The sequence below is a fragment of the Schistocerca piceifrons genome, chromosome 8 (genome assembly GCF_021461385.2).
Source record: "Schistocerca piceifrons isolate TAMUIC-IGC-003096 chromosome 8, iqSchPice1.1, whole genome shotgun sequence".
Classification (NCBI taxonomy): domain Eukaryota; kingdom Metazoa; phylum Arthropoda; class Insecta; order Orthoptera; family Acrididae; genus Schistocerca; species Schistocerca piceifrons.
In genome coordinates, this window is record NC_060145.1 from 484,376,708 (window position 1) to 484,520,886 (window position 144,179).

A 144,179-nucleotide genomic window follows, 5' to 3' on the forward strand; every position below is an offset into this window, starting at 1 on the left:
TTCATTTGCCAACAGGATGGGCATCTGGAAGTGCGAGAATATTTAAATCAATGGATTACTAACCAATGGATCGGTCATATAGGACCAAATGATTCAGCCTTTCATTACTGGTCTCCAAGGTCACCGGACCTGACTTTTTGTTGTTGTTTCTTGTGGGGGTTTATAAAAGATTCTGTGTATGTGCCTCCATTAGTGACAACAATGAATGAACTGAGACATCAAATAACAGCAGCTGTGGAAGCTTTAACTCAAGACATGCTCGCTGCCCTGTGGGGACAATTTGAGTACCACATTGACATATGCCGTGCATCTCAAGGGGGTATGTTGACCACCTACAAAAAGGTATGAAGAAATAAATTTTTGAGTTTCTTGTTTATCAAAAAACAAAATTCACTGTATATGTTTATTAGTTTCAGAAATATAGACATGTCAAATCAGATTATTCTTCTTGATACACTCTGTATATATTCAATGCACGTGGTTCTTGCTCCAATCTGTTCCTGCCATTTTCGTAAGTGATGCTGTTATTCACTCTCTTTTTCAATCACTGATTATTATTATTATTATTATTATTATTATTAGACATCAGCCCTTATGGTCTTATTATAACTAGATGCAATACATGCATGATGCTTTTCAGAAGAAGTGTCCGACACTGGCTTGGAGGCTTCACTGTGAGTTTCAAACAGGACTTCATACTTGATATGGTTTTCCATTTAGACATCACTTAGAGCATTTTGTCCTACAACTGACACACCAGTGGTTGAGCAAGTTGTCTGGAAACAACATCTTTGATGGAGTGTGCTCTAATTAAAATAAATCAATTTCTATCCTGAATTTGTAATAAATAAGGAAAAAGTAGGACAGAAAAAAACAAAAGTCCACATAAACAGAAGATAAATGTGAATGTTAACTGCATCAGATATAGGAATATGACCTCAACAAGATAGATATTTGCACTGAATTAGGTATGTGTAGTAAATTTGCTTCAGTTATGACATATGTGAAATACAAGACAAGAATCTGATTTCTGAAAATTTAACACACTTCAGATTCATGCCTACAGGAAGAACTGTAAAGAGTTAAAATATGTCCTCAATTCTACAAATATATGTTCCAGCTTACAATAAATATGTATTTGGGAAAAAATACAACTATGAGAACTTGTAAAATACACACATATTGCTTACAGCTCTCAGTTATAAACAGTGCTCTTAAAACTTCTCAAAACTAGCAATTATATAACAGCACATACGAATTTGTATGCAGTGTATGAATGAGAAAAGAATACAAAGTGAAATTTCATGCTGTTTGCATGTTAAACATTAAAACATATACTTGCTAAATAATTTCCTGAGAACTACAGTTTCACATTACGTGTGGAGAGACGCTGTAAATTCTGAGCAGAACATAAACTATGATATGAGAAATGACAACCATTCATGATGTATAAAAATTATTGAATGTCAGATAGGACACACAAATGAGGCATTAAATGATCACGTCACCTGTTGAAATTGAGTTCTACATTAGAACATATATACAGCACAAACACAAAGTCATATTCTCAATGCTGAAGCCTGGTTGGGCACAGGGACAGAGATGTGATGTGTGGCAGTTTACATGTCACATTCATGGACTGTTGTGTCTATTTTTGTCTTTTTAATTTTTTAATTAAAATATTTTGTGATATTTTAGTGTGGACCACAGCAACCAAATTGCAGCACACCCAAAAATATATCCTCATTATATGTTGTTTAATGTTTTATGTGAAAAGAAACCTTAAAGTTTAAACTGAACAATGTTTTCTGACTACTGTCCTTATGATCTTGTATGTGAAGTCAAAAAACTCTTTCTCATTGTCTTATTGTGAACTAGGAAGAAAACAAAAAACCAGACATCACTTCATTATCCTAGCAGTAGAAATGAGAGAACACCAGCAGGTATCTGGAAAGTGCAGTCTTGCATTTGCTTTTATACAATTTTATTGGAGCTGTTTTTAATTTGTTAGACAGTGCAGGAAAATTGCCTTAGTTTATCAAAATGGCAATTGTTTTAATTTCACTTATATTTGCTTCCTGAACATGTAGATTGCACTCTACTGCAGATTGTGTTAAGGCAGACAAATGTTAATTTAATTTGTTTGCTGCCATGGTACAAAAACATTTCATCTCAGTTAAGGCTTCTTGAAAATTCTGTCAGCTACTCATGTAATTCATTATGTATATGTATGCAATTAAAACCTTTGAATTCTAGATACCCTTCCCAACTTCTACATATTTACCTTACTGTGGCTCTGTTTGTTTTTCTTCCCAGCTGATGGAAAATCCACCTGTGTCTGTCTTCAGTTTGGCCACAAATGCCAAGAGCAGTGGTTCAGTGCTTGATTTACTTGGTTTGTATTCAGAAAGTGTGGCATTCTAATCCCTGTGCAGCAATTCAGCCTTAGGTTTTTCATGACTTCCATAAAAAGCAAATGCAGGGATGAAACTTCCTGGCAGATTAAAACTGTGCCAGACCGAGACAAACTCAGGACCTTTGACTATCACAGGCAAGTGCTCTACAATATAAGCTACCCAAGTGTGACTCATGCCCAATTCTTACAACTTCACAAACTTCACAGGAGATCTCCTGTGAAACTTGCAGAACCAGCACTCCTGGAAGGAAGGATATTGTGGAGACATGGTTTTGGCACAGCCTGGAGGATGTTTCCAGAATGATATTTTCACTCTGCAGTGGAGTGTGTGCTGACATGAAACTTCCTGGCAGATTAAAACTGTGTTTTCTTTTGTTTTTTTCTTTTTCACAATGTAAGCCTCAGAAAACATATACTTATCCATGTTGAGTGCATAGAAAATGGCATCGAAACTTAGATGAAAGACATAACTTTTATGAATTTGCCAGTTGCTTATGTTACTTGAAACCCAAAGTCAAGAGTATAGAATGTCATTAATAATTTATGTTGAATAAAATGCCAGTTTTTTCTGTATAATCATATATCTGTGGACATCTGAGACAATACAATTATTGGAAAACACAAGGGATACTGTAAGCCTACCTCTAGCAATACACTGATCCAAAAATTTTTGGACCATGTAACACTTGAAAAATTCTTGAACCAGTGTATTATTTGAAGAAAGAACAGATAAAAAATCAGAAACACATGACATGTTTTTTACTTGATCAACATCATCATGAAACCATAAAAAAGCTACTGCATGGAAATTTCTCTTTATTGACAACATGTGTTTGCTAGTTGTCAATAAAGAGCGTGAAAATGAAAAATCATTTTAGAGTATAAATAACAGGATGAATAATGATGACAACTCACTAAGTTGAGGAGGCACATAAGCATGATTGTATATATCAATACACACTCAGCTGCAAAGTGAAAATTCACTCTGGAAAAGTCTCTTGGGCTGAGGCTATGCAACGTCTCCACAATATATTTTCTTCTACAAGTACCAGTCTTGCAAATTTTGCAGAAGCACTTCTGTGAAGCTTGGAAGCTAGGAGATCAGTCACTGGTTCATTGATAGAACACTTGCCTGCAAAAGTCCCAGGTTTGACTCCCAGTCTAGCACACAGTTTTAATCTACCAGGAAGTTTTGAGACTGTAAATCTTGCTAGTGCTGACATTCTTCAGGGCTAACTGCAGAAAAAAAAAACATTAGCACACCAGACATTGCCTTATACTGTGTAAGACTGCCTCTGGCCTTGAAAATGGCCTCAGTTTGTCAAGGAATAGAATTGACAAATTTCTTCAGATATCTCATATCCATTTGAAATAGCACATTCATAATTAGTTTCCAAGGACCTACAAAGTTGCACGCGCATTGATTACTATGTTTTGCCCACAATGTCAAACAGTTCCAGACATTTTCTGTGGGATTAAGACTGAAGGACTTTGCAGGCCAGTCAAAGTTTGATAGGGTGTGTAGTGTCCCTTAGAGCAGGAACATATGTGTGCAGCAGCCCTGTGAATACAGCTGTCATCATCTCAGAAAATGTGAGTGTCCATAGCATACTAGTCATGAAGATGTAGAAGAAAGGACAACACTTGGACACCAAAAATGTTGAAATAAACATTCTAGTACAAATTCACATTTAGCTGACTGAGTGGACTAAACTCAGGGTATGAAAAAAAATCCTGATAGAATCTCAGAATCACTTCTGGCCCGAATTACTACATCAACACACCAGATCCAATGCCTTGTCGAGCGGTTGGTGCATGCGACACCACACATCACTTGAAAATAGTAATAACTGTGACTGTTTGGACCACATTACAGGATTCCCATCAACTACTGTCAGATTTATGTGTTGCTTTGCCCACTGAAGCCATTTGAGGAGCTACTTGACTGAAAAGTAGTGGAACTGGTCACAAAAACTGACAATGGCCAGAAGAACAGTGTGCTGACCAAATGCCCCTCTGTATCTGCATCCGATGATCCTGAGGGGCTGAGGATGAAATGGTGGGCAGTCGGTACTGTTGGGCCTTCACGACCTATTTGGATGGTGTTTGTCTGCCCACTGAAGATGTGCACCTTTGTGTGTTGCTGTGAGCAATTGCCTTTTTTGATGTACACTATAGGGTCCATTGCCTTTAGTTACCTTTGCAATATTCACTTGGAAACTGGTTGAGAAGGACCTGAATTCATTTTATTGTGGCATTTGTTTGACCAGTTTTCTTGCACTGTGTTACATGGCTGTGAGTGGTTAATCTTTCTTCATAGACACATGGGACAGTCTGCATTGATACATCAACATACTGGGCAGCTTCATTCACAAAGTGGTCACAGACATCTCCGACCAAAATAGCTCCTTTCTGCCATTCTGTCACATCTTCCTGTGGACCCATCTTACCGTGCTGATACCATACCAATAACTGTCACATACACAACAGTTCACTTCCTTAACCACCAGCTACCAGTTCTACACCAGCTACAATGCTCCAAAGACCAGAGGCTGTGTTGTAAAAAAATTCCCATGTATGAATTTCAGGAAGTCTGTTATGCAGGAGGAATGAGGCTCCAGACAACACAGGTTGCGAAGCAGCCAATGATATTGAGTGTTTTGTGCAGAGCTGTGTGTTCTGCCACTAGGTGGCCATGTCTGCTTTTGGCCCCAGTTTGGTGGTGGCCATTCTTTTGGATGGGCAATTGATTTCTGGTCATATCCACATAAAGAGCTGTGCAGTACTTACAGGGGAGCTGGTTTATGATATGAAAGCTTTCGCAGGATCTCCATTTGAATACTCGCTTAAAGACTCTGAAGGAAATCCACAAGAGAATCAGCTTAAAAAAGCACACTTTTTTGACTAACTTTGGAGTAATGCTCATCAGTTTAGGGGTTTCATGAAGTTGGATTAACAGAAAGGTCCAACAAAGAATGGTGCGTTTTGTCATGGAATAATTTAGTAAACTCAAGTGTGTTATGGAAATGCTCAAATATCTCCAGTGGGAGAAAGCAAGAGAGGCAGTGTGCATCATGGTGAAGTTCTAAAATTCTGAGAGCATGCATTTAAAAATATCACTTCTTTCCACATTTGGACCATTAAATGACCATAATCAGAAAATCAGGGAAATTAGTTCTCATATGTACCCTCGATAACTGTTGTTCTTCAAACTCACCATATACAAATGGAATATGAAGACAGGAGGACGGGAGGTGATAATGCTACAAAGAGTACTAGCATGCAGACACCATAAGGCGTTTTATGGAGCACTTGTACATGTAGAATGGGATACAGTGAAAAGGTGTATCAAACAGTGGTTCCACCCGTGTTTTCTACAAGCCTGTGACACTTGCAGCAAGAGGTTGGAATAGGTGTAGGACGAGGATGGACCATAATAAGAACTTCCTGGCAGATTAAAACTGTGTGCCCGACCGAGACTCGAACTCGGGACCCTTGCCTTTCGCGGGCACCATGATGCACACTGCCTCTCTTGCTTTCTCCCACTGGAGATATTTGAGCATTTCCATAACCGGGCGTGAGTCGTGCTTCGGTAGCTCAGTTGGTAGAGCACTTGCCCGCGAAAGGCAAGGGTCCCGAGTTCGAGTCTCGGTCGGACACACAGTTTTAATCTGCCAGGAAGTTTCATATCAGCGCACACTCCGCTGCAGAGTGAAAATCTCATTATGGACCATAATATTTTGTAGATTGAGTGTAATAGCAAATACCACATTTGAAGGGGTGGGAGGGATTGTGGGTGGGATGTTCTTCATTGCCAAGCACAATGGTAAGTAGTTAATGCTGTGGCAAAGGATGTGACCATCAGAAATCTAATCCTAGAGTAACAAACTAAGTGGGACATGCATCACTGAATCACCTCTGCCCCCTCCAAAAGACACTGTCACCATGAAATCCCAATTATGTACACAGTATCTGCCAGTGATACCTTGCCTTCTGACAACAGGCACACCACTGCAGAAACCATCTCCAAAAGTTTTCCAATTTACTGACATACTTCTCATAGCATCACTATCCAAAAGAAATTCTCCTACACCCAATGGAATCCTCCCTCCCTCCCCAATTCCCTCCCATCAATCCCCATAGAACCCTCTCCCTGCCATGCTGGCCTTCTCCATCTTCCTCATCCAGTGAGGCATTTCACAAAACCAACAACTGAAACATATCTAAAACATTGTTGTCAATAAATCTACCAAAACACTCAGCCCCAGAGAAGTTTGTACAATCCTGATGCCATACCTTCAGCCCCATACCCAAATTCAATCAGTATGGACTTTTGAAAGATCTACTCTCCTCCTCCTGGTCCCTAGACTGGGAACATCTTTTTGTCACCAACCAGAAGCCAAAGCTGATCTTCCATCCAACCATAACCCCTTGTCCACTCCCACCAAACCAATCCCTCATTAGTTCCAGGAATTCCTTACCTTCTACCTAGCCTCACACCTCTTTCCTATGCCCTTCTCAATAACACAAAGCTCTCAGTAGAGGAAGGGACAGCCACCCACAACTTTATGGCAGGCACTGATTAGATGACTCTTCCTGCAGACGAAGGCTCTACCACTGTTATGATAAATTGCAATGATAGATAATAGAAGGTATCCACCAACTGCCAGATTTTTCTACCTAAAAGTCCTGCCACAGGGATCCCATCCTAGATAACCAACATAACCTTCAGTCCCTACTCAAATGTTAGGCCCATACCAGAACCTTTCCACTGAATCCACCCTCTCCCCACCCCAACTGGTCCTCCGCATACCTGTCTTCTATATACTTCCCAAAACCCAACTATCTAACCATCCTGGATGCCCACTTTTAGCTGGTTACTGTGATCTTACACAAAAGATCTCAGTTCTTATTGACATTTACAATCAATCGCCCACACTGTCTAGTTTTCCATATCAAAGATACAAACCACATCCTTCATCACTCCTCTATCATTCCCAACCCATTATTACCTGGATTCCTACTCGTTACTTCTGATGCCAGTCCCATACACCACTACTACTCCCCAAAATCCCATGGCTTGCCACTGTTGAACACTATCTCTGTCAACATGACTGACTCTTGAATATTTCAGGTTTATATCTTCATGATATGAAGCCAGGACCAAGACATTATTACCATTTCTGTGCAGCCTTCATGAGGTTGTGCCTGTCTCCTTTATCTGGTACTTGTCAACCCGGTGCCCCGACTTTGTGGATGCAGTAGTCCACCTCTCCTATAGCTCCATAAAAACCTATGTTCATATCAAGCACACTATCAATAGCACCTCCTCACTAAAGTCTCTCCAATCCAACCTGACTACCCCGATGGCACATCTTCAGATGAGCAGTTTCTTGCATAGTGTGCTCAGTGTCATACTAAGATCTTCACAGATAGGGGTCACCCTCCAAACCTAGTCTACAAACAGATCTCCTGTGCCACATCCAAACAGGCCCCTAGTCCTCTGACTATTTCCGTGAAGGAACCAGCTGCAAATGAGCACCTTGCTCTCTACCTGGTATCACCTTGGTCTCTAACAGTTTAGATACATTTGTACAGTGAAAACATCAGGATACAAGAAGAAAGACACATGTAAAATAATCCTAGCTTCCCATCAGCTATATGCCCAGTGTTTCATTCATATGAGATCCCAGTGCCAGTATTCAAAGAATTACCCTCATTGGAAATACGGGCATACAAGTCTGGTGAGGATCGACATGATCCCAATAATGAAAATTTTGTTTCTGAAGATATTCTGTTTGCAAGGGATTTGAACAGCATGAGCTGAATGATGTGAAATGAGATTTGATTCTATGTAAAAGCACTTCAGAACTGTTACTATCACAAGTGCATGAGAAAAACTTACTTGTAAAAGAAGTTAAGTTATCCTACTTTTGATCAAGAGAAAATGCATTTCTGCAATACTTTTGAGGTGATGATGGATTTGTGCATTGCCACAACATACATGCTTTAATGTAAGAGTTGGGGATTTCAGTCTATAACAAAATTGAACAGCAATTGTTCACCGACAGCTCGAAAGGGTGGAAATTTATTTGGCGCAGTCCCAACATGCAACAGGCCATTCATTTTGTTTGCATGAATAATATGAAGACGTAAAGAGTGTCACTGATTCGTTGCAATATCACATGCATAAATGGATCATGTGTATTGATGTTAATATGATCTGCTTTCTCGTTGGCCAGTAACATGGATATTTCCAAACTGGGTCTCGTGAAACAATTTGTTAAAGCTTTTTCAGTTACAGAAGATCATTTCAAGTGTCTCTTTACACCATTTCATAACTTATCATACGAATAGATAAAGACCAATGTGTTTGATGGTCCACAGATTCAGCAGATCATTAAAATATGAACATTTCATTAGAACAAAGACAGTATCTGAAAAGAAAGTTTGATTGTCATTCAGAAACATTGTCAAATACTTTCTTGGAAATACACAAGCACAGAATTACACTAAAACTGTCCTGCAACTCTTGGACAGATTCAAATGCTTGGTTGCAAAATGAGCATGAAATTGTGTTTTTACATATCCATCTTGCTGACTTCTTGGAAGATCTTCGTGCAGTCGGTAATGACAAGGCTAAGTGATTCCGACAAGATTCAGTCATGGAGGCACAATATCAAGGTAGATGAGATGTATATATGATGGCTGACTACTGCTGGAACATCAAGTGAGAATGTCCACATATTAAACACTATTTTTAACATTAGTAGGAGCATGAATATTTATCAGTGTGTATCCTTTGTTTTCCACCTTAATTGTTAACAATGCCATTCTTGAGGAATTGGATGAAAAATCCTCAATGGAATCCAATATTCTATTGTGTACCAACAAACCCACACTGAATTAGGGAAGATTTTCTATTACCCTTTCTCCTGGTGGTCCCTTATAAAGTCGATATCCTCCTGATTTGATGGTGTCCTGGTCAGTATTGCGTAACTCTCGAAGGGCTGTGATAACTACGTTCTGTTGATCTAAGATATCTGTTAAATGTTTCAATTTACCAATTTTCCTTAGAGAATTAATATTTACTGTTGAAAAATATGAATTCTTCCTGGTTTGTTAAATTTTAGCACCTTCTTATGTGGAATATGTTGCATGTTTGTTTGTTCATTCAGTGCATCACTAGGTGCTCTGACTTGCCTTTGTCCTTAAATAATGAAACTTTACAATTTGTATGAATGCAACTTAACATGAAGTATGAAAACAACTGTTCTTTGCAATCAGTATATCTGGTTAGTTTTCCCTTTATTTTTCTTTATATGCTCATTCTGTATGACTTTTGAGACAACTTAAACTGCAACTTAAAAAAGTTGCTGTGACAGACAAAAACTGGTCATTTTTGTATTCAGAGGTCAAAAGTTAGTCAAACAAGTGACAGATCTAAGGCAACCAAACTACTGTTCTTCAGCATAATTATACAATATAATCTAGAAGTAATCCCCATATTTGTAACTAGAAGTAGGCTGGCACTAATCATACTTTTTAGTACATTTTACAGAAGTAGCCAGCAGTTGTTTCTGCCTGTTAATACCTCCACTCATTCTGCATCCCTAAATTCTGTCGTCTATGATGGGACCTATGGAGCACAACATAAGAGTGCATGAATGAGTGAATCAACAAATGTAAAATCGCACACTATCATGACACATGCCTTCCCCTGCATATTGTCAAAGCAGTATGATGGTTACAAAAGAAGGTGAGAATTTCTCAACCTGGCAGCGAAGGGTGATATCCAGTGGTGATATCCATCCCTTAAGAATGATTCTAGAACATATATCATCACAAATGTGTGTGGTTTTTTTTTGTTTTTTTTTTGTTTTTTTTTTTTGGTACAGTGCCACTTTCAATGTACTTTTTTTATCCACTGCAGTATGGCTGTTTTAGTCTTAGCAAGATATTCAACAAGAATAATTCATTTTGTATTCATCAAACACTGGCCATACCATTTTCAGAGCATCTAAGGAGCTTCCATCAGTTGATTTGGTTTCTGTTTCATTTCTGACGAAGTAGTGGGTTCATGTCCCAGCCACAATATGAAATCAACATAAAAATGTCAATCAGATTTATCCTTAACATAATTGAAACATTGCTGAGAAATTTAACCATGTATTTGCTTTTGGTACTGCCCATCTCCATAATTGAGTGATCGGCACTTCTGTGGAGGAGCTAGGTTCGGTCACCATTACTGGCCGCAGTTTCACCTCAGTGGGAGAACAGTGCACACTCAGCTTTGTAAGGCCAACTAAGATGCTACTTTAATAAGAAGTGGCAGCTCCAAGTGGTGTGCTGAAGCCCCCCTCCCCACACATACATGCACCTCCATACCACACTACTATTACATTGTTAGTTGCCCAAGCGGGTACCTTTTTGTAGTGCTTCACGATTTTCACTATTCTGAGATTGATAAACTGCCAAAGCAGAGTTCATTTTTGGTAGAATAGTTTAGAAGGATGTTACAAATTTGGATAAGTAAAACATCTGTGCATTTCACACACTTATACACATATATGGACCAACTTTTAACGTTTCCTCAGTGTGAGACTACATGTGCCAGGTAGGCACAACTTGAAATTCTAACTCTAGTATGCTACTGTCGGTGTCAGTTTACAATAATTTCTCACTGGCCGTGTCAATGCTTGTGTGTCAAATAGACAGTTTCTAATTTCTGTTTTTATTGTCATCACACCAAGAAGTTATGTTTTTACTTCTCTTAAACAGAGTACAGGAAAGTGACAAGAATAAAATAGAGGAGAAAATTAAGCTGGCTAGGGCCCATATTAAGAAAATTAGATTGAGCTATGTGGGAGTGAATAGGTAGGTGAACATATTAAAAACACAACACACATTTGAAAATGCACCACAAGGGAATGGTGGTGGGGGTGGGAGCGGGGGGGGGGGGGGGGGGGGGCAGGGGTGAGGGAAACAGAGATGTAGGGGAAAGGCTGGACAGAAATTCGAGATGGCCAAAAATGGGAACAGATGGAGATTCTTCAGTTAACACTTCCAGGCTGCAAGGCCATGGTCAATACTTCGTGACATTTCATTTCCAACTGTGGGACACATCTTCCAAGGTAAAATGGCTACATCTGAAAGCTGTTTTATACATCAACTATGGCCACTTACCCTGGAAGTTTTAACTGAAGAAGACAGTGGCTGTGAAAGTCTACATTGTATGATTAGATGGAGATTTCTTTTGAATACTCTAATTTTCGTCATAAGCAGTAGGAATGGATTGATTTATTAGTTTCCTCATTCACACACACACACACACACACACACACACACACACACACACACACACAAAAAAAACTACAACCTGTACAAAGATAGTGACTTTTGAAACTAATCATGCCTACTGTTGGATGAGTTGTTATACTTTTACTGCTTCAGTTACTTACATTCCACAAGGACCTTTTCTTACCATAAGATACACAGGAGACAGGCTAGAGATAGAGACAATAAACTGATAAATGATGGCATTAAATACATCTGGAATAGGATGTTAGAGGACTGAAAGAAAGAAATTAAGACAAAATTTAACTGGTTTCTAGGTGAGGCTATTATTGTTGAAAATTCTGTTACAAGGCAGTCTGTGAATGTGGAAATCATTATCCACTACAAATTTGCTAATGGAGGAAAGTGAGTGGAATTTGTTATAATAATAATACAAACAATCTAAAACATAACAATTTCACAGACATTATTTACTCTCAAAGATAACTGAAGAAATTAATTTTACTAATGTTTCTCTCAAATAAATAATAATTTTTATACTGATTCTATCTCTGACATACAGTCTGTGGAAACTACATCTGAAAGATATTCATTACATATTTTTGCTTTTTTCACAATACTGTAAGTGCATTGCTTTGTACACACTCATCTACTGCATTTTAACAATGACAAAAATCAGATTTCACTTATGTTGTTTAGAAAGCAAATGCAGATTATTAACAGTAATTAGAGAGAAATCACAGAAATGAACACAAAATAAATATCTTTCCTGAGTTGAGAATATGGCACAACACTAGAAACACTTCAGGACCATCTTAAGGATAAAAACAATAAATATATTACAGAAAACTTTACAAATCATCTTATCACTGATACTGATGAGGGGGAAGACATATCAACTTCCACCTTAACATTACATTCACATTTCTGAAATTGAAAAACTTTTCACTTTCAGTCTACATGAGGACCATACCAACATGTCTACATTAAGCAAATAATGCTTTTTTTTTTTTTTTTTTTTGTTTCGTGAGATGATTATCATGGCTGATACAGCCACTAATAAAAATATTTGATGGATTCAATTTTCTTCTTATTCAGAAGTGTCTGCTTCAGCTCAGTTTACTGGCACAAGTGCTCATAGCAATAATAGAGGCAATGCAGTATTAAGACACAGAACAAAGGTCTCTGTGGGCGCTATCAGACTAATGTCCATTGCCAATGACATCGCGTATCCACTCAACATAATTGGAGAGACGTGTATAAATACCAAAACGTCGTTTCTTGCCACAACCTTCACCAAAACTTGTTATTCCAAATATTGTCCATCTCCCTCGAGAGCGACACAGAAGGGGACCTCCTGAATCTCCAGCACAGCTATCACGTCGGCCGTTGAGGTAACCAGCACAAAACATGTTGTCTGTAATCCGGTATTCACGATATACTCGACGACATAACTCCAAGCGAGCTATAGGAACCTAGAGAGTGAGAGAGAACATTTTTTTATCTGATTTCATAGTTTTACATCATCATGTGTAGTCCCAACTACCCTCCTGTTCAGCATGTGGAAATCAAGGTTCTCTTAAGTAAAGTTTGCACTGTGCAAAGTTTTGTAAGTTGTATTTCATTTAATTCACTGTTTTTTCTCCTCTCAGCACAGCACATAATCAAAATTTGTTGGAGCAAAATTCCACTCAAGTATTCTAATACCTTATTTGTAAACCTTGCAAGTTTTATCACTTTTGGTTTTATAATTTCAGGTATGTGTGGTGAAGCTAACAAAAAAAATCTGCAAAAATATGTGGCTTTTAAGCTCTTTTATCTCAACACATTTTTGCAGAGTTTGAAATTTTGCCAAGAAAGTGGATTTTGGTGAAGACAAATTAAAGACTCTTGCAAGAATAACTAAACAGTGGTTCTCTTTGTCTCCGATATTTCGTAGCCTTTTGTTAGAATTATAGGTCAGCATATGGCAAAGTACACAATGTAAAGTTATTTCACTTGCTGTATCCATAAGATCCTCAAAGCATTAGCAAGACCAGCCACTAGCAAAAATAAAATTTAGCTATGTTTTTTAAACTATCAATAGCTTTTTTTTAACAATAAAGTTAAAAAAGTTCAAAAATTGTGGAATAACTGCCATGCTTCACTTCCTACTGGAGAGAGACTGAATATCTGCATCCATTTACAATTGCTTCCCAACAAATTGTGTGATCACTATAAGTTTGTCTTTATCACAATGGAAAGAAGCAATTACATAACTGGTTTCAGTTACTGAACAATTTTTAATTTGTTACACTTTGAGTTTTCACCAGTGTGACCTTCCTGACATAACCATTTCCCTTCAGTTTTTGCACATCTGAAGATGGCTGTTCAACAACTTATACCAGCTTCTTTGTATCACAACAAAGATGAATAAAAATATAATGAACCATTACAATTTTTTTTGTCTCTTTGACTAACAATTTGAAATCTTACAAAGTGTGCAATAATGGCATATTCTTCCCTGAAACAGTGATTTGAAAAAATTTTTGTACACCTTCAGAGTGAAAAAATTGGCTTGAAACTTTGATATTTTATAGAGAAAAGAATGTTCATTGTGGCTAATAAAAGTATGGATCAGGCAATCCTTTGAGACACAAATGCTTAAAACTTTCACCTTCATAGAAAATTTTTTTATCCTCTCCAACCCATACGTCCCAAAAACTATAAACCAAAAGTGGTAAAAGTTGCATGTTTGCTAAATCAACTATGTGAACAGATCAAACTTTAAATGTGAGTGAATATTTTGTCACAACACAATTTATTGACAGATTTGAGTTCCATTTGGAGCTAAAATTGTGAATTAAATGGAATAAATCTTTATAATGAGTACAATGTAAACTTTCAAACCATATGGCCTAGTTTTGCAGCTTTACCGAAATTATTTACTGAAATATAATGTTTCAAACTTGGCCAAAAGTTTTGAAATGTTGCTGTAACATTTTGTCACCTTTCACATACATGGCTCCAACTATCAAATTATTAAAACTTGAGAGCTAGAAATCTGTATAGTGTAGTGTTTCGAGAATTTCCATGTAAATTCTAGAACCACACGGCCTTCTACCATCTCAAACACATGATATTTTAAAAGTAAGTGAGAGAGAGCCTATTTACTGCACATCACCTGTCTGTCTATGCAGGTTTGAAGTTTATTGTGAGACGACTATAGACATGGCGGTCAAACAGCACCGACATGTGTTTGTGGTTGTGCTGTGGAAGCTGTAGTGTAAGAACAAGGAGTGTTTATGACTTATTTGCTGTTTTGTGACTTTGACTATTGTAGTGGAAAAAAACAGAAGGATAGTGGAAGTATTGTTAATTAATGCTCGTTTTGGACTCTGAAAGGATAAAATATGTATTCAGATTCAGAATGAGAATGGACTTGGGTTTTAAGTCAACCTTTTCTTATGTGTAAATGAACTCTGTTTTTAACCTTTGGACATGCGAAGAGACTTACTTGATAGTGTTTGTTTATGTGGAGAAGGAGTTTTGTAAAAGTTTGATGTTCAAATATATACTGTGAAGTGAAGCAAAAGAAACTGCATATGTCTGCTTATTATTATAAATAGAAAGAGTCTTGAGAAATTCCTGTTCTGAGCAGATATACTTTGGAGAAGAAGAGAAAAGGCAACAAGCTAACCATCAAGGAAAGTTGGCTGACCATCTGATGTAAGTCATATCATTAAAAAAGTGAGATTTTACACACATACTTCAGCACTTCAAGTCATCCATAGCGTAAGAATGTGGCAACCTGTGTGAAACGACAGAAGAAAACAGGACTTTTGAGATGAAAACTAGATAAGTAGATATTATGTGTTGCCACAGCAACCAAGGATGTTGTTGTTGTTGTGGTCTTCAGTCCTGAGACTGGTTTGATGCAGCTCTCCATGCTACTCTATCCTGTGCAAGCTTCTTCACCTCCCAGTACCTACTGCAACCTACATCCTTTTGAATCTGCTTAGTGTATTCATCTCTTGGTCTCCCTCTATGATTTTTACTCCCCACACTGCCCTCCAATACTAAATTGGTGATCCCTTGATGCCTCAGAACATGGCCTACCAACCAAACCCTTATTCTGGTCAAGTTGTGCCGCAAACTTCTCTTCTCCCCAATCCTGTTCAATACTTCCTCATTAGTTATGTGATCTACCCATCTAATCTTCAGCTTCTTCTGTAGCACCACATTTCAAAAGCTTCTATTCTCTTCTTGTTCAAAATATTTATCGTCCATGTTTCACTTCCATACATGGCTACACTCCATACAAATACTTTCAGAAATGACTTCCTGACACTTAAATCTATACTCGATATTAACAAATTTCTCTTCTTCAGAAACGCTTTCCTTGCCATTGCCAGTCTACATTTTACATCCTCTCCCCCCAAATAGCAAAACTCCTTTACTACTTTAAGTGTCTCATTTCCTAATCTAATTCCCTCAGCATCACCCGACTTAGTTCGACTACATTCCATTATCCTCATTTTGCTTTTGTTGATGTTCGTCTTATATCCTCCTTTCAAGACACTGTCCATTCCATTCAACTGCTCTTCCAAGTCCTTTGCTGTCTCTGACAGAATTACAATGTCATTGGCGAACCTCAACGTTTTTATTTCTTCTCCGTGGATTTTAATACCTACTCCGAATTTTTCTTTTGTTTCCTTTACTGCTTGCTCAATATACAGATTGAATAACATTGGGGAGAGGCTACAACCCTGTCTTACTCCCTTCCCAACCACTGCTTCCCTTTCATGCCCCTCAACTCTTATAACTGCCACCTGGTTTCTGTACAAACTGTAAATAGCCTTTCGCTCCCTGTATTTTACCCCTGCCACCTTTAGAATTTGAAAGAGAGTATTCCAGTCAACATTGTCAAAAGCTTTCTCTAAGTCTACAAATTCTAGAAATGTAGGTTTGCCTTTCCTTAATCTTTCTTCTAAGATAAGTTGTAAGGTCAGTATTGCCTCACGTGTTCCAGTATTTCTACGGAATCCAAACTGATCTTCCCCGAGGTCAGCTTCTACTAGTTTTTCCATTCGTCTGTAAAGAATTCGTGTTAGTATTTTGTGGCTTATTAAACTGATTGTTCAGTAATTTTCACATCTGTCAACACCTGCTTTCTTTGGGATTGGAATTATTATATTCTTCTTGAAGTCTGAGGGTATTTCGCCTGTTTCATACATCTTGCTCACCAGATGGTAGAGTTTTGTCAGGACTGGCTCTCCCAAGGCCGTCAGTAGTTCTAATGGAATGTTGTCTACTCCGGGGGCCTTGTTTCGACTCAGGTCTTTCAGTACTCTGTCAAACTCTTCACGCAGTATTGTATCTCCCATTTCATCTTCATCTACATCCCCTTCCATTTCCATAATATTGTCCTCAAGTACATCGCCCTTGTACAGACCCTCTATATACTCCTTCCACCTTTCTGCTTTCCCTTCTTTGCTTAGATCTGGGTTTCCATCTGAGCTCTTGATGTTCATACAAGTGGTTCTCTTATCTCCAAAGGTCTCTTTAATTTTCCTGTAGGCAGTATCTATCTCACCCCTAGTGAGATAAGCCTCTACATCCTTACATTTGTCCTCTAGCCATCCCTGCTTAGCCATTTTGCACTTCCTGTCGGTCTCATTTATGAGATGTTTGTATTCCTTTTTGCCTGCTTCATTTACTGCATTTTTATATTTTCTCCTTTCATCAATTAAATTCAATATTTCTTCTGTTACCCAAGGACTTCTACTAGCCCTCGTCTTTTTACCTACTTGATCCTCTGCTGCCTTCACTACTTCATCCCTCAAAGCTACCCATTCTTCTTCTACTGCATTTCTTCCCCCCATTCCTGTCAATTGTTCCCTTATGCTCTCCCTGAAACTCTGTACAACCTCTGGTTTAGTCAGTTTATCCAGGTCCCATCTCCTTAAATTCCCACCTTTTTGCAGTTTCTTCAGTTTTAATCTACAGGTCATAACCAATAGATTGTGGTCAGAGTCCACATCTGCCTCTGGAAATGTATTACAATTTAAAACCTGGTTCCTAAATCTCTGTCTTACCATTATATAATCTATCTGATACCTTTTAGTATCTCCAGGATTCTTCCATATATACAACCTTCTTTCATGATTCTTAAACCAAGTGTTAGCTATGATTAAGTTGTGCTCTGTGCAAAATTCTACCAGGCGGCTTCTTCTTTCATTTCTTAGCCCCAATCCATATTCACCTACTGCGTTTCCATCTCTCCCTTTTCCTACACTCGAATTCCAGTCACCCATGACTATTAAATTTTCATCTCCCTTCACTATCTGAATAATTTCTTTTATTTCATCATACATTTCTTCAATTTCTTCATCATCTGCAGAGCTAGTTGGCATATAAACTTGTACTACTGTAGTAGGTGTGGGCTTTGTATCTATCTTGGCCACAATAAAGCGTTCACTATGCTGTTTGTAGTAGCTTACCTGCATTCCTATTTTCCTATTTATTATTAAACCTACTCCTGCATTACACCTATTTGATTTTGTGTTTATAACCCTGTAGTCACCTGACCAGAAGTCTTGTTCCTCCTGCCACCAAACTTCATTAATTCCCACTATATCTAACTTTAACCTATCCATTTCCCTTTTTAAATTTTCTGACCTACCTGCCCGATTAAGGGATCTGACATTCCACGCTCCGGTCCGTAGAATGCCAGTTTTCTTTCTCCTGATAACGACATCCTCTTGAGTAGTCCCCACCTGGAGATCCGAATGGGAGACTATTTTACCTCCGGAATATTTTACCCAAGAGGACGCCATCATCATTTAATTATACAGTAAAGCTGCATGCCCTCAGGAAAAATTACGGCCGTAGTTTCCCCTTGCTTTCAACCATTCGCAGTACCAGCACAGCAAGGCCGTTTCGGTTATTGTTCCAAGGCCAGATCATTCAATCATCCAGACTGTTGCCCTTGCAACTACTGAAAAGGCTGCTGCCCCTCTTCAGGAACCACATGTTTGTCTGGCCTCTCAACAGATACCCCTCCGTTGTGGTTGTACCTGCGATATGGCTATCTGTATCACTGAGGCATGCAAGCCTCCCCACCAACGGCAAGGTCCATGGTTCATGGGGGGGGGATAACAAGACAAAAGAACCAGTTCACGGAATTGGATTCTGCCTAAAAATTCAAATGGTGGAAATTGGTAAACACGAAAAAGGAAAGATGTAAGAAAGTAATGATGATAAAATAACAGAGAAAAGATCTCAATGTATTAGACTAAGAAGAGATACGCTGAGAACAACTGACTGAGAAGATCTGGCGTAGGGAGTATACAGCTCTCCCACATAGTGGGTAAGCAGATGCAGAAACCAGCATCCGATGCTGCCAGCACCAGTTGCTATCCACCGATTCTGACCTGCTTCCACGTCTGCTCACCAATGCCTGCGTAGAAACCAACAACAAATGCCACTGGCACCAGCTGCTGTTCACCAGTGTGGTTACACATCTGCCCGCTGATGCGTGAAACAGAACTTTATTGTTTTAGTACAAACTAGTAAGAACTGTTAAGTGAACAATATTACTATAGTTATTATACTCAGAGTCAATTTTTTTAAAATGATTACTAGGTCTAAAGCTAATAAGAATATGGATAACTTAGGACAAATGGAAAACACTGAAGAACCAGCTATGGCTATGAGAGTCAGTAGAGAAATGCCAGACTGGTCTGAGTTAGTAAACCTAATCAAAGCTCAAAAAGCTAAATTAGATTCACAGAGTGCAGATTCAGTGGCTTTAAGAAAGGAACTAAATGATAAACTAGAAGCCCAGAGTTAACAATTGAATGAAACTTTAAATTCTAGATTAAATGCTCAGAATGAAACTCTAAGGAAAGAAATAGGTTTGGTACATTCTATTTTAAATGCTCAAAGTGAAGTTCTAAATGACCAGAGTGAAACTAGAATAGTCAAGCAACAAATATAGGTTTACTAAAGACTGAATCTGACACACTAAACAGTAAAGTTGAAAATTTGAGATTAGATTTAAAGAAAGAATTAACGAGTTCTTTAAATATTCATGTACATAAACTATTCACTGACTTTAGTCAGAAATAGAATGATCAAATCCAAGATTTAGCAAAATGGTTAGAATTTGATATTGAGGAAAAATGTAATACGGTAGAAACTGAAATCAATGAAAGATTAGGATCATTTGAAAATATATGTAATGTTAAGTTCGATGCTGTAACGCAGAGATTACATACTGTAAGAGAGAGCGTTGATAAGCAAGAGAAGTTGATGCCAATTATCCAATCACAAATTACAGACACGAATACATGAGAAGATACTGTGGAAAGAAATTTCAGAGAGAAACAATAGAGAGAAACTCTGACATTATAAATGTAAATAGTTTGGCAGAACTATTTGAATAAATATAGATTGAAAAGTTACCAAGAGTATAACCTCTGGAAGCATTTTGACTACTGCTTCTTCCAAACTTAATGATACTAGCAAGGTTACAGATGACTTGTGGAAAGGATTCAAACTTATCCAGGATAGAGTAGAATATAGAATAACCTAATGTGGTGCTACCTAGTGGAGTGGTGATTGTTTTGTGTTTTGCAATGGAAGAAATGTCCAAAGAAATGTAAAGAGAAGTATTGGTCTGCACTTGCTCCAGTGAAGTTAATATCAGATCCATGGGATCTAGGCAGAGTCATCTATCCCCCAGGGACGTTAACATTCTTAGTTAACAGGTGGAGTGACAACCGTCGGGTGCCGAGTTGTTTTCAGTGTTTCTTCAGTAATAATTTTCTTGCACTGAATTCCCCCAAACTCTTGAACTATTCTATCATCCCACACTTAGAGGTACTGGAAAAAACCATAACAATGAGAATTTGTGATTACATCATACAAAATTTCTCCTGGTAAGAGATTTTCTTGTTCTAGTCAGTTAGATGTCCTGACTTTGCTCGACTGCAGCATGAGGCATAAATTTGTACACGTGTTGTCTCTGATCTCAGTCATTTGGCACAACCTTGGGACAGGGTATATTAGGTGCCTGGTCAGTTCTTATCTCCCTTGGTCAAAGGAATACTATTCTCAGGCTGAGTGTAATACAGTCAAGCCAGATTTTGCCTTTTTTATTCTACACGAGGTTTCCATCCTCGGTGAGCTCGCCTTAGGACAACTGCATTATTCTTTGTCTGATTTACTGCCATAGTTGGGCCAGAGTTCAAATTTATATTTCCTAATGCATATTTCTCTTAATGAACGGAAGTGAATATTATGTTAGCAGAATGTATAATATTGGATGACTAATTAAATAATGATGATACTGTAGCATATAATTTTCTACTTTGTACAAAATATTGTATATGTTTTATGAGATGTGATGTAGGTGGGAGGGTTTTTATCAGTTTGAAAGGAGTGGATATTGTGGATAACAGCATTACGAGCACACATAAATCATGACTAACACAAAACACACACCACACCTTTCAAATAACCTTCGCGAACAAGCGTGACTGATTCTTCATCACTTGCCATTTCCATAGGGTTGCTAAGATTTCCTTTGGGGACCTCAAGGGTGAATGTGGGAATGTCCATTCTGTAGGAGACAATTGAACACCAAACCTCCTCTGGCTTCTCACTCAAGTACCTGTGAGGTAGGGATCCTGGGGAAAGGGGTGTGGGAAGGGTTTCCTGTCTTTGGGGCTATCTTCTTTCTCTTCTTTGATCTTGGCAACCATTTCTATTTATTTCTTTTCTTACTTCTCATTTGAGGACCTATCTATTTTTTTCCCTCTTTCCATATTCACATACTTCTATCATAGACATCCTTCCTACTTCCCATGGTTTCTATTAACCTACATCTTATCTTTTGATAAGAAGGTCTAAGAATCAGACTACATGAACACACATCCACATACATACAAAAAGAGATGGATACACAAACAATGAGGTAACAGATTAGAAAGATGTGAGAAATGCCAAGTGTTGTAGGGGGATAGATGTATAAGAACTATGATAATTGTATATCAAGTGTACATAAGAAGGAGATATGAGTAATGATAGAGAACATAAGGCAAATAAGTGTATGATAGTGGGACTCATATATCCTAAGTAAACATGTTATCTACTGAATAGTATATAGACATGAAATCTATTAAGAGTACAGAAGCTGAAAAGCAGACGAGGACTCCAGGGATTAGATACTTTTCGCAAAATCTGTCTTAGTGAAGGAATTAAATGTACAATACAAAGTGTATACAGTAATTTATGGCAATGAATTTCATCAGTTCTTAAAAAATCACAAATGTGTAACAGCAAGTAAAAACTGGGTACAAGGTAATTAAGCTGTTTTGTGACATGATACGACTACAAATTATACAAATTATACATTCAAAACAGGAGTATTTGTGAGATGATCCTCTCTGCTCACTCACAAAAAAAAAGCTAAAATTGATGAACATGTTGAGTTAAACCAACGAACATCACGGCAGCTAAGTGGTTAAACCATAAGCATAAATTCAGACATCTGCTTAGTGACAAATTTTGTCACCATTCCTGTTATTGTTTAATGCTTTTCTTACAAGCTACATTTCATATGGTCACCACCATTTAAGTGCTATTTTAGGCTTGATGAGAGAAATGGAGATGTGAAAAAATAAGTTTACTTCCCCAGTTGACATTACAAGCTTATTAAAAATTGGCTCCATGAATTTCTGTACACTGCGTAAATTGTACATTTGAAAGAAAGCTCAGGTGTTAAAATTCCACTTCATGCCCTCTATTGCTGCTGCCAGTCTTTATGATCTACAGTATGTGGTGTGTGTGCTGCAAAGTATATATGTGGATAGTGTGTGTGTAGCTACTGCAACTGCATCGTGTCAGATTTGAACATGAAAGTCTTTAAAATATGCTATCACAAAACCCTTGTTCTACTTCCATGTAAAATCCCTGCCACAGCACATCATCTACATGAAAAGTATATTTTCAGCACATCACAAAATGCTTTCACCCCTACCTGCACTCCCATCACTGAAGGGCCACTCCTCCTCTCCACACATCCAGTAAGTGAGCTCGTTTTATGTGTGTGTGTGTGGTGTGGTGGCTGTGCTGGCTATTGGGTGACTTAACAAGTCGCCAGCCAATGAGCTTATACTAGCCAGAAATGGCAACGATTCCTCGATTATGACCAAGCATATTCTTTGAGACTCAGTGTTTGAATTTTAAAAGTTGATGATTGATACTGTTGCTGGATACAGTACATCAGAATTACATGCAAAAAGATGAGACTGAGTTATAAGTGGCACAAGAAAACTGGTGGCCAGGCCCCTTTGTCACATATTGGCTCGGTCCAGAACACTTTGCATCAGCAGCCTTGTTTTTCCATTACCGCTGCAACCTAGCAGTAATTGTATAATAATTGTGTGGTGAGGCTCAATGCTGCAATTTGTGTTGACAACACCGATTGTAAATTCCATCAGCTTTTCCTCTCTCACATCTCTCTCTCACGAAAAATATTCCCTTAATTTTACCACCATTTCTTGTATGAAACATATGTCGTTTACTCACTTATAACTTGTTCAGTCACATCAAATGTCAATAAGAAGAAATTGGGTTGAAGTCAAGTGAGATGTCAAGTAAAAACTTGGAATCAAGGTAAACCTTACCAGGAAGAAATGTAAAATCAGGGAATTCTTAGCATTGGTCTCAAGGGGTTTTCACAGGGGCAACGAATTTATGGTGTACAATCATGAAAAAAGTAATATTGGAGAACTTAAAATCACTGTAGATCACTGACATGGAAATTATTTGGGCTCACGCAAATGCTTTTATGCCACAATATTGTGAGGACTCATTCAAAGTTTCCTTATTGCACCGGTGATATTCATTTATCTGCAAACATCTGCAGTCGTACATTAGAGGCCACAGATTATGCTGTGCTGAATTCAGCCATTGAGTGCTGCCATGCCATTCTATACCAGTAGAGATGGTGCTGAGAGAGAGTGTGTGTGTGTGTGTGTGGAAGAAGCCGGCAGATACTGACAGGTTTCAGGTTTCAGATGGGTTATATAATGGTAAGACAGAGATTTAAAAACCAGGTTTAAATTGTCAGACATTTCCAGGAGCAGATGCGGACTCTGACCACAATCTATTGTTTATGAACTGTAGATTAAAACTGAAGAAACTGCAAAGAAGTGGGAATTTAAGGAGATGGGACCTGGATAAACTGACTAAACCAGAGGTTGTACAGAGTTTCAGGGAGAGCATAAGGGAACAATTGACAGGAATGGGGGAAAGAAATACAGTAGAAGAAGAATGGGTAGCTTTGAGGGATGAAGTAGTGAAGGCAGCAGAGGATCGAGTAGGTAAAAAGACGAGGGCTAGTAGAAATCCTTGAGTAACAGAAGAAATATTGAACTTAATTGATGAAAGGAGAAAATATAAAAATGCAGTAAATGAAGCAGGCAAAAAGGAATACAAACGTCTCAAAAATGAGATCGACAGGAAGTGCAAAATGGCTAAGCAGGGATGGCTAAATGACAAATGTAAGGATGTAGAGGCATATCTCGCTAGGGGTAAGATAGATACTGCCTACAGGAAAATTAAAGAGACCTTTGGAGATAAGAGAACCACTTATATGAATATCAAGAACTCAGATGGAAACCCAGTTCTAAGCAAAGAAGGGAAAGCAGAAAGGTGGAAGGCGTATATAGAGGGTCTATACAAGGGCGATTTACTTGAGGACAATATTATGGAAATGGAAGAGGATGTAGATGAAGATGAAATGGGAGATAAGATACTGCGTGAAGAGTTTGACAGAGCACTGAAATACCTGAGTCGAAACAAGGCCCCGGGAGTAGACAACATTCCATTAGAACTACTGACAGCATTGGGAGAGCCAGTACTGACAAAACTCTACCATCTGGTGAGCAAGATGAATGAGACAGGCGAAATACCCTCAGACTTCAAGAAGAATATGATAATTCCAAGCCCAAAGAAACCAGGTGTTGACAGATGTGAAAATTACCGAACTATCAATTTAATACTAACGCAAATTCTTTACAGACAAATGTAAATACTAGTAGAAGCCGACCTTGTGGAAGATCAGTTTGGATTCCGTGGAAATATTGGAACACGTAAGGCAATACTGACCCTACGACTTACCTTAGAAGCTAGATTAAGGAAAGGCAAACCTACATTTCTAGAATTTGTAGACTTAGAGAAATCTTTTGACAATGTTGACTGAAATACTCTCTTTCGAATTCTGAAGGTGGCAGGGGTGAAATACAGGGAGCGAAAGGCTATTTACAGTTTGTACAGAAACCAGATGGCAGTTATAACAGTCGAGGGACATGAAAGGGAAGCAGTGGTTGGGAAGGGAGTGAGAGAGGGTTGTAGCCTCTCACTGATGTTATTCAATCTGTATATTGAGCAAGCCATCAAGGAAATAAAAGAAACATTCAGAGTAGGTATTAAAATCCATGGAGAAGAAATAAAAACTTTGAGGTTTGCCAATGACATTGTAATTCTGTCAGAGACAGCATAGGACTTGGAAGAGGAGTTGAACGGAATGGACAGTGTCTTGAAAGGAGGATATAAGATGAACATCAACAAAAGAAAATGAGGATAATGGAATGTAGTCAAATTAAGTGGGGTGATGCTGAGGAAATTAGATTAGGAAATGAGACACTTAAAGTAGTAAAGGAGTTTAGCTATTTCGGGAGCAAAATAACTGATGATGGTCGAAGTAGAGAGTATATAAAATGTAGACTGGCAATGGTAAGGAAAGCGTTTCTGAAGAAGAGAAATTTGTTAACATCAAGTATAGATTTAAGTGTCAGGAAGTCGTTTCTGAAAGTATTTGTATGGAGTGTAGCCATGTATGGAAGTGAAACATGGACGATAAATATTTTGGACAAGAAGAGAATAGAAGCTTTTGAAATGTGGTGCTACAGAAGAATGCTGAAGATTAGATGGGTAGATCATATAACTAATGAGGAGGTATTGAACAGGACTGGGGAGAAGAGAAGTTTGTGGCACAATTTGACTAGAAGGAGGGATCGGTTGGTAGGACATGTTCTGAAGCATCAAGGGATCACCAATTTAGTATTGGAGGGCAGCGTGGAGGGTAAAAATCGTAGAGAGAGACCAAGAGATGAATACACTAAGCAGATTCAGAAGGCTGTAGGTTGCAGCAGATACTGGGAGATGAAGAATCTTGCACAGGATAGAGTAGCATGGAGAGCTGCATCAAACCAGTCTCAGGACTGAAGACCACAACAACAACACAAGTGGTAGTATTGATAGTGTCTCCTCAAGGTACCTCTGTAATCAGTCACTGATTCTAAGTGTATTTTTTAAAAAAAACTACAGTCAGTGATTCTCCTAAAAGTCTGTGATGGTATTTCAACCAATGTACTAAAATCTTGTGGTGATCGGATAGCATCCCCCTCAACTTACCTCTGTAATCAGTCAATGGTTCTAAGTGTACTAAAGACTGAAATCTACATCTACATCTACATCTATACTCCGCGAGCCACCTCACAGTGTGTGGCGGAGGGTACTTATTGTACCACTATCTGATCCCCCCTTCCCTGTTCCATTCACGAATTGTGCGTGGGAAGAACGACTGCTTGTAAGTCTCCGTATTTGCTCTAATTTCTCAGATCTTTTCGTTGTGATCATTATGCGAGATATATGTGGGCGGTAGTAATATGTTGCCCATCTCTTCCCGGAATGTGCTCTCTCGTAATTTCGATAATAAACCTCTCCGTATTTCGTAACGCCTTTCTTGAAGTGTCCGCCACTGGAGCTTGTTCAGCATCTCCGTAACGCTCTCGCGCTGACTAAATGTCCCCATGACGAATCGCGCTGCTTTTCGCTGGATCATGTCTATCTCTTCTATTAATCCAACCTGGTAAGGGTCCCATACTGATGAGCAATACTCAAGAATTGGACGAACAAGCGTTTTGTAAGCTACTTCTTTCGTTGATGAGTCACATTTTCTTAGAATTCTTCCTATGAATCTCAACCTGGCGCCTGCTTTTCCCACTATTTGTTTTATGTGATCATTCCACTTCAGATCGCTCCGGATAGTAACTCCTAAGTATTTTACGGTCGTTACCGCTTCCAATGATTTACCACCTATGGCATAATCGTACTGGAATGGATTTCTGCCCCTATGTATGCGCATTATATTACATTTATCTACGTTTAGGGAAAGCTGCCAGCTGTCACACCATGCATTAATCCTCTGCAGGTCCTCCTGGAGTACGTACGAGTCTTCTGATGTTGCTACTTTCTTGTAGACAACCGTGTCATCTGCAAATAGCCTCACGGAGCTACCGATGTTGTCAACTAAGTCATTTATGTATATTGTAAACAATAAAGGTCCTATCACGCTTCCCTGCGGTACTCCCGAAATTACCTCTACATCTGCAGATTTTGAACCGTTAAGAATGACATGTTGTGTTCTTTCTTCTAGGAAATCCTGAATCCAATCACAAACCTGGTCCGATATTCCGTAAGCTCGTATTTTTTTCACTAAACGTAAGTGCGGAACCGTATCAAATGCCTTCCTGAAGTCCAGGAATACGGCATCAATCTGCTCGCCAGTGTCTGCGGCACTGTGAATTTCTTGGGCAAATAGGGTGAGCTGAGTTTCACATGATCTCTGTTTGCAGAATCCATGTTGGTTATGATGAAGGAGATTTGTATTATCTAAGAACGTCATAATACGAGAACACAAAACATGTTCCATTATTCTACAACAGATTGACGTAAGCGAAATAGGCCTATAATTATTCGCATCTGATTTATGACCCTTCTTGAAAATGGGAACGACCTGCGCTTTCTTCCAGACGCTAGGTACTTTACGTTCTTCCAGCGATCTACGATAAATTGCTGATAGAAAGGGGGCAAGTTCTTTAGCATAATCACTGTAGAATCTTAAGGGTATCTCGTCTGGTCCGGATGCTTTTCCGCTACTAAGTGATAGCAGTTGTTTTTCAATTCCGATATCGTTTATTTCAATATTTTCCATTTTGGCGTCCGTGCGACGGCTGAAGTCAGGGACCGTGTTACGATTTTCCGCAGTGAAACAGTTTCGGAAGACTGAATTCAGTATTTCTGCCTTTCTTCGGTCGTCCTCTGTTTCGGTGCCATCGTGGTCAACGAGTGACTGAATAGGGGATTTAGATCCGCTTACCGATTTTACATATGACCAAAACTTTTTAGGGTTCTTGTTTAGATTGTTTGCCAATGTTTTATGTTCGAATTCGTTGAATGCTTCTCTCATTGCTCTCTTTACGCTCTTTTTCGCTTCGTTCAGCTTTTCCTTATCAGCTATGATTCGACTACTCTTAAACCTATGATGAAGCTTTCTTTGTTTCCGTAGTACCTTTCGTACATGATTGTTATACCATGGTGGATCTTTCCCCTCGCTTTGGACCTTAGTCGGTACGAACTTATCTAAGGCGTACTGGCCGATGTTTCTGAATTTTTTCCATTTTTGTTCCACATCCTCTTCCTCAGAAATGAACGTTTGATGGTGGTCACTCAGATATTCTGCGATTTGTGCCCTATCACTCTTGTTAAGCAAATATATTTTCCTTCCTTTCTTGGCATTTCTTATTACACTTGTAGTCATTGATGCAACCACTGACTTATGATCACTGATACCCTCTTCTACATTCACGGAGTCGAAAAGTTCCGGTCTATTTGTTGCTATGAGGTCTAAAACGTTAGCTTCACGAGTTGGTTCTCTAACTATCTGCTCGAAGTAATTCTCGGACAAGGCAGTCAGGATAATGTCACAAGAGTCTCTGTCCCTGGCTCCAGTTCTGATTGTGTGACTATCCCATTCTATACCTGGTAGATTGAAGTCTCCCCCTATTACAATAGTATGATCACGAAACTTCTTCACGACGTTCTGCAGGTTCTCTCTGAGGCGCTCAACTACTACGGTTGCTGATGCAGGTGGTCTATAGAAGCATCCAACTATCATATCTGACCCACCTTTGATACTTAACTTAACCCAGATTATTTCACATTCGCATTCGCTAATAACTTCATTGGATATTATTGAATTCTTTACTGCTATAAATACTCCTCCACCATTGGCGTTTATCCTATCCTTGCGGTATATATTCCATTCTGTGTCTAGGATTTCGTTACTGTTCACTTCCGGTTTTAACCAACTTTCCGTTCCTAATACTATATGCGCACTATTTCCTTCAATAAGAGATACTAATTCAGGAACCTTGCCCTGGATACTCCTGCAGTTTACCAATATTACGTTAACATTTCCTGTTTTTGGTCTCTGAGGACGGACGTTCTTTATCAACGATGATAATGTCCTCTCTGGTAAGCCGTCAGGTATTTTATCGTTTCGCCCGGGGGGGGGGGGGGGGGGGGGGGGGGGGGGGTCCCTCTAACCTAAAAAACCCCCGTGTGCACGCCACATGTACTCTGCTACCCTAGTAGCTGCTTCCGGTGTGTAGTGAACGCCTGACCTGTCTAGGGGGGCCCTACAGTTCTCCACCCAATAACGGAGGTCGATGAATTTGCAACCATTATAGTCGCAGAGTCGTCTGAGCCTCTGGTTTAGACCCTCCACACGGCTCCAAACCAGAGGACCGCGATCAACTCTGGGCACTATGCTGCAGATATTAAGCTCAGCTTGCACTCCGCGTGCGATGCTGGTTGTCTTCACCAAATCAGCCAGCCGCCGGAAGGAACCAAGGATGGCCTCAGAACCCAAGCGGCAGGCGTCATTCGTTCCGACATGTGCTACTATCTGCAGCCGGTCACACCCAGTGCGTTCAATAGCTGCCGGAAGGGCCTCCTCCACATTACGGACGAGACCCCCCGGCAAGCACACCGAATGCACACTGGCATTCTTCCCCGACCTACCCGCTATTTTCCTAAGGGGCTCCATAACCCGCCTAATGTTGGAGCTCCCTATAACTAATAGGCCCGCTCTCTGTGACTGTCGGGACCTTGCCGGAGAATCGGCCACTGGCCCAACAGGCGAGGCATCCTGTGGTGGCTCGGAAACGATGTCATCACCACTAGGAAGCACCCCGTACCTGTTGGAAAGGGGTAAGGCAGCTGCCACGCGGCCAGATCCCACCTTCGCCTTTCGGCCAGGCACGCGCGAGCCCACCACTGTCCGCCATTCACCCTGGAGTGATGGCTGACCGGTAAGATGCTCACTGCCGGAAGACGCAGCGACATCAGGGGTTCCATGTGATTCCAAGGCCACCGAAGTAGGCATAGGTCTCACCACAGTTGCCCCAACGCCACTACGAGCTGATGCCTGCGCCTCGAGCTCGATGAGCCTAACAGACAAAGCCTCCACCTGCCCCTGAAGAGTGGCCAATTCTCCTTGCGTCCGCTCACAACAACCACAGTCCCTACATATGACTATGTTTACCCTACTCTATACGGTGACAAATTCCCAAGATAATCTTCTGATGAGCTACTCTGATAATCAAGAAACACTCACTGAAATACGAGACGCGAAAACTACGCTAGGTTTTCCCAGAAAAACTATTTAAAAGCTAAGCGCAGCAAATAAGTACAAAAACCCTTTATACAAACAGTACTCGCTGCTGCTGGTGCTCTCGCTCTGGCTGTCACAAGACAACTGCTGATTCAAGTGACTAGTGGCTAACGGCCGCGAAACAAACAAAAGACGGTTTTAGGGCGCTTTCTGTTCTAAACGATCAAGAAAACACTAAGAAATCTAACACGAAAACTACGTAAAGTTTTATCAAGAACTGTTAGTTACTATGCAGAGCAGATAAACACAAATAGAATCCCTTCCTTAGTGGAAGGTCGTAAACAAAATGCAAAATAAACGCTTTATACAAACAGTACTCGCTGCTGCTGGTGCTCTCGCTCTGGCTGTCACAAGACAACAAGAAATGTGCATCAGTAATATCAATTTATTAAAGTGGAGAATAATATAGCATCATGCTGGCCCATAGAGGACAGCACTCTCTTCATTTAGCATTCATGGAGGTCAGCCTCATTTAATTTGCTGCTCATTAATATCTACAGTTTGTAAGCAAAAGATTCTGCTACAGGAGATGTTGCTGAACCCTCGTGTTCAATCCATCACTATTTGCAGTGCCCATCTGAAGGAGAATTGCAAAATACTTTCTGGGCAGTGGGTGCAAACTGCCACAATGTATAATTTTAGCAGCTATACTGATGAGCATAAGAGAACAATAAACTGTGCTATTACAAAACAAAATATTGGGTGAATGACAGTAACGAAAATTCCTTTGTGAAGTAAATAAGTAAAAAAAGAGAAAGGCAACACTCACTTATAGCTGATTGATGCATGGAGCAGAAAACTGTATTCACACTAGCTTTTCAGTAATAGCTCTTTTTATAGCAAAATTACACAGATTCATACAAACAACTGCACAGACAGCCAAATGTATACTCCCATCGCCAAAGCAAGATTCATCAGTCTTTCTGTGGCCATGGAGTGTACATTTAGGTATATTTGTGGTTTTGTGTGTGAATGTGTGTACTGTTACTAGACAAAAGCCATTGCTCAAAAGCTAGTGTGAATGCTGATTTCCATTACATGTTTCTGTGCTCAATGCATTGATCTGCTATAGGTGAGTGGTTTCCTTTCCCTTATTTTATATATTTGAATGAGTTATTTAAATAATGGTATGAGCTAAACATGAAAGTCAACCTTCCTGGCTTATCTTTCATGTTTTAACTGTCATATTGTGAGCAATGTTCTGTTGGAAGCCTGTTAACGGTTAGCACTTACTACAAGAAACCAACTGCTAATCATACATTCATCTCTTTCCTTCGTGTGGTCTCAAAACTGCTTAAAGAGATAACTCATAACCAAATATTGAACTGGTTTACCAACAGTCTCTTAAATATTGCTCAGTATGGCTTCCATAAAGGAGTCCCTCGAGTGGAAACAATATACAATGTCAAAAGCTCTATTCTCATGAGACTAAGCAGAAAAAATTATCCGTTGTCATTTTCTATGACCTTGGCAAAGTTTTCAATTGTGAAGATCATAATGTTTTACTAGAGAAACAAAAATGTTATGGTGCTAAAGATATTCCCCTTCCATGGATGCAGCCATATCTCAATAACAGAAAGTAGGTCACATTAACAAATTATACCATGGGGTGGGGGGGGGGGGGGGCATGAAATTAAATGTGGAATGTGGAAACCAGCTTACAATGGGTTCACAGCAAAAAGTGTAACCCTTAATCTCACTAAAAACTCAATATTCAATTCCAAACCAACAAATATGACTCACAGGTAGCAGAAGTAGAGATCAAAGAGAGCACAGTAAATGTAACTAAGTGTGTGACATTCTTAGCTTGCAAGATGAATAACATACTGAAGTGTCACTATCAGTCTGTAGACGAGTCAATCAAAAATATCAGTTTCACCTGCTTTGCACTTAAAAATCTCTCTCAAATCCTGAAGACACAATTATTTTCGATACCCTCATTCAACACTATCCTATAGCATAATCTTCTGGACGAATGAAGCAAGATAAAAAAATTTACCAAATTGCAAAATAAGAATACCATTTAAAGTTGGTAAGTGAAAACCTTGCAGAAGATTCTTCAGGGACCTCAGGATTCTTAGACTCACACACCAACAGATTTAGTCCCAAATGGTACTTTTGTGGTTAGTAATAACAGTGAATTTAGAATAAATGTTGAGATGTAAAATGTAACTTCCATATACAGGATAGTCAGAAAAGCCTGTAAGGGCATTGGAGGATAGGCTGAGCTAGGGAGTAGTTGTTAAGATAAAAATTCAATAAGTTGCACAATTTCCTAGTTAATTAGCACTGAAGTTAGCCAAGCAGCCCGCCATATACAATTAGTGTCACTTGTTCTCATAGCATAGATGATAGTGCACAAGCCTTCAGCTTGGGTTCAATCCTCAGTACCATCCCATGTCCAACTTTTGTGTCACTCTCATATTCAGTTTTAGGAAACCAAACAAAAATAACGTTTGGCAACAACATCTCTGGCAGTCCACTTTAATTTGTGCATGCAACAGACTGATTTGCTAACTTCAATGCTAATTAACTTGAAAATTATGCAACATATTAAATTTTTTCTCAACCATCATTTCTCAGCACAACCAACCTGCAAAACTCTTACAAACTTTTCAGACTGTTTCTGACCACCATGCGTAGAGGCCAGGCATACTGTCTTAGGCAAACACAACTCAGAAAGTGAAAAGAGATGCTGAGAAATATTGGATTAGGTTGGAAATTACAGATGCTTACAGAGAAAAAGAACCAGTGAATAGTGTGCTATATCCATGCCAGCAAACAAACAGTAAACTTTTGCACGAATTGCCAATACCAAGTGAGATTCCTAGTTTTTATGATCCTGTGGTGAACTTAAATGATATTCAACTGTCAGTCAACAACTAGATTTTCTAAACGAAGTATTGTGGCATAACATTATGACTCATTTCAGTTTCAACAATGTTAAGAGTACTGTAGCTGAATTTACGGCAGCATTTAATTTAGTTAAGCTTGCAAAATATACAGAAATTGTAATAACAGTTGAAACTAAATGAATTTTAGACAAGGAAATGCATATAAAGTACCATAATTCACAGGAGGAAAGAATTGTAAAATGTCTTAATGATAAAACTAAAGTGCAGCAATCTATAGTTGTAAAAGCAAAACTACCACTGTCAGCTGTGAACAACAATATGTGCAAAAGAAGACTGAGTTTATTAATAACAATAACCATGAAGAACGTAAGAGAGATGATCTGAAAAGACAGTGACTTAGGAAACACACAAGATGTGTCATGCTTCTTGTTCAAGCCAGCAGAAAGCTGGATACTTAAAGTAATGCAGCCCTGAATACTGACAGAGCAAGCATAAATAAAGCTGCATAAAGAAAACAAACCAGTGCATCTTATTAGTAATAATGAAGAAGCACCAAAGTTTCATACATTACTCAAAAGTAAAAAAAAAGTATTTGTTTGCATAGAATCACACACTTTTAGAAACAGTACAGTTTTCACTCAGAAGATAAAGATGCCCTGTACCTTGGGTGCTTTAGCATTTCTCAATTTGGTCAATTTATTTACAAATTTCCCTACAGGTAGAACTCTCTGTATTATAAAAATAAGATAGTAGCACCAAATTTCCACAAATCCAGGGAAATTGTGAAAAGAACATTCAGATATCAAAAACAGAAACTGTTAAGTGTCACCAGTACAAAATTCCTATAAGTATGTTATCCATCTTGTGACTCAGTACCCCCCAGAACTGGAGCAACTGAATCACATTCTCTGCCAGCATTTGGACTACCTCTTGTCAGGAACTGAAATGAGCACTGTCTTTCCCAAGCCTCTCACAGTGGTATTCCACTGACCACCAAACCTACACAACATCCTCATCATTCCCTACTCAACCCCAGGTCCCAATCCTCACCTCAGGGATCATATCCCCATAACAGACCATCCGATACATCCTCCCACCACCATCTACTCCAGTCTGGTCACAGGCACACAAGCATTACCTATTCAGGTCTACCTGCAAAACCAGTCATGTGATCTACAAGCTTAGATGCAACCACTGTGCTGCGTTGTATGTGGTCATGACAACCAACTAGCTGTCTATGAATGACCACTGACAAACTGGGACCAAGAAACAGCTGAACCACCCAGTTGCTGAGTGTGCTGCTCAGCATGATTTTTTCATTTCAGTGACTGCTTCACAGCCTGTGCCATCTTGATCCTTCCAACCAACACAGGCTTTTCTGAATTGTACAGGAGGGAACTCTCCCTCCAATATATCTTATGCTCTCATAACCCCCCTGGCCTCAACCTTCATTGGTCACCGACTGTCACCCACTTATTATCCCCCTCCATGTTCCCACTCCAGTACAACACAGCCTTCTATTCCACCAAAACACCCACAGTCTTTTTAATTCTCTTCTTTTCTGTCCCCCCCCCCCCCCCCCCCCCCCAACCCCTCAATCTCCATTTACCTTCCCAACTGCACCTAACTGTCCTACTCTCTCCCTACCTTATCCCTGTATGCTCCCATTTCTTTCCAAGCACACACTTTACCACTACACCAATAGGACCAACAATCATCTATAGGTTTTGATCACTGAGTTTGTAAGTATGAAAATAAGTGACATATATGGCCCTATCTTTTGACTGTATTTACCTGGATCTTTTACACCACCAAGGGACTGCACTCCTTAGTACTCAACATAAATTTCAACTTTATACCTCTACGATTACCTGAGAAAAAGGTGTCTTAACAATCAGTCAGACAGACAGACGACAAAGTGATGCTAAAAGGGTTCCATTTTTACTAACTGAGGTATGGAAAAAAAAGTAACAATAACAAAAGCATTTTGTTTTTGTTGCAGTCTTCTATGTGCAAGATGTATCCGTCTCAACAGCATCTTTCTAAAGTATGTTACAAACAACTGAAGTATAACCTTGTTCAAAATGGTAGGGCCTTCTCTGTACCAGGCTTCAAAGCTTTTCTTTTCTTTTCTTTTTAAAAAAGAGCCACACACTATTCTTAAAAAACAGCAGAACTTTAATAAATAAATAAACGTCTACACAAACAGATATATATCAGTGTTTATAAACACTCCTTCAAGCATTACACTACAAGAGAATGTGCTCTGGGTATTTCTATAGATTTGTCAAATGTATTCACATAAAAACTATCTCAAAAAGGTATTTGGAGGTCTTCTGCCGGTCACTGTAATATTAAAGAATGATGACATCAAAGAAAGACTCAGTAGAATGCCCCTTGTAATTTATCACCATACAGCTGATATGACATCCCACAGTGAATTTCTGGAATTACTAAGTGTAACTTTGCGCACACTCTTTCGAAAATAAGAACTAAATTAGAAATGTAACTAAGAATATATTCAACATAAACAGCTCTTGCAGAATATGATGACTGATACAGTAAAATTTATTGTAAAAATCACAATTCGTGATATTTTCCAGTTTCCAAATGTTATACGAAGTGTTCCATGAACAGATTCCTGATAGTCTTAGTAGAATAACCATTTTGTAACAAATTACCATTACCTATGAATGAATAAATGTTATTATTCTACTTTTGTACAACAATTCTTTAGTACACACCTTCCTCATAATTATTTGGAAGTTTTTGCCAATTCTGTAATCACCTGATTACAATCAGAGGGCCTCCTCAGTCTGTCTGGCAAACAAATTTTGGGCACTACCTGCAGGTGATGAAGTTCCTGAGCTAGATGAAGTCACCTGCCCTGTTCCAGAGGAATCATCTTGGCCTGCAAGGTCTGGGCATTCACAGTGGGTGGGATTACTGGTAGTTGGGAGCTCCAATGTTAGGCATGTAATGGGGCCCCTTAGGGGTATGGCTGCAAAAGAAGGGTAAGGAATTCAGTGTGCAATCTGTGTGCATACTGGGAGAAGTTATTCCAGAAGTGTAATAGGAGCTTCCAGATGCCATGAAGAGAACAAGATGCAGGTGGCTGTGGCTGGTGCCTCATGTCGGTACTAAAAATGTGTGTTGCTTTGGATCAGAAGAGATTCTCTCTGGTTTCAGCTGCACAGCTGAAGTAATACCTACTGCCAGCCTTGCTTGCAAGATGAAGGCACAGCTCACTACCTGTAGCACTGTCGCACCTGTGTTGGAAAATAACCAGAGCTCCAAGTGCTAATAGAAAGCACTGAATCATTAAGGTATGGAAAGCTCACTACAGCTGGAAAAAATTCAGCCGAAATTTTTACAAGGACCTAACCCTGTTCTGAGAGGACAGATTAAATGCAGTTGGTGGTGGGGTGTTTATTGTTGTCAGAAGTAGTTTACGTTGTAGTGAAATTGAAGTAGATAGTCCCTCCCTGTGTGTTAGTATGGGTAGGGATTATAACTGGAACAAGTTAATAATGGTTCCTTTTACTGTTCCCTTACTCAGATGATACAGTTGCTTAACAGTTCAAAGAAAATTTGAGTGTCATTTCAAATTGGTACCCCACACATACAATTACAATTGGTGTGACTTCAATCTACCCTCAATATATTGGCAAAAATACATGTTTAAAGTAGTGGTAGGCAACAAACGTCATTGAAAATCATACTAAATGCTTTCTCAGAAAATTATTTTGAACGAGTAGTTCAGGAGCCCACTTGAAGTATAAATGGTCGCAAAAATATACTTGGCATCTAAGCAACAAGTAATCCTAACCAAACAGGGAGCACATGACAAATACAAGGATTAGTGGTTGTAACTAGACTGGATACCATCTAACATCCAAACCCACCAAAAATAAACATAAATACATCTATTTAAAAGAGCAGATAAACATTCACTTGAGACATTCCTAAGAGACAATCTCCATTTCTTACAATCTATGTGAGCATATGCTAGATGTGGATTAAATTTAAAGAAATAATGTCAGTGCTCTAGAAACTGGCAAAGTTTTATGGAGGCTCAAAATTTTGTGTGAACTACTATAATGCAAAATGCTTTTAATAGTTTCCATAACAAAACTGTCTCGAAATCTGGCAGACAACCCAAAGAGGTTCTGGTTGCATGTAAAATACACCAGTGGCAAGACACTATCAATACCTTCACTGCACAATAATAATGGTGATGTTATTGATGACAGTGCCACTAAAGCAGAGTTACAAAACACGGTTTTCTGAAATTCCTTCACAAAAGAAGGAGAAGTAAACATTCGAGGACTCAAATTGAGAGCTGCCAGTATGAGTAACTTAGAAGTAGATATCCTCAGTGTAGCAAAGCATCTCAAAACACTTCAGAAAGGCAAGGCCTCCAGTCCAGATTGTATGCCAGCCAGACTCCTTTCAGAGCATGTTGAAACAATAGCTCCATTCTTAGCAAACCTCCACAGCTGCTTGCTTGTAGAAAGATTCATTCATGATGTCTGGGAATTCGCACAAGTCACACTGATACCTAAGAAAGGAAATAAGAGTAATCTGCTGAATTACAGACCCGTATCACTAATGTCAATTTGCAATAAGAATGTGCTTGAACATTATAAATCACTTCAAAGAAAATGATTTAGTCACAAATAGCCACCATGGATTCAGAAAATATCTTTCTTGTGAAACACAACTAGCTCTTTATTCTCATGAAGTAGTGAATGCTATCGAAAGGGGACATCAAACTGATTCCATAGCTTTAGATTTCCAGAAGGCTTTTAACACCATACCTCACAAGCAGCTTCTAAATAAATTGCGTCCCTATGGAGTGTCATCTCAATTGTGTGACTGGATTCCTAATTTCCTGTCAGAAAAGTCATAGTTCATAATAAATAACAGACAGTCATCAAGTAAAACAAAATAATATTTGGGTTAGATAGAGCAGCAATCAGTTGTAGAATTAAGTTGCTTTAATATGAAATTTATAGTCACAACGCAGATCAGATTTCGACCTGTGTCAGGTCATTATCAATGTGGTGCGGAATTGTAGCAGTTGTACATGCTCAAGTGAATGCTTATACAGTTCAACCATTACTCAATAACATTTGATGTTCCCCAAGACAGTGTTATGTCATTTTTGATCTTGTAAAGTCATCAGATGATCAAAACAAACAGTAAAATGGTGCAAAAAGTGGCAGTCGACTTTAAGTAATGAAAAGTATGAAGTCGTCTACATGAGCACTGAAAGAACCCTCAAAATTTCAGTTATCTGATAAATCACATAAATCTAAAAGCTGTAAATCAAGCAAATATTTAGGGATTGCAATTAAGAATAACTCAAATTGGAATAATCACACAAATAATGTTGTGGGGAAAGCAAACCAAAGGCTGCGATTTATTGGCAGAACACTTAGAAAATGTAACAGCTCCACTAAAGAGACTGCTCACACTATGCTTGTCTGCCCTCATCTGGAGTATCGCTGAGTGGTGTATGATCCACATCAGACAGAACTGATGGAGGACATCAACAAAGTTCAAAGAGGGGTAGCTCTTTTTGTATTATTGTGAAATAAGGGAGAGAGTGCCATGGATATGATGCACTAATGAGGTGGCCATCAGTAAAACTCCGGTCTGGGGCGCAATCCATTTGGCCGCATTTTCAAATATATGCACTGCCAGTTACACTGCCACATTCCCTGCAGCTACCGCTGATTACACTGCTACCAATGAGATGCAAGAATCCTTGCTCCGGAGCTCCAGTGGTGGGTGTACTTAAGTGTAGCCTTGGCTGCCAGAGACTGTAGTCATGGTGTGTGAGTTGTGCTTGTGTGAGAGTGTGTGTGTATGTTGTCTAATTCTGATGAAAACCTGTTTGGCCCAGTCTTTTCATTGCATCTATCTGCAACTCAGCATCTTCGCTATATGGTGAGCAGCAATGATCCTTTTCATAATGCAGTCATTAAGTTCTAACATCCATACACTGAGCCCTATTTTGCATGTTTGCCAGTTGAATAACATTTACAGACTTTCATAGTGGCCAGAGCTCAACATCTTCTGAACAGACATCATATTGAAGAGTGACGTATTTATACATTCAATTCTACTGTTAGCAACTGACACTGCTTACACAGGAACAATGTTATGCATTATTTTTACTATTTTATTTAGATGTACAATAAATTAATATCTGAATTTCCTCTTCATGAAAAGCATCTGTTCCTTGCCCCTGTTTTCACCAAAGAACCACACAGCATGCAGGGAAGACAACAAAAACAAAGACTTCTTGCTGCAGCAGGACTTTTCACGAAATTTCATCAACTTTCTCCTGAAAGTGTGAAAATACTTTGTTGGTGCACATCTACATAGGGACAAATGAACATGGAAAGATCTGTGTGTTTATTTTTCTTGCACGCTGTTTGAGAGTGGAACTATAGAGAAGTAGCATAAAGATGCTTCGATGAACCCTCTGCCAGGCAATTTATTGTGAATTGTGGAGTAAAGATGTAGATGTAGATGTAGATGTAGATGTAGATGTAGGTGCAGACCAATATTATTGAGAGCCTAGTAGTGGACTGTATTAATTTGTCTGAGAAATTATAAAATTGATGTAGTATGCATATAAATAAGAATATTACAGCTTTTTAGTGTGATAGGAAATGCTATTTACCCAATAGGAGTTTTACTTATTTTGTGAGTGAATGTGAGATCAGTTCTAATTGCACTAGGTTTCTACATATTAATAATTCAGTGTTCTGTTTGTTTTCTTATATGAAGTACTTAAAACAATATCCTAATCTGCTTTTAACAGTAGCCATTAAAAGTGGCAGCAGAAAAATTGTGATGTCATAGGCCTATTTATTAACCACATCACTTGAAGTTTGATATCTTTTCATTATTAATAATGTTATAAAAACACATGAAAATTCACTATTTTCAGAAGAAAAACTAAAAAAACTAACTGTTTAAAACAATAGAAAATCAAGGTAATGGCTCTTTCACTGTAATAATGCTCACCTGGACCTCATGCAGCAGATCTGTTCCAAATGGATCATGAGCCTGGGCTTTCCCCCAGCCAATCACTGTACACTTTGAGCCAACAGCAGGAAGGATTTGCCCCTGTTCAGGAAGACAGGCTAACCCTTGGTAGCGACTGGGCCTTATGGCAAAGGGCAATCGGAGCAGTGCGAGGTCACTGTCCACTGTTTCATCATCGTAGGATGGGTGTGAGATCGCTGCCTCCACCTGCAACACACGTTTAAATGAGGAAAATTAATACGACAAGTAGCTTAAGACAATGAAGGAAAAACAAGATTAACAATGGCGGAAGAAATTACTAATGAAAATTTAAAAGCTGATACTAAGAAATAAGGATCTGTCAAATACTAACTATATGAGAGCAACAAGAAAGTTTCTTATAATATTATGAAAATGATAGTGGCTACTCACCATACTGCGGAGTTGCTGGGTCGCAGACAGGCACAACAAAAAGACTGTCACAAAATGAGCTTTTGGCCAACAAGGCCTTTGTCAAAACTAGACACCACACACACACAGACACACACACACACACACACACACACACACACACACACACACACACACACACACACGAAGCCAGGTGGATTTTCCTTTGTTTCAGAAAGTTTCTTAGTGTAGTACAACCTTAAAGGCTACACCCTTGGGGAAAATAAAAATCAAGGTTCCACAGACTGCATATTTGTGCCTCTTTTGTTTGTATTAATTTGTGCTGGTACTTTCGCATGAGATTGATAAATTCATATACAGCTAGGAAATTGCAGATGGGACAAATAATGATCATTCATTACAGTTATAAAGGCCCTTCCTTTCATATTTTGTTTTTCTTTCAACTTCTAGGTGAGCTTCTTGGTAATAGATCCATGTTTTTTGTTAGATTCTCCATTTGGATGATGCTGATTCCACAACTGTTGTTCAATTAACGAAAAGCCGCTCCAGCAGATTAATTAAAATGTCCACACAACCAGTTTTGGCCTTTGCATTAGACCATTATCAAGTGTATCTGAAACTGCCAAGTGTTAATACATACAAGATCCATGTTTTATATGTGTGCTAAGATTTCTGAAACCTGAGTTGCATATTTATTTCTTGATTTTGTGCAAGAATAAAATTTATCTCAATAAAATATAATTTTTGTTGAGTTGGTGCTTGTTACACTGTAACATACACTGATAAGTCAAATCATTACAACCATTGCTCTGGCAAGACTGAATGAAACCTGGCGCAGATGTGGGCATGTGATGCAGTAAAATGGAGCAGAGGTTATTGGAGGAAAAATTTAGCAATGATAAAAACCACAAATGGAGAAATCCACTAATATAAGCAACGTTAATAATGATCAGATTGTTATGGCCCACCATCTAGAAATGAGGACCTTTGAAACAGCAAAGCTGGTCACCTGTTTGTGTGCTACTAAGCATTTATGAAAAGTGACTGAAGGATGGTAATGTACAAGTAGGTGCCACATTGTCAAACATCTACACCTCATCACAGAACATTCAGTTGGAGGCTCACCTGTTCTATAAAGCAGGATAAGGGGTGATCTCTGGCAAATATGATAACATAGTACAATGACAGCAGTACAAGTATTTTGGAGAACACCGTTTAGTGCACACTGTCGAATGTGGGGCTCTGCAGCAGACGACCCCTACCTGTTCCCGTACAGACCCAACTATGTCCTCAATTATGATTGCAATGGGCTCGACATCTTTTAGTACGGAACACAGATCAAGGGAATTGCATTTCCCAGTCAGATGAATCGCACTTCTCACTAAAGCAGGTCAACAGTCACGTCCGAGTAGGTTGTCGTCCAGATCAGCGACTGCCCAAAGCATTCGCCATACCACAGATGCAGGCCAGTGGGGGCAGTATTGTGTTGCATGACACATTCGCTCAGTTTTCTGTTGGCCGTATCGTGGTCACTGAAGACACACTGATAGCTGTGGGCTACACAAGTACTACGGATTATTTGGGTGCCTTCATACTTGATGGTTTCCCCAGTGGTGATGGCTTTTTCCAGTGGGATAACTTCCCGTGTCACAAGGCCGCAATTGTGCTACTGTGATTTGAGAAGCTTGATAGTGAACTCACATTAATGTCTAAGCCACCAAATTCACCTGATATGAACCTGATGGAACACATTTGGGACATTATGGGATGCCAGCTTTGTGTAGATTAACGGCTGGTCCATAATATATCAGAATTGTGTGACCTGGGCACAGATTTCTAGTGATGCACATTTCTGGAAACTTAGAAAAGACTTATCAAATCCCCAATGTGCAGAATCACTGCTGTACGACATTCCAAAGATGGAGCAATGCATTGGTAAGCAGGTGCTCATAATGTTTTAACTCACCTGTGATTGCATGAGTCGACTGCCAACTTTATCTCTAGAACAGTTTTGTTCACATGGGTTTATAAAGTAGTCATGTGTGACCCATCCAAACAGATAAAATTAAATACTGTGCCTTTATGAATGTTTATTATTAAAGAAAAATGATCCAACACTGCAGAAAGTTTGTAACGAATCAGTTACTTCATTTTCAACAGCAAAAAAAAAAAAAAAAAGTACGGTACTGCAGCTGCTGTTGATGGTGGCCCATGTTACAAAACAGCAAGAACAAATAAAAGAAACAAGAATCTGTCAGTATTTTATTCAGAAATCAGTGATTAAAGGTACATAGAGTACCCAACAGCTTGGCCATTTCAGAAGACAATGGTTTGTATATTTTGGATGGAGCACTATGAGAAAGCTTTCTGGCAGATAGGTGTCACATTTATTGAAAGATGACCAAAAAACTCACAAAATGGATTTGTTGGCAATATTTCCATATTTAAAAATGAATTTCTCTATTAATTTACAGCTATGGATGAGAGAGACATGACCACTTCACAGTAGAAACAAAGTGGCTGCAAAGCAGCTATGGATGAGACAGGCTTGACCACTTCCTGGGAGAAACAAAATGGTATCAAAGCAGCAGAGTTCAATTTCATCAAGTGGAATGGTTGTGGTTTGTGGCCATTGTTTTCAGAGATGCGAAAGCAATTTTTCAAAATGGGGACATTGTGAAGACAAAATAATAACTGAGAGAAATCTGAGCCCAGTCGTCAAAAGAAGGCATGACAAGAAAAGTAGCAAAAATTCAGTATCACTGGGACACACATGCCAAAGAGTTTCAGAATGTATTCTGAGCTCAAACATAATAAAGTATCTCTACAGAATAACTTTTTCCAAGGGAACCAGCATAAATTCCAAAAAGTTCAGTCATGTAAAACCAAAAGTGTGCTTTTCTCACAAAATATTCTTATGGCCATACAACATACAACATACAAAACAGACACACACACACACACACACACACACACACACACACACACACACACACTGTCACTGTTGTCTCTGGGCACCAAGACCGGAGTGGCTGCATCTGAGGGAATTAGCAGTCTTTGCTGGGGTAGCCAAGACAGTGGGCTATTTGGTGCAGAATCAGGATACTGTGCTTGAGGACCACAGCACTACACACACCTTCTGTCCAATCAATATACCTGTGTAGTCCTTCCTCTTCTGTACTTCTCCCCTCTCCCCCTGCCCCCTAGTCTGAGTGCAGCTTCCTTATGCTACACCAAGTGGCCCACTATGTTTTCACCACCAGGTCCCTGCATCCTCCCACAGACAACACTAGCATCTTCCATTACACCTACCCTGCATATCTCCCCACCCTCCACTTCTTCTGTCCCCCACCCATTATCCACCCCATCGAAGATCACTGCTCACCTCCAGCAAAGATCACTGTTCACCTCAGGTACAGTTCCGCAGTCGAGCCTCAATACACAGAGACACTTACAAACCTCAATGGTGCACATAAAGTATTAGGGACAGAAAACTTGCTGAAATCAGATGCCAATAGCAATGAAATGCTAAACTCAAACTGGAATGCATGTAGGAAAGATAGGTTTAACACTGGTAGTGGAAGCACGTTTACAGCAATAAAAAAATATGATAATATCTAATGAGATTAATAAAGATTCAGAATGTGAAATAATCTGTGCAAAGATAAGTGTTAAAACTAGTCATCAGATGCATTTATATATTTCCTACCTCAGCAGCAGTAGGGGCAAAACTTGCAGAATATTTTGTGTAATTTCCTGATGATGTTACAGCTTCAGGTGCATTTATAGATTTCCTACCTCAGTAGCAGTAGTTGCGAAACTTGCAGAATATTTTGTGTAATTTCCTGATGATGGTACAGTTTCAGGTGGTGATTTCAACTTAGCAGCTAAAGATTGGAAGACTCACGTGATTAGGATGGGTAGTATGGACTGTGAATCCTGTGACAGTGTTCTAAATGCCTTATCCAAAACTTACTTTGAGCAGTTAACTTGAGAACCGTAACACCTTAGACCTGCAGGTGACAAACAGACCTGAACTTTTCAACTCACAAGGAAGACATATAGCAATCAGATATTTGTAATTTTTATATTCATAGTATATGTAGTTCTGAACTCTAATATCAGATGACCATAGCAGTTCATTGATAACACTAAAAACTTTTTGAGAAAATTGTCTTTGAAGTTTTCCACTTTAATTCACTAAAGCTAGGACTAATCTTTTGGCAGACCACCTGACTCTGTGGTAAGTCTCCTGTGACCTGGGGTAACTTTTACAAACTTGACTCCTTTTCCTAACCTCATCAGTCCTTTTCCTTCACCCCTCTTCCTTCCCTTTCAGATTTTCTGCCAGAAGAAGGAGCCAATGGCTCCAAAACCTTGCAAACTGCAATACCTTTTATACGTGTGTTCTTCTGCCACTGCTTGGTGAATAGATTTTTTATTTATCCAATTGGGCAGTCTGATCTTTGCGGAGAAGTCTCATGTGTGAGGAGTGACACTTGAATCTGGGGCTAGGATTCCATTTATTTTTTAATGCAAAATGTATATGAATGGAAGTGTTTGTGGCCAATTTGTCAGCAAGCAGGACACATAAGGGAACAGAAATAGGAGGAACAGAACTGCACTGACAACGTTTATCATGCCAGCAAATCCTCAAAGTGATGACCATTTCAGTTTAAGCGCAACTGTGCCTCTCTTGTACAGATCTTTTCGTGGGTCAAAGCATTTCTGTTGTTACTGATCTGCAGATTTCTGAGATGAATTACTTGAGGTGGTTGAGGTTTTCTGGCACTTGAGTGTAAACTATTTGTTTTGAATGACCCCACAGGAAGATATCTAATGGAGTTCAATATGGTATCTGGCAGACCAAGCAACAGGTCGTCCTCTTCTTATTCATTTTCCCAGAAGTTGCCTATTCAGATAGTTACAAACAGGTAAAGTCAAATCAGTGGAGCTTCACCCTGTTGAAACTACATCGTTAAATAATCTTGCAATGGCGCATCCTCCAGCAGCAGTGAGAGCCCCTGACACAGAAAGTGCAGGCAGTGTGTGCCCATCAAATGGCCCCAAAGAAATTTGGGCCAGTGAGGAGATCATCCAAGATTCCGCACAAAATATTCACTCCCCATCATGTTCAGTCTGTTGCACCCCATGAGTACTCCAACAGCGCATGTTTTGGCAACTGATGGTTCCACTATTTTGGATTTGTGATTCATCTGAGAATGAGATGTGTGATGCATCGTTTTTCAGATTTTCTAACAGCCACTGACAGAAATTCATTTTAGCTCTGAAACCCTACCCCTGGAGCTATTGGTCCAGCTGTAGGTAGTATGGGCAATATTTATGTGAATACAGTATTTGCTATACGGATGACTGGTCGGTATTCGAATGTTGTGCAAGTGCCCTTGTACTTGTGGGTGGACTAGCGTGAGCTGTATCTAGGATGGCCTCTTCATTTTCAGCTGATCTTATAGTCATCTCTCAGACAGGCAGTACTTTTTGAATCTCACCTGTTGTCCTTAAACATATTGCAAGACTGTGGAATGCCTTTGTAGACAGGTGTCACCTGTCTGGATACCATTCCTGAGCATGTCAGTATACCCTGTGAGAAGAATATCACAACAGGGAGCAAAGACTACATTCAGGCAGTATACCAGTGCAGTGTGCACAGAGCACAATATAAATAACAGTGTCATTTTCCTGTCTGAATGTGGTAAAACATGGCATGTGCTTATGGATTAATGTATCATATTAGTGCAAAAATATTTGAACGATGATGGATTTGAACCATCAATAACATGTTTTGTCAATTGCTCAGCTAATGCCTAAACATATGTCCCAAGCTACACTGTTGTATTACAGATAGGTCAGAGTACGTACTCCCATCAGTTTGGTGTTTAATGCATTATTTACTTCACTGTTCCCTCATTGTAAATATTAATTTCACTCTTTGTTACACCTGGTCACTAGGCACAACATGTTTGCATAGTTACATGTTAGATCGATAGATGATTTTAATGATACATGATGTGTTCAGAATTATTGGCAAGATGAACTTACTGCTTAGCAAAGTAAGAGTGGCAAGAAACAGATTTCAGATTATTTGATGGGTCAACGTGAAAATTTAATCTCCAGCACTGACACTGCTGAGTATCAATGGACAATGTTGTAGAGCATTGTGTAACAAGCTTCAGACAGGTATGTGCTGAGCAACATTGTCAGGGATGGAAAAGACACTGTGGTTTGACAACTGTGTTAGAAAGCTGCTAAAATAGGAAAGAAAACTTTACTGCAAGTTTAACTTAGCCAAAGCCTCACTGACAAACAAACAAAAATTAAGTCAAAATCAGCACAGGAAGCATTGTGCGTGAAGTGTTCAATGAATTCCAAAAAACAATTCTGTCTACCAATTTGACATAAATTCCTAAGATGTTTTAGACGTATGTTAAATCAGTAAATGGATAAAATCCATCTGCCCAGACACTCTGTGACCATCATGGAACTGAAAAGGCCAACATACTAAATAACTTTTTCCTAAATTGTTTCACACAGGAAGATCAGATTGTAGTACCTCTTTTAAATAATCACACAAATGACAAAATCACAGGTATTGAATTAAGTGACCACAGGATAGAAAAACAACAGAAGTCTATCAGCAGAGGAAAGGCCACTGGATCTGGTAGGATACAGTTTGACTCTGTGTAGAGTATGCAAAATAACTTCTCCTTTTCTAGCTGCAATATATTGTAGCTCCCTGGAGGAGCAAAGAGTTTCTAATAATTGCAAGAAAGCACAGGTCATTCCTGTTGTCTATTAGGGTTCTCAAATAGATGCATAAAACTATAGGCCTATATCTTTGACATCAATTTGTTGTAGAATTTTGGAATATGTTTTATGCTTGTGTATTATGACATTTCTGGAAGCCGAAAATCTCCTCTGTATGGACAGACATGGGTTCCAAAAACAATGATCATGCAAATACAGCTCCTCTGTTCAACCTCAAGACCGAGAAAGCAGTAGATAAATGTGCCCAGGTAGATGCTGTGTTACTTAGCTTCACTAAAGTTGCACTCTCCTGCCTGACGAAGAAAATAGAGGCTTCAGACATAAAAGAAACTTCAGACACAACTCACAGGGAGTGCTATAGGACTATTTATTTTCACAAAATTGTGGTAAGCTCTGGTGCAGTCACAGTTTGGCATGCTGTGGGTTGCCGATTCAAAACTGACTAGCATTCTGGAACATTTGGTGTTTGTATCAATAACTGCGATCCCCATCCAGGAGATCAGTTCTGTTCTGTCTATATGCTGGTGTTCTTAATAAACATGCTTTTCAGTGCTAAATGTTGTATTTCACTGATGACCCAGCTTTCAGATTTGGACTTGAGTGGGGTTATACTGATATTGTTTAGTGGAGACACCAGGTGGTTCAAAATATCTATATCACCATAGCTGCAGTTACACAGTGTAAAAGCCTTCTCTTACATGGACAGGAACCAGAATACAAGAAGTTCATGGCTCCCACAGTCCATATATTCAGGAGGCCAATGGATTACAAATAAGCATGAATTCAGCAGGTAACCATCAGTGTTCTCCAGACATGCCGGTCAAGGCCCTGATGAAATGGCCAAAAAAGATTCAACTAAGTTACCAAATACAACAGGTGGGTAACATTACATGTTTAGCAAATGTGTATTTCTACTTGGACAATGTAGGGGAGGAAGCTACTCTATTTGAACTATGAACAGGATCTGCATGACCGAGGAATATCGGTGAGAAACAGCCGTTCTGCATCGGGTTTCAGATGCTTCCAAAACTGGAGTGAAGAAAAGAGGGACCAAGCAGTCCATGATAAAACATTCTATCAACATTGGGGACCATTCAATAACTAGCCAGCACTCACACAGAGTGTTGCCAGATGAACTATGGATAATAAGAGGTCTGTTCAAAAAATCAATCTCAGCAAATTTGGTTGTGTAATAGGGATGTAAGAAGGTGGATGTTCCTTCTGCAATACTCCTGAGAGACTCTCCAGAAATGTAGCTGCTGTACATGAGTGCTGTCAGCAGTGGTCACAAGAATGTAGAATCACAAGAAGACTGGGCTCTGGACAGACGTTTGACACTACCAAGAGGTGAGGTCATCTCATTTGGCATATCACTTTGGTGAATCGCACTGCATCTGCAGTATCAATCTGAGCAGCATTTGTCACCATAGTGACACAACAAACTGTTTCAAATCAGTTACTCCAGAGGTAACTCTCAGCCAGATGGCTGATTCCACTGACCCCAAACCTCTGCGATTTGCAACTTCACACATTTGCAAGAGCTCATTGGAGGGCAGGGTACAGGTCTGTTATGTTTTCTGATGAAAGCTGATTCTGTCTCGGTACCAGTGATGGTTGCGTGTTGGTAAGAAGGAGGGCAGTTGAGGGCCTGCAACCAATCTTTCTGCGTGGTTGAGACATTGGACCTACACCTGGAGTTATGGTCTAGGGTCCGATTTTGTATGACAGCATGAGCACTCGTGGTTGTCAGATTTGTACATCCATCTGATGATTTGACCTTTCGTGCTGCCATTTATGAAGAGCATTCCAGGAGGTGTTTTCCAACAAGCTAACACTTCCCCACATACCACTATTGTAATCCAACATGCCTTCAGATTGTCAATACATTGGCTTGGCCTGCTCGATCACCAGTTCTGTTTTCAGTCAAGCACATATCGGACACCTTCAGACAGTAACTCAGGTGTAATTCACAAATGGCATGAACTATCCCTGTGTTGACCAACCAAGTGCAACAGGCATGGAACTCCAACCCACAGACTGACATTTGTCACCTGTATGACACAATGTTTGCATGCTTGCATTGAACATTCTGGCAGTTACATTGATTATTAATGTACCAGCATTTCATATTTGCAATGTCTTCTCTTGCACTTACATTAACCAGTGATCTTGCAATGTTAATCACCTAAATACATTATCCAGACAAATGTAATCCCAGAATTTCATTAATCTATATTAATTTTTTGATTTTGCAATTTTTTCCGGTCATTGTATAAATGACCTGGAAGATAACAGTGGAAGTCCCATGAGCCTTTTTGTGGATGATTCTGTTGTGTACAGAGAAGTTGCAAAGCTGGAAAATTGTAGCAACATGCTGAGTGTCAACACTTGCTGCATATAGTGGCTAATGACCCTCAACATAAACAAATATGAGTACATAGACAGAAAGACCCTTCATGGTATGGTTACACAATTGGTGAAGAGACACTGAAAGGAGTTACTTCCATAAAATATCTATGAGCGTGTATATGAAGCAATTTGAACTGGAACAACCACATAAAATTAATCGCAGGTAAGATGCCACACTGAAATTCACTGGATGAATCCCCAGGAAATGTAGTCCTTCAATGAAGGAAGTAGCTTACAAAACACTCATTTGACAAATACTTGAATACTGGTTTTCAATCTGGGATCTGTACCAGATAGTATTGAGACAGGAAATAGAGAAGATTCAAGCACATTTTGTTTTAGGTTCATTTAGTAACCAAGAAAGAGGCATAAAGATACCAAATCAAGTGGCAAATGCTGCAAGAGAGGCATTCTGCATCACAGTGTGGACTACTGTTTAAAGCTCCATGAGTTTCTGTGCCTACAACAGTCAACCATTATATTACTTCCTGCAGGAACAGGGAATGGGGGAAGTGACACCAATACACAATATATTCTCAACCACACAGAGAGAGGTGTAGATGTAAACGTAAATATTTGCCACATGTGTGTGAATTACACATGTGTGAATGTGTGTGTGTTTTGTATTGTTTGTGACTCATGAAGGACTTAGTATGATAGCTGATAATATCTGCCAGTAGTTTTTCAATTTGCCTATCTGCCATTCAGTACCTTCCGTACATGGTGAGTAGCATGTGTTTCATACCAGTGTTTATTAAGAAATGTATGATTAATTGGAGTTTCAAATGAACGTCCGCTTCACAAAATGCAGTAAAGTAGTATCCTACGACTGCAACACTATGAATCACAATCAGATTCAGGCAAAACATACTAGTATGAGAGCATGACAATTTGTGTGGATATTAAATGTAATGATCACATAGGCTTAACAGCAGAAAAATCAGGTGACAGACTTCGCTTCATTGATAGGATGCTGGAAACATGCAGTCAGTCCATGAAGGAGACTGCTTACTAAGGACTAATGTGACCCAGCCCAGAATACTGCTCAAGTAAATGAGATTCATAACAGATAGGTTTAACAGGGAATACACACATATGCAAAGAGCAGCGTGAACAGTCACAGCTTTATTTGATATGTAGAAGAGCACCAAGGAGCTACTGAGAAAACTACAATGGACCACATGAGACAGAGATATTTAATTTTGCACATAAAATGCAATATTGCAGGTTTGACTCCCAGTCCAATACCTCCCAGGGCCTCAGCATTCATTTGCCGGGTATGGGCTTGGAGACCCTGGGGTTCCTGAGCTGGGGACTAAAAAAAAAAAACCTCAATCTCAAGGTGTGCAGCGTGCTGATGAGATGCATGGCTGTTGAGGTAGAACAGTCATTAGCAGGCAACCTCTGTGGAACCTGCCGCACCTCAATTGTATAAGGTTTACCTAGGCACGTGGGGCTCTGTCTAGGTGGACTTCTAGTTCCCTAGCTGCTCATGGGACTGAATTGGATCCTTTGAAATCTTCTCTTCCTCCTCGCAGCGGAAAGAGTCGGCCCCTGGTAGGTACCAAAACCCAATCCAACAAGAGGGCACATGTAGCCAGAACTCCTGGCTCAGGAGTGAAATCTCAGGGTATCATGATTAGTAACAGAACACACACTAATGGTTAGAATGTGTTTTTAATCGTTAAAAAGAAAGAGGGCAGCTTCAAGAAAGTTTCACCTTTCTATATTCACAAAGGGCTCGAGGGCATTGCTGGTAGTTTGAAATCTGTTAATAGATTGTGTTATGGGATGCTGTTGGTGGAAACTGGTAGTTCCCAACAAGCTAAGAATCTACAGAATGTGCAATCCCTTGGGGAATATGCCATCAAAACTGAGCTGCACACCACCTTCAATTACAGAAAAGGTGTTGTGATGTGCAGGGATCTGGTGAACATTCCCAAAGAGGAACTGAAAGATGAGTGGGCTTCAGCAGGAATAGCTGACATGCAAAATATCATGAAGAGGGTGGATGGGCTTCTTGTTAAGTCTGACTCCTTTACCCTGACATTTAATAGCACAAAACTCCCTAAGCATATTAGGGCAGGTTTCCTTCGCACAAGTGTGTGGCCTTATGTACTCAACACAATGTAGTGTTTCAAATGCCAGCACTTTGGGCATACTACTCTTGGGTGCCTCGGAGGAGCTATTTGTGGCAAGTGTGGTGAGGCCACCCATGACGGTATCCACTGTTCGTCTCCATTGAAATGTGTAAATTGCTCTGGACCTCACCCCTCTGGAGTCGGGACTGCAGAATGTATCTGGAAGAATGGAAGATACAGGAGATTAAAACTATGAAATGCATCCCCTATATGAGGCAAAAAAACTGTACATAGCTATGCTGCCCTCATGTTTTGCCACCTCCTTCACTTCAGTTGCTAACAGCCCATGAGGAAAGCTGACACTGATACACAAATGGAGGCTGCTAGTTTCGGCACTAGTACCTGCATGTGTCCCTGCACTTGCGCTGCTGCAGTCATTTCTCAGCCTGTCCCTTCCCCAAGAACTTCAGAAAAAGGTGTGGTTGCTGACACTGTGGAGCTCCCCGCCCCTCCGAAGGTTCTGTCTGGTACACTGTCCAATGTTGCTGTACCCTCAACCGCAGTTGTGCCTGCAAAGTCTACCCAGGGAAAAAAATCCAAGGCAAAACGTCCAACACTGGTGGAATTGTGCAGAAAACAGCCTGATGATGTCGACATCATCCTCTCTGATGTCTATCTCTCGATTCTTCTTTAGAGGTTATGGAGCTTGATGTTGGACTGGCAACCATCTCACTCCAAAACTGAGCCTCCACCAATTGTAGGCTGCCCTCCCCATCAGAAAGTCAGGATGAAAGTACTACTACCCCCTGACAGTGTAACATGAATGGATTCAGGATGCACGTGGAGGAACTGAAAGTCCTAGCACAGCAATGCCCTCTGTGCTTGTGTATGCAGGAAACACATTTCAAGGCATCTGATGCCCCTGCACAACAGCACTATACACTGTGTTGCAAGGATGACCTGACTGGGGAAAGAGCCAAAGGAGGGGTTGCTGTATTTGTCAATAATGGGCACCACTCCTCTGCTCTCCCCCTGGATACTGACCTGCAAGCAGTTGCAGCTAAAATTCATTCACATTGGTGGCTTAGAGTTTTCTCCCTTTATTTACTTCCTCTGGATGCAGTAGCCTTTGAGGCTCTCACAGATCTTATGGAACAACTCCCTCAACCATTTCTCCTCCTGGGAGACTTTAATGCCCATCATGTCCTATGGGGCTCAACATCTACTTGCCATCGAGGTTGAGTTTTGGAGAGCCTCCTGACATCTCAAGTGTTGTGCATCCCCAACACTGGTACTCCCATTCATTTCTGTACTGCTACTGGTTCATTCTCAGCCATAAACCTACCTCTCTGCTCTCCAGCCCTCACCGACTCTGGTCACTGGGAGATCATTGACAACCTTCATTCCAGTGATCACTTCCCCATCCACATTCACCTCCTGGATGGTGTGTTGCTGGAACAGAAGCTGCCAATATGGATGATTGGCAGGGCTAACTGGCCACTGTTCAGTCGGTTGGCTGTCTTTGAACGCTGTAACAGCATCCAGGAATGGGTGGATCACATCACACATGTGATCCATCATGCTGCTGACCTGTCTATACCAAAGTCTCTCAGCCCCCTTAAGTGGCAACCTGTACCTTGGTGGACGAAAGAGTGCCATTCAGCTATCTGGGGCAGGCGTGCAGCTCTTCAGCAGTTTAAATGCTGCCCAACAGCGGACAATCTCACCGCCTTTTGAATCGCTAGAGCCAAGGCTCGTCGTGTCATTAAAGAGAGCAAAAAAACTGCCATGGCAGGAGTTCCTGGATTCCATCAACTGTCCCACTTGTTCCACAAAAGTATGGGAAGCCATACAGAGGATTTTTGGTGCATGCAGCCATTTACCTATAGCAACAGTAGTGAAACAGGGGTGCCTCCAAACAACAACCAGAGACATTGCTCAGATGCTGGCCGAGCATTTTGCACAAACTACTCCCAATGCAAGCCAGAATCCAGTGTTTTGTCACTATCATACAACTGTGGAGATGGAAAAGTTGGACTTCAGGTCCAATGGTTCTGAGGCCTACAATTCTCCTTTCTCCATGTGGGAGCTCGAATCAGCACTGGCTGAGACTCATGACACTGCACCCGGTCACGCATGCTTCAACATTTGCCAGCGGCATCCCAAGAAATCCTCCTCAAATGTTTTAATCTAATATAGCAAACAGGCAACTAACTCAACTCATGGAGGGAGGGAAATCTGATCCCTCTCCTCAAACCAGAAAAGGACCGCACATGTCTGAGTAGTTATTGGAACATTGCCCTAACGAGCTCTATAGGAAAGACCATGGAGTGGATGGTTAACCAGCATCTATTCTGGTTGTTAGAGACCAGACAACTCCTTAGCCATCCTCAATGTGGATTCCACTGATATCAGTCCACTGTAGGCAACCTGACCCTCCCATAGGCAGCTATTCAGCAGGCTTTCCTCCATCAGCATCACACTGTATTGGCATTTTCTTCAGTATAAGTAAGGCATACGATAATACCTGGAGACACTATATACTTGCGCAACTGCTTCAGTGGGGCTTTGTGGCCACCTCCCCATTTTCATTTGGTCTTTCCTGTCTCAGCGGTTTTTTTGGACCCGAGTTGGTGCCACACTCTCTGACCGATTTGAGCAGGGGAATGGTGTCCCTCAGGGCAATGTTTTAAGTGTTACCTTCTTTGCCATAGCCATCAGCAGTCTTACATCTGTGGTAAGTATTCCTGTACTGTGCTCCATATTTGTGGCTGATTTTGCTGTTTTCTGTTCCTCCTGCAGTGTTGCAATGGCAAGCTGTCAGTTGCAACATACAGTGCAGCAGTTAGAGGAGTGGGCTGCAAAGACAGGTTTTTGGTTTTTGGCTGATGTGTGTATATGTGTTCATTTTAATCATTCTCATCGTCTTTTTAATTTGCCTGTATTGAAGATGGGGGACACCATCCTACATTTCAGAGACACAGTGTGGTTTCTGGGCCTTATTTTTGACTCCAGATTGTCATGGTTGCCACACCTGCGAGACTTGAAAGCCAGAATTCTGAAGGCGCTGAACATCCTCAAGTGCTTTAGCCACAGGTCTTGGGGAGCAGACAGTCTTATTGGGCTTTTGTGCATTCATGGCTGGACTACGAGTGTACGGTGTATGGTGTATGGGTTAGCGAGGTCCTCTTATTTGCAGATCATTGACACTGTCCACCATGAGAGGATTCGGCTGGCCACAGGTACTTATCGGACCAGTCCCATACCCAGCCTCTGTTCTGAGGTGGGGGAACTGCCACTTACCATCCAGTGCCAGCTCCTCCTGGTGAGCCAAGCATTTAAGTTCCTCACAGCTCCTACTTCACCTGCACATTGCACTGTTTTTCATCCACATCTGGAGCATCTTTTTTCCAACCGTCCAAAAGCCATGATGCCATCTGGGATCTGCATGAAGTGTGTGCTGGAGTCACTTGGTATGGTGCCAGTCCAATGCCAAATTCAGGGTTTTAACCATCTGCCACCCTGGTTACTGGAGCAGCCCAGAGTGATTTTAGATTTGGTGTGGTACAGGAGAGATAGCACTCCCGCTTCCATTCTTACAGTGATACTTTCTGCCATTTTATCTGAGCATCACAATCATGTAGCTGTTTTTAAGGATGGGTCTAAACAGGGTGATTCCATTGGTTGCTCTGTTGTTTTCCCGGATTGTGTCCTCAAGGTCAAACTGCCTCCAGAACTTACGATCTTCGATGTAGAATTATATGTGACCTTGCAGGCACTGGAGTGGATGAGACATTGTCCCAGTGTTAGATTCTTTAAGTGTCCTTTACTCTATCCAACATTTGTACCCAGCAGATTAAGTAACCCAGACAGTTCAGGACACCCTCGTCCAACTACAGTCTGGGGAAGGAGGTGTCTTTCTGCTGGGTACCAGGGCATGTGGGAATTCTGGGGATGGAAGGGCAGATCGAGCAGCCAAAGAGGCATGTTGTGACCATCAGGTCTTTCGGTGTGCTATCCCCCTGCATGCTCTCACCTTGTTGTTTAGGTATAAGGTTGCGTATCGATGGGAAGATGAGTGGCTAGAAGTGACTGACAACAAGATCCGTGTCATCATGCCCACAACTCATCTGTGGCATACTTCCTCCCAGCCATATCAACAGGATGAGGTCCTTCTTACTCATCTTCACATTGGCCACAGCCCTATGATGCATGGATTTCTACTCCGGCAAGACGACTCTCCGATGTGCGGTGCTTGTAGTAGGCAGATCACAGTGCACCACATTTTATTGGACTGCATTTTATTTGCTGACCAGTGGACTGCAGTGGATTTGCCAGCAGATCTGCAGTCTATTTTATGTAATGATCAAACAAATGTGGTTCACGTTTTAAAGTTTTGTGAATTGTCCGCATTTTTAAACAACATTTTGGGGAGATGTGCTCACCCATGTTTTTGTAAGTGGTCAGCCAGTCACATTTCCCTGTGTTGTTCTTTTAGATCTTCTGTGTTTTGTTTTCCCTCTGTTTTACTTTCTTGATTAGCTGTCTTGCCTCCTCATTGGTTTTAGTGCATGTGAGAGTGCCTGTGTGGTCATTTCAAGTGTATGCATGTACGACAATTTTAGTTCTTATCTATCATTTGTTTTGTTCTGGAAATGCAACACCAATCTACAAAGTTTTCCCACTGTTAATTCTTTGCGTGAAATGCACAAAACAGGTGATTCCACCCCAAGTGATCACATATTTCAAAAGTTTCCCACTCTTCCATTTTTGACTTTGTTCAGTTTTACCTCACATACAGATATACCATAGGAATGAATTCATACAAAATTTAAGTTCATAGTACCCAGTATGTTGGAAATTGTGGCCCTATATTTGAGAACTTCTCAAATGTGAGCAAACCCCAATGTTTGAATTTTTCTTAAAACAAGGTGACAACAACTATCAACTTCTTGTTTTCAGATCCTATTCAGCTTTGGCCCTAAACCAGAAAAACACAATGTGGCACTGTGTGAAACACTTTGTGAGCCATTATAATGCATCAAAGTACCCCAAAAAATCTACAGAGAAAAACATTCAAATTTTTTGGCCTTCTTTGGACTCTGCTAACTCTAGAAGAAAAAGCACAAAAGAATTACAACTTGGCACATATCTGGGGCCAGGACTCTCATCAGTATGTCTTTCTGCCTAAGCACTTATTGTGGATCATACTTGATCAGAAACATAGTGCCAAATTTAAAACCGCAGAAAATGAGCCCAGTTCAGATGGAAATATTGAAAGAGGGTCAGTTCAGAAGTTCTTCTTTCCAGCACCACACTTTTCTCCACTAGAAACATCTTGTTGCATCTTAGAGTCAATTCAGCAAAGGAACAAAAAGTTAGGTTGAACTTCAACAAAAATTGTGTACAACGTGTTACCATTACAAGATGGTACAGCTTACTAAATGCACATACCACGTCAAGCAACAGTGATGATTGTCAAATTGATGCCCGGAGATAAAAGAAGAAAGAAAGCTACCAGAAGAATAATTTGTAAGTGGCCATACTTCAGGCAGAACCTCTAAAAATTACCAATTTTTGCAAATGGATTTGAACCACATACAAGTAGCCACATTTCAAGTGATACAACCTCTTTTATAGCCTCAGTTATCTGACACCATTGTGGCTTTAGTGCCAGTTTTAAGCCTTATTCCTGGCCAATACATCATCTGCAACTACAACAATTGCTGGTGAATTGGTAACATGCATGAAGTTGATATTGTAAAACATCATGCCCAAAAAAAATCCGTGCACCCTTTTGGTCCAGCTTGCTCATTCAATTGGCCTGAATGAGAAGACAAATGCTGTATTCTTGAAAAACACACCATCATGAATATTACAGCATCTTCAGTAACTAGAACAGGAAGCCAGGACAATTTTCCAGAAGCCGTATTGAGCAGTATTGAAAAAATTTAATTCCATGAAGCAATAATTTTAAATAGCACTGGCTTGGGAAGCAACATGAAGAGACCCACATATCAGCTTGGGAACCATTGCAAGAAACCCAATTAAGACTTTGGAACCTCCATGAAAAAACCAAACAACACGGCTTAGGAACCACAGCAAGAAACCCACCTGAGGTTTTGGAACCTCAATGAAGAAACCAGCGGACACAGATGTCTACATGTAACAGGTTATGCAGTGTTTGATAACAACATCATGCCCATCTTGCCTTTACAACCATACATGGTCACTACCAGGATAGGTACAGAAACTGACCCAACTAATGGTTCTGGATTGGTTGAGTCATCAAATTTCCATGGTTTTCATGGGTAATTAGAAATGAGCATTAATATACCAGTTATCATTCTTGTTTGTCTTGAAGTTATGGATTCAGCAGCCTGTACCGTGTTGTGATTGGAACATATTACATATGACATTTATTGAAGTTCAACCTCTTATTTGATCGCTTTGCTGAACTAAGATTGACCAGGGTGTTGATAGTGCAGAAAATTGTGCTCTTTTTAATGGTTCTGGAAAAAAGAATTTCTAAAATGACACTTTTGCAATATTTACATTTGAACTTGGCTCACTTATGGTAACTTTGAAATTGATGCTGTGTTTAAGATTAAGTATAATCGAAAATAATTGGCTAAGCAGGAAGATGTACTAAAAGAATCATGTCCCAGGCATTGTCAACAAATGTGGCAAGTCACAGTTCTTTTGAATTTTTTATTCCTGAGATATGTGACCCCAAAGAAGGTCAAAAAATCTGTGCATTTTTTTCTGCAGCTTTTTTGAGTCACTTCAGTGCATTAAGCTGGCTCACAAAATACTTTACATTCTGTCACACTGTATTTTCAGATTCACAACCAAAAGTTATCCAAACCTGGACAAGAACTTCCTACTTACTTTTATCCCATAATAAAAGAGCTTCAAACACTGGGTATTGTTTGTTTTCATGCACACTCATCAAAAATCCAAGCAAATATAATGTCTTTGTTTCTCACATAGTTAAGCTCATCATTCAAAATTTTGCACAGATTCATTTCTAGGATAGGTCTACACCCACAGCAAGTTGCAAGAAAATTGAAGCTAAAGGCACATGAGGCCCATGATGACACAAGATGGAATGATGCAACACTTTCTTCCCATATGCCTATGGAACTAGCTAATTTACATGCCTTTACTTCCTAACTTTGCAATATGACAGTGTGCACTTTCTTAATGTTTTCACATGTAGTTGCATTTCTGAAATGTCCTTAACATGGATCATCTACATTTTAATTTAGCTTAATGGCTAGAAGAGAATGAACTTACTCCTTACAATCCTTCACCACCTGTGGTTGAATTTTTGTTACAAGCACATCACAACCCACTCAAAAAAACATTTTTATAGAAGAAGTTCACAACAGACTTGTTTTACTGTAAGATGTGTATTCACTTATGCTGTTGTTATGGTCTTCTCCCCAAAGTCTGAGTTGATGCAACTCTGAATGTTAGTCTTTTCCGTGCAAGCCTCTCCACCTCAGAATAACCATTGCAGCCTACATTCATTTAAACCTGCTTACTGAATTCAGGTCTTCGTCTCCCTCATCAATTTTTATCCCACACTTCCTTCCATTACTAAACTGACAGTACCTTGACTAAATTGATGATGATCTCTGTTGTGCCTCTCTCTTGTGTGCCTCAGCGATATAGATGGCCGTACCGTAGGTGCAACCACGAAAGAGGGGTATCTGTTGAGAGGCCAGACAAACGTGTGGTTCCTGAAGAGAGGCACAAGCCTTTTCAGTAGTTGCAGGGGCAACAGTCTGGATGACTGACTGATCTGGCCTTGCAACACTAACCAAAATGGCCTTGCTGTGCTGGTACTGCGAACGGCTGAAAGCAAGGGGAAACTACGGCCGTAATTTTTCCTGAGGGCATGCAGCTTTACTGCATAATTAAATGATGATGGCGTCCTCTTGGGTAAAATATTCCAGAGGTAAAATAGTCCCCCATTCGGATCTCCAGGCAGGGACTACTCAGGAGGGCATCGTTATCAGGAGAAAGCAAACTGACGTTCCACGGATTGGAGCGTGGAATGTCAGATCCCTTAATCAGGCAGGTAGGTTAGAAAATTTAAAAAGGGAAATGGATAGGTTGAAGTTAGATATAGTGGGAATTAGTGAAGTTCGGTGGCAGGAAGAACAAGACTTTTGGCAGGTGAATACAGGGTTATAAATATAAAATCAAATAGGGATAATGCAGGAGTAGGTTTAATAATGAATAAAAAAATAAGAGTGCAGGTAAGCTACTACCAACAGCATAGTGAATGCATTATTGTGGTCAAGATAGACACAAAGCCCATGCATACTACAGTAGTACAAGTTTATATGCCAACTAGCTCTGCAGATGATGAAGAAATTGATGAAATGTATGATGAGATAAAAGAAATTATTCAGGTAGTGAAGGGAGATGAAAATTTAATAGTCACGGGTGACTGGAATTTGAGAGTAGGAAAAGGGAGAGAGGGAAATGTGGTGAGTTTGGATTGGGGGAGAGAAATGAAAGAGGAAGCCGTCTGGTAGAATTTTGTACAGAGCATAACTTAATCATAGCTAACACTTGGTTCAAGAATCATAAAAGAAGGTTGTATACATGGAAGAATCCTGGAGATATTAGAAGGTATCAGATAGATTATATAATGGTAAGACAGAGATTTAGGAAACAGGGTTTAAATTGTAAGACATTTACAGGGGCAGATGTGGACTCTGGCCACAATCTATTGGTTATGAACTGTGGATTAAAACTGAAGAAACTGAAAAAAGGTGGGAATTTAAGGAGATGGGAGCTGGATAAACTGACTAAACCAGAGGTTGTACAGAGTTTCAGGGAAAGCATAAGGGAACAATTGACAGGAATGGGGGAAAGAAATACAGTAGAAGAAGAATGAGTAGCTCTGAGGGATGAAGTAGTGAAGGCAGCAGAGGATCAAATAGGTAAAAAGATGAGGGCTAGTAGAAATTCTCGGGCAACAGAAGAAATATTGAATTTAACTGATGAAAGGAGAAAATATAAAAATGCAGTAAATGAAGCAGGCAGAAGGGAATACAAACGTCTCAAAAATGAGATCGACAGGAAGTGCAAAATGGCTAAGCAGGGATGGCTAGAGGACAAATGTAAGGATGTAGAGGCTTATCTCACTAAGGGTAAGATAGATACTACCTACAGGAAAATTAAAGAGACCTTTGGAGAAAAGAGAACCACTTGTATGAATATCAAGAACTCAGATGGAAACCCAGTTCTAAGCAAGGAAGGGAAAGCAGAAAGGTGCAAGGAGTATATAGAGGGTCCATACAAGGGTGATGTACTTGAGGACAATATTATGGAAGAGGATGTAGCTGAAGATGAAATGGGAGATACGATACTGCGTGAAGAATTTGACATAGCACTGAAAGACCTGAGTCGAAACAAGGCCCCGGGAGTAGACAACATTCCATTAGAACTACTGACGGCCTTGGGAGAGCCAGTCCTGACAAAACTCTACCATCTGGTGAGCAAAATGTATGAGACAGGCAAAATACCCTCAGACTTCAAGAAGAATATAATAAATCCAATCCCAAAGAAGGCAGGTGTTGACAGGTGTGAAAATTATCGAACTATCAGTTTAATAAGTCACTGCTGCAAAATACTAACGCGAATTCTTTACAGACGAATGGAAAAACTGGCAGAAGCCGACCTCAGCGAAGATCAGTTTGGATTCCGCAGAAATGTTGGAACACGTGAGGCAATACTGACCCTACGACTTATCTTAGAAAATAGATTAAGGAAAGACAAACCTACATTTCTAGCATTTGTAGACTTAGAGAAAGCTTTTGACAATGTTGACTGGAATACTCTCTTTCAAATTCTAAAGGTGGCAGGGGTAAAATACAGGGAGCGAAAGGCTATTTTCAATTTGTACAGGAACCAGATGGCAGTTATAAGAGTCGAGGGGCATGAAAGAGAAGCAGCGGTTGGGAAGGGAGTGAGACTGGGTTGTAGCCTGTCCCTGATGTTATTCAATCTGTATATTGAGCAAGCAGTAAAGGAAACAAAAGGAAAATTCGGAGCAGGTATTAAAGTCCATGGAGAAGAAATAAAAACGTTGAGGTTCGCCGATGACATTGTAATTCTGTCAGAGACAGCAAAGGACTTGGAAGAGCAGTTGAACGGAATGGACAGTGTCTTGAAAGGAAGATATAAGATGAACATCAACAAAAGCAAAACGAGGATAATGGAATGTAGTCGAATTAAGTCGGGTGATGCTGAGGGAATTAGATTAGGAAATGAGACACTTAAAGTAGTAAAAGAGTTTTGTTATTTGGGGAGCAAAATAACTGATGATGGTCGAAGTAGAGAGGATAGAAAATGTAGACTGGCAATGGCAAGGAAAGCGTTTCTGAAGAAGAGAAATTTATTAACATCGAGTATAGATTTAAGTGTCAGGAAGTTGTTTCTGAAAGTATTTGTATGGAGTGTAGCCATGTATGGAAGTGAAACATGGACGATAAATTGTTTGGATAAGAAGAGAATAGAAGCTTTCAAAATGTGGTGCTACAGAAGAATGCTGAAGATTAGATGGGTAGATCACATAACTAATGAGGAGGTATTGAATAGGATTGGGGAGAAGAGAAGTTTGTGGCACAACTTAACTAGAAGAAGGGATTGGTTGGTAGGACATGTTCTGAGGCATCAAGGGATCACCAATTTAGTACTGGAGGGCAGCGTGGATGGTAAAAATCATAGAGGGAGACCAAAAGATGAATACACTAAGCAGATTCAGAAGGATGTAGGTTGCAGTAAGTACTGGGAGATGAAGAAGCCTGCACAGGATAGAGCAGCATGGAGAGCTGCATCAAACCAGTCTCAGGACTGAAGACAACAACAACTCTGTTTAGTTTGATTCAGTAACTCCACTTTAGCTATTTGATCTACCTATCTAATTTCAGCAGTCTTCTGTAGCACCACATCTCAAAAGCTTCTGGTATTTTCTTGTCTGAAGTGTTATTATGGATGTTTCACTTTCATAGTAACATAAGAAGACCTACATGTAATTTTTGCCATAATATTTAACATGTTTTGCTAATTCATTGTTGAACTAGAGAGCCCTATGAATCAGTGAATGAATTCATACAACAGAATACTTTGCACTGAATGCAATGAAACAATAAAAAAGTAATTCTAATAAAAGTGATACATAATGCTGTTAAATGCATAAATTATTTTATAAGTTGTGAAACATTCCTGCTTTCTTTTCTCTACAAGTAACTGATACCCAAAAAATTAATAACAACAACATGTTACTTACAGTAAAAGTCAAGTTTTCAATGTAATGGTAACGATTAATTACAAGAAGTTCCTCCCTCCTACAATGAGTAAGTGATGCATATGTTCTAACATGAAAACAACAATGTATCTCACACCACATCTCTTCTGTATACTGCTTCTTCAATTAATATAATTCTGAAGTCATATAATCATAGCTCCCTGGCCAAGTTACGTACTTGAGTGTGGTGTTGTTTTATTATACAGAGAATAAATGATGAATGTTTAATACCTACTTTCAAAGTGATTTTATGTATTCTTAAGGTACAAACAGAACATTAAGTAGGAGAAATCAAATAAAAGAAGAAAACACAAAACCTTTAATTCAATTTCTGTGCCTTCATGCTGTGATATGTCGTGTTCACCCAGACGCACGTACATGCGGCGCCTCAGGCAGTGAGCCGCTGTGAGCACCCAGCGGGGAGCGACCAATGTTCCTCCACAGAACACTTCCTGCAACACGACAGGACAGTGCTGGGCACAAGAGATACACTCTTGGACAACTTTGCATTATGTTCCCAGTTTCATTCATTCTATAATACTTGAGCAAAGAAGAAATACAGTACTTGGCTGGTTAAGCTTTTACAGCATCAATACCAGAATGATAAGACAATTTACATTGTAACATACAATGCATATATGAGGTGTGATCAGAAAGTAACAGGAATTTTTGTTCTTCTTAAAGAATCTTTATTCATCAACATCAGCTTTGTCCCTTTCAAAGCAATCACCTTGAGATATAACACACTTGTGGCAGTGCATTTTCCAAACTTGAAAACACTTCTGGAACTCACTTTTCATTATTGTGTTCAGTTTGTCCAGAAATTCAGTTTTTATCTCATCAGTGGTGGCAAGCTGACATCCTTTCATGATTCTCTTCAGCCTTGATAACAAAAAGCAGGTGTAGGGGGCCATATCTGATGAATAAAGTGGCTGAGGCAACATGATAGTTTTGTATCTTGCCAAAAAATCACAAACAAGCATTGAAATGCGAGCTGGAGCATTATCGTGATGCTATTTCCATGAGTGGTTTTGCAACAATTCTGATTGTTTTCTTTGGACTGTTTCACCTAAATTGCACATAACTTCCAGGTACTATTCCTTATTGACCATATGAGCATAAGGCAGAAACTCATGATGCACTATCCCACTGTAATCAAAGAAACCAGTGAGAAGAATCTTCACATGCGATCTAACTTGCCAATTTCTTTTAGCTTAGCACTTCACTTCAGGCAGTTTCCATTCAGACAATTGGACCTTGGTTTCTATGTCATAGCCACATACCCATGTTTTCTAACCTTTTGTAACCTTCTTTACAAGTTCTGGATCATTGTTGACTTTATTCAGCAATTTCTGAGTGATGTCCACGCAATGTAGTTTTTGGTCAGAATTCAACAATTTTGGAATAAATTTTGCTGCTACACATTTCATGCCCAAAAAATCTGGAAAAATTGCTTGGCAAAGCCAAGGGACATGCTGGAATCATCAAAAACATCTCTGATGATGATTCAATGATTTTCCAGAACCATTTTCTTCACTTTTTCCACATTGCTGTCAGTAATTTATATGCTATGGCATCCAGGGCGGTCTTCAATGTCTTCTCAGCCCTCATTGAAGTGTTTATTCTACTTGTCTTATTCATAGCACATTTTCCAGAAGCCACAGTCAACATTTCAAATGCAGTGATGCACTTTATTCCATTTTTCAAGCAAAATTTAATGCAAATTCTTTGATCCACCATTTTCAAAAATTAAAATTCTCTGAGCACTTGAAAACATGTATAACCTTTTCAACTGTCAACAATAAACCAAATATTCAAAACATACATCAGTAACATGTGTCCCAACAAAATAAAAAAAGTTAAATTGTATGCATAAAACCCGTGAAATTAAAAAATTCTTAACTTTTTGATCACACCACATACAAGGGCTACCCAGAAAGTAAATTCTATTAAAAAAATTTTTTTTCTTTCTTTTTTTTTTTTTTTTGTGCCAGTACATTAAGATTTTTTTGATTATGTACACCTCGAAGGTACAACAGTCAGCTAATTTCCTTCATAATTGCCTCTTAGATCAAGGCAATCCTCATACCAAACAACAAATTTTTCAATGCTCTTACTGTAGTAGTCCAGCACCTGTGAGCTAAGCTGTGCTTTGACACACTCCTATAATTCATCATTGTCCAAGTTACAGTTTGGGTTTCTTAATAGTTCCAATCTAGAGAAAGCTATTTACACTTACAGTGAGAATGTATTTAATTCATTAGACAATAAATTAGAGGTTACTGGCATTTTCTGTGACCTGTCAAAAGCATTTGACTGTGTGAACCACAGCATTCTTTTAGGTAAATTAGTATATTATGGTGTCACTGGCAATGCTGCAAAATGGTTTGAGTCTTATCTATCAACAGGAAACAAAGGGTGTAATTGCAAAATATCTGTGCAGCAAGCAGTCAGTCTTCATCTGATTGGGAATCAATTACATGTGGTGTTCCTCAAGGTTACATCTTGAGTCAGTAGCTTCTCCTTGTGTACATTAATGACCTCTCATGTGTTACATTGCCAGATGCTAAGTTTGTTTTGTTTGCAGATAATACAAACATTACAATAAGTAGCAAGTTAAGTACAGACTTAGAAATAGCTGCTAATCAAATTTTCACTGACATTAATAAATGGTTTAAAGCTAATTCACTGTCATTAAACTTTGAAAATACCCACTATATGTAGTTCAGAACCTGTAAGATATTTCCTTCCAGCATATGTATAGCATATGAAGACATGCAGATCGAACAGGTTGACAGCGTTCAATTTCTGGGATTACTACTCAATAATAAATTCAGTTGGGAAGGACGTACCACATGTGATAGTGTTTTTCTGCTTTGTTTCTTCATTTTTTGTCCTCAGTGTTGACATACTGCATTGCTACAATGGCTGAAAAATGGGTTGTGGAAGTACAACACTGACTGCTTTAAATGATGTAGCCGACAGATGCACATTTGCATTTCACAGTACTTTACTTTCACTGTTCACAAACCCCCAATAATACACAATTATATGGCTAGTGCACTATTGTTTAGCTTTCGATAAGCTTCATTAATAGGTTGGAGGCAAACATCCACATACTGCTACAATAGTCTCCTATTGAACATCTACTACCACATAGTTCACATTTCTTTAAGAATAAAAAGGTATGTATGGAGCAGACTCTGTCATTGTCTTAACACACGGCATAATTATGTAACACTTATTTCAAAGTTAAGGTGAAGCATTGTTGTTTTTCTAACCAACACAGGTTTCTCGTCAAACTCGGCTGTGTACTGACTGTCTCATGACCAAAAATCGGCCCCTTGTATATCCTCACAATAATGGGTGCCAAAACTACACATTGTTCAAAGTTAAATTTGCAGAAATTACAATTAAAACTTAACACATTAAATTAACTGAATACATCAAAATATTCTGTCTTTTTAACAGTTTCTTCTACTACAAGGTTTAAGTCAAATTATTTGTTTAAATGATGAAATTAACAGATATAATTATGCAAACAATACTTTTGACAAAACTGTTAATTACTTTGGAATTAATTAATGGCTGACTTTGCTAACATGTTTTCGAATAGAGCCAAATAGATCCTTTAAGAATACAACTAGTTGTACCTCCAAATGTTCATAATTAGTACAGAATTTATATTGGTTTATACATCAACAAAAGAACTTAAGTTATGAAACAATTGCTGATTTCACCCTATAACAAAAGATACTAACTAGGAATAGTCTAAATAAATTAGAAAATCAATTACATGCATAAAACTAAGCACAAAAATAGATCTGGTGTTAAATTCTTTAAAACTGTGGGCCAACCTTTCCCTTTTATGGAAATGCAGATTATATTCATGTATGTTAATGGTAATAAGTTAAAACTGAAAAAACAAATTTAAGTAGGCAGATGGCAAAACAAGAGGGGAACTAATAATATCCCAGCTTGCTTTGTCACACACAGAATTGCTTAAGCACCTTAATGAGCCTGCATCTGCAGTGAGAATAATGTCAGGTGTATGAGATATAAATATAAAGAAACTAGCAAACTTTGCTTAATTTCATTCTATTCTGTCATACAGGATCATATTCTGGGAAAACTCATCAAACTGAGAAAAAGTTTTTAGCATGTAAAAAGGTGTTATAAGAATTGTTTCTGGTGTAAATTCAAGAACATCATGTAGAAGTCTGTTCAGGGAACTATGTATTCTAACCACTGCTTCTCAGTATATTTATTTCTTAATGAAATTTGTTGCAAGTAATATATCTCTATTTCCTGCCAATAGCTCAATAAATAGTTTCAATACTAGGTATAATAACAATCTACATAAAGACCTAAAATCACTTACATTGGTCCAAAAAGGGGTCCAATATTCAGGAACATACATTTTCAATAAATTGCCAGCAATCATTAAAAACTTGGTTTCAGATAAAGCATGGTTTATGCAGAGTCTGAACGACTTTTTGATAGGCAACCGATTCTACTCTGTAGATGAATATCTTCACAGGGACTGATAGACCATCTTCAGTAAAAATGTTTGTTAGATTTCAGTTTTGACAGCACTTGCTCACAACACTCAATATTAGGTATTTTTTGTATGACAAATTCATTAAAAGTGCATAACAATGTTTCATTCTGACAGCATATTAATTCTGTAAATATTAGCAGTTCCAGTTTACTGTAATGAAATCACCTATTTTGACAATCTCCTGACAAATGACCAGGGTAGTAAGTATTAATTCCAATATTTTATGTTATACTTTTTGACATGTTCCACATCCACGAGAATCATCTCAATTTTTGGTCTATGAAAGTAAAACTGTATCTAATCTAATCTAATCTTCCAACCAATGTGACCCCTAGCCATTTTTTCATCTTCAGAAACAGTGAAAATCACTGGGTGACAAATCACAGTTGTAAGGAGGATGATCGAACAAGTCCTAAACACATATCCAGTAGACTTATTATCTACAAAAACAATGTCAGACCACAGCATCCCATATCTTTTGTTCTGTATAGCTCTTCTGAGCTTGTTTGGAGGTTTACTGTAGTACAGTACCTCTTTCCTTAAAATCAGTATGAAATACATCCTTTCTGACCCAAAAAGTAATAAGTTTTCATGTAGAAAATGTGTGGTGGCACTCTAAAGGTTCAAGTGGTGAGTTAATGTGTCCCAAATCACTGAATGGTTTCTGTCTCCAAGTTGACATATGCAACCCATGTTAACACTAGGACCGCCGAGTGGTCAATTTGACCACTTTTTATATTTTAACATGTTATTATTCGGTCAGTTTCTAATCTATGCTGTTGTGAGTTAATGACTTTTCCTAAATGTTTATGTAGGTCATATAAATAGTCCAATATTTATTTTATCTTCATTAGTTTTCTTTGAATGACCACTTATACTTAAAACTGCCGAGTGGTCACTTTGACCACATTATACGTATATTTGAAAACAGGTTATTTAAAGATTGTTGTGCGTCACTCCCCGGGTTTATTCTTAGCACTCGTCAACAATGTACTAAATATGTTGGTTACTGAAGTTTATTTGCATTGTTTGAATTTAAAAGCTCAACAATGCAATATGTCATTTATTGTTTGCTATTGGGTTTCGCATAAACAAGACTGATTATTTGAATACTGGTCTCAGAGCAGTAGACATGGCTGAGATGTCACAGCGATACAAGCCACGGCCACGGCCACTTTCAGATGAAGAAATTGTCACACTATTGTATGAATCAGATGCTGAAAATGATCCTGAAGTTGAGGACCTTGTGGAAGATTCTACAGATGAAGATTACCAACCTGTCGGTAGTGTTGGGAGTGACAGCTCTGAGACTGAAGATGAAGGTAATTTACATTCACTTATATTATTATTGTTATTATTATTATTGTTACTATATGAATAATGTTCACTATTATAGTAGAGCTGACACTTCTACTGCTACTTCTGTTCCTGCTATTTTATTGTGTGGTACGTTATCTTTATAATGAGTTGTAGCTTTCTAATTGTCTATTTCCTCACACAGTTGCTGAACCAGGACCAAGCAGTAATATAAACAATGCTAGAGAAGAACCTACCCTGGGTAAAAAAGGAACTGCACCTCCTGTAAGTGGACCAATACAGAATCGACGTAGAAGAGGAGAATGAAGTGAGGGCTCACTTCCAGAACCTGGCTCAAAACTCCTGGGGAAGAGTGGGATCACAGAGTGGGCTGTAGCAGACTTCGGTGTTACTACTCCAGGTAGGATAGGTCAACAGAATATATTGAAAGAAACACGGGGACCTACCCCACATGCAAAGCGGCATGTCTCAAATGATAATGTTTTGAGTGCCTGGCGCCTTTTAGTTGATCAATCAATGTTGAAACACATAAAGAAATGCACAGAAGCAGAGGCACAATGGCTTCTTGGAAATAATTCCTGGAGTTTGCATTTAGAAGAATTAGATGCATTTGAAAAAGTGGGGAGCCCTATTTTTCACTGACACAATGAGCAGAAACAGGTTTCGAGAAATTTTGAAATATCTGCATTTTGATGAAAAAAATACACAGTTGGAACATCTGAAAAGTGACAAATTTGCACTTACATCAACTAATTGGAACCATTTTATAGAAAACAGTCAGTTGAATTACATACCTGGATCAAATGTCACTGTGGACGAACAACTTTTCCCCAGCAGAACCAGGTGTCCGTATTTGCAATATATGCCGAATAAGCCTGATAAATTCGGAATCAAATTCTGGCTTATAACAGATGTAGAAACAAAATATCTTTGTTATGGGTTCCCTTATGTAGTAAAGAATGAACGGAGGGCACCTAATGGGAAACTTCCAGAACAAGTAGTAATGAAGTTGGTAGCTCCATATCGCAATAAGGGGCGAAATGTGACTACTGATAATTTTTTCACTACGGTCACACTTGGGTAGAGACTGGAAAAAGAGAAAACTAGTCTTGTCGGCACTATCAACCGTGCAAGAAAAGAAATTCCGAACACTATATAAAAAAAATGAAAACTTCTTTTTATACATCTGTTCTCTTGAAAAGGGAAGGTGGTACTCCGGCTGTTTATCAAAGGGAAAAGAACAAAAATGTTCTTCTGTATAGCACCATGCACACAGATGTTGAAATACAAAATAATTCGAAACACCTTCCCAAAACAGTGAGCTTCTACAATAGCACAAAATTTGCTGTAGATGCCTTGGACCAGATGACAAGGAAATATTCTGTCTGCTCTGGTACTCGTCAATGGCCTGTACATGTATTTCACATTGTCCTTGATTTAACAGCCATCAACGCATGGATGATTTTCAAGCTAGTGACAGGGATCAAAATTAGTAGGAGGAATTTCATCCTAAATCTAGCAGAAGAATTATGTAGAGCCTATATGGAAACCAGAAATCAGGAAAGGATGCAAGGGATGGAAAAGAAAAGCAAGAAAAGGACAATGGTTATGAAGAAAGAGAAGAAGCAGAAATTCCTGAGAAAGTAGGAAAACTATGCCAAACAAGGAAATGCAGAAACAAGACAAATGAAGCGTCCAGTAAATGCAAGAGATATGTTTGTGGGCCGTGTACATATAAAGTAATAAAGACAGTAGTTTGTAATGCTTGTAAGTAGGATTAGGTACTACACATGGTCATATTTTATGATTGGTCTTTCTCTTAACATATTCATGGGTACTTAGTTTCTCCAGTAAGATTAATTTCTATTAATTTTAAAACTACTGCAATACAATTAGTATGGTTGCAGATAAATGTTGTGAACTATGTTGTTTAATATTAGTAATATTATGTTCCCATTGTTGTTGTAAAATACAATGATACTGTTAATAAATGTAATTAAAGTAATACATTGTTATCGAGGTCATTAATATTTACATTAAACAGCACAGCATGTACTTACAAAGAAAGTGGTCACTTTGACCACATCGGCAGTTCTAAGTATAGTACTAGTTCCGGCGATTCTAGTGTTAAACTGTAATTGAGGAATTTGTTTCCTTGAGCATTAAACCACCTCAGAAATGTTAATGTGGCTCCCTGCCTCTTGATTTTCTATACATCAGTCACAAGCTCTGGGACCCACGGTGCACAAAACTTGCAGATTTTACAATCAGGCTACTAGGCAATAAGAAAACGCCTGAAACCAGGTATGTGAGGAGATCAAAAAACTTAAACAGGGGATAATGACCGAAGCAGAGAAATCCTGACCTGGCACAATTGATAGACAACCCTGAGTGCTGCTTGGAGTTAAGATATTGAGTCAAATGACCTAAAGCTTACAAAATGGGCACAATTCAAACTGTTCAATCATTTTGTATAGTGAAGCAGCCATTGAAATTAAGCCTGTTATGTTCTACTGCATGTTGTGCCACTGGGCACAACTCTATTCTTGGCCACAGTTTGATGGTGGCATTTCATCCTGGTGGACAGCTGGCTGATAGTCGTACCAATATAAAAGGTTGTGAAATGATTCCTGCAGAGCTGGTATATGACATGGCTGCTTTCACAAATAGACTGGCCTCTGATGGGATAGGATAAGTCTGTGACAGGACTGGAACAGTAAGTGCTGGGTGGATGGATTGGGCAGGTCTTGCACCTCGGTCTTCCACAGGTATCTGATCCTTGTGGTAAGGGGTTGGTATTGGGAGTGGCATAGGGATGGATTAGGATGGATTAGGATGTTGTGGAGGTTGGTTGGACAGTGGAGCACCACTTTAGGAGGGGTGGGAAGTATCTTGGGTACGATGTCTCTCATTTCAGGACACAGTGATAGGTAATCAAAACCCTAGTGGTTCAGTTGTTCCAGTCCATGGTGGTACTGGGTGATGAGGGAGACACTCATGTTGTTAGGGGTGGTGGGAGGATTGGGTGTGTGAGGGAAAAAGGCAGTGGAAATCTTTAGAGCTGCTTTTGGACTAGGTCTGGGGTATAATGCCTGTCTGTGTGAAGGTCTTCATGAGACCTTCAGCATATTGGGCAAGTACCGGTAGTTCTTGTCACTGCATATATGCTGTCCCTGGGTGGGCAGGCTGTATGGTTTTCTTTTTCTTTTTTCTTTTATGTAATGGGTGACAACTGTCAAAGTGAAGGTACTTTTGGTGATTGGTAGGTTTAATGTGGGCAATGGTACAGATGGAGCCACCAGAGAGGAAGATATCAACATCTAGGAAGGTGGTATGCTAGTCTGAGGAACACGTGAAGCAGATAGGACAGAAGGTGTTGAGGTTGTGAAGAAATGAAGATGGGGGCCTTGACCCTGAGTCCAGATCAAGAAGGTATCATCAGTAAACCTTAACTAGAGTTTGGTGTTTCGGGAGGCTAAGAAGGGCTCCTCTAGATGGCCCATAAACAGGTTGGCATAGAAGGGTGCCATGCAGGTATCCATCGCTGAGATGCAGATTTGTTTGTATACACTCCCTTCAGAGGAGAAGTAGCTGTGAATTAGGATAAAGTTAGTAAGGTGTGTGAGGAATGAGGAAGTGGGTTTGGAGTCGAAGGGTGTTGGGAAAGATAGTGTTCCATAGTGGTAAGACCACAGGCATGAGGGATGTTGGTGTATAGGGAGGCGATGTCAAAAGTGACAAGTAGGGATCCTGGAGGTTACAAGGTTGGGATTATGGAGAATGGTGAAAGAAGAAGTTGGTATCTTTGATGTGTGAGGTTAGATTATGGGCAACTGGTTTGTCGTGTTTGTCAATGAGGGCCGAAATTCTTTCAGTGGGACCATAATAACCAGCCACAATGTGGTGTCTACAATTGTTGGGTTTGTGGATTTTGAGGAGTATGCAGAAGGTGGGTGTGCAGGGTGTCATAGGGGTGAGGAGGGAAATGGATTCAGGGGAGAGATTCTGGGAATGGCCTGATGCTCTAAGCCAGGATTGGAGGTTGTGTTCAGGTTCTAGGATGGGATCACTCTGACAGAGTTTATGGGTGGAGGAGTCAGATACCTGGCACAGGCCTTCTGCCAGGTAGTTGCTGTGATTCATAACAAAAGTGGTGGAGCCTTAGGTCATAATTTGTTTTGAGGTTATCTGTGGCTATTATTTCTTTTGCTGAAAGGTTGGTGTTCAGGGAAAGGAACATGGGGACAGATGGTGAAACCAAGTTGGAGGTAAGGAATTCCTGGAAGGTGACCAGTGGGTGGTTAGGTGTGGTGGTGGTGGGCATCATGGTTGAATGCTGGTATGAATTAGGAAAGACAAGAGTTCAATGTTGAAATTAGGTTGGCTTTGGTTGGAGGGATTGATGGCAAAGAAGTGCTTCCATTGGAGGTGCAGGTGGTGATAGGAGTAAAATAAATGTTATTTAGATCTTCAGAATACTTCCTGCACATTTTTAATGTAGTCAAACAGTGTATATTTCATTCAAATGGGAAAATTAAATAGAATGTCACCTTAAAATGATATAGTCCAGGTGAGAAACAAAAATTCATCCAGTGTTGGTTAACAACATTTAAGAAATGAGTGGCTGTATTCTATTACAGCTGTAATTCCTTTAAACATTATACACATTAAGGATGTACCAAAACATTCATGACAGAGGAACTGGCCTGGAGAAATTGTAAAAACAAACATGTCAGAAATCTCTGGATGTGATACTCCTGTTTAAATAAAGATTATCACAAAGTGTTTTCTATTTTGTACGAACATCAGCTATGTGTTACTCAATACACTCTAGAGAGTGATCACATCAGGTTACCATCATTTTTAGAATAATTCATAATTTTTGAGCAGTCAAACACCATTTTAGGAAGGGAAGATATTTATTGTGAAAAAAAGAGATAAATACTTCTCATTTGAGCAGCTCCTCAAGTGGTATCAGGATGATAAGTGGACCCCACCCTAGTCATGTTACCAAGGAAAAATCCCTGTCAGTACTAGGAACTGAACCCATGTCCTCCACAAGGCAATCAAGATGAGCTGACCATTCAGCCACGAGAGGACTTATTTCCCTCTAAAACCATGCTAAAACTTTGTTGACAGTTCTCAAATTTAGAAGTCTACCAGTCCAAATGAAGTAAAAGTTGATTTTAGTTCCTCAAAATTGTGTTTTCTTACATTTGCATATTTGATTAGTTGAGTCCTATTGACTAAATTTCACACACTATGGCTTGTTGGCAGTTGATACTATTTTACTATGCTGATTTGTAGCTACATTAATTTTTTGTTATTCCTAAAATAAATCTGTTTGCTTTAATGATTTAATGAAAACCTGAAACATTTTAAGCACATTTAGAACTTTGGGTACATAGGTTAAGAAAAGAAAATCCATTTATTATTGCTGATTCTACCTGAATCAATACTGCACGGATTCTGGATGAGACTTTTGATATTAACATTCCCGGTATAGACACTGAAAATGTAGATACTGCAAATGATGTTAAAAGACCACAGTTGACTATGTGAAAAGAAGAAATTGAAGATGTTGCAGACAACGAAAGTTCCAGAATGCCAAAATTACCACCAGAACCACTTACTTTGCTAAATCATCTAGTGTGCAATGGCAGTATAAAACTCAGTACAAAGAAGATACTTGAAAGTCCTTGGTGAAAAACACACACACACACACACACAGAGAGAGAGAGAGAGAGAGAGAGAGAGAGAGAGAGAGAGAGAGAGAGAACTGTCCTGCTACATTGTACTGGCACTGCAGCTCAACAAGGCTGAGGGTTCTTATTGAGTGCAGTGAATAAGATGAAAAAGATGGTGGTGAGGGGGAGGGAGGGAGGGTTGGAGTGAAGGGTGGCTGGCAGCTGGGAGGGAGATACAGCTGGCACACAGGATAAGAACATGTGGCACAGGTGAGTTCACTCTGGTGCAGATCAGTTAAGTTTTGCACAGCACACAGTAATGTGTAGGAGTGAAATGGCAGGGGAAGACAGAGCGGGCTGTTGTTGTTAGAATTAGTAAAGTGGGGGACCAGCTTACAGTCGTGGAGGTGGGTGCAAGAAAGAGGTTACTAGAGAATGAAGCTAGGAAGACTGTGGGATGTGCTGTGAAGACAATTCTTATCTTCAGGGTGGGCACAAAGTCCAGTCACCCCTGCCTGAAACACAGACATATATATGACATGACAAACCCATAATGTGTTGACCTCTGACTGTTGTCTGTTGTATATTATGTGCAAAGTGGAGGCTAGGAACTGGTCACTCATTGGAACAAATGTGTATTAACTTCCAGATGTGGTATGGGTATGAGTCACTTCTGAACAGAATATGTCTGAAAAAAGGGAGAGTGGGAACAAAAACGCCTTACCAGTGGTATTGTATAGGATAAACTGAGAGGTGGTAAGCCACAATCATGCATTACAATGCTTTCCCATGACAAACTTCACTGATGATGATTATTTAAAAATAGGAATGGACAAATCAGCTTAGATGAATGTTTATTACCCTATCAAGAAATAAGCAATTCATGTGGTGGATGTATATATGTATTCTTTCTTTTATTTATTCATACAACATCAGAAGACAAGGAATATGGGCAAACATTTGTTGAATTGTGGGTTCTTTTAAGGTGGTGGTGGTGGTGGTTACTGTTTAACGTCCCGTCGACAACGAGGTCATTAGAGACGGAGCGCAAGCTCGGGTTAGGGAAGGAAATCAGCCGTGCCCTTTCAAAGGAACCATCCTGGCATTTGCCTGAAACGATTTAGGGAAATCACGGAAAACCTAAATCAGGATGGCCGGAGACGGGATTGAACCGTCGTCCTCCCGAATGCGAGTCCAGTGTGCTAACCACTGCGCCACCTCGCTCGGTGGTTCTTTTAAGGAGAAAGAGTGGGCGAGGTGGTGGGGAGGAGAAGAAGAAGAAGAAGAAGAAGAAGAAGAAGAAGAAGATGAGGAAATTCAAGCACAACAATGTCTGCCAAATCAGTGCTAATGTCAGTAAGACACAGAAGAAAACAATGCACCAAAAACAAATGTCCTGGCAGAGTACTGATTGTGATGCCATTAGTAACACACTTCATTGTTCCAGAACACAATGCAATAATGCAAGCTGTGTGCAAGAACAGGCTGTAGATCTTTTACAACTTTTTTATGAAATAATAACTTACCAAAATATTTGTGCCTCTCTTACTCAAAATTTGCAACAACATTTTAATGAACAGACAGACAAGGGCCAAATATTTTACATAACAGCTTTCTCAAATTTATTTTTCTTAGTTTTATAAAGCTACAGTTTTCAAAATATATCCTAAAATAAAGAATTTCAGCTGGCCCAGTGAGGGTATTTGAGCTTAGACTCAAATGTGTTTATTGGATCTAACAGTACAATTTTGGAAGGCTACTTCCAGTGAATACCATTTAAATGTTCCCCTCGCCTGAACCTTGGATGGTAGCAATCACAGACTGGTGCTGACCTTGTACCTGTTGAGTATAGCGACTTGCCACGGCCACCTGCCTTTGCTCGCAGGCCTTCCTCCGACAATCCTCGTGAGTGACCAGGCTGGGCTACCTTTGTTCCCTGCAGGCACTCCACACTGCCAGATGTCATCAGACTCTGCTTCCAGCGAGTTTCCATCATCAAGAGCATTTTCCTCGGACTCTGCTTGACATAAAAGTTACTGGCTTAGAGCAATGATTCTACAAAATAAATAAAATAAATAGAGTAGAGAAGTTATTATTCATTTTCCAAGTGTTAAAATGAAGTGGAAACTATTTGCTAGTGGAAATTATGTGATGTGACTTGTAAATCATTTCACAGTTACTGAAAATGTGTGTTGAAACAACTGATCCTTCTTTTGAGCAAGGGGAAAAAACTAAGACATGAACAGAGTCAACCAAAATAGTTCTTCAACTGGTACTGCATGCAGTGAATGACAGTGAGATTTAAGAAAACAATATGTAAATACCATTCACAAATTGAGACTAACAATGAATCTGCCTCTGACTACTATTGAATGATCAATTTTATTTCAACACAGCATCTAAGCCAGTGCATACATAATACAATCACATTACTTATTGATTTCGTGTTAACAGCTTCCTTGACCTCTTCCAGTGTTGTTCCCTCATAATTGGTAAGTAAATAAATTGTATCGTGTATGCACTGGCTCATTGTATTTCTTTAATATGAACAGGTAGACCAGAAGATGGTGCTAGAAGCCAAAAACTGATCATGTTAAATCTAAAGCTCACTTGACTGTAGTCAGAAGAAGAGGCATTCTTACTCTCAGTTTATCAGGCATTCCCACAGTTGCATCAACAATGGAAAGTGCACAGTTTTTTTAGTACAAAATAAGGCTACATATTATCAGAAAAAGGTATGGTATGGATAGCATAAATAATTTAGTATTCATTTACCTATCATTTCATCAATTTAAAAGGACTGACATATTAAAAGTATGATTAAATTTAGATGATAATCTGCCAACTATATTCAGCTTTCTTCTTACATATATTTGCAGCACTTCATAACACTTCTATTCTTTTAAAAGTCCTACTCATTACTCCATAATATTTAGGCATACCTGCAGCAAGTTGCAAGCAGCAAATATAAACAAATTAAGATCTGCTTCAGAAGCCACAAATTCGCAATGACTATTAGTCAGACAGATCATCATTCCAATTGATGGCAGGCGCCAGAATACCAGGCAGCAAAGACTCAAAATATAAGTCCCTGTGACACTGAAGGTGCAAATCAAGAAGATTCCATTAATTTATTTGTGTAGGCTCTTGTCCCAGTTGATCAGGTTGTTTGCCAATCATATTTACACTTGGCCTTTGGTCACACAGAGAGGGGTAAGGTAGTAGTCAGTATCTGAATGTTGCCGTAATCTATGGTATACCCACTGTAAATAAAATGTTCAACTGCCACAGATTATTTGTTTGGCTGTAAAAAGCAGGTGTACCATTGGTGCATCATTCCTATATGGTACAAGTTGTTTCTCCTATGAAAGTTTAGTTTGTAGAGGTCCCTAATAGATTAAAATATGACATGGTTAGGTCTCTATAAAATATATGACTCAACAGATATCACTGACTACTGGCCATTCTCACACATTTCCCAAATTTGCTCATATCTTTTCTCAAATTTCTGAAAAGGTTGTGTACTCAAGGGTTGTCAGCCACCTGTATAGTAATGGGATACACAATTATTCATAGTTTGGATTTAAAAAGGGCTGCTCTAGTGAGATAGTTATTTATATTTTCATTGACCATCTAATCACATTTTAAAAGGTAAAATACTGGGATCATCTGCTTCAATTCATTACATAAGTCATAATATTTTACTGAGAAATTGAATTTTTACAGGATAACTAACATGGTTCAGTACATGCCCAGTTTAGTTTCTGTTTATGAAACAGGATGTAGCAAATTACACTACAATTTTTGAGTAATATGAAAAGGGACATCACATCATCTGCATAGGGAGAACCCACAATGGGCTTTCTGTAGGGTTCAGTCATGGGATCATCACTGCTTTTGCTCTATGTTAGTGACTTAGAATTTTACTTGTATCAGGTAACAACCTCACAGACTTAGTAATTTCTTAAGATGATACAACATAACTGTAAAGCTGAGGAAAAAAGCTAAACAGGAATTTTTGCTCAATTTGTTTTGTGCAAAAGAACTAGCTTTAAAGTTTGGAAAAAAAACCAGCTCATGCACTTTTGTACAGTCAACACTGCCTTCTATTAATACTGTATCTCAACAAAACAGGGCAGAAAATTCTACATTCTTGGATGTGCATACTGATGTAAATTTGAACTGAAAGAACCACATGGAAGACTTGCTAAACATTTAAATTCAGCCATTAATTCTCAAGAAATAATTTCCAACTCTGGGAACATAGAAATCAGTAACATAACACATTATGCACATTCTATTCATTCATTTCATTTACAGGATTTTATAATCAGATAATGCATCACTTATGTAGAATTTGTGCAAAATACACAGAAATTCATCCTCATCTTGACTGATATACAAGTCCATTCCTTTGCTCTTAAGGTGTAGCCACTTCAATTGCCTGTTGGCAACTGAGCTGTTCGTTTTGTCTGTTAGTTGGCTGTCAACACTCTGTCACCTGCTGACCTGTTTACTTTGTGCTTTCTCACTATCTCTTCTGCACAGCATGGCGTCACAGTCTCCATGAACCATAAGTGGAGAGAAAGTTCTTTGTAGTAAGGCTTGGATGCAATTAAGAAGTACAGGGCATTGTTCTTTCAGATATGCATGCAAATCCAAAGTAGCGGGCACTGTAACAACTACAACCATCAAAAATTACAAGAAATGTTTTATCAATTGCAAATATGAACCACCGTCGGTAATGAAAATTTGTGCCACACTGGGACTCAAGCACAGATTTCCCACTTTTCACGAGTGGTTGCCATAACTACTTTGGCTATCAGTGCACAGATCACAGCCCGATCCAAACTTCCATATGTTGTTGTCCACGTGTCACAAACTGCACTTGTGTTTTACATATATTCCTGTCCAGGAATAACATAGTTATTGCGATTTGAGGGCCCTATACTTCTTAGTACAGGAACTGCTATTTAGTATTTAGTTATCAATACCATATCCTTAACTCTCAATGCCGGCCGAAGTGGCCGTGCGGTTAAAGGCGCTGCAGTCTGGAACCGCAAGACCGCTACGGTCGCAGGTTCAAATCCTGCCTTGGGCATGGATGTTTGTGATGTCCTTAGGTTAGTTAGGTTTAACTAGTTCTAAGTTCTAGGGGACTAATGACCTCGGCAGTTGAGTCCCATAGTGCTCAGAGCCATTTGAACCATTTAACTCTTAATAATATGTCCCTGCTGGATGAAAATATACATAACACATGAGTGCAGTTTCTGATGCTTGGATGATTACATATGGAAGTTTGTGTCTGGCTATTTTTTGTGTACAGATAGCTGAAATGGATAAGGCGACCACTTGCATAAAGTGGGAAATCTAGGTTTGAGCCCCACTCTGGCACAAATTTTCACTGCCATTATTCAAATACACAGCCAATTGTTGTTCATGTTCACAGTTTCGAATACATTTCCTGTATAACATTTATGTTAAAAGAGGGAGTGAAGATCCCAGTAAAAAGCATGATAGAGAGAATGGCAGCAGCCACTGGCATTTCCTTTCACACATGAAACAGAATAAAGAAAGAGGGGAAAACATAACCATAGGTACATTGCAAGGTTTCTCTACTCCAGGAAGAACATGTAAGAAGAAGAAGAAGAAGAAGAAGAAGAAGAAGAAGAAGAAGAAAATTTTACATTTACATAAATGATGTAGGAAAAGACAGGGCTTCCTTTACCAGGACACAGATTAGCTGACTGTTTTTTAAGGAGTTCCTTGCAGAGTGGGGGAGTGGCCATGTACGTAAAAAACAGTACTCCATTTGAGTCCATAGACATATCATGGCACTGTACTGAACAGATATTTGAATGTTATGCAGGGGCCATTGAATTTAGTGAAACTAAACTTCTAATTTTTGTTGTTTATAGGTCCCCTAACTCTGACTTCAGAGCATTACTGCTCAGGCTAGAGAGAATTCTTGATTCACTTTATAGGAAGTACCAGAAATTAGTTATATGTGGACTTCAATATTAATTTTTTATATGAAGGCAAAGAGTATGTGGTATGCAAATAGAGTAGTTAATTCTCAGGATAAAAATAAAACAGTATGGTCAGTTGTGAAGCAAGTGTCTGGTCAGCAGCACAAGGTCAACAATATAAAGTCAGTTCATAGTAAAAACATTTCTGTTACTGATAGATCAGATATATGTACAGTATTTAACAATCATTTTCTGAGATCTGCTGGTGAATTAATTGCTTGGGTGACTTCATGTCGCAAAATTATCACTCCAGGCATTTGTGGTATCATCTTGTACGTATCTGTTTCTGCTTGTATCCACCGTGCATGCCTGTTATGTTGTACCGGGTTTGACCATATGTTGCTCCAGAAGTGTTCCATGTCTGTTATGTTTGGTGGATTGTCTATTTTAATGTGTGTGTTATCTATTGTCTGGTAAAATTTCTTTTGTTTTGTGTTGAATGTTTGGTTTTGTTTCCTTCTATTTTCACTTTTTTTGTATCTTCTAAGTCATTTGGCCAATGCTTGTAATTTCTGCTTCTTTTCATCTAATTGCTCTATCACTTCTTGTTGTGAGATTTTATATAACCTTTTTCGTTTTTTTTTCTGACATTTCATTTCTTATAAATTGTGTTAACTGTCCGATGTCTTTACTCAGTTTTTCTATTCTGATCTGTAGCCTGTGTTGCCATGCTGGTTTTGTGGGTTTCTTCTGTGTGTTGGTTGGCTCTGATCTCTGCCCAGTGTGTATATTTAGTGTAGTGAGTGCTCCTATATAAACCAGTAGTTGTAACTCTTCCATAGTTGTGTTTTCATTTATTTTGTTGTGTATGATTGTGTTGATAGTTTTTATTGTTGTTTCGACTTGTGGGTTATTTGGCGGTCTATGCAAGAATGGTCTAATGTCTGTATTTGTGTCTTTGTATTCTATATATGTCAGCTGCAATTTTTCTTCTATATGTAACATGTGAGTTACGTTGAGTTGTATTTGTGTTTGTTCTGGTGGCTGTCTTAAGATTTTGTTTTCCTTATTATTATTATTATTATTATTATTGACAAGGTGGCAGTTTTTGCTCATCCTACAATGAATATGGATGCAAACTTATGCAGAACAGTGGGAATATAGCGTTCTCAGACTCTTCTGTTTCACTTTCTCGTACACCAACTTGTCAAGCTGAAGAAATGGAATGGTCCAGCAGCTCAGTAAATGAATCACCACAGTAGTATACCTTTTATCCATTCAGAGCCTACACCAATGCCATTTTGGTGAGAGTTTTATGTATCAGAGTGGTTATAAGAGCCTGCGAAGGACATAACCATGGTACAGTAGATGTGTTATGAGACGAAATGTATCACCATCTTTCAACCAGAAAAAAATGTAAAACTTTTGTTATATTTGGAAAAGTGTCATGTCATCCTCAATTTTGATGATCTTACAACATTGTTCTTGGTGCAGAAACAGAATAACAAATTCTGCAGTTCAATGACATCACTATACATAGACATGCCAAACTGGTGATACAAGGGGCGTCTTGGATTAATTCCATTGCTGTCAGAGGATGAGTTTACCAGACAAGTGGAGTGTGGCTTCAGGAGGTTTACCAATGGGGTCTGAGCTGTATTTCACACCCACAACCCAAATAAAATACTTTTCAGCTCACATTTGTTCTACTTCAATCATGTTAGTCAATATTAAAAAATGATATTCATATCGAGTCTCCTGCCAGAACATAACATCACCTTGACACAATATTTCAGTACTCCACCTGGTTGCCATCTTTAGGTGAGCAAGCCATCACACTAACTTGCCATAACTGACATCAAACCAAAGCTGCAGCTCCTTTATACACTGCCAGTATGTCTATCACGCATGCACGAACGTAACTTCCCTTTAGCGCAAAGCACGGCAGTGCACTGGTGGTGAAAACTCATGGAAATGATAAATCAATATCAAACACTATTGACACCTTTTTATGACTGAAACAAAGACTGTTGTTTTTTATGTTAAACAAAATAGGGTTCCACCTCCTACTTAAAGGAGACCCCTTACCTCTGTTTATAATGTTGTGAGACAGCCAGGTTTAAAAAGCTTCTTTCGCTACATGGTCCCAATAATGCAACACAGGGGCAACCACTTGTGTCTTATCATACAGCATTTTATGTCCTTCAGTAAGACAACTTTCTGCAACTGTAGATTTTTCCTGGCTGAAATAAACATGTGTCACCTGAAGGTAGCGGCCAGGTGAACTGCCAAAATATGGCATCAAGATGACGTTATGTCCCAGCTGTCTACCTAGTCAATATCTCAGTTCAAATATAAAAAATTTCTTTAAGATGAGATCCCCACCAGGTCAGATTGAAGGAAGATATTGAAGCAATCAGAGGCAGGCTCCTAGATTTGTTACTGGTACTGTCAAACAACACACAAGTATTACAGAAGTGATTCAGGAACTCAAATGGGAATCCTTGGAGGAGAGGCAACACTCTTTTCAAGGAACACTATTGAGAAAACTTAGAGAACCAGCATTTGCAGTTGACAGCAGATGATTCTACTGCTGCCGATGTACATTTTTTGTCAGGACCACGCGAATAAGATAAGAGAAATTAGGGCTCATATGGGGGCATATAGACAGCTGCTTTTCCCCTCAGTCTATTTGCAAGTGGAATAGGAAAGGAAATGACTATTAGTAGTACAAGGTACACTCTGCCATGCTCCATACGGTAGCTTGTGGAGTATGTATGTAGATGCAGACATAGAAGGTACAAATTAGAGAGTATTGATCTCATACAAAGTCTTGGCAATCACCCTCACTGCAAAACATTTACAACTGGAACAGAAAAAGAGGCAAAAAGCAATAGTACACAAAGTACCTCCACCACATACCAGACAAGGAAACCAGTTAATATTGCATTGTCACCCAGTTCTGAGATATGTTGAAAGTTTCAAGCCCCTATCTCACTGGGAAGCTAGCTTGAAATCAACTGCAAAATTTGTACTGCACAGACAAACAAGATGAGAAAGTGACCTAATATGAATTATTAACAAGGACACTTTTTAAGCTTCTAAAGTCAGAATTTGATAGCAATTATCCTTATATTCTATGCTTGCCATAATACACATATGCACTTATTGGATCATCGACTGTCTCTCACTCTCTCACTCTCTCAAACACCCCTGAAGAGAGTATCAAATGGTCTTTCAGACTTCTGTGACTCATAGAGGAAGCAACTACTGAATAACTGTTTAGGTGGCCCCCAAGATATTTCTATGACACACAAATTAAGCATCTACTTATAATGATTTAGGTGGTCCTGCAGATAACACTACAAAAAGTGATTCTTGGAAAAATTCAACTGAAACATGCTGCAGTCTCATGAATTGTAAACAATTTGCTTTTATTATTTTTAGCCCTTATCCTGTAGTAGACATGGAAAAGTGGTCAAAAACATATTTGTAGAGAGCACCTGCAAGATGTGCTATGAGATGGTTTGGATCTAGCAGTCAGACAGCTAAAATTCCAGTCTACACATTAATCTTAAACTGGTACTCATCTCTGCACTGAATTGTACCATGAACATTTATATCTGCTCATGAAAATGTATTGTGAAAATCTGCTATTGCATCACATCCAAATGTTGCCTCATCTGTGAACAATATGAAGACACAAACAGGAGATCGGCAGTTGAGCAACAAATCACTGGCTGAAGTTCTCCTGTGTTGGTGATTGGCAGGCAAAAGATCCTGCACAAATTGAAGGTTACATGAATACTTTGCTTGTCTGTGATCACCATCCATATGATACTATGAGATGTACCATGTGCTACAGTGATGTGTCATGTTCTTCTGTCTGGCTCTTCTTCAACAGCATGCATTCTTTCTAGTTAGGCATATGAGCAAAGCTTGGTTTAACTAGATCCACTGTGATGCTATGGATCATTTATCACCATTTACCTTTTACTTATTGTGCATGGTCTGCTTCAAAATACTCTTCTCCACAATAGATATGCCACTCCCAATGCCATTTCCACCTCTAGAAGCAGTCCTGGTACAGATAATTTTCCACTAAATGTTTGTTACAGATTGGTTATCATCAGATCCCAAATGTATCCAAAGATATACCATTTATAGTATTAATACAGGCACTTATGCCACTCTTGTGACTCAACTATCGGAAATCATGTCCTTATATCATTAAATGCCACATTTGCACAACAAACTGATCCACAAGTTGGGAAATAAAGTTACAAAAGTCACAATGAATACTATTATTTATGTAACAACATGTAACTAATTGAAATAGAAATACATCATAATGGCAGAGAAAACTCTGATGATCTTCAATTAAAATAACAAGTTGTAAAAATCCAACGAGTAGTAGCTACCACTAAAAAGTGGATAAGCAGGAAATAAACTTAAAAAATTCTTATTGAATTTTAATGTCATCTGGAAGGTGTTTCAGAAAATGTTTGCTAACTTTGAGGTGAATATTCCTCACCCTAAAATAAGGAAAAAGGCTATTTAAGTATATGCCAAACAAAGATTCTCATTTTAGCTATAAGGAAAGCTCAACATTAATGCATTCCAATTTAAATATAACAACTGAAGTTTGTAATTAATACTTAAAATTCAATTTTGTGTCTAATCTAGGGCTCATACCCACAGTCTTGGGATAGCGTCTTTCATTCATAATCAAAACGTCTTTGGTCCCAGGTTCAAATCCTGCTGCTGCTTAAATTTTGATTAATAATCAGCATTGGTGGCTGAAGACTTCCGGCATAAGAAGTCTCCCTCATTCTGCCTACAGCATTGTCAAAGAGAGTGGAGGAGCAGACAGAGGTTCAGTGCACTCTCTTGTCATAGGGGTGGGAAACAACCCCTGAAGGCCCAAGAATAAACAAAGATTAATGGCATGAGGATGCAGAAGGCAATGGAAACCACTGCATTAATGACACATAACGTGTATCCACAGGACATGTGGCCTGTAATTGAAGAAGTGTCATGATGATCCCTCCATTGGCTAAGGATTCCAGAATAGTCCCCCATTCGGATCTCTGGGAGGGGACTGCCAAAGGGGAGGTTACCATTAGAAAAAAGACTGAATAATCAATGAAATAATAACATTCTATGAATTGGGGTGTGGAATGTCACAAGTGTGAACATGGTAGGGAAACTAGAAAATTGAAAAGGGAAATGCAAAGACTCATTCTAGATATAGTAGGGGTCAGTGAAGAGAAGTGGAAAGAAGACAAGGATTTCTGGTCAGATGAGGATAGGGTAATATCAACAGCAGCAGAAAATGGTATAACTGGAGTAGGATTCGTTATGAATAGGAAGGTAGGAAGTGGAAAGAAGACAAGGATTTCTGGTCAGATGAGGATAGGGTAATATCAACAGCAGCAGAAAATGGTATAACTGGAGTAGGATTCGTTATGAATAGGAAGGTAGGAGAGTGTGTTACTGTGAACAGTTCAGTGATAGGGCTGTTCTTATTAGAATTGACAGCAAAGTAACACCAACAACAATAGTTCCGGTATACATGAAGATGTTGCAAGCTGAAGATGAAGAGATAGAGAAAGTGTACGAGAATATTGAAAGGGTAATACAGTATGTAAAGGGAGATGAAAATCTAATATTCATGAGGGACTGGAATGCAGCTGTAGGCAAAGGAGTAGAAAGAAAAGTTACAGGGCTTGGGACATGGCAAGAGAGAGGAGAAAGATTAATTGAGTTCTGTAATAAACTACACCTAGTAATAGTGACTACTCTGTTCAGGAAACACAAGGGGAGGAGGTATACTTTGAAAAGGCCGGGTAATATGAGACTGTAAGACATACCCAGGAGCAGATATAGATTCAGATCACAAAATAGTAGTGATGAAGAGTAGGCTGAAGTTTAAGACATTAGTCAGGAGGAACCAATATGCAAAGAAGTGGAGTATGGAAGTACTAAGGAGTGATGAGATACACTGGAAGTTCTCTAAGGCTATATATACAGCAATAAGGAATAGCTCAGTAGGCAGTACAGTTGAAGAGGAATGGACATCCCTAAAAAGGGCGATAACAGAAACTGGGAAGAAAAAACATAGGTACAAAGAAGGTAACTGTGGAGAAACCTTAGGTAACAGTAGAAATACTTCAATTGATTGACGAAAGGAGAAAGTACAAAAATGTTCCGGGAGACTCAGGAATACAGAAATACAAGTTGCTGAGGAATGAAATAAATAGGAAGTGTAGGGAAGCTAAGACGAAATGGCTGCAGGGAAAATGTGAAGAAATTGAAAAAGAAATAATTGTCAGTAGGACTGAGCATACAGGTAAGTCAAAACAACCTTTGGTGACATTAAAAGCAAGGGTGATAACGTTAAGAGTGCAACGGGAATTCCACTGTTAAATGCAGATGAGAGAGTGCATAGGTGGAAAGAATATACTGAAAGCCTCTATAAGGGGGAAGATTTGTCTGATTTGATAGAAAAAGAAGAGATAGGAGACCCAGTACTAGAATCAGAATTTAAAATAGCTTTGGAGGACTTAAGCTCAAATAAGGCAGAAGGGATAGATAACATTCCATTAGAATTTCTAAAATCATTGGGGGAAGTGAGAACAAAATGACTATTCACATTGGTGTGTAGAATGTATGAGTCTGGTGACATACCATCTGACTTTCGGAAAAATATCATCTTCACGGCAAGAGCTGACAAGTGCAAGAATTATCACACAATCTGCTTAACAGCTCATGCATCCATGTTGCTGACAAGAATGATATACAGAAGAATGGAAAAGAAAATTGAGGATGCACTAGATGACAGTTTGGCTTTAGGAAAGGTACAAGCATGAGAGAGGCAATTCTGACATTGCGGTTAATAATGGAAGCAGGACTAAAGAAAAATCAAGACACGTTCATAGGATCTGTCGACCTGGAAAAAGCATTCAACAATGTAAAATAGTGCAAGGTAGGGGTAAACTATAGGGAGAGAAGGGTCATATACAATATGTTCTTGGTCATCCACTCTGACTATTCCCTCTTTGCTGTTGTACAAGGTGCTCATATTAAAAATGGTGTAAGATAAGGATGTAGTCTTTTGCCCCTGCTGTTTAATCTGTACATTGAGGAAGCAGTGATGGGAATAAAAGAAAGGTTCAGGAGTGGAATTAAAATTCAAGGTGAAAGGATATCAATGATAGAAATTCGCTGATGACATTGCTATCCTGAGTGAAAGTGAAGAAGAATTACAAGATCTGCTGAATGGAATGAACAGTCTCATGAGTACAGAGTATGGATTGAGTGTAAATCAAAGAAAGACAAAGGTAATGAGAAGTAGTAGAAATGAGAACAAAAGAAACTTAATATCAGGATCAATGGTTACAAATTAGATGAAGTTAAGGAATTCTGCTATCTAGGCAGTAAAGTAACGAGTGATGGATGGAGCAAAGAGGACATCAAAAGCAGACTAGCAGTGGTAAAAAGGGCATTCCTGGCCAATAGAAGTCTACTAATATCACATATCGGCCTTAATTTGAGGAAGAAATTTCTGAGAATGTACGTCTGGAGTACAGCATTGTATGGTAGTGAAACATGGACTGTGGGAAAACGAGAACAGAAGAGAATTGAAGCATTTGAGATGTGGTCCTACAGATGAATGTTGAAAATTAGGTGGACTGATAAGGTAAGGAATGAGGATGTTCTGTGAAGAATTGGAGGAAAGGAATATGTGGAAAACACTGATAACGAGAATGGACAGGATGATCGGACATCTGTTACAACATGAGAGAATGACTTCCATGGTACCAGAGGAAGCTGTAGAAGGCAAAAACTGTAGAGGAACACAGAGATTGGAATATATCCAGCAAATAATAGAGGAAATAGGTTGCAAGTACTACTCTGAGATGAAGAGTTTAGCACAGGAGAGGAATTCGTGGCAAGCCGCATCAAACAAGCCAGAAGGCTAGGGGGGGGGGGAGGGACTAGGGACTAGTGATAATACGACACCCTCATATCCCAATCGCTATGTTTTTTTGCTAAAGAGATACATTCATATTCGACATTTTGGGTACATGTGAGATTAAGTCTTGAATATTTCATATTTGCTGCAGCAATGAATTACCCGATACATGTTCCAATTAAACATTGCAGAATACTTGTTTCATGAGCAAGTGGATGGGGTTTTTTAGGTCACATAAAAGCTGCATGGCTGTATAAAAATGTGTGTCCAAGATCCGTTCAAAAAATTCTGGAAGATTCATAATTTCATACCAGTGGTGTGTTGAAGCAAAATGTGTTTGTCATCTTCACACATGCCTTGTTTAATTTGTGACTGCCAGAAGTTTCATTGTTGTATGTCTGTTAGTTATTGTTCATTGCTGTATTTAGTAGAACTTTGTATCACACAGTTTGCTAATTTTGAGAGTTGGAGGAGCAATGCGTCTGCCTTGAATTTTGCGTGAAACTCAAGAAAACTTCTACAGACACACCCCAAATGAGGCAGGAAGCTTACGGTGATGAGTGCTTAAGTTGGTCATACTCAGTGCTACCAGTGGTTCACGTGGTTTAAAAATGGCCGTAGAGAAATTAAAGATGACCCTCGTTCAGGATGCCCTTCAACATCTACTGATGATACTCTTGTTAGGAATGTCAACGAGATTGTGCATGCTATTCAAAGACTCACTGTCCAAGAGACTGCAGAAGAATGTAACATTTCAGTTGGATCACATCAGAAAATCCTGACACAGCATCTTGGAAAGCATCCTGTTGCTGCCAAGTTCATCCCACAGCTCATGAGTCAACACCAGAAGGACCTTCGACACGCAGTCTGTGAAGAACTTTGAATCATCCAAATGAGAACAAGATGTTCCTTAAGAGAATCATTACTGGTGATGAGATGTGGGTCTACAGTTATGATGTTGAGACCAAGGTTCAGTACTCACAATGGTTTGGGAAAGGTTCTCCAAAGACCAAAAAAGCCTCATCAGTTCAGGTCAAATATCGAAGCTATGCTGATAGTTTTCTTAGACTTTGAAGGATTAGTTCATCATGAATTCATGCCACAGGGACAAACTGTTAATTGATGATATTATTTCAACATGTTGTGATGCCTATGAGAATGAGAAGGAAATGGTCTGAAATGTGGCTCTTGCATCACAATTAATGCACCCATGCATTTGTCCCTGTTGACAATGGGGTCATGAGAGACAGAGCACAAGCTTGGATTGTGTCAAGGATGGTCCCTTTCAAAGGAATCATCCAAGCATTTCCCTGGAGCAATTTAGAGATTTTTTAGTGTGAAGGTGCTGACGACACTGGTCTTGAGATGAATGTACATTTTTATGGAGCCATAAGAGAATTGGAATACGATGTCCACAAAGGTGGCACACTGGGTTGAGGAGGACCAAATGAAGCAGATAGGCCACACAAGAATGAAAATAGGGTGTCACAGTCCTGGGTCCAGATCATTAACATAAGAGCCTCATTCACACAAGTGTCAGTCAGGTGTTGGGGGAGATAATGCTCAACAACAGCCAGCCATACACCCAGGGTATAGAAATGTATGGGCATTGCATCAGGAATGATGAGCTGGGATCCAAGTGATAATAAGTTGAGGATGGTGGAGAGATAATAAAGAAAGTGGTTTGTGTCTTTGATATGGGAAGCTAGGCTGTGGGCATTGGATTGTAAATGTTTGTCAATAACAGCAAAGATCTTTTCTGAAAGCACACAGAAACGAGCACATGCAGACATCCAAGATGGTTAGGTACACGGATTTTGGGAAGGATACAGAAGACAGATGTGTGGAGGAATAATTGGGGTGAGGAAGGAGATGGATTCATGGGACAGGTTCTGGGATAGGCACACAGATTTGAGTAGGGATTGAAAGTTATATTGGACTTTGGGACAGCATTGCTGTGGTAGGACTTGTAGGTGGAAAAAACTATGGCAGTTGGTGGATGCCTTCTATCAGGCTATCATTGGTTTGTCACAACAGCAGTGGAGCCTTTGTCTTCAGGGAGGATAATCTAATCAGCGTCTTTCTTAAGGTTGTGGGTAGTTTTTCTTTCATTGGCTGTGAGCTTAATGTTATCAGTAAGGGGCCTAGGATAGAAGGGTGAGGACAGGTTGGAGGTAAGGAATTCCAGGAAGTAATGAGGGACTGGTTAGTTGGGAGTGAAGCAGGGTTGTCACTGGATGGAAGTATGACCTCGGAGAGCCCAATTCAGTGTTGGCTTTCAATCAGATTTAGCTAGAGTCGTGGGGACAAAAAGAAGTTAGATCTTTCATGAGCATGTATGATTGGACTTAGGAATGGAATTGAAGGTGTGGCCTGTGGATAGGACAGACACCTGTGGGACTGAGGTTTTGGCAGATAGATTGACAACAGTGTTTTACATTTGTTTCAATTGTTGATTTTGTGATATGTTTTGGAGGATGTGGAAGATGGAGAAGGTCAACAAGGCAGGATGTGGATGCTATGAGGGGTTGGTAGGAGGGAAGGGGGATTTCACTGGGTGTAGGATAGGCACTTTTGGACAGCGGTGCTATGAGAAGTGTGTCGGTAAATTGGAAAACTTTTGGAGGTGATGTCTGGAGGGTTTTTCCTGTTTTTGTAAGGCAACGATTTCAGTGTGGCAGATGGTGTGTACATAATTGGAATTTCACAGTCACAGTATCTTATGGAGGGTCCACAGGTAATTCAGCGATTCATGTGACATGGAAATTTGTTGCTCTGGTATTAGATTTCTGATGCACATATTCTGACAGAATCACATCCTTTGTCAGTTCTTCGACAAATTGTTATTGTGCTCAGAAATGAAGAACGTCCCACCCCTCCAAAAGTGGTAATCAGAGGTGCACCCAATCTACAAAATATCCTAGCCCATCCTTACTCCACACCTACTCCTAACCACTTGCCTCAAGAGTCACACCTTTGGAGGTGGAAGAGCACCTACTCAGCATACCCTGTTCTACGTATACGTCAATGCTACACAGACCACCCACGGTCTTTGCACGTGGGTCCTTCTTGTAACACTACCATTCTCCCTCCCTTTTTCCTGCTCCATTTTTAAAGGGTGAGTTTGAAGAACAACATCAGGAAAGCCCACATGAGCACTTATTTTCCTGATTTTCTCATTGCAGTCATTTCACAAGATTTTTGTGGGGCCAAGTAATACGTTAAAATGTATGCTCTTACAATTTTACTAGTGTACCTCTATTGTGATGCACAATGTCTCTCTTGTAGCATCTGCCAATGGAGATTTTTAAGTATCTTCTATTAATCAAGTTTAATGGGCCCCCAATCTCATAAGCAATACTCAAGCACCCAAAAAAGTGTTTTGTTTTTATTTTTGTTTTATTTTATTTATTTATTCATTTGCCGGCCGAGGTGGCCGTGCGGTTCAAGGCACTGCAGTCTGGAACGGCAAGACCGCTACGGTCGCAGGTTCGAATCCTGCCTCGGGCATGGCTGTTTGTGATGTCCTTAGGTTAGTTAGGTTTAACTAGTTCTAAGTTCTAGGGGACTAATGACCTCAGCAGTTGAGTCCCATAGTGCTCAGAGCCATTTTTTTATTCATTTATTTTTATTTTGTGGCTTTCCATGAAATTCTCTCAGTGAATTTCAGTCCAACATCTGTTTTTTCTACAAATAATGCCATATGATTATTCCCCTTTTGGTTGCTATGACTGGTTGGTTTGGGGTTAAAGGGACCAAACCACAGGGTCATCAGTTCCTTTTTCCTACAGCAAGCAAGGCTCCATGTATAGAAACACCCAACACCACACCTAAAAAGAAAACAAATGGAATGAACAAAAAATGGGGGAAATATACACCACAAGGAAAAGTAGAAGAAGGTATTAAAACCATAGAGCACATGGTCTTGGCTGGCTGATCACAGTAATAAAAGAGGATGAGCCAGCCACTCTGCAACAGATTAAAATATCCACCCCAAAAAGACAAGATGAGATGAACGCATGCAGAGAAAAGACGACCATCAAGACAAACAAATGCAAAGAATGTGTGACAGAGTTACACGATAAAAAAAAACCCTCAAGAATAAAATGTAAAACCAAATCTGCTGTTAGGCATTGTCACCCAACAACAAAGACAGGGTGCTGGGAAGGTTAAAAGTTTGCCGCAGAGTGGCTAAAAGTGGGCAGTCAAGCAAGATGTGGATGACAGTCATATGTGAGTCACAGTGAGTCCTCGCGACAGAGGAGGTAGCCATGTGTTAGCCACGTATGGCCAATGCGGAGCCATCAGAGAACCACAGATTCCCTGCAAGAGGTACACATGGAGGTCTTCCACACATTCGTAGTCTCCTTAAGGGCATGCAGTTTGATGTGCATACTGAAATTATGCCATTCCATCTCCCAAAACTGAAAAACCTTGCGTAATAATGATCACAGGTCAGTTACAGGGATGCCGATTTCCAGAAGCAGTTTCCGTGTAGTCTGTTTGGCCAGCCTGTCAGCAAGTTCATTTCCTGGGATTCCAACGAGGCCAGGGATCCACGCAAACACCACGGAATGAGTGGACCGTTCCAGAGCATAATGGACTCCTACATGGTCGCTACCAAAGGACGGCGGGGGGTGGGGGGTAGGGGGTGGGGGGGGGGGGAGGGGGTGGTAGAACTGGTCAATAGCTTGTGGGCTGCTCAAGGAGTCAGTACAGAGAAGAAACGACTTGCCAGGGCATGAGCGGATGTGCTCAAGAGCACGAGAAATGGCTGCCAGCTGCGCAATGAAAATTCTCCAACCATCTGGCAAGGAGTGATGTTCAATGTCCTCCATAAACATACGTGAATCCAACGTGACCATAAGCCATTGAGCCATCAGTGCAAACCACTTCACGGTCTCAGTACATGTCAAGAATCGAGAGGAAGTGCCAGCAGAGAGCTGCACAGTTAACTGAGTCCTTAGGACCATGAGAAAGGTCCAGGCGAAGCTTCAGCCTAGGTGTACACTATGGAGGTGTATGTGAATGGACCTCGAGTATAGGTGGTAAAGGTAAGGACTCCACTTGAGACAGATCAGACACAAACCGCAGTCTTAAGCCCTGACCTAGGCCTCTGATGTGGGAGATGAAGTGCTATGGATGGGAAAAGGAGATAGTAATTTGGATGCTCAGGAGAACTATAAATGTGTGCAACATAATTGGCCAGCAGTTGTGGATGCCTAGCCTTCAATGGAGGGACTCCAGCCTCCACCAGGATGCTGGTCACCATACTCATCCTAAAAGCTCCTGTTGCCAGTCAAATGCCACAGTGGTGCACTGGGTCAAGTAAACACAATGCTGAAGGCGCTACTGAGCCATAAACCAGACTCCCTTAGTCAAGGTGGGATTGAACAAGGGCTCTGTAGAGCTGCAGCAGTGTAGAGCGATCTACACCCCAATTGGTGTTGCTCAGGCAGTGAAGGGCATTGAGATGCTGCCAGCACTTCCACTTCAGCTGACAAAGATAAGGAAGCCACGTCAATTGAGCGTTGAAAACCAGTCTTAAGAATCGATATGTCTTCACTACAGTGAATGGGTCATCATTAAGGTAAAGTTCTGGTTCCAGATGAACAGTGAAACGCTGATGGAAGTGCATGACACACGACTTTGCAGCTGAAAACTGGAAGCCGTGGGCTAAAGCCCATGACTGCGCCTTGTGAACGGCTCCCTGTAGGTGGCGCTCGGCAACTCCAGTACTGGAGGAGCAGTACAAAATGCAGAAGTCGTCTGCATACAGAGAAGGTGAGAACAACGGCCTGACAGCTGCTGCTAGACCGTTAATGGCCACTAAAAATAGAGATACACTCAATCAGAGCCCTGTGGGACCCCATTATCCTGGATATGGGGGGAACTATGGGAGGCAGCAACTTGTACACGGAAAGTATGATGCGATAGAAAATTTTGGATAAAAATCGGGAGCAGGCCCCATAGATCCCACTCATACAATGGCAGATGTGAGGGAAACTAGTTTAGTAATGGTAGAGTGACTGGCAGAAACTGCCCTGGCTTGGAGCCAGTAGGCCCTGTGACTCTCAGGACCCAACACGACCGCCGACATACCATACGTTCTAACAGCTTCCAAAGAACGTTGATGATGCTGATGGGCTGATAGTTATCCACATCAAGAGGGTTTTTACCAGGTTTGAGCACTGAAATGATGGTGCTCTCCCGCCACAGTGATGGAAATATGCCATCACACCAGATCCAGTTGAAAATGATGAGATGTCACTTGTAGTCGAATGAGAGATGTTTGATCATCTGACTGTGGATCCGATCTGGCCCAGGAGCAGTGTCAGGCAACGTGCAAGGCCGCTGAGGAGCTCACACTCTGTAAATGGAGCATTATAGGGTTCACTGTGAAGTTCAGTGAACGAGAGGGCTTTCCTTTCCATCCGCCGTTTGAGGGTGCGAAATGCTGGGGGATAATTCTCTGATGCAGAGGCTCGAGCAAAGTGCTTGGCAATTGCATTTGCATCGGTAGACAACACGCCTTGATGTTAATGCCAGTAACATCTGTCGGAGTCTGGTACCCACAAACACGTCTGATCTCCATCCAGACTTGGGAAGGTGACGTATGGTTCCCAATGGTCCACATGTACCTCTCCCAACATGCCTGTTTCCATCTTTTTATAAGCTGTCAAACGTAGGCATGGAGCCTTTTAAAAGCTATTAGGTGCACTAGCGAAGGGTGCCACTTATGTTGCTGTAGAGCTCGTCGACACTCTTTAATGTCCTCAGTGATTTCCGGTGACCACGAAGGTACTGACTTTCGCTGGGGGCACCCTAAAGAATAAGGGATCGTGTTTTCAGTTGCAGAAACGATTGTTCTAGTGACCTGCTCAACTACCACATCGATGGTACCATGTGGGGGTGATTCAATGGCCAGTAAGCACAGTGCTGCCACCCCACAAGGGATTATGGGCATTAAAATCTCCCAAAAGTAGGAAAGGTTTTGGGAGAAAGATATACATTGCAGACAGTTATTTCCTGTGTCGTCCTTATCCTGACAGCCACAGCTTCAAGAGGGGTTTGATGGGGCACAGGTTCACTGCATACTGAGTTCAGGACATAGACACAAACTCCACCTGACACTCTATTATAGCCGCTACGGTTCTTGTAATATCCCCTATAGCCCCAAAGGGCAGAGGTCCACATTGCCAGGAACCAGATTTCCTGGAGGGCAATGCAGAAAGCAGGAGTAAAGCTTAACAGTTGCCATAGCTCAGCCAGGTGGTGGAAAAAACCGCAGCAATTCCACTAGAGGATGACGTTATCATGAGGGTGGGAAGGCATGAAGCATGCATGGAGGTAGGTTATGCCTCAGAGACACCTGCTGCCACTGCTTGAGTATTTGTATTCATTCATATTGTGGATCAGGCATCAGTGAGATCCAGATCATCAGGGGATGCTGAGATCTCCACCTCATTCACAGGTGCTGAATTGGTAGGGAGTGGTGGTGTTGGGGCTACCTGAGGGTCCTTTTTCTTAGCATACTTCTTCGTTTGCTTGCCCTCTCCCTTCTCTTTAGGGGCTTGCTGGTAGGACTCCTCTGAAGTAGCTTCAGGCACTGAGGAAGACTGTGAATCTCTTCGTCTAGCAGCTTTTGGCTCCTTTAGCCACTGGCGAGTGTCCACTTTGGTATTACTGGAGACCTTGGGAGAGAGGGTCCCAATGGAATCCTTCCACATGAGAGGAGCCACAGGAAGCTGTTGCTTCTCCAGCTGGGGGGAGGGGGCTGATGTCCTCTGCGTTTGGGTTTGGGGGGCCTTGCTCCCCAAGTGGGCAATTTGGGAGCAACGGAAGGATATTTTCCCCCTTCCACCAAGGGGGCAGCTGTATTCTGGAGGCCCAGAGGGCCCACTGTTTGTGGCACAGAGCTTGATATGACTGGTACTTGTGATGGCGATGATAATGTAGCTGCAGCGTATGCGGACATCAACCGAATGTGGTTTAATTGTTCAAATTTACGTTTAGCCTCTTGGTAAGTCATCAGGTCCAGTTGTCTTTATGATTTTCTGCTCCTTTTAGAGTACTGTGTAGTCTGGCGAGCAGAGGGACTGCTGCTCTCTGCAGTTGATACAAGTGGGAGGAGGTGCACAGGGAGTGTCTGGATGCAGTGGATGTCTGCAGTCTCGACATGTGCAGCAGCAAGACATGTGCCCGAATTTCCAGCACTTAAAGCACTGCACAGGGGGAGGGACATATGGTTTAACGCCACAATGGTAAACCATCACCTTCACCTTTTCAGGCAAGGAATCACCCTCAGAAGTCAAGATGAAGGCACTGATAGCAACCCTGTTGTGTTTGGGTCCCCTACAAATGCACCGGATGAAATGAACACCCCACCATTCTAGATTGGCACAGAGCTCGTCATCAGACTGCAAGAGGAGGTTGCAATGGAATATAATCCCCTGGACCATGCTGAGGCTTTTATGGGGAGTGACGGAAACAGGAAAATTGCCCAGCCGGTCACAAGGGAGTAACGCCCAGGATTGGGCTTTGGATGCTGTCTGAATAAAGACTACACCACTTCTCATCTGGGACAGTGCTGTCACTCCCCAAAACTTATCCTCAAGGTGTTCAACAAAAAATTGAGACTTCATAGGTAGAAATGAGTCCCCGTCCATTCTGCTACAGGCTAAATACTGAGGCAAATATGGCTCTCTTCTTTCTGTAGCCCTATGTTCCTCCCTAGGTGTAGCAAGGGAGGGAAACATTTTAGGGTCATATCTGTCGGCATTGTACTCAACCTTGCCCTTCTTAAAGAGTGCTGGCGCTGTACAGTCACCAGCAAGAGATGACTTAGTCCACTTCATTGCAGGTCATCTGCCCTGATGCCACCCACTCTGTTCAGGGGCCCTCCCCACAGGCGCCACCCAGCCACAGCAAAGGCCACCTGGCATGATGGCCATTGCTGGGAGTCCTGATGCCCCAGGAAGACAGGCATCTACTCCTTGGCATACATGGGGAGTTTACTGCTCAGGCATTAGCAGTACGATCCCTGTCTTGTCAGGGGGCTACCACTAAATGGGTACATGATGGCCCCACCACAACAGACTGGCTACCATGCTGCATATTGGGAGCAGAAAAATTCAGTACTGTCGTGGTGGCGAAAGAGGACAGGAGACAACGGAAGAAGATGACATACCCCAGAAAGTGTCCTCATCCAAACAGCTGAATTGCAGGTGGAGATGAAAAGTCATAAGAGGTTTAGGAGATCGAACCTAAGGGCACTATGGATAACTCATGCACCACGTAAGGCGTCCTTTCCCATATGGCTTGCACTTCTGTAGAATTTGGAAAATGGCTGGTCAAACCATAAAATGGGACCTGAACTTACAGGGCCGAAAAGTGTGACCCCTTTTAGTCGCCTTTTACGACGGGCAGGGATACTTTGGGCCCATTCTAACCCCTGGACCCGCAGGGGGAGGTTGCTGTGGTATTCAATCATTAGAGAGCCTATGAATCTGTCATGTCATATACCAGCTCCACTGAAACAACCACACAACTTTTTATGTGGTTATTGCAGCCAATGAGTTTTCCAGCCAAATGAATGGCTGCAACCAAACTGTGGCTGAAAGCAGAGATGGCCACCAAGTGACTGGGCATGCTGCTGTGCACAGCACAGTCAATATCAATGACTGCCTGATAATCTGTATTATCTGGATCCTCACTACTCTTGAATACCAGATTTTCTGTACTTCATACATAGGAACTGCTCTTAAAGCACCTCCTCTGATCTTCAGAGCATTGTAGCTGGTGTAGAAATGGTAGCTGGTTGTCATGGACGTAAAGTGTTGTGCATGTGACAGTTGGTGGTATGGTATTGGCACAGTAAGATGGGTTGACATGGGAGATGTGACAGAATGGCAGAAAGAAGCTATTATGTTTGGACATGTCCGTTACCACTTTGTGAATGAAGTTGCCCAATCTGTTGGTGTATCAACACAGACTGTCCCATGTGTCTACAAGGGAAGATGTACCTCTTACAGCCCTGTAATGCAGTGTAAGAACACTAGTCAGAAAAGATGCCATAAAAATATGAATTCAGGCCCACCTCAACCACCCTCCAAGTGAATATTGTGAGGGTAACTAAAGGCAGTGAACCTTATAGTGCATATCAAAAAAGGCCATTGCTCACCGCAACATATAAAGATGCATGTCTTCAGTGGGCAAAACAAAACAGAAATTTGACAGTAGTTGATGGGAAGTCACTGTCTGACTATTTTCAAAAGAAGTGGCATGTTGCATGCACCAACAACCCAATGAGTCATTTAATTAGGTGTGTGGATGTTGTAGTTCAGGCCAGAAGTGTTTGAGATTCTTTGGGGATTTTTTTTTTTCGTACTGTGACTTGGGTACACTCCGTCAGGTAAACACGAACGTGTATGAGAATGTTTATTTCAACATTTTTGGTGCTCAAGTGTTGTACTTTCTTCTACGTCTTCATGACTAGTATGCTATGGACACTCACATCTTCTAAGATGACAACAGCTGATTCCACAGGGCTGTACACTTATGTTCCTGCTTTAAGGAGCACTATGCACCATATTGAAGTTTGACTAGCCTGCTAAGTCATTCAGTCTTAATCCCATAGAAAATGTCTGGAACTATTTAGCATTGTGAGTGAAATGCAGTAATCACTGTGTGTGCAACTTTGTAGCTGCTGGGGAACTAATCATCAATGTGCAATTTCAAATGGATATGAGATATCTGAAGAAATTTGTTAGTTCTCTTTCTTGACAAACTGAGGCCATTGTCAAGGCCAGAGGCACTATTACACAGTATAATGGTGGTGTTTGGTGTGCTAGTTCTTTTTTCTGCAGTTAGCTCTGAAGGATGTCATGCACTAGCAAGATTTACAATCTCAAAACTTCCTGGTAGACTGCAAGCCACAGTGGCTGAGCGGTTCTGGGTGCTTGTCCAGAACCGCACTGCTGCTATGGTCGCAGGTTCGAATCCTGCCTTGGGATGTTTGTGATGTCCTTAGGTTAGTTAGGTTTAAGTAGTCTAGGGGACTCAGGACCTAAGATATTAAGTCCCATAGTGCTTAGAGCCATTTGAACCATTTTTTCCTGATAGATTAAGATTGTGTCCTAGACTGGAAATTAAACCTGGGACCTTTGCCTTATGCAGGCAATTGCTCTATCAACCAAGGTATCTCTGCACAACCCACCACCTACCCTCACAGCTTTACTTCATCCAGCACCTCATCCCATAGCTTGCAAACTTCACAGAAGTACCTCAGCATAACTAGGCCTCCTGGAAGAAAGGATGTTGTAGAGACATAGCTTAGCCACAAACTAAGAGATGTTTCCAGAATGAATCTGCACTCTGCAATGGTGTGCTTTATGCATCTGTCAATGCCTTGACTTTATGGTCAGTTGTTATCTTTAGGCATCCTGTTATTTATATTTTACAGGACTTTCCATTAGCAAATTCTTTCTTGGCAACTGGCTTCAATTAAGCAAAAACATTACATGACTACTCTGCAATTTACACTAAGTGTCTGGCAGAGAATTCTTCTAACCACCTTCAGACTATTTATCTGGTATACCACTCTCTAACAGCAGGTGGGAAAAGTGAAAACTTAAATATTTCTGTTAAAGCTCTGATTTCTCTGGACCCTCCTACCAACAACAGATTTTCTGAACTGCACAGGTGGGTACACACCCTGAAACATATCATTTTTCTCATAACCCTGTGGCTTCTCCCTTGGCTACTTCCTGTCTGCCACCTGCCTCTATCCCCCCCTTCCCTGCTTCCACCACAGCTTCACACACATTTTCTATCTCACCCTCCTCATTGCAAACTCCTTTACCTTTCTCTGCCTCCCTTCCTCCCCTCCCCTCCCCCCATTCTCCAGCACAGTGTCCTCTCACGTCTCAATGCTGTCCCGCTACAACCTTGCACCCACCCACAGGCAGCTCTATAGCATCTTATAACACCCCATCCTGCTACTCCTCCCCCTTCTTGCACCATACCTTTCCAGTATACACATCACCCAACCCAGGCAACACTCTTGCTCATGCCAGTAGAGCCTCAGTGCCGAAAGACAGCTCTCTCTCTCTCTCTCTCTCTCTCTCTCTCTCTCTCTCTCTCTCTCTCTCTCTCTGTGTGTGTGTGTGTGTGTGTGTGTGTGTGTGTGTGTGTGTGTGTGTGTGTGTATACAAAAGAAGGAGAGGGTGTGAAAGTGAGAGAGTGAGGGAGAAAGTGAGAATGAGGTGAGAGGGAGGGCGAGGGAAATCGTGAGGGATAGGTGGATGGGATGGTGGAGGGAGAGATGGATGGAGAGGGGTGGGGGATGGGAGGGTGGTGCAGGGGAGAGGGAGGGGGAGAGACTTGTGTAAATAGTTAGTGTATTCCAATGTTTTTCACTGAGGAAGTATATTAATTTGTATAGTAAATGACATATTTCTGTAAACACAGTAAGAGTGTATTACACAGGCAGAAAATTTATTGCTTATTAGATTCATTCACATTGTACAGGGTCAAAGATTTTTATGGAAACTAGCAGTCAAGCATTTTAATCTTAGGGGAAAGAGCACATAAATAAACACTGCAGAAATAAACCATATGTCAAAAATTGTAAAGACTATTTTTCATGTAACAACTGCCATCGAGTGAGACTGTTTCCCCCTAGAGAATGTCCAAATATAGTATTAATGACAATATTATGGAAAGGATAGATTGCTATTCAGCATATAGAGGAAACATAGGCCCACCAAAAAAACTGCTAAACATTTGAGCTTTTGACCACAAAGCCTTCTTCTGAGGTAGAAAACACACATACATTCACACATGCACAACATCGCATACATGGCCACTGTCTCTGGCCATTGTGACCTTTCAGTGATGTACAGAATTAGGAAATAAGTCAGCTGACCTTGTGAAGATTCTGCATCGGGCACCTGCCTCCAGATATGCCTCTGGATCCAGCGCTGGCAGCTACTGTTCTCCATGTAGCAGTAGGCCTCCTCCCGGACAATATCGGCACCACACATAGGAGGCCTTTTGCACCACCTTTACAGGGTAAGGCACTTGTATAAGTGTTAAGTTTAAGTGAAAGACACTAAAAAATCAAAATTATTTGATTTATAAAATGAAAAAAATTGTGTTCTTGACAAATTATCAAGTAGCATTATGTGCAACTGTATTCATTTTATATAAAAATTCCTTTTGATATGAAAGTATATTTGACAATCAAATGTTGTAATACATGCTTGCCAAATTGCAGATTGACAGGAAGATTTTATACATATTATTTAAATTTTCTTCATTTGTTCATTCTGTTTTGCAGAGACCATGAAAGAGAAACTTCAGGGATGTGGAGTACATCAGTGTATGCATTGAAAGAGAAAACCAGCAATTATAAACTGCATTAATAATTATCTAATAGTCACTAAACAGCTGCAAATTATTTTTGCTAGCTCAGTCTCATTTTAACATTATTAGAAACTATCAGGGAAGCTGCCAACCTGAAAGAAGTTGTTGCTTACTCTGTTAATAGTTCCTATTTCTCTCCTGCTGGCACCTTAATATAAATACAGTAACACTGGGACTTATTAAAAAAAGTACTGTAAGAATAGTGGCACAAGTACAGTGAACATCACTAATTGTCACATGACTAACAACAGTTGTCAATTGTTGAATCTGAATTATCAGATAATTTTATGAGAAATATTTTTACTTCTATTTGAATTTGCTGAGTTTCTATTTTCTGATTTTTCTTTTTTTTCCTAATGTGACAATGCAGTACTGCTTTGCATCAGAATACAGAAATAAACTCTGAACACTAGACAAGGAAGCAAAGTGCAAATGAAAATTACTTTTGTTTAATGTATTGTGGGTGCCTAAACAACAGTTCAGCATGATATAATTTTCACCATTAGCAATAAATATACTCTAAGAGAAAAAGGAGAGAAATTATCTGAATGGGACAAAAACTGGCAGATGTGATGTGCATGTACAAACAAACAAATGATTGAAACTTCTGTTAATTACTTTCTTGTGATATGCGTACACAGGTTCTATAAATATTTAAAGTCATCATCTTCCTTCCACCTGTTAGAACATTATTTTACAACTGCAATATTGGCATTAAGCCATATTCAAGCATAAGATTTTGACATACAGGTTTACATTAGGCAGATATAACAACGTAATATTGCAATTTTGAAATTAAGCCATTTTATAAAGCATAGATTTTGGCATTGTACATTGTTATCTCTACCTAACATAAACCTATAAGTCAAAATCTTGTGCCTGAAACTGGCTTAATGCCAAAATTCTAATTGCAAAACAAGATTCTGTCAAATGAAAACAAGACAGTGACATTTAAAAAAATTTCAGAAAAATTGGATGATATCTTCAAGAGAAAGAGTTTCACAAATTGAGCAAGTCAGTAACACATTGGTACACTTGTAGGCTGTATGGAAACAGTTATTTGACTTGGTATTGATAGATAGATTTGTTGGATGCCCTCCTGAGAGATATCGTCTCAAATTCCGTCCATCTGGTGCAATAGATCATCAAACTCCCAAGCTGGTTGCCCATAATGCTGCAAATGTTCTCAGTTGAGGAGAGATTCAGTGAACTATCTGGCCAAGGATGAAGACAAGCAGTAGAAACTCTCATCGTGTGCGGGCAAGGAATTATCTTGCTGAAATGCAAGCTGGGGCAAATGGCAACAAAATGGAGCACAGAATATGTTTGATGTCCCCCTGTGCTGAAAGAGTACCATGGATGACAACCAAATGGATCCATGCTACAAAAAGAAATGGCACCCCAGACCATTGCTCCTAGATGTCGGGCCATAAGTCAGGCGACAGTAAGGCTGGTATCCCACTGCTGTCCAGGAATATCCAGACAGGTCTTCGGCGTAGAATCTCACTGACTGGAATAGAACTGCCTTCAGTGATGAGTCCCACTTAAAACTGAACTCCAGTGACCATTGAAGATGTGTCTGGAGATACCCCATACAGTGGTGGTATACCAACCGGACTGTCACCCACTATATGGCCTGACAACCAGGAATGATAGTATGGGGTCCCATTTCTTTCAATAGGTGGACCACTTGGCTTGTCATCTGTGGCACCCTTACAGCACAGCAGTACATTGACTATATTCTATGCCCTTCGTGGGAAGCTACCCTATACTTATATTTCAGCAATACAATGTCTTGCCCGCACAGGGCAGGAGGTTTCACTGCTTGTCTTCAGACTTACCTAACACCAACTTGGCGAGCAAGTTCACCAAATCTTCTCCCAATTGAAAATGTTTGGAGTACTATGGACAACAGGCTCAGGAGTTTGATGATCTAATGCACCAACTGGACACAATTTGGGATGATATCCCTCAGGAGGACATACAATGACTCTATCAATCAATGCCAAGTCAAATAATTTCCTGCAGCCCAGAGGTGAACCAATGTGTTATTGACTTATTCAATCTGTGAAGCTCTTCCTTTCAAATAAATCATCCAATTTTTCTGAAACTTAATCACTTGTTTGTACGTACAAATACATCACATCTACCGATTTCCATCCCACATGGATCATTCCTTCATGTGGTCTCTCTCTCTCTCTCTCTCTCTCTCTCTCTCTCTATCCCCCCCCTTCCCCCCCTCCGAGTATATGACTAAGGAACAAACATACAGAGAAATGAGTATAAGAAATATAGGAACTATAATGCCAAGTCTGCAAGACAGGTTGTTATCCAGTTTACACAATATTCTTCATGCTTACTTTTGCTGAAAAAATGTTTTATGTACTTTAGCTGCACTGTGCCAGAAGATAATTGTGTAAGACAAAAGGCATTTAAACATATCTGTCCTCAAGGTAACAAAATGATAAACAATCATAAGTGCAGAGCATAGTGAACTGAAGTTCTATATTATTTTAGCTATAATTGATATGTTGAGTCCATTTTAGCTTGACATCCAGCGGGACACCATACACTATCACACACACAGTGTTTCATTTAGCAGAACATAATTAATGTTTGTGTCTGCTATCAACATGTCAGTTTTTTAATTAATAATATAATATGTATTTGAGCCAGCTGACTCTCCGAAAAGGAAAATTTCATTCATAGTTTCACTAATTTCACAGACACAGATGTGTTGTGCAGTACTTACCTCCAAAAGACAGAACTCCTAGAACAACCAATTCACATACGTAAAAATAGATAGTGTTCTACCAGTTTCCAGCAAAATGGAGTTCCTTCAACTGAACAGAAAACGAAGAATAGTCAGAGGAGGCCAGTGATGTGCAGGCAGGCAATGAAGAACCCAAATCTGGAGACACCTTCCTTGACCATCAAGCAATGAGGGCAAAAAGTGAAAGCAGCAACAGATGACAGGGCAAAGAGTGTTCATCTGTATGTACTGTAACAGTTTCATTTCAGAGTGGATAAACAGGAGTATATTGGTAAATACAAATGAATGTGGGGAAAAAAGAAAATCAGGAGTGGAGAGTTTAAAACAAATAAAGCATCATAATCAAAGAAAACTGAGGCACAGTAATGATGGAGAAACATAAATAAAAAATGACTGGATGAAGGAAGAAGACTGATTAACTGGACTGTAATATAGGTCGAGTTCAGGAGGGTGGTGTTTCAGGGGATATAATGGTGAAATGTTACCACCCCAGCAATTCACATAAAGTGGTGCTGTGTGACAGGACTGAAATGGAATATGTGGTCCTGCAAGTCATGCTGTGGTGCATGTTTCACTACTGGGTGCAGGGTGTCTCAAGGCAGGCAGTATGTCCTTGTCTGATCATATATTCTGCCAGTATGGTAGTAGTCTTTTCTATGTAAAAAGCTATTTGATGAAAACCTGTCAGGCAGTAAATGACATGAGCAATTTCTCACCTGGCCTTGTGTTTAATGTTTTTTTGCCATTGTTGAGACCATTGTAGAGGCAGCAGATTGTTTTAAAGGGCAGATTTTACATTGAGAAGTGTTACACAGGATGGAACACTGTGGAAGGAGTTATTTTGGGGATGTCATAGTGCACGGGAAAAAGGTAGAAAATGTTATAAGGGCATGGGAATGCCACCCTGTTTGGCATAGGGAAATATCACGATAGGAAAGGATGATCTCATTTCAGGGCTTGACATGATAAAATGAAAGTCCCGGTGGAGGAATCTACTCAGGCACCCATGACCTGTAATGGCATAAAGTCAGTGCCAGCACGTCAGATGGGAACAACAGGGAAGAGAAGGCTATGAGAAGAAGTCAGCCAATCACACGCTGACTGACCTCCCTCCAGGATGACTGTGTGACAAGCAACATAAGCGCCGCACCCAACAGGTGCCACCCACTTTGATAGCAGCTTCAATGTTAGTCACTCCGTTAGCTATCTCTATGTAGCTCAGACTTGTATTTGTTTATATTGAAGAAGACTGATTATTCTGTATGTTGCCCTGTGCTTGCAACACATCTATCAAAAGCTAAGTATTGTATCTTCTCTATTTGGAATAAAACTCATTAATATGGATTGTTTGATTGTTTTTCTAGTGAACCAAGTATGCAGGATTCCTAGACAACAACAACATTGGTGATGAGGTGAATGAATCACATAGTGACAATCTGTTTGCGTTCGAACCCTGAGCTGTCAGATACCACTGACTGTCTCTGTTTTTGTTGTGGGATTTTGTGTTTTGCTGGTGCCTTCATTCTACCTTGTATTTTCTTTGCAGATGTGTGTTTACCTGTTTTAACTGTGTCTCTTATTGTGTTTTTTCTGTTCAGTGTTTTCAGGTGGGCATTGCAGAAATTTTCTTTGCTTGTGTGCTTATTTTTATTGTCTGCATTGTCTGTTTACTGCATTTGCCTAATCCACAATGAGCAACCCACCTGTCCCACTTCATCTTCAGGCACCTCAGGTGCAAGTGGTAGATGTTACACAGCTACCACAGATGTTTTAGTTTCAGATGCAGCAGATTGAAACCCTTCTAAACATGGTACAGCAGTTACTGGAGAACCAAGCAGCAAATGCCGAGCAACATGCAGCAATCGTAGTTCTGAGTGCCACACCACCTTTTTGCCAGTTTAATAAAAAAGAAGAGGAATGGCTTGAGTGGTCGCAACAGTATGACGGCCACATCACAAAGTGTCAGGTACTGTGCAACTGCATTACTTCTTGTCAACGATAGGAAGTGCAGTCTTTTGCCTCATTCAGAAATTGTTCCCTAACACCACTCCAAGTGAACTTTCCTATGATCAGGTTGTAGATTCTCTAACTAAATATTATGATCAACAACTGAATGTAGTGCCAGCTCGGTACCAATTCTTTACTGTTCCTGATGTTTCATCCAGGACTGTGCTGGACATCTTCAGAGGTGCTCCTCTGCTGAGTCTTGCTGGCTGGAGTGGCCGAGCAGTTCTAGGCACTACAGTCTGGAACTGCGAGACCGCTGCGGTCGCAGGTTCGAATCCTGCCTCGGGCGTGGATATGTGTGATGTCCCTAGGTTAGTTAGGTTTAAGTAGTTCTAAGTTCCAGGGGACTGATGACCTCAGAAGTTGAGTCCCATAGCGCTCAGAGTCATTTGAACTGACCGGCTGGACATCTGAGAGAAACATATGTTCTAAAGTATATCTGACTGTTTCAAAATCTGTTCTCTAAGTTTGACATCAGTTACATTGTACATGTTCGCATCATCCAAGATAACATCTGAATATAAAGCACCACAAGCACTTTTGAATTTGTATTTGCTCATCATAACCTGAAAATCTGTTACCCACTCGCGATAAGTTTGTTCTGACTGTTTCTTGCAGTGAAAGAATTGGTCATAGAATGAAGGCTTTCACGGCCGCATGACATAGCTGCTGTTAAACCTTTTGGGATGTGAGGTCGTGGTCCAAGAAACTCTTCTGTTCCTGACGTTTCATCCAGGACTGCACTGGACTTCTTCAGAAGCACTGCTCCGCTGAGTCTTGCCAACTGACCTGTTGGATGTCCGGGAGCGACATATATACTGTGGAAAATGTCACCCTCGGGCATCCGACTGGTCAGTTGGCAAGACTCAGCAGAGTATGTCCAGTGCAGTCCTGGATGAAACGTCAGGAACAGAAGTGTTTCTTGGACCACGACCTCACATCCCAAAAGGTTTAGCAGCAGCTATGTCATGTGGTCATGAAAGCCTTCATTCTATGACCAATTCTTTCTTTGCAAAAAACAGTCAGAACAAACTTATTGTGAGTGGGTAACAGATTTTCAGGGTATGATGAGGAAATGCACTTTCAAATGTGCTTGTGGTGCTTTATATTCAGATGTTATGTGGTGTGATGCGATCATGTACAATGTAACTGATGTCAAACTTACAGAACAGATTTTGAAACAGTAAGTTCGATCATTTCATCACGTAGTGCTCTAGACCATTATGATTCAGATGCCGTAGTGGCCAATAAATTTGAGCAGCCACCAATTTGTCGGGTTGAGTCGCCACATGCTCACGACTGGTCCAGTGGGAAGCAACAGCACAAGCAGTCCCAGCCGCTTGAGCACTTCTCTTAACAGGTGGCTACATCAGTGAACAGAATTAAGTCATCCCCTGAGTGCTATTCATGGCAAAAACGCCAAGACTGCCCATCCAGACAAGCACTTGCGATGGACTGAGAATTGCTTCATCAGTCTGTAAGAAAAGGTTGTTCAGAACAAGCAGTACCAATTCTCACATCAGTTCCTTGTTTAATAAAACTACTGCAAAAACTGAATATCATTTATCTTTCGACATTTAAAAAATGAAAATGTTGAAAGTGGGGGGAGGAGGTGGGAGTACTAGTTATTGTTTAACAGCACTCATGGGTAGCTGTCACAGAGAGCTGGAAACCACTGGTCTAGAAAGGACACACGTCGTTGGTACGAGTGGTTATTCCAGATTCTCAAAAGTGAACTTAAGTCTGAAATAGCCTCTGGAAACGCACGATCCCGTACTGCCATTAAAAATGTGTGCACATAGTTTCGTAGGTTTCCATGGTGTTCGATAAGTCATGACTAGAATCAGCTTTCTTTGACACAAACATTACTATTAGACTCGTTCTCAAATAGATTATTATTACAAAGATTCATTTTTTCTGATTTTGAGATTGACAACAATAAAAAATGAAGTGGCGGCCCTTTATTTTGAGATCTTCATTGTAGTAGTGTTGAGATGCTCCCACTAACCATTCCAATATTCACTGTTCATTGAATCCATCTTAGGATTTGTGTCCGGCAGTGAAGGAATCCAAAAGGGACACAAGGTAACACGATCTCTTCATTCGAATTGGTGAACGTAGCCCTCCACATACAGCAATTCGCAAAGGACTTGTGCTGCTACCAAGTCCGTCAGAGAAATGTCTCATGGCAGGAAATTCCGAGTCTCGTCCCAATTAGTTAATCGATTATTTAGGAAGTCGTAGGACACACGGGGTTGGAAGACTAGCTAGGTACCCTGGAGGTGGTGGTCAAGTTTATTAGAAGACAGCAAACTCTGCTCTTTTTCCAAAGGAAAATTGCAGTGAGATATTTCAAAGTGTCTAATCCTGCCTTTTGACTTCAGACTGCTATCACGTTTCACTGATTCTGTGGGGGATGCTTCACGGCGTAGCGACATGTACACTGGTGGTAGCTGTTGGTGTTTGTGAGGCACGACGGTGCGGGCCATCTGGTTGGCTGGTTGATTTGTTTGGGGGAGGGAACCAAACGGCGAGGTCATCGGTCCCATTGGACTGGGGAAGGATGGGGAAGGAAATCGACCGTGCCCTTTCAAAGCAACCATCCAGATATTTGCCAGAAGCGATTTAGGGAAAACGCGGAAAACCTAAATCAGGACGGCAGGCCGTGGGTTTGAATCGTCATCCTTCCGAATGCGAGTCCAGTGTCCTAACCACTGCGCCACCTCCCTCGGTACCACCGATGTTAGTGTAGTGTAGTGTAGTGTAGTGTAGTGCAGTGTAGAGTGGAGTAGAGTGGAGTTACCTAGTGCGGTGCGTGGTGCACGAGTCTGAGCAGTCGGACCAGCGGCTCCAGCGGCCGAACAGGCGGCTGTTGTAGCCGCGCAGGCCGCGCGTCACGCGCACCACGAACACCGTGGACGCCGCCCCCGCCGCCCCCACCGCCCCCGGCCTCGGCCGCCGACGCCCCCCGCGCCCCGCCTGCGGCCGCGTCGAAACCTGCGGACACCGACCACCGGCTCAGCATTCACACTCTCCGCCACTCACCACGTCTGCACAATATTAGAAGAGTCCTGAACAACATTCAGGAGCACCTGCGGGTTTTCGTGCCCGTAGGGGGCGATATATTTACATGTGACATGAAAACATTGTTATCTGCTGATCATATATACGAGGGTAGCTTAATTATTATCCGCATAGCAGTTATAAAATTTTATTGTAATCAAATACGAAACTTACATGAACATCATTTTTCGACACAGTCTCCTTGTGTTGCAATGCTCTTGGTCCATCGTTGTAATTGCTTCCTGATGCCCTCGTAAAAGAAGGTTCTCGGTTGAGCCAGGAATGCACCGCTTCTTTCACTGCTTCGCCCGAGGCAAATCGACGGCCCCTTAATGCCTCTTTCAGTGGACTAAACAAGTCATAGTCAGAACAGGCAAGATCGGGAATATATAGAGGATGATCTAGTTCTTCAAATTTGAGTTTCTGGAGCGTTTCAACAGTGTGGGCAGCAGTATGCGGACGGGCATTGTCGTGCAACAACACAACACATTTTGACAGCAATCCTCGGAGTTTGCTTCGAATTGCAGGCTTTAGCCTGGCAGTAAGCATCTCACTGTAACGTACACTGTTTATTATTGTGCCCCTTTCCCCATAATGTTCCAGTACAGGACCTTGTGGGTCCCAAAACACCGTAAGCCTCTGTTTTCCTGCGGACGGTTGTGTCTTGAACTTTTTCTTGCACAGCGAATCTGCATGTTTCCATTCAGTAGTCTGCCATTTACTCTCCGGCTCGTAATGATGGGTCTATGTTTCGTCATCAGTACTGATCCTGTCTAAAAAGTTGTCCCCTTCGTTACCATAGCGATCCAAGTGTTTTTTGCAGATGTCCATGCACGTTTGTTTATGCAACTGCGTGAGTTGTTTTGGGACCCATCTTGCACAAACTTTGTGAAACCCAAGTCTGTTGTGGATGGTTTCGTAGGCAGAACCGTGACTAATTTGCAGACGATGTGCCACTTCGTCAATAGTTAATCGTCTGTCTAAGACAATCATTTCACGTGAACGCTCAATGGTTTCTTCTGGCGGTAAACGGTCGTCCGGCTCCTTCATCGTGCGTAACACTTGTACGACCATTTCGGAATTTTTCAATCCATTCGTAGACACTCCGTTTTGGCAGAACACTGTTACTGTACTGTACTGAAAGTCTTCCATGAATTTCGGCCCCTGATACGCCTTCCGACCACAAAAAACGGATCACTGAACGTTTCTCTATTTTGGTGGAAATAGACAGCGGAGCAGCCATGATTAACAGCACGACAGCCATAACGAAACTAACCTATCAGCTTGAAAATTGCCAAGATAGAACAACAAATAAACATGGCATGCGTCATCAACGTAAAACGACAGTACTATCAAAATAAACGAAAATATAACTAAATTGCGGTAATAATTGACTTACCTTCGTATATTCACATAGTAAAACCTGTGTTTAAATTTCTAGATTCTGTGCTTTCCCACCATTTACGTTATTTTCTGTTAGTCCCGTATTCCTCCAATAAGTCTTTTCCTGACGCTAAAAAATGTTTGAGCGTATAAAAACAAATTTTATTGCTTTTTGCTTAACGCTCACTGCCCATCCAGTGAACGCAATTGGATTTCAATTCACAGTTCAGGAAGGTAAGGGGACATTACATTTAACTCTGTAAAGTTGGTGAGATGTACTTTGACTGCACAGGAAGATACAGGAGCTACAAGTGCTGCAGAACACAGCCTCGTGGCGAGCGTTGGACGTCCTGTACTTCACTAAGATCGCTCAATCCCACTCCTTCTCCAGGGACTTTTATCTTTCCTTCGTACGTCTAGAACCCGCCACGTCTGCAACCTCGGGACGTATAACGGGAACAAAGATCCAGCGGCCCTTGTGGCTGCTAAGTGATAGAGACCACTTATTTCAAAGTCATCATCATTCACCAACTCCAAGCCATAATTATGTCGATAACCATCAATCAGCTGCCGTCACGCCACACTGACCAATGCCTGGATAGCTAACGCCATGCCTTGACGTCACATATTCAGATAAAAGCCGACTGACAACATACATTTGAGGTTTATGAAGATGCGCAAACATAGCCACCTGGGAACAGGGAGGGTGACTTTCGTTCCTTAGGAAGATAAGACTCCCGAGACGGAACTCTCGCCACGGATATCCTTGTTAATGGGAGCGCTTACACATTTAGTACATGCGAAGACGAAAAAAACGACGCACCAGGTGGCAATTATTCGAATGCGACGAAAATCGGTAGATACGATTTACATAAGAGAAAAACAAATGATTACAATTTTAGAAAAACTGGATGATTTATTCAAGGCAAAGAGTTTCACAGATTGAACGTTGGTTCATCTCTGGCCATTCTGCAGCAAGTTATTGGGCTTGGCATTGACTGACAAAGCTGTTGGATGTCATCCTGAAAGATATCGCGCCAAATTTTGTCGAATTGGCGCGGTAGATCGTCAAAATACCGGGCTGGTTGGAGGATCCTCACCGTAATGCACGAAACGTTCTCAGGTCGGGAAACATTCCTCGACCTTGGTGGCCAAGGTAGTGTATCGGAAGTTCCAAGACAGGGCATAGAGACTCTCGCTTTGTGTGGCCGGCATTATGTTGCTGAAATGTAAGCCCAAGGATGGCTTGCCATGAAGGTCAACACACGTTACGTACAATATTGTGGACTGCAAGGGTGCCGCAGATGACAACAAAAGGGGTCTTGCTATGAAAATAAATTGCACACCAGACCATCACCCCTGAATGTCCGGCGATATGTCCGCAGCTCGTGGTCTAATGGCTAGCGTTGCTGCCTCTGGATCACAGAGTCCCGGGTTCGACTTCCGGCCGGATTGGGGGATTTTCTCTGTCCGGGGACTGGGTGTTTCTGTTGTCCTCATCATTTCATCATCATCATCATCATCGTTCGTAATAGTGGCTAGATTGGTCTGCGTAAAAAATTGGATAGTGTAAAAATTGGGACTTTGTATAGGCGCTGATGACTCAACAGCTGAGCGCCCCCCAAACAAAACATCATCGGGCGATATGGCGGGCGACGGTCAGGGCGTCTCTGGACAAATCTTCGGCCTGGAATCTCTTTGACTGGAGTAGAACTGCCTTCAGCGATGCGTCTCGTTTCGAACTGAGTCCAGACGACCAGCGAAGACGCGTCCAGAGAAGCGCCGGACAGCGATGGGATACAAACTTGACCGTCACCTGCTACACAGTCGGACAACCAGGAGAGATGGTATGGGATGACATTTCTTTCCATAGCAAGAACCTTCGGTTGTCATCTGCGGTACCTTTACAGCCCAGCGGCACGTCGACGATATTCTATGCCCTGTCTTGTTGTCCTTCATTGCAAGCCATTTTGGGCTTCAATGTCAATAAGATAGTGTCCGCCCACATAGGCGAGAGTCTTCGTGCTTCCCGAACCCTACCTTGGCCAGCAAGGTCGCCGAATCTCACCGAAAATGAGAACGTTTGAAGCATTATGAGATGGGTCTTACAACCGGATTAGGATTTTGACGATCTAACGCGCCAATTGGACAGAATTTGGCGCGATATCGCTCGAGACGACATCCAGCAACTCTATCAGTCAAAGCGAAGCCGAATAACAGCTTACGTAAGAGCAGAGGTGGACCTAAGCGTTATTGACTTGTTCAATTTGCGAAGGTCTTCCTGTTGAATAAACCGTCCAGCGTTTCTAAAATTGTAAACATTTGTCTGTCTGTGCATGTAGTCACATCTACCGATTTCCGTCTCATTTGAATAATTCCTTCGGAGTGCGTCGCCCTATTTCTTTATCTCAGAGTGTATTTTTGTGGTGTCACCGCCAGACACCACACTTGTTAGGTGGTAGCCTTTAAATCGGCCGCGGTCCGTTAGTATGCGTCGGACCCGCGTGTCGCCACTGTCAGTGATGACAGACCGAGCGCCGCCACACGGCCGGTCTAGTCTACAGAGACTCACTAGCACTCGCCCCAGTTGTACAGCCGACTTTGCTAGCGATGGTTCACTGCCTACATACGCTCTCATTTGCAGAGACGATAGTTTAGCATAGCCTTCAGCTACGTCATTTGCTACGACCTGTCCGCAGCTCGTGGTCGTGCGGTAGCGTTCTCGCATCCTGCGCCCGGGTTCCCGGGTTCGATTCCCGGCGGGGTCAGGGATTTTTCTCTGCCTCGTGATGACTGGGTGTTGTGTGCTGTCCTTAGGTTAGTTATGTTTAAGTAGTTCTAAGTTCTAGGGGACGAATGACCACAGATGTTAAGTCCCACAGTGCTCAGAGCCATTTGAGCCTTGCTACGACCTAGCAAGGCGCCATATTCGTAATTAGAATGAATTCTGAACAGACAATAATGTGAATCATGTACCGTCAAGAGCGACATTCATCATTAATGGATTAAAGTTAAGTATCAAACTAATTTCTTCCGCTTTCTGAATTCTCATTCCTTGTCATGTTCCAGACCTCACGTCAGTATAGTCGTTCCCTCCTCACGCCAGCCTGCGTGAGCTAAAACGTGTGCATTTCGGCCTCCATTAGTAACTCGGTGTTGGCTCTTCTGCCAACACAACAATTTTATCACTCAGTTGACCGGCAGCTTCATTCCTTTCTTGGTTATTGAAGCTTATTGGCAATGCCCGGAATTTGTAGGTGTGTAATGTTTCTTTCATTACGAAGCACGCATTGTTAACAAATAATAAAATCCAATAGATATATAAATGTATGAACATAGTAACTCTTCTCGAAAGAAGGATCCCAGATTGATGAACAGTTCTCAAGAATCGGTCGAACGAGCAAAGCACGCAGAAGTGCCGAAAGACGACGTGGCAGAGACTCGACTAATGTCTGAAGTAGTGCTGGAGGGAATTTACACCATGAATCCAGCACAGCTGTCCATAAACCCGTAAAGTACGATGGGGTGGAGATCTCTTCTGAACAGCACATTGCAAGGCATCCCAGATACGCTGAATAATGTTCATGTCCGGGGAGTTTGGTAGCCAGCGGAAGTGTTTAAACCCAGAAGACTGTTCCTGCAGCGAGTATGTATCAATTCTGGACGTGCTGGGTGTCGCAATGTCCTGCTGGAATTGCCCAATGCGCAATGAACATGAATGGATACAGCTGATCAGACAGGATGCTCCTTACGTGTCACATGCCAGAGTCGTATCTAGACGTATCAAGGGTCCAATATAATTCCAATTGCACACGCTCCACACCATTACAGAGCCTCCACCAGATTGAACAGTCCCCTACTGACATGCAGGGTCCATGCATTCATGAGGTTGTCTCTATACCCGTACGCGTCCATCCACTCAACACAATTTCAAACGAAACTAGTCCGACCAGGCAACATGTTTACGGTCATCAACGGCCCGATGTCGGTGTTGACGGGCCCAGGCGAGGTTTAAAGCTTGATGTCATGAAGTCATTGAGGGTACACGAGTGGGCCTTCCGCTCCGAAAGTCCATATCGATCATGTTTCGTTGAATGGTTCGTACGCTGATACTTGTTGATGGCCCAGCATTCAAATCTGCAACAATTTGCGGAATGTTTGCTCTTCTGTAACGTTGAACGATTTTCTTCAGTCGTCGTTGATCCCGTTGTTGCAGGAGCTTTTTCCGGCCGCGGCGATATCGGAGATTTGATGTTTTACCGGATTCCTGATATTCACGGTACACTCGTGAAATGGTCCTACAGGAAAATCCCCACTTCATCGCCACCTCGGAGATGCTGTGTCCCATCGCTCGTGCGCCGACTATAACACCTCGTTCAAACTCACTTAAATCTTGATACCCTGCCGTTGTAGCAGCAGTAACCGATCTGCCAACTGCGCCAGACACTTGTCTTACATAGGGGTTGCCGACCACAGCGTCGTATTGTGACTGTTTACATATCACTATATTCGAATAAGCATGCCTATACCAGTTTCTTTGGCGCTTCAGTGTATATGTTCATTCCACTTAAGGTCGCTCTGGATATTTTACTGTGGTTTCCAGCATTTTTTCATCAGTATTGTAGCTGTAAAGTAGCGGATTTCTTTTGCTATGTACGCGCAATGTGTTACATTTATTTACGTTCAGGATCCGCTGCCTGATCGTGTACCATCCAGAAATCCTCTGCAGGTCCTTCTGCAAATAATTACTGTGTTCTGGTGTTGATGCTTTGTTGTAGACAACCGCATCATCTGCGAACTACCTACTAGCTCATTTATATGCATTGTAAACCGTAGCTGCACCATCATATTTTCTCGGGGTACTCCACAAATTACCTTTACCTCTACGGATTTTGTTCCGTTAAGAGCGACGTGTTGAGTTTTAACTGTAGGGAAGTCTTGAATCCAGTCGCATATGTGCTCCGATACTCTTAACCTCGTATTATTTTATTTCATGGTACTGCGGGACGGTGACAAATGCCTTCCTGAAGTCAAGGAACACGGCATCAACCTGAGGGCCGATTTCTGCAACGCTGTGGACCTCATGGAAGAACACAGCGAGCTGAGTTAGCAAGACCTCTGTTCGCGGAATCCACGTTCATTTTTATAGAAAAGATGTTCATTCTCTAAAAACATCGTAAACATGAGCACAAAACATGTTCCATAATTTTGCCACAGACTGGCGTCAACGATATAGGTCTATAATTACGTGCATGTGTCCTACGACCCTTCTTGAAAACGGAAATGACCTGCGCTTTTCCCAGTCGCTAGGTACCCTTCGTTGCTCCAGCGACTTACGATAAACTGCTGCTGGAAGGGGAGCAAGTTCTTTCGCATAATCTCTATGGCATCTCGCAGCTATCTCATCTGGTCCTGATGCCTTTCCACTACAAACTGATTGTACTTGTTTCTCTGTACCACGATCAGTTACGTCAACATTTGACATTTCGGAGTTCTTACGATGATTGAAAGCAGGGACCGTATCACGATCTTCCGCCGTGAAACAGTTTCAGAAGACCGAAATCAGTATTTCTGAATTCCCTTTGTCATTTTCCGTTTCGGTACCAGTGTGGTCATTGACTGACAGAAAAGATCGTTTAGAGTCGCTTACCGATTTTGTATAATACCAAAATCTCTTACGGTTTTTAGTCAGATCTGATGACAAAATTTTACTTTCAGTCACTGAACGCTTCCCTCATTGCTCTCCTTACGATCATTTTCGCTTCGTTTATCATTTGCTTGTCAGCTAGGTTTTGGATTCTCTTTAATCTGTCATTGAGGTCTCTTTGTTTACGTAGCAGTTTTGTGACACGGCTCTTAAGCCACGGTGGGTGTTCGCCATCCTTCACGGCCTCGCTCGGAACGTACTTGCGTAACGCATACTGGGAGATGCATTTGAATTTTTTCCATTTGTGCTCCACATCTTCGTACCTTGCACTGAATATTTGTTGTTGACTACTCAGATACCCTGTAATTTGTATCCTGCCACTCTTCCTTAGAAAAATATTTTCCTACCTTTCTTAACATTCCTCGTAATACGCGTAGTCGTAGATGCTACCACAGCCTTTTGATCATTGACGCCCTCCTCTACTTTGCCCTCCCCTCTGGCACCAGTTTTGATCGCGTGACTCCCCAGATCTACAGCCCGCAAGTCGAAGTAACCCCCTATTGCAACGCCATGGTCAGGAAAGTTATTCACGAAATTCTGCAAGTTGTTTGTGAAGCGCAGTACCACTAAAGCTCCGCGCACTCCCCGCCATTACCAAACTGACGACTACTTGATGCCTCGGGATGTGTCCTACGAACCGATCCCTTCTTTTAATCAAGTTATGCCATATATTTATTTCACCAAATTCGATTGAGAATCTCATCATCAGTTACCCGGCCTAACCATCTACCTAACGTTCATAATTTTTCTGTAGTACCAAATTTCAAAAGCTTCTGTCTTCTTCTTGTCTATCATTTCCATACAAAGCGACGTTCCGCACATATACCTTGAGAAGATATTCCTTACACTGGAATCTATTTTAGACGTTAACAAATTCCTTTTTTTCAGAAATGTTTTACTTGCTATAGCCAGTCTGGATTTAATATCCTCTTTACATCGGCCGTGATCAGTTTATTTGCTGTTCAAATAGCAGAACTCACCTACTGAGTTTAGTGTCTCGTTCTCTAATCTAATTTTCTCAGTATCTTCTGCTTTAATTTGACTACATTCGATTACCTTTGTTTTACTTTTGTTGTTGATGCTTATCTTATAATCTCTTGACAAGACACTATCCATACCATTTACTGCTCTTCCAAGTCACTTGCTGTCTCTGAAGGAATTACCGTCGGCAAATCTCAAAGTTTTTATTTCTTCTCCCTGAAATTTAATTCCCTCTCCAAATTTCTGCTTGTTTTCCTTTACTGCTTGCTCAATGTACAGATGAAATAACATCAGGTGTAGACTACAAACCGGCCCCGTTACCTTCTCAAATACTGCTTCCCTTAATGTCCTTCGATTGTTATATACTGCTGTCTGATTTCTCTACAATCTGTAAATAAACTTTAGTTCCCTGTATTTAATCCCTGCTACATTCAGAATTTAAAAGAATGAGTTCCAGTCAACGTTTATCAAATGCCTTCTCTATAGCTAAGACTGTTATAAACATGGGTTTTACTTTCTTTAGTCTAAGTTAAGTCATAGGATCTGCATTGCTTCACGTGTCTCTAATTTCTTCTAGAATCTAAACTGTTCTTCCCCGAGGTCGGTTTCTTCGTTTTTCCATTCTTCTTCAAACATATCGTGTCAGTATTTTTCAGCCATAACTTAATGAACTGATGAACCAGTAATAATCATATCCAAATGCCTTCTTTGGAATTTGAGGTACATCCTTCTTAAGTTCTGAGAGTATTTCTCCTGCCTTCTGCACGTTGTACACCAAGTGGAATAGTTTTATCATGGCTGGCTCTCCCAAAGATGCCAATAATACTGAGCGAATGTCATCTACTACAGGGACCTTGTTCTGAGTTCGGTCTTTCGCTGCTCTGTCAAATTCTTCTTGCACAACTATATCTCCCATCTCATCTTTATTTACTTCTTCTCTCCTTTTAAAAATATTGCCTCCAAATCCACTTCCCCTTTATATTTTCGTTCAAACTTTCAGCTTTCACTTCTTTCCTTGGCACTGTGCTGCCATTTGATCTCTTGATCTTCAAACTGCTGCATCTATTTTCTCCAAAGGTCTCTCCAATTTTCCTAATCATGCGTCCTTGTACAGCTTTGCATTTGTCCTCTAGCTATTCCTACTCAGCCATCTGTCAGTCTCATTTGTGGAGTTACAGTTTGTTTTCTAATATTAACGAAATAGATAATTATGTAAATGGGGTGCAATATTTTTCGTGAGAAGGTGTATCACACTCTATAGTACTAAACGGCTAACCCAGTTCGTGGTCCGTGGTGGATGTCAGGCTGCCTATCTAACGGCTTCCAGGGGCAACAAAAATTTTTGACTTGCAGTATTATTACTGACCGAATTCAAAAATTTAAATGCTGTCACAATCTACTCATTAAGAGGTGTAACCTCACGTTAGACGTTTAGCACAGTGTGTACGTCTCGAAGCAGTGTAACTCAGTGTGTGCATATACTGAGATAATATGTGTGTCCAGACGAGAAGACGACCGACCTTTTCAAGCACGTTCTGACCTCCACGTATTTTCATTTTAATGGAGAATACTATGAACAAACAGGAGTCGCAATGGGGAGCCCACTCTCGCCTGTGGTCGCGAATTTCTATATGGAGTACTTCGAGGAGAAGGCTTTGGCGTCATCCAAATGGAAAACTACTTGTTTTCTACGTTATGTGGATGACACGTTCGTGATCTGGCCCCAGGGAAGGGACAAGCTCCTAGACTTCCTTACACACCTGAAATCCATACATCCGAACATCAAATTCACTATAGAGACCGAAGCAGAAGGAATATTAACATTCCTGGACCTCATAGTCACAAGAAGAGCGGATGGCACCCTGTGCCACGGAGTATACAGGAAGAAAACGCACACCGACCAGTATTTGCAAGCGGATAACTGCCACCATCCTGTGCAGAGGAATGGGGTGCTGAAAACACTGTTGCACAGGGCGCGCACCATCTCTCACGCAGAGAGTCTGCCCCAAGAGCTGGAACACCTCAAAACTGTATTCCGGAAAAACGGGTACTCGGAATCGCAGATCAGACGCGCTCTCCACTCCATCTCTACATTACGTGTGGAGACGGAAGAAGTCAGGAAGAAAGAGATAGCCACTTCCTATGTACCGCATACTGGCGCACTCTCGGGGAAAATAGGACGAATATTGAGGAAACACCGAGTAGGAACTGTCTTTTGCCCACCAAATAAAACACGAGCATTATTGCGAAGTGTCAAAGACGATCTCGGTTTGCGGAAGGCCGGAATATACCAGATTCCGTGTCAGCGTGGGAAGATTTATATTGGACAGACAGTGCGCACCATCGAAGATCGTTGCCGAGAACATCAGAGGCACACTCAACTTGGGTACCCCAACAAGTCGACGGTCGCAGAGCACTGTTTGTCCGAAAATCACGAAATTGACCACCAACATACCAGGGTCTTGGCATAGACATGTAAATACTGGGACAGCGTCGTTAGAGAGGCTATCGAAATTCGTACCAGGGACGGACTCACCGACCGAGATTGCGGCTACGTCAGCAGGGCATGGGAACCAGCATTGAGTCTAATTAAAAAGACGCTCAGCAAAGGAAACGAACGGGCGACTAGGGCGGACGAGGCAATTACACCGACGCCACCACAGACGCCGACGCCAGCGCCTCAGCGACCGCTGACGCACGGGCGCGGACCGCGGAGAGAACGCCTCGCTAGGGGAGGGGATTTAAGACGGCCGCCCGCCCTCAGGAGCTCACTATGCGCGGTGCTGCTCGAGATGTCGATGAGAGAGGTGCCTTACCATGCGAAGGGTGTCGTCCGTCGGGGCCAGCTCAGGCGACTCAGCTGATCTCGGTGGCGGCCCCTTCCGGCCCCCACCTATGACGAACCAGCTACCGGCTCCCGACTACGGCAAGGATGACTCTTTTACTTCTGACTTGGACTCTCGTGACCGAGCGTTCATTTTTATGAACAAGCTCGGTCACGGGGGCTCCTACCTTGGCGGAGAAGACGATGAAGCGGCCATACTCGCCTTCTGTAATATTCGGAAGGCTGCTGCACTACCGAACACGAGGCAGCAAGAGTCGGGTGCGCCACCGAGAGCCTCGCCGGTCGCATTGCGAGAGTTTGCTGGCCCGGCGGCCTCGGCGGGTGTTGCGCCGCGGGACTCGACCGTTCGAGAGGTCGATGTGCCCCCGGTTGCCCCTCTGGCCGCAGAGACACAGGGAGAGCCCGTGCCTGCGCTAGTTGATGCTCCGTCCTGCGCTGGGGGAAACCCCGCGGTCTGGACGGGGGCACAGTCAGCTGCAGGGGCCACCGCGATGGAAGCCATGGAACTGCCGGACGCAAATCTTGCTGACAAGGGAACCTCCCCATCGCACCCCCCTCAGATTTAATTATAAGTTGGCACAGTGGATAGGCCTTGAAAAACTGAACACAGATCAATCGAGAAAACTGGAAGAAGTTGTGTGGAACTATGAAAAAATAAGCAAAATATACAAACTGAGTAGTCCATGCGCAAGATAGACAACATCAAGGATAGTGTAAGCTCAGGAGCTCCGTGGTCCTGTGGTTAGCGTCAGCAGCTGCGGAACGAGAGGTCCTTCGTTCAATTCTTCCCTCGAACGAAAAGTTTAATTTTTTATTTTCAGACAATTATTATCTGTACGTCCGTTCGTGCGATGCGATCACTTTTTTGGGAGTGATTATCACATCCACAAGAAAACCTAAATCGGGCAAGGTAGAAGAATCTTTTTACCCATTCGCCAAGTGCACAAGTTAGTTGGGTCGAGAACATATTCCTGTCATGTGACGCACATACCGTCACCAGTGTCGTATAGACGTGTTTTTCTATGGATGAATCGGTTGACCTATGACCTTGCGATCAAATGTTTTCGGTTCCCATTGGAGAGGCACGTACTTTCGTCTACTAATCGCACGGTTTTGCGGTGCGGTCGCAAAACACAGATACTAAACTTATTACAGTGAACAGAGACGTCAATGAACGAACGGACAGATCATAACTTTGCGAAAATAAAGAAAGTAAACTTTTTACTCGAGGGAAGACTTGAACGAAGGACCTCTCGTTGCTCAGCTGCTCACGCTAACCACGGGAGCACGGCGCTCCTGAGCTCGCACTATCCTTGATGTTGCTTATCTTTGCGCATGGACTAGTCAGTTTGTATATTTGCTTATTTTTTCATACTTCCACACAACTTCTTCCTGTTTTCTCGATTGATCTGTGTTCAGTTTTTCAAGGCCTATCCACTGTGTCAACTTATGATTAAATCTGAGGGGGGTGCGATGGGGAGGTTCCCTTGTGAGGCGATTGCCGAGGCAGAGCGTCGCGACGTCGACCCTGACAATGCCCGCGCGCCCAGAAAGCGCCGGGCTGTGACGCACGACGATTCCGACAACTCCTCCCGCGAGGCCGCGGAAGAAGGCATCTAGGGCCTCCGGCGCCTCCACCACAGAGGCTGTGACGACGGTCGCGGACTCCTCCCGGAGCACCGCCAAGCCGAAACCGACAACGAAGAGGCAGCGACCCCATCGTTCGCCTGCTGCCTCCCGGCATCCTGATGCGGACGGCTCTGTTGCCCCACCCAGGTGGCACACCGCCAGGGCTGCTGCGCTGCAGCAAACGCAACCGCTGCCGACCACCGACACTATTGCGGGCGCCAGCCTAGACGCGACGGAGGACGGCGAAGAAGAAGCCGCCGCCCACACCGCCTATCGTCGTCCAATGGGACGGCGCCTTCGAGGATTTCCAGCCGAAAGTTGACAGGTTGGCCACGTCCACTACTGTCAAGGTCGCCGGCCGTGACCTCTACACGTTCACAGTGACGACCAATGCAGAGTACCGCGCGGTGATGGACACCATCTGCGCTGATGGCCTCCCTGCTACGAGCACCCTTCCGAGCCGCTCAAACTTCTGAAGGTGCTATTCCGTCACCTTCCCCTCAAGTTTGGTGCGGACTACCTCCGAGAGAGCTCGAGGACGTGGGCTTTCGCATCCGGTCCACCGGCCTCATGAAGTCCCCTCGAACCCACCGAGACATGTTGCTGTATCAGGTTGTCCCCGTTGACAACCTGGAAAACTGGAAGATTTCCTAGATGCAGCGGGTCGGCTGCGTGAAGGTCGAGGTGGAACCGCTTCGGACCAAAGGCTAGAGGCCGCAGTGCTTCTCATGCCAGAAACTGGACCATACAGCGCCGCTGCGTAAAGTGCGCGAGACAGCACGAGAGCAAATCCTGCGGGCTCACCCGAGAAGAATAACCGACGTGCTGCAACTGCGCACGGCCACAAGTTGCCAGTTAGAGAGGCTGTTCGGCCTTCAAACGGGGCCGAAACCAGCAACGAGGCGTGGCTGCTCCTTCTCTTAAAGTGCACCCGTCCACCAGCTTCGCAGCCGCCACCGAGGGCGGACCGTCTCCCTCCTCCACCCAGCGATCGGAGCAGGCCGCTGGCGAGCGGCAGCAGCCGTCTGCGCCGTCCGCGGCTTCGCCTGGGCGGGTGGCAACCGCCGGCGCCACGCCTGACGCGCGGGATGCCGCCCCACGCAGGCGTCGCAGGCGCTCGGGACGGGTTACCCATGCTGCAGGGCAACGGACTGCCGCCGACACACTGCCGCGGCGGCAGCCGGCGACTCGTGCTGCGCCGCCACTGCAACTAAACTACTGGCCATTAAAATTGCAACACCACCAAGATGACGTGCTACAGAGGCGAAATTTAACCAACAGGAAGACGATGCTGTGATATCCAAATGATTAGCTTTTCAGAGCATTCACTCAAGGTTAACGACACCTACAACGTGCTGACATGAGAAAACTTTCCAACCGATTTCTCATACACAAACACCACTTGACCGGCGTTGCCTGGTGAAACGTTGATGTGATGCCTCGTGTAAGGAGGAGAAATGTGTACCATCACGTTTCCGACTTTGATAAAAGTCGGATTGTAGCCTATCGCGATTGCGGTTTATCGTATCGCGATATTGCTGCTCGCGTTGGTCGAGATCCAATGACTGTTAGCAGAAGGGTAATACGGAACGCCGTGATGGATCCCAACGGCCTCTTATCACTAGCAGTCGAGATGACAGGCATATTATCCGCATGGCTGCAACGGATCTTGCAGCCACGTCTCGATCCCTGAGTCAACAGACGGGGACGTTTGCAAGACAACAACCATCTGCACGAACAGTTCGACGACGTTTGCAGCAGCATGGACTATCAGCTCGGAGACCATGGCTGCGGTTACCCTTGACGCTGCATCACAGAGCGCCTGCGATGGTGTACTCAACGACGAACCTGGGTGCACGAATGGCAAAACGTCATTTTTTCGGATGAATCCAGGTTCTGTTTACAGCATCATGATGGTCGCATCCGTGTTTGGCGACATCGCGGTAAACGCACATTGGAAGCGTGTATTCGTCATCGCGATACTGGCGTATCACCCGGCATGATGGTAGGGGGTGCCATCGGTTACAAGTCTCGGTCACCTCTGCTTCGCATTGACGGCACTTTGAACAGTGGACGCTACATTTCAGATGTGTTACGACCCGTGGTTCTACCCTTCATTCGATCCCTGCGAAACCGTACATTTCAGCACGATAATACACGACCGCATGTTGCAGGTCCTGTACGGCCTTTCTGAATACAGAAAATGTTTAACTGCTGCCATGGCCAGCACATTCTCCAGACCTCTCACCAATTGGAAACGTCTGGTCAATGGTGGCCGAGCAACTGGCTCGTCACAATACGCCAGTCACTACTCTTGATGAACTGTGGTATCATGCTGAAGCTGCATGGGCAGCTGTACCTCTCTTTGACTCAATGTCCAGGCGTATCAAGGGCGTTATTACGGCTAGTGGTGGTTGTTCTGGGTACTGATTTCTCAGGATCTATGCACCCAAATTGCGTGAAAATGTAATCACATGTCAGTTCTAGTATAATATATATGTCCAATGAATACCCGTTTAACATCTGGATTTCTTCTTGGTGTAGCAATTTTAATGGCTAGTAGTATAGCTGCCGATGTTCCACGGCAGTTGTCGTCTGCGGAGCGGTTGCAACTCTATAGCCAGGGACGCTCACTGAGGACAGCTCGTCAAGGTCGCTCCAACTCCCAACACCCTAGGTCAGCGCAGGAACAGCAGCTCCGCTGCCTCTACACCTGGCATATGTCGCCAGTGTTTTACAGCGAGCGAGCGTCAGGAGCTCACTTCGTCAGCGCACCTGATGATGGCGACATGTCTGATCGCCGAAATATTGTGCCCGCTGGACACTGGACCGGCAGTACACCCGTGGACTGTCCGAGCAGTATGTGTCAAATTTTCAAGAATGAGAGTTCTTAGCGACTTCCAACTAATTTTGCACGTAGTTTCAAACCATTGTGAAACCATTTCTTGCTGACGCCCCCACAAAATGAGGAAAGGACAAAACGCGTTGTACCCACGCTGCGACCATCGACCAGTAGGTGACTAATGCACTGATAGAGGCTGCAGACTGCACGGATCTATTCTCTTCCACAAGACACGTGATCGAAAGTAGGCCTAGCTGTAGCCCATCATCGAGTGGTATTTAGGGCAACACTCGGTTCAGACCACACTAGTTCGCTCTGAGTGAGTTTTTCTGGGCCAGACACTTATTTTGCAAGGAATCCATAGTCAGGATTCTCACTCGAGAGCCATTCCGTGTCGTGGCTGCTTTTCGCGTCTGACTTAGCGACGACAGGAGCTACCAGCAGAGGACTTACAAAGTGTTCGTGGCCTTCTCGTCGAAGACAGGGGTTCCGTTGTCGTGGTAAACTTGTGTCCTTTTAAATTTATTCCTGTTGAACTTTCAACTGGCTACTTGCTGAGCTTAGACATTTTTGCTCCCTGCCAGGCTTATCCTTTGTTCGTTCAATCTGTACTTTAACTGACTTTGACTTTTATAAAGAGTGCAATTAATGAACATAGACTCAGTGACAACCTAACCAACCTTCAGCTCCCAGAAATATTATTGTTCCATTTCATGAAGCGACTTTTCTTATGTTTTGTTTCAATCCACGTCAGAGTAGAAGTACTATTAATCGTTGATAAATAAACTTGTCCACATATTCCTACCTGGACTTTTTTTTGTGCGGTCATTGGTGGACATATCACTGTTTACCACATTTTTCCTGTTCTTGTAGTAAAACGTTTGTGTGAGACATGGTGTTTTAATATATTACTTCTTTGGCCCGCCCGGTTGGCCGTGCAGTCTAACGCACGGCTTTCCGGGCGGGAAGGAGCGCCTGGTTCTCCGGCACGAATCCGCCCGGCGGATTTGTGTCGAGGTCCGGTGAACCGGCTAGGCTGTTTTCCATCTGCCTCGGCAATGTGCGCTGGTTCCCCTTATTCCGCCTCAGTTACACTATGTCGGCGATTGCTGCGCAAACAAGTTCTCCACGTCCACGTACACCATCATTACTCTACCACACAAACATAGGGGTTACACTCGTCTGGTGTGAGACGTTCCCAGGGGGGTCCACCGGGGGCCGAACCGCACAATAACCCTGGGTTCGGTGAGGGGCGGCGGAGGGGTGAAGTGGACCGCGGTAGTCGTCGTGGGGTTGTGGACCACTGCGGCTGCAGTGGGGACGGAGCCTCTCCGTCGTTTCTAGGTCCCCGGTTAACATACAATACAATACAATACAACATTACTTCTTTGCTACTGACTCTATTCGCAACACATTTTGCAGACAGTGTCGACATACATCACTAAAGGCACCTCAAAAATTATGGCACTGTGCGACACACAGTTTAGGAGATACGACATGATGGACAATTTTGCTTAAAATAGAGTGCAAAATACTGGGACTACACTATCCAGTGTTTGATAATGACATCACTTCTTAACGATTTCCAACAAACGTTTAACATAATTTAAACCTTTTGTGAACTTCTTCTCACTTACACAATTTGACATCAAATATTTAACACTTTAACTCATTGTAAAGCAATTAGAATCTTGAATCTATTTCATGCATCAGAATTCGATGCTTTAAGGAATTGGGTGTTTACTTGTTGTATACTGACTCATTCCACGTGACAGTGAGAAACTGCCACTAACGCAGGTTGTGAGCGAGTAGTGGGACTGCGGGGGTTGCGACTCACCCACCTTGTCTTTGCGCCTGTGGTTGTGGCCGCCGCCGCCAGGTGGCCGGCGGTGCCTGCGGTCGGGCCGCCGCCTCCCCGTCACACCCCGCACGCGCCACCCTTCTGGCGCCCACAGCTCCCTGCAACACGGCGTCACGGCTCTTCACACACCGAGCTCCTACCTGCTGTATACCTGGATGTAGAACTCTGGTCTCACAGCACACCTGCACATTCCTGTCACCTGTTTCGTTCAAGATCGTTGTTCTCGACAACATTAAGAATTATTTACTTATTTCTGTCATATACGTTTAATCGTTTGCTGTCTGAAACAGCATTACTACAGTATTAGACCATTTCATTAGAAGATGCAGAACAGTTGGTAACACGCTTCAACACAGATCAGTAAAGTACTAATTGGTATGAAAAGAGAAGTTGCAGGCAGCCAGTGACTGAGAGAGGCGAGAGGGGAGAGGGGAGAGAGAGGGGGGGGGCAGAAGCTGGAACACAGTTCAGAAATCAGCAGCATGGTGGTAATAATACAACAATGGAACCCATGCAGCTAAATATTTCCGAAATGTACGGTTCAGACTTGTACTGAGGTGTCCTTGCAGTCCATCAGCTGATTGTAACCTCCAAGTGCATCATATTCTACCTTTCTTGGTTGTCACCGTTGATATGCTGAGACACTCATTTTGGAACTTTCATGTACTTGACTATATTAGAAATGAGTATGAATGACATTTTGATTTCTTGACAGTGCCCAAAATGGAGGTCATATAGCATTTTCTATAACATTTACGGGGTACAAGTCATGATACCCCCAAAAATCTGGACACTCCGCCAAAATTCAGACATCTGGCAACACTCGTCATGTCTCTATCCCTGATATAGTGTGTAAGGAACACCAGAGTGCTGACCTGTCCAACACAAAATAGTGTAGAAAAAAGCCTCAGCAAGGAGTTGGAGAGATATACAAGGAGGAGCACGAAGAGGAGGAAGAAGGCGAATAAAGGAAGTGTGTTAGCTAACTAAGTTAACTGCACAAGTCTATAATTGCTTATAGTGATAAAAAAATGAGAAACAAGCAAGGTAGGCCATGCCATCCACAGCAGTGTTTCTCACATGATTCAACTCGTCGCCCAGTGCAGCCTTGGAATGGTGACCAACCCCTACGTCAAATCTCCCTCATCCAGTTACACGTTTTCATTACACAAACACCATCTCATACCACTCCCTTCCATTAACTGTTCAAGGTGTGGAAACTCCCACTGGAGCGTGGAAATACCCATGTTGCAGACAGCTGGTCAATACCACTGTGGCCCTTTTGGGCAAGGCTAAGTCTATCATGCACAAAAGAAACTGAAATAATTTTACAGCACATTACTTTTACAGGCAGACGTTACTCACATTGAATCTACATCTAAAATTGAAATATAAATTTAATTAACACTTCAGTGGAACACGCTATGTAATATAGGACAATGATGGTAAAGATATACACTACTGGCCATTAAAATTGCTACACCAAGAAGAAATGCAGATGATAAACGGGTATTCATTGGACAAATATATTATACTAGAACTGACTTGTGATTACATTTTCACGCAATTTGAGTGCATAGATCCTGAGAAATCAGTGCCCAGAACAACCACCTCTAGCCGTAATAACAGCTTTGATACGCCTGGGCATTGAGTCAAACACAGCTTGGATGGTGTGTACAAGTACAGCTACCCATGCAGCTTCAACACGATACCACAGTTCATCAAGAGTAGTGACTGGCGTATTGTGACGAGCCAGTTGCTCGGCCACCATTGACCAGACGTTTCCAATTGGTGAGAGGTCTGGAGAATGTGCTGGCCATGGCAGCAGTTAAACATTTTCTGTATTCAGAAAGACCGTACAGGACCTGCAACATGCAGTCGTGTATTATCCTGCTGAAATGTAGCGTTTCGCAGGGATCGAATGAAGGGTAGAACCACGGGTCGTAACACATCTGAAATGTAACGTCCACTGTTCAAAGTGCCATCAATGCGAACAAGAGGTGACCGAGACGCGTAACCAATGGCACCCCATACCATCACGGTGGGTGATACGCCAGTATGGCGATGACGAATACACGTTTCCAATGTGTGTTCACCGCGATGTCACCGAACACGGATGCGACCATCATGATGCTGTAAACAGAACCTGGATTCATCCGAAAAAATGACGTCTTGCCATTCGTACACCCAGGTTCGTCGTTGAGTACAACATCGCAGGCGCTCCTGTCTGTGATGCAGCGTCAAGGGTAACCGCAGCCACGGTCTCTGAGCTGATAGCCCGTGCTGCTGCAAACGCCATCGAACTGTTCACACAGATGGTTGTTGTCTTTCAAACGTCCCCATCTGTTGACTCAGGGATGGAGACGTGGCTGCACGATCCGTTACAGCAATGCGGATAAGATGCCTGTCATCTCGACTGCTAGTGATACGAGGCCATTGGGATCCAGCACGACGTTCCGTATTACCCTCCTGAACCCAGCGATTCCATATTCTGCTAACAGTCATTGGATCTCGACGAACGCGAGCAGCAATGTCGCGATACGATAAACCGCAATCGCGATAGGCTACAATCCGACCTTTATCAAAGTCGGAAACGTGATGGTACGCATTTCTCCTGCTTACACGAGGCACCACAACAACGTTTCACCAGGCAACGCCGGTCAGCTGCTGTTTGTGTACGAGAAAGCGGTTGGAAACTTTCCTCATGTCAGCACGTTGTAGGGGTCGCCACCGGCGCCAACCTTGTGTGAAGTACCCACTAGCTGCCGTGATCTCCCATGCCAAGAGCGTCATCTTTTTGAGAATGGCGCCTCAGTGTGAGAGGATTTCGTGTCAGAATGCTGGCGTGATGGCGCAGCAAGTCTCGGCTTTGCAGGGACCAGTGTACACCTCGCAGAAGGTGACTGGCCACCGGGGCGGAATCGCATCTCGTGCTGAGCACTGGCCGAGTCCAACCCCTCACTGCCCGACGCAGGCTGACCTGCGCGTTCTGAGTGTTCTCGTTGCTGCCTGTTTGCGAAGTAGGACGGCACCACAGGTGCATGGAAAGTTCTCCACAATCAGCTACTTTTGATTATATACAGTGCCATTATATTTATTTTCAGAAGAAGCAAACGAGGCATTGAAAATCTCGTTAATAACTGTGCTCCAGGGTCACTTAATGGTTCACGTGCGCGAAAAATCGATGTTCAGCTAAGTGCACCAGTGAAGATAATCACAGGTTGCAACAGATCTACTCCTCTCCAGAGGCTGCCACCTCCAAGCCACATTGAGCCACCAGATCTTGGAAGGCAGACTCCATTCTGAAGGAGTATGAAGAATTAATTACAATTCCTCAGCTCCCAATGCACTCTGATGTGCCTGCACTTAGAACAAGCCAATTAAAATCCAGTCCCCTATCTCACTGGCAAAATCACTGTAAGCTGTGGAATCCAACTTGAGGAAAAAGTGGTCAGAAATGTGGAGTAATATTGCCCGTGAGAAACATCAGACCCTTATAACATCTGACACAAGACCAGCCAGGATGTAATTACTGTCACATGTTTGGAAAACAATTATTAGGAAGAGATTTAAAAAATCAGCCAACTAGTTGCAAAACAAAGGTTTATTAGCCATTGACCTAGGTTTCGATATTTCTAAAAATATCTTCTTCAGAAGGAGTGGGCCTTGACACATCACATTACGGTACATTACACAAGGTGAAGCCGAGCGGAATTTGTCATATGGTGGACATTTACAAGTGGGCATTCATTCTGAAGTACGCTAAATGCAATCTAGCTGCTATCTAAAGCTGCTTGGCATAACTCTTGTTTTGTCAGTTTTATATATGAGAAGAGCCACTCGGCTTCAACTAATCTAACGTACCATCATGCGTTGTAAGAAGGCCCATTCCTTCTCAAGAAGATATTTTTAGAAATATCGCAACTTAGGTCAAAGGGTTTTAATCCTTTGCCGGCCGGGGTGGACGAGCTGTTCTAGGCGCTACAGTCTGGAACCGCGCGACCGCTACGGTGTTAGGTTCGGTGTGCTGTCCTTAGGTTAGTTAGGTTTAAGTAGTCCTGAGTTCTAGGGGACTGATGACCTCAGATGTTAAGTCCCATAGTCCTTAGAGCCATTTGAACCATTTGAATAACGCGTTGGTCCACTTCTAGTGCCATAGTGCTCAGATCCATTTGAACCTTTTTTTTTAATCCTTTGTTTTGCAACTAGTTGGCTGATTTTTTGAACCTCTTCAGATTTACACAGTTGTTGACTCGCAGCCATGTTTAAGATTTTACAATTAGTAGGATTTGTATACTTGCAGAAACCCTCCAATGACGGGGAAAGGCTTCATCTTCTCAAAGTGACTGTGGCAATGGACGTGAGACCGTCTAACACATTGTAACAAGCTACAGCAGACGAGATTAACCTTGAAATCTGGAAGATTTCTTTGAAGGAGGCAATTCTAGAATGGACTAAAAATTTAGATAATTTAGATATTAATTTGAAGTTGATTTAGATATAGTTGTAGCTTTAGTTGATTAATTCTATCTATTTTGTAAGATTATGCAATCCTTGAACCAATAAAGGAGGAGATAAAGAAATCAAGGCTGAGATGGTATGGGCATGTTAGGCGAATGGATGAGAAGAGGATACTCAGGAGGATACACGAGATGAAACTGGAAGGAAAGAGACCAAGAGCAAGATCGAGAGACAGATGGGTGAAAAGAGTGGAGGGATGCGTCCAGAAGAAAGGTGAAGACGGAGAGATGGTGGCAAGACAAAAGACGATGGAGAGGCTTATGTTCCAAACAGACCCGGCCAGAGGCTGGCAACTGTCCAAGATGATGATGACGATAATGCAGTCCTTGGACGTCCATCCTGTACTGCCGTGCGCTGCTCTACCTGAAAACGACGGCGCCCTCACTGGAGTTGTCGCGGCGCCTGCCGACCGCCCTCTGCGGCCGGAGCGACGGCGGCGGGGGCGGCGGCGGAGTGGCGTTGAGCGGCAGCCTGGGCTGCGCGGGGGCGGAGCCGAGCAGCCAGCCGGGCCGGTCGGGGGCGGCGTGGGCGGGGGCGGGGTCCGCCAGCAGGTGGCGCAGCCGGCGCTGCCAGTGCCGTGAGCGCAGCCCGTCCTGCAACAGCCAGTCGTCAGCCACTCGTCAGCTCGGCTCACCATGTCACTAGACAGTCTGCCCTACACCAGACACGCAACAGACACTGCGGTGGACCTACAACCACGCGCCGGCGAGTCAAGCTGAATGAGGAATCTTTCTAGCGACGACACAGGCCATCCACCGATATAAGCTACTTTTTTTTTCGTCAGGACATGGCGAACGCAATCCTGACTACCAAAAATTATGCGCCCGAGGGACGCGGAATTTTATTTATTTATTTATTTATTTATTTATTTATGACCATAACATCGTTACAACAATACATGAACAGAAAAAATGTAAGTGTAAATAGCTGGTCAATATTTCACATAGTCGAAATCCTTTAAAAACATAAATAAATAAAAACAATTGAAATGTGTGACAAGTTATTCACAGAGAGCTTTTTGGTAACAATTCTAAGAAAATCAGTGCGAGTTGTGAAATGTACACAAAAATTGAAATATGATTACCAAGTCTTTCGCGACGGAGTCCTTGCATAAAAGTTCTCGGTTCACTTGCTGCGTCAAATTTGGATAACATCCCAAGCATTCGATGACTACCTCCGTCATCTTTGTCCCGTTGAGACCTATCGTTAGAGCTATTCGGTCTCCTACATATCGGTTGGCAAAATACTTACCCAAATTATTAGCACCTATAGTCGGCCACTGTACCCATCATATTAATAACTCAGAAATGTTTGTTGACATCATAAAGCAGATGAGGATAGGTCCGAATGACGTCATGATCAGCCTAGATGTGGTCTCTCCGTTTACAAAGGTACCGGTGGAAGATACGTTAAAACTGTTGGCTGCACATTTCTCTCCTGAAATACTGAAGTTATTTCGACACACTTTGACGACCACCTATTTTTTTCTATGGTGGAAAATATTATGAAATGACTGACGGAACAGCCATGGGTTCGCCACTGTCACCAGCCATAGCTAACTTCATGGAGGATGTCGAAGAACGAGCGTTGGACAGTGCTCCCTTACGTCCATCCTGCTTCTTCAGGTATGTTGAAGATACATTTTTAATCTGGCTACATGGCAAAGAGGCACTGCAGCAGTTTGTTGATCATTTGAATGGTATACATCAAAACATACGATTTACAGTGGAGGTGGAGAAGGATGGGAAGTTACTCTTCGTAGATGTGCTGGTGGAGCGAAAATCAGATGGACGTCTCGGACATTCTGCGTACACAAAACCGACGCATACAGATTTATACCTAAACGCGCGTAGTTTTCACCACCCGGCTCCGAAGAGAGCTATGTTGAATACCTTGGTACACAGAGCAAGGACTATTTCGGACAAGGATCATCTCGGCTCCGAGATTAACCATCTGACGACGGTATTCAGAAAAAATGGATATTCAGATCGTGATATCAGATCTACTCTGGCGAAGAAACCTAGGAAGATCGCTGTTCGAGCAGATGAAGAGGACCAACACAACCATTCTGCGGTGCAACGACCAGCAAGATCGGCAGAGTCCTGAGCCCGCAGGGAATCAGACCAGTCTTCCGGCCACCCAGGAAGATTAAGGAGATGTTGCGACCCGTGAAAGATAATCTTGGTTTGAGAGTGCCGGGAATTTACAGCATTCCTTTCGAGTGTGGCAAAAATTATATAGGGCAGTCTAAAAGAACTCTTGCCGATCGCTGTGTCGAACATCAGCGTCACCTGAAAAACAGGTATCTAGAAAAATCAGCGGTGGCTGAGCACAGTTTGTTAAATAAACATAAGATTTTATTCGATGAAACAATACTACTTGCTCACGCTTCAAACTATTGCGACTCTGTCATCAGGGAAGCAGTTGAAATTAGACTCTGTGAAAATAATTTCAACACAGACTCCGGTTATGCACTCAGCAATGTATGGAAGCGCGCAATTGATAAAGAAAGAGCGCAGAGGGAGACTTCTTAAATTCCTCGCAGTTCTCCGCCTGTTGCGATGGATGGCACTGCAAGCAACGCTGGATAAAGCGCGCAAACAAAATCTGTGGATATAGAGGCCGCCACCTCGGTACGCGCCGTTTTCACCGTGACGTCATCCAGCCAATGAGAAGCCGTCCACTGCTTATAAAACCGGAATCCTCACCGGTCCACGACTCTACAATGTAGTCCTGTCCACCGGTTACTACCCCGACCTGTGGAAAACCTCCCGTATCCTCATGTTCCTTAAACCTGGCAAACCGCCGTCCGCCGTCTCCTCCTACCGTCCCATCAGCCTTATCTCGGTCTTCAGCAAGGTCCTGGAATCTCTCCTCACCCGCCGCATCCACCAGCATCTCCGCCAGCACCGCCTCCTTCCCGTTACCCAGTGTGGCTTTCGGCCGTCCTTCTCTTCCGACGACCTTCTCCTTCACCTCACTCATCTCCTTTCCGAACAGCTTAATTCCCGTCGCTCCGCAATCTTCCTCTCCCTGGACCTCGAACGTGCATATGACCGCGTATGGCATTCCGGTCTCCTCTTCAAGCTCCAAACCTTCGCCCTTCCCATTAACTACGTCCGTCTGATCGGCCCCTTTCTCTCCCGCCGTCCTTCCTATGTCACCATCCATAACACCGATTCCTACACCTTTTTCCCCTCCGCCGGTGTGCCCCAAGGCTCCGTCCTCTCCCCCCTTCTGTACCTGTTGTACACGGCGGACATGCCACCGCCGTCACCCCCCGTCCACCTTCTCCAGTTTGCCGATGACACCGCCTTCCTTGCCCTTGCCCCCACTCTGCAACGCTCCCAACGCCTTCTCCAATCCCATCTTGACCGGTTCACCGCTTGGTGCAACCAGTGGTTGCTCAAGGTCAATCCTTCCAAAACCCAGGCGATCATTGTAGGCAAAACCACCCCTTCCTTCCGCCTCCTTGATTTCTATCTCACCGTCTATGGCCGTCCCATCGCCCTCACTCCCACCCTTAAGTACCTTGGCGTCACCCTCGACCGTCGCCTCTCCTGGACTCCCCATCTCCAGACAATCCAAGCCAAGGCACGTTCCCGCCTCCGTCTCCTCAAGCTCCTTTCCGGCCGTACGTGGGGTCTGGACCCCTCCACCATCCTCCACACCTATAAATCCCTCATCCGCCCTATCCTTTGTTATGCCCATCCAGCATGGATCTCCGCTCCCCCTACCTTTTATAAATCCCTCCAAATCCTTGAACGCCATGCTCTCCGCCTCGCCTATCGCATCCGTCTCCCCTCCCCCACGCAGATCCTCTACGATCTCATCCCCTTCCCCCACCTCCTCCTTTTCCTTGAAAGGATACGGATCCTGTACACCTCCCGCAGACTCGATCCTCCTCACCCGCTCGTCTCCCCGATCCTCTCCCAGCCCCACCCGCTGCCGCGCCTGTATTCGCACGTCCCACCCGGTCTCCATCTCTCCACCCTCCTTACCCTCTCCCAAGGTGGCTTCCGCCAGCTCCCCCTCCCTGATGATGCCCTCCTCCCCTCCATCTACCCCTCCTACCAACTTTGATCCTCCCACCCTCCTCCTGTACTTACTCCTCTGGGCACCCTCCCTCCCTCCTCTCCCTTTTCCCTCCCTCTTCCTTTTCTCCCCCCTCCTCCCCCGGGCCTCCCCTCCCCTGTCCCTCTCCTCCTGCCCCCGTCTCCTCAGCCATTGGCATCCTTTTTCTCCCCTCTCCCCCACCTCACCCCTGTTCCCCTCTTGGCAGGTCCCCGGACTCGCACACGTTACGTGGACATTCGCGCGCCGGAGATCACCGCCATCAGTGTTTTGTGTGTGTGCCGTCGTGTTTAGTGTTCAGTGTTCACCGTCCACTCCATCGTTCACCAGTGCCATCGTCATCTTCAGTGTTTGTGCGTCGTCTCATCAGCTAGCAGTGTGGATTATCGACGAGTGTGAACGGCTCCGTGTTTGTCTCTATGTGTCTCCTGTTTTATTGCCCACCGTTCTGTGACTTACGTGTCTTCTCATTGTTTTTGCTCCTTGTATATTCTATGGCTGAAGAGCAGCGTAGTGTGCTGCTGACAGCCTGCCTGTTGTACAGGTTTTAAAATAACAATAAAGTAAAAAAAAAAAAAAAAAACGGTCCACGACAGTCAGTTTTACCCCTGACGAACATGACGGAGGTAGTCATCGAAAGCTTGGGATGTTATCCAAATTTGACGCGGCAAGTAAAGCGACTTTTTATGCAAAAATTGAAATAAGTCTACCAGGTAAGAAACTAAGAGAAAGTGGAAAACTCAAATGAGAAAGGAGAAACAAAAGGGATAATTCTAGCGATACTATTCACTGTACGTGAACAGCCCTCCGATATCCGTACAATAACGTAACCGATAAAATGTTGGCAAAATGTTCGCAGTACTTCGGTGAACGTTGCAATCGTTGATGACATTCCCATAGGTAGGCCATGTACTGCACGGCGTCACTGAGTTGTAACTCGAAAATGGCGTAGGCAGTGTGTACCAGTAGCCAGGCCACGGCGTTGCATTTCGTTTCTGGGTGCAGTGTAAGGTCAGGAATGATAATCCACATTGGTGTCACACTAAAAGCTGCAGTCTGGTTGATAAGCCCCACCATCAATGGGCATATCTCCCATACTCTCCGCACGTAGCGGCACGCAATGACAGAGGCCAGAGTCTAATGTCGCAGCGCCTGGGGACGAGCATCACGGAAACTTGGTCGGCTGATTGTCTGCAGCTGTTGTGATCATCTATGGAAAGTGGTTGAACGACAGCGAAACCGAGAGTAGACGAAGAGGTATCGGATGTCCATGCGTCATGGCAAAATCTGCAGGCCCACTCTGTAAACCAGGATGGCCGGCAATCTGACGGACATGACAACAAAGCACAGTGCTAGCCCAAGCTCAAGTGTATTGCAGTACACAATTCAGTGCACATTCGTCAACTAGAAATCCTGACTGCTGAGGGATTTGGGTGCAGGTGGAGGTAGAGGTGCGTTTGAAGGTCATTCCTGTACTTTTTTCGTGAATGACTGGAAACTACGTCCTCTAGCGAAAACATATCCCAGCAAAAAATACTCCGTCCTCAGGCCACGAGTGGCCTACCGGGACCATCCGACCGCCATATCATCCTCAGAGGAGGATGCGGATAGGAGGGGCGTGGGGTCAACACACCGCTCTCCCAGTCATTATGATGGTATTCTTGACCGAAGCCGCTGCTGCTTTTCAGTCGAGTAGCTCCTCAGTTGGCATCACGAGGCTGAGTGCACCCCGAAAAATGGCAACAGCGCATGGCGGCTGGATGGTCACCCATCCAAGTGCCGGCCACGCCAAACAGCGCTTAACACCGGTGATCTCACGGGAACCGGTGTATCCACTGCGGCAAGGCCAGTAAAAAATACAACTACATTAAATTTCCTACTAAAAGGTCGTGTTCATTTTCAATGTTGGACTAAAAGATTGCGTGCAGCGAGCGAGAGAATATGCACAAAACGATAAACGAAATCGGTAAGGGCAGCTGAATCGCCCTGTGTTTATATACAGGGTAGTCAGACAATCTCTGAAACGCTTGTAGGGATGTTGCAGGGCAGCTTGTAATGAGACATAAATGTTAACCAAAAAATTCGATTCGTTGCGCTGTTTCCGAGTTTACCACTGAAGGTAGTTAATCAGATCGTCGCGCGCGCAATCTCAAGTTTCAGCCAACCAACCAAAGCACCCGTTAGCCAACAGCGCCACTGGTAGGCCGATTTAACGTGAGCGAGCGACGCCCCGATTGGCTGATTTCCATGCTGAATATATTGAAGCGCCAAAGAAACCGGTATAGGCATGCGTATTCAAAGGCAGAGATACGGAAACAGGCACAATACGGCGATGCGCTCGGGAACGCTTATGTAAGACAACAGTTGTTAGGTCGGTTACTGTTGCTACAATGCCAGTTTATCACGTTTTAAGTGAGTTTGGGACTCAGCATCTCCGAGCTAGCGATGTCGTGGGGGTTTTTCTCGTATGAGATTTCATGAATGTACTGTGAATACGGAAAAACATCAAATCTCTGACATCGCTGCAGATAGAAAAGATCCGGCAAGAACGGGGCCAACAACGACTGAGGAGAATCATTCAAACTGACAGAAGTGCAACCCTTCTGCAAATTGCTGCAGATTTCAATGCTGGGCCATCAACAAGTGCCAGCGTGCGAACCATTCAATGAAACATCAATATGGGCTTTCGCAGCCAGGCCCACTCGTGTATCCTTTATGACTACACGACACACGATGCCTGGGCTCGTCAACACCGCCACTGGACTGTTGATGACTGGAAACATGTTGCCTGATCGGATGAGTCTCGTTTCAAATTGTATCGAACGGATGGACGTATACGGGTACGGAGACAACCCATCGATCGTGCATGTCAGCAGGGGAATGTTCAAGCTGGTGGAGGCTCTGTAATGGTGTGGGGCATGGGCAGTTGGAGTTATATGCGACCCCTGATATGTCTAGATACGACTCTGACAGGTGACACGTACATAAGCATCGTGTCTGTTCACCTGCATCCATTCATGTCCATTGTGCATTACGACAGATCTGGACAATTCCAGCGGGACACTGCGACACCCCACACGTTTAGAATTGCTGCAGGAACACTCTTCTGAGTTTAAACACTTCCGCTGGCTACCAAACATTGTTGAGACATGAACATTGTTGAGCATATTTGGGATACCATGCAATGTGCTGTTCAGAAGAGGTTCCCCCCCCCCCCCCCCTATCACCCCTCTAACGGATATATGGGATAGCCCTGCAAGATTAATGGTGTCAGTTACCTCAACCAGTACTTCAGACATTAGTCAAGCCCATGCCACGTCGTGTTGAGGAACTTCTGTGTGCTCGCGGGGACCCTACACAATATTAGTCTGCTGTATCAGTGTCTTCGGCTCTTCAGTGTAACTAGAAAATGGCGCAACGTATCGATTTTTTTCTTAACATTTATGTCTCAGTACAGCGTGCCCTGCAACATCTGAGAGGATGTTGGCCACGGTCGCAAGAAGACCGAGCTCCAGACGGCCATGTGGCACTTCCGAGAGAGAATACCATCGCGTACGATGTAAGGCTCTGACGCATCGTACTGCATCTTCTGCAGCAATCTGAGCAGCAGTTGGCACCATAGTGACATAAGGAATAGTTACAAACCAGTAACCGCAGGGATAGCTCCGAACCAAAAGCCCTGTATGGTGCATTCTACTGACGTCAAGCCACTGCCGTTTGCGACTTCAGTGGTGTCAACTGAGAGCTGACTGGAGCTGATGAAAGCTGGTTCTGCCTCAGTGCCAGTGATAGCCGCATGTTGGTTAGAAGGAGGGCAGTTGAGGTCATGCGACCAATCTGTCTGCGTGCTAGACACATTGGACCTGCACCTGGAGTAATTGTCCCAGGGTGTGATTTCCTATGACAGCAGGAGTACTACCGTAGTTATCCTACATACCCTGACTGCAAATCTGTACGTCAGTCTTGAGATTCGACCTGTTGTCCTGCCATTCATGAACAGCATTGCAGGAGTTGTTTTCCAACAGGATAACGCTTGTCCAAATACCGCTGTTGTAACTCAGCATGTTCTACAGAGTGTCGACATGTTCCCTTGGCCTGCTCGATCACCAGATATCTCTACAGTCGAGGACTATGACGTATCATTGGGTGACAACTCCAGCGTCATCCACAAACAGCATTAACCGTCCTTATATTGACCGAGTAAGTGGTCCACAGCTCGTGGTCTTGCGATAGCGTTCTCGCTTCCCGCGCACGGGGTTCCGGGTTCGATTCCCGGCGGGGTCAGGGATTTTTCCTGCCTCGAGATTTCTGGGTGTTGTTGTGTCGTCTTCATCATCATCATCATTCACCCCCATTACGGTCGGAGGAAGGACCTAGCCTAGTACAACGGTGCGGGTCTCCCGCATCGTCCCCTACACTCCTCGGAGTATGGGACCTCATCATCATCAAGTGCAACAGGCGTGGAACTCCATCCCTCAAACTGACGTCCGCCACCTGGACAACACAATGCATGCCGGTTTGCATGCTTGCATTCAACATTCTGGAATTTACACCAGTTACTAATGTACTAGCATTTCACATTTGCAATGGCTTATCTCGCGCTTAGTTTAACCTGTGATTCTGCAACGTTAAGCCTTTACAAACGTTACCGAGACAAATCTATTCACGAAATTTTATTCATTAATTATTCTTTGATGTTGCGATTTTTCGGTCAGTGTGTATTAAGAGTGTTGTAACTTGGACGACCACCTAGACTGGGCAATTAATTATATGAAGTATCTGTTCCGGGAGAAAGTCTATCGGGTTCGAGCCGTAAAATTACGGCTATGAAGAAACTAAAATGCGAAAATGTTCAACGATCACGTGAAGATTTAGTACTTTTTCTTTTCTGCGGCGCTATACCTGTAAGAACAGGTAGGGTCCTTGGAAAATGAGGCACGAACCCAATATTCCGACCACCTGAGAAAGAGATGCTGTGTCCGCCCCACTAAGGGCAGTCCCGATCTCAGGGGCTTGCGAGTTATGAGGATCCTTGTGAGTGCGCAAGCAATTACACTCGTCAGTCTACCAGTACTATCGCCGACCACAGCACAGCGCACCAAAGGAACATTAAGAAACGAAACTTGAAAAATCATAAGTTGCTGAATAGTCTCACAAATAAACACAAAATAATGAGTGATGCATTTACAATCTTGAACGTCGCTGAGTTTCTCATATTGAGGAAGCAGCAGAAATTACAATGTTCGAGAACCCAGACATCGTCTATAAAGTCAGTGGTGAGTGCCAGCGACCTCTCGACGCAGAGAAGAGCAGAGAAATACGCCGAGCTGTTTTCGTTCCTATGACAGCACGCCATATTGCCAATGTACGCCGAGCCAACCACAAGCCGTCTATGGGCTATAAATGGCCGCAAGAACAGCAACCACGACAGTAATATCTTCATTTCTTCCTGATAGAGACTGTGGAGGGTTTCATCGTAAGCTCGAAATTGTACCGCAGCCTTATTCCAGCGATCACGGTCAGCGACGAAACGTATTAAAGTCTTGCGCGCACGAAAACACCTCTCGCGCTATGCGAGACTCTGTCGGTTTTCTCGCTGGTTAAAAATTGGAACAAAAATACGCGCTTTCGTCGATAAACTTACCGACTTGGCCAGTGACAGATGACTGTCGAAATGCTACGCGTCAGTGTCTGTACTGCTACTGACAAAGATGGTCAACGACCTGGGAGGTAACTCGAATGGAGCTGACAGTGTCTTCAAGGCGAACAACAACAACAGCAGCGAAATGAGGGCAATGGTACTGGGTCGAATGAAAAGTAATGCTCGAACATTCTTCATTACTCAGCAGGTGGCAGCACTGGTATGCACCAGTACTGAGTTATTCAGTACTCTACAGCTCAAGGTGTCGGGAAACTGTAGCAATTACCGTTTATGTTGTTATAGTGTAAAGAATGAAGCCATGTGCTGACTGTCGGTCAATATAATTTAACCAACGTGTTGCCATCGAACTCTTGACAGCAGAAGATATCATCGAAAAAGAAATTTATCAGAGCACAACCTGTGTATGGAAATTGTTTTGATGTTAGCGCTAAGTGTAATTGATTCAGCAAGTTTAAAAAACGGTGTGGCGAGAACGTCCGACTTGCGTCACAACCTGAAGGAATTGGACGTACTGTGACAGCAGCTAGTGAGTTGAACAAGCAAAACGCTAATCGACTGATTCAGGGCGACCGTCATATCATTCTCAAGCGGACCGATTTCGTCCAAATTTCTGGTATAGGCAGATCTTGGCAAGGAATTAAAGGGACAGAAGTAGGAAATCCAGATAGCCAAGCGCTTAAAAAAATGGAATTCTTGGCGAAGCGTGAGCCGTCTATGTTAGCATCGTTTGTAGGCAGTGGCTGGAGCAGTGAATAAAGTACAGAACAGTATTTTAAACATAGCCACACAACAGCAACGGTTCCACGTAATAAAATTATAAACAGTCGACCAGTTGCAATGGATAAAGAAATCTTTACCTAGGTTTCAACAAATTTAAATTTGTCCTCTTCAGATGGTGGCAATTTTACATTAGTATGGACTGATGTATCATCGCCGTTTTTACAAATGTCTGCATAGATCCATTTGTCAAAATTAAAATATAGCCCTAAAAATAGGGTTTGTCACGTAAATATAAATTAGTACATGGATGTTGCAGAGCTCACAACCAGAAGAATATAGGGGAGAATGGCCGATTATTGCATACTTTTCTTTATGATTATATTTGATGTACTTTATTTCACACTATGTTAAAATAAAATACACTTCCACACGCCACAAGCATCCCAATAAAAGATATCTTACCAAGATCTTACCAAGGTTATTTTGGTCACATTCTCTGATTTATGAGCATTTCGATTTTTTTAAATTCGGGTTCCAATTATCGCGTCGTACTTAGGATTAAGTACAATTCGATATAAGAAGAAACAAACTTTACCTTTTAAGTACTTTTAATAGATAACATACAAAAACCTTACTTTGTTTACCGTGCATCACTTACTTAATTTGTTACAATGATCACATACAAATGTTTGTGTGTTGTGTATGGTGGTTTCCAAGACAATTCAATCACGTCGATGTTCCTCGTGTGGGAGAAATGCCCGCCCAGTATCAATATAACTGGGCTGTTGATAGATGGTTTTGTAAATTGTAAGAAATGCTTGAACCATTCTGTAAAAATATGGAGCTGAATCCATGCTGAGGTGTGACAGCTTGCAACTGTTCCTGGAGGACAACCGTCCAACAATTCCACTTCGGCACTCATGCAAGTTACCAATGTCATCAGCGAACCTCTTGCTTGTGATAACAGACTTCCTACCTGCTTTTTGCACTTTAAACTAATAACTTTTGTACGTCGATTTTGAACAACGGTTATTCCCGTTTCATCTACGTTTAACACTTTGGCAGGATTGAAACCGATCTTTTCTAGCTCAGATTCCAGAAGGTTTAAAAAGGAATCAACGTTTTTCTTTGAAAAACCTTTAGCTCTAGCCAAAGCAATGGACTCTGGTATTCTTAAACTAAGACAGGGATGATACTCCATAAAATTTCTGTGCCATTTTTTTCCCGCTGCTCCTTTTGAAAGTGCGAACAGATGTTCGAGGTCATTCCTCACTGCTAATTGGAAAGCAAGTTGCCTTACGTCACATGACTGTAATCCAAAATACCTACTTTCCACTAGTTTACAATAATGTACCAATTCTTCTTATATGTCATTTCCTAGCACACAACATTTTCCTGGTATTTGTAAACCAAACTTTCAATATTTTCAGTTTTGTTCTTTACGTAGTCTTCTATGGTTGATTTTGGAACATGGTAGATTTTTGCTGCTTTCAAATACCCACATTTCTTCTCTCTAAAGACATTTACTGTTACTAACATTGTTTGCAGGTCCCATTGTTTCCTTTTCTTGATTGGCTTGGACAATGATATCTACAAAAGAAATATAATGTAAGTAAAAGCAAGCTAAGCCAACTATCGGATACCTGGTAATTAGAACCGTCCCACTATCCGATAAAAGGTACCCACGCTTGAAATGAAAGACCAGCATATAACAAAGACAGCCTTCAACAAACACATTATTTCGAACTATTGTTCAGAAGTTGAAACTATAAGCTTTTCCACTATATATAACATAAAACCGTATACACTTACATTTAGTCAATGTCTGCGCATATGGAGAACTCTGCAGAATATTTCCAGACTCCGAATTCACTTAGGCAACCACTTCACCAGAAATCACGCTTCGTACTGCGGCAAAACTCAAAATCGCGCCTCAGCGGACCAATACTTAACAGTTCCTGCCACC

General features: G+C 41.9%; 1 protein-coding gene across 1 annotated transcript; it reads right to left on the reverse strand.

The window, feature by feature from the left end:
- Positions 1-12,699: 12,699 nt before the first annotated feature.
- LOC124711633 (vitamin K-dependent protein C-like) lies at positions 12,700-109,853 on the reverse strand. Its single transcript, XM_047241818.1, has 6 exons — positions 109,729-109,853; positions 101,646-101,782; positions 76,603-76,787; positions 63,523-63,657; positions 40,187-40,414; positions 12,700-13,188 (listed from the first exon to the last, which is right to left on the reverse strand). Exons 2-6 carry the CDS (start codon positions 101,761-101,763, stop codon positions 12,916-12,918), a joined length of 939 nt encoding a protein of 312 aa, XP_047097774.1. The 5' UTR covers positions 101,764-101,782; positions 109,729-109,853; the 3' UTR covers positions 12,700-12,915.
- Positions 109,854-144,179: the final 34,326 nt, after the last annotated feature.

Excerpts from the sequence above, each read along its gene's own strand:
- LOC124711633 (XM_047241818.1), bottom strand. The coding sequence starts at position 101,763 with ATGTGTGGTGCCGATATTGTCCGGGAGGAGGCCTACTGCTACATGGAG. Across the intron at positions 63,658-76,602 it reads CTATACTCAACAGGTACAAG|GAAGTGTTCTGTGGAGGAAC; the intron begins GTCAGCACCAGT and ends GTCGTGTTGCAG. Across the intron at positions 13,189-40,186 it reads ATCTGCTGCATGAGGTCCAG|GTTCCTATAGCTCGCTTGGA; the intron begins GTGAGCATTATT and ends CTCACTCTCTAG.